The 144,179-nt window shown below is 45.8% G+C and overlaps 1 protein-coding gene across 2 annotated transcripts; it reads right to left on the minus strand.

Moving 5' to 3' along the window:
• Positions 1 to 18,272: 18,272 nt before the first annotated feature.
• On the minus strand, positions 18,273 to 81,226 carry RGS8 (regulator of G protein signaling 8). 2 transcript variants are annotated; one of them, XM_084848190.1, is made up of 6 exons: positions 81,119 to 81,226; positions 50,491 to 50,549; positions 39,884 to 39,985; positions 36,715 to 36,779; positions 19,078 to 19,244; positions 18,273 to 18,455 (listed from the first exon to the last, which is right to left on the minus strand). In XM_084848190.1, the coding sequence occupies exons 1-6, from the start codon at positions 81,224 to 81,226 to the stop codon at positions 18,273 to 18,275; spliced, it is 684 nt and encodes a 227-aa protein (XP_084704316.1). The 2 variants fall into 2 exon arrangements, with proteins under 2 accessions (XP_084704316.1, XP_084704317.1); XM_084848191.1 differs by lacking the exons at positions 50,491 to 50,549; positions 81,119 to 81,226 and adding an exon at positions 46,903 to 46,928.
• Between the last annotated feature and the right edge of the window lie 62,953 nt (positions 81,227 to 144,179).

The raw sequence follows: 144,179 nt of genomic DNA on the forward strand, positions 1-144,179 counted from the left end.
ATTAAAGTTCAAACCTCACACAGGATTGCTTGTGCTGACCCCAGGTGCTGTTTGGCACTGCTCCCATCCCCGGCTGCTCTCTGGATGGTCACTTGGAGGACCCCTGGACTCTGGGGGTTGTGGAGTTTGGCCCCGCGGTCCAGCCCTACCTGCACCACTTGTTCTGACATCATGACATGGGGTGTTTCTCCACCAGTGTTAGACCAATTATGTAGAGCCAGAGCAGGAAATACACAGCGTAATGATGTCATGGGGCAGACAGTTCTACAGGTCCCGCAGCAGGGAACATGACTTAAGGCTACTCTTTTTGAAGGCAGCTCTGCATTTTGTATAATGTATAATAGCTCTGCCGGCAGTAAGTGCTTGTCTCTCCTTATAATTTGTGAGCAGCATAATGCAGTGGTAGAACGCATGCTGTCTGTATTAGTATAAGGCCCTGGGCTCTTTCATGAGAAGAGTTAGTAGTTGCTACTGCCTGTAACCTTGGAGAGGGCCTGCCTAGCCAGGACTGACAGTCAGTGGCTAGAGGGATCATTGGGTTGATTTGGCTACAAGGCAGTTTCTTTTGCTCTGATACAGTGGAGCCAGTTTAGATGGGCACGTTTGTGCATTGGTCTGTTCTTCATGAACTATGGCTTCCTCCAGCGCTTTGTTATATAAATTAGCATGTAGCAGAATCCCATCTCCTTTCACTTACAAACATGGCAAAGATAGCGTTATAGGCTGCTTCAGTCGATGAGACCAGTGTGATTTTGCGTGGCAGAACCTACTGGGAAAGCAGAAAATGGTGCAGTGCTTCAAAGGAAACAATTTAGAAATGTACAGGGAAAGCATACAGCTTTGTCAAGTATAGCCAACGCCAACAGCAGGACAGAAATGTTTGATTAGAAATCAGAAATCTGTGTTAAGAACAGGTTAACACAACTGTTTGCTCATTCATAGGGCAGTATCCTAAGCTGCCCGTGCACCAGCAGGATCTACAACTAGTGCAACAGGAACTAGCAGTTCCTGAAACAGTTGGAAACTAATGGAAACAGGGCAGGTCAGCCGAGCTCACGCAAGGGAGCTCTGCTGACCTGTCCAGATCTAGAAATGAGTGTTCCCAGTCATTTCCAGAGTTGCTTTAGGAACCGCTAGTTCCTGTTGTGCCAGCAGTGAATCCTGCTGGCACAACCTAACTAGCAGCGGCACAGCAGCAGTGTAGGATACTGCCCACCGTGTCTGAAACCTACAATGGGGTTTGCTATCCTTATTTTTCTGTTGTGCCTTACAAGTATGGATGTTATACACATAGGGAGAGAGAGAGCTATGGTGGTGGTGAGAACAAGAGGATCAGACATGGACCAGGGAAACCCAGGCTGACATCTCTACTCAGCTATGAAGTTGACTGGGTGACCCTGGGCCAGGCACTATCTTTCAGCCTAACTTACCTTGAAGGGTTGTTGTGAGGACAACCCCGAATTCCATGGAATAGAAATGTAATAAATGAATACACACAGCTGCCTGCATGATGCCTGTGTGTGCTTTAACTGGGCTCCTGCACTATCACCCCTGAGGAAATAGCTGAAACAGATGTGGAAGGAGACTCAGTGATCACGTGAAACTGTGGTGGCTCAGCTGTGCTGTAGTAATTTCATTCCATGCCTGAGTGAGCTAATTTCCCCGCAAAGGTGGATTGCTCTCAGAACACCTCATTTGCTTCTCTGATTATTCTCTCCAGAGCAACAGCCAACCTTTTATAGCATGTGTCCCATGGTAGCACTCCAGGAAAAAGGCTCTTTTCAGCCTGCTTCAGCAGGTAGAGGCCCTGCAGCAGTTCTCCCACTAAGGTGTGGTTCTATATATAGCTAAGCAAACAGGGGACTGGCTGTTGCTATCTGTGCTTCCTAGAGGGCTTGGTTTGTGGCTGAGAATGTAGGCTTTGCATTGATGTACATGTAACCAGGGACTTACTGTGAATTTGGTCCTGCTTTTGTGAATTTGATTGTGCTTTCTTTAAAGGCAAAGTTGAGAAAAGGATCTGTCATTACCTTCTATATCCACAGTTTTCAGGATTTCTACCTTCAGGGAATAAGTTTCACACTGAGGGTGAAGGCAGATGTCATATATAAAGGACTGTCTAAGAAGGATCTCCACTTGCTGTGGGAGGCCAGCATTGCATCTGGTATAGCAGGAAATCAAATGCTGGGTGAGCCCCCAGTCTTGCCCCTCCCTCCCTGTCTGTTATTGGTCCACCTTACAAACGCACCCCTCCACAAGCATTATGTGGGACTGCCCTGGGAATTCAAGTGGGGATGGTTTGATGTCAGTGAGATCATGGAAGGTAGGCAAGAAGACACACTCTCCACAGCCAACCCTTCCCCATTCAAGCTTCACCTTGCCGAAAACCTGCAGAATTTTGAGGAGGGATTGAAGCCCACCTCAGAACAGGAAAAAGTGGTTGCCTGTTTTGGGAAATGTGGCCTCTGCCACTCTGAAAAAAATACTTGCCCTCCAAGCAACCCGTAGCACACAGCTCTCATAGAACCTTTGCACATTGCAGCTGATGCTGAGACATGTTCTAGGGTTCACACTGCAGTACATGTGGGGCACTGCCCAGGCATTTGGGGCCTCACCATCACCTGGCGCATGAACAATGTGTGTGCCTTGCACTACAAGACACACTCTGCCACTGCAAATTGTAAGGGAAAGTTAGAAAAGGTGGGGAAGTTGCCCACCTTCAACTTGTGGAGCCTCTGATAAGGTTCCAAGGAGCCTCAGAGTTACAAAGAATGCCGTTTAAAAACCACTCTTTTATATTACTGTCAATCAAACTGTGTGTGTGTGTGTGTGTGTGTGTGTGTGTGTTCTGTTTTTAAGCTGCATTGCTGGTTGGCATCTATCCTGTGCTGAAGTCATCCAAGGTGACCATTCTGTTCTGCAAGAACTGCTGCTTTGCTGTTTCTGGCTTGCTTCCCTTCCTAAAAGGAGTGATTCCTGCCTCTTGCCTTCTCTCCCACATACCTCTAGAGGGGTGTAACATACCTCAGGTAATAATCTGTTAATTTGTCCTGGGAACTTCCATCCACACTAGATAAAGAAAAGAGGTTTTCAATTTGTGTTTATTACATCTTTACGGTAAAAGTCAAATGACTACATTCCATTTTAAAGTGTAACAAGACAATGCCAGGGATGATGTCGAAGGCATTATCAGCCATACAAAAGGATACATTGCATGAGTTGCTACTGATCTTTTGAGCTTAAATGACTCACTAAACAAGCACAATGGTGGCGATTCTGGAGTGAATGTCAGGCAGAAACTGTACTCCCAACTCCCATCTTTAACTTTCATCCAGCTCCTTGTCAGTGTCACAGTGAATTGGCTGATGGTTCCTGGCCAAATTGCAATGCACTAAGCATTGGCCATGGATCCAGAAGACTTGGGTTCAGGTCTTAATTCTGCCGTGAACCAGTCACTCTCAGCCTCAATTTCCCCATCTATAAAATGGTAGCAACTATGATTTCTTAAAGTCCCCTGCAGATTGGAGGTGCTTTATAAATGAGTAGTGATTTGTAACTAATTGGGCTCCCAGGGCATGCACCTCAAAACATGGAGGTTTAAGGTATGGGCAAATGTCACTTAAGAGGAAGGTTTAACAATTGGCTTGGTAGTCATAGGTGATCACGAATTCTATGCAGGTGAGTAGGATGGCTGTTGGAGGAGGGTCCTATCGCTCTGTCCCTCCTGTAACTCCACTTGGTTTCTATGCTACCCCATGTAGGAAGAAAAGCCTCTTTTTACATGACCAGCATGGAAATGGAGAGGGCTAGCAGAGGAGGGGCAGATTGCTCCATCCCAGTTTTGCAAGGTAAAGCCTTCTTTTTATTTGTCTGCCAAAAAGCAAGAAGGCTTCGTTTCCATGCAAGCCTCAGAGGGTGGGGCATCTCCTCTTTGGTGGCCAGCATGGAAATGTGACCTATCAGCTTCATAGTAGGCTAGTAGAAATGTTTGCAGGCTAATAAATGTTTGGCTTCTTTACAAGGCTGTTGAAGAGCATGCTTTCATCTCTTGCACTGCTGGAGCACACATTTCGCCAACAGGTTCCCAAGATTTTTTACCCTGAAATATGTATTTCAGCAGTGAAATAGATCAACATCTAAGTAGTCGTGGACTACATAGAACTGAAACATTAAAATAACCACCCCCAATGCAGCAGGGTGAGCCAGCTTCCTCCACACTTTGCTATATAAAAACACAATTGCTTCCAGTGTTGATAGAGTCATCATTCCTGCGCACCCCCCATGTTTAGGCAGGCCATCTGCCTTCAATATTTAAATATACATGTATTTTTAATGCCGCATGTATTTTTAGTCATTTAATGGTAGTTTCTGGACTAACAAACTGAGGGCATCTCTATACCAGCCTAAAATCCTGCTTTTTAAATGGGGCTTTCTGTTTCCGTTTTAAATGCAGAATCACAACTCCCTTTTTCACCCGCTTCCTTTCCCCCTCCCCTTTCCCCCTCCTCCTCCCCGTATCTGAATCTTCCATGGTCTTTCATTGATCCTCCTCTTGCTGCTTTTCCTCTTTTCACAGAGGAAACTGAAGCGGAACACACGGGGGGGGGGGGTGTAATTTGACAGCTCATTATCTGCGATCTATTTAAAAATGGAACAAAGGGCATTTAGTGCAGGAGACGCCCTGGAGGGTCACTTAAAATGCAGGATTTTAGGCTGGTGTAGAGATGCCCTTGGTCACGTCCAGCTTTGAGCACTGCAACACAGTTTGCATGAAGCCGCCTTTGAAGAGTGTTCAGAAACTACTGTCAAGGTACTACTGGGTGCTTGATATTTGAAGCACACTACTCCGAATTATTCAATCTACATTGGCACCTAGTTTGTTTCTGAGCCCAATTCAAAGGGCTGGTTATCACCTTTAAAGCCCAAAGTGGTTTAGGTTCAGCATATCTGAAAGACTGCTCACTCCTACATGATTCTGCTCACCTACTGAAATTGTCAGAGGAGGCTGCTCTTTATCCCACTGTTGTCTGAGGTCTGTGGGTACACAGGACAGAGTCTTCTTGGTTGTAGTGCCAGACCCTAGTTCTATCCTGTCAGCTCTGGCAAAGATCATGTAAACTATCTTAATAGGCTTTTAGTACTGGATGATTTACTTTCTGGTTGGATTGTTTATACTGCATATGCTCACCATCTCTTAGTACTGTTCCTTTTATCTGGTTTATCACTACTTTTATTTTTTTGTGTTTTATTATTGTTGTAAGCTGCTTTGGGGCAATTTTTGGCTGGAGAGCAGCAACTAAATAAATAAATTGGCCATGAACCTCGTGTGGGATTAAAGAAATACTATAACAGGGATTATGGCCCCATCTCAGACTAGCTTGTATTGATCACCCCTTCTGTTAACTTGGCATTTGTGTAATTATGATGACATCTCTTGGTCTTATGAAGGATGCAGATGGCATGCTGGATTTTGGACCTGGGAGATCTGGGGTTGAAATCTTAGTTTAACTCTTTTTCTCCCTGCCACGGTCTTGTCAAAAACTTCCTCTCACAGCTGTTTTTTTGGAAGTTCCCATTGCCATCGGTGGAGTATTTCAGGTCCCTTGAAACACAAACAACAGCTTCAGAGAGGTAATTATTGGCAAGACCATGGCAGGAAGACACCTCTTGGCCCTCCACAGTCCTGAGTCTGCTCAGGCTTCCCTGCAACTGTGATTTACATAACAAGGTGTCATGCATGCATGTTAATGGCATTCACCCAGTGGTTTGGGCCTTAGAATGGCCCAGACATAGCAATGCAACATGATGAACTGTCATTGAAAGATACTTGGTGTTTTTCAAATACACCAAATGTACCTAGTATAGCATAGAGAGATGGGAGTATGAATAAGAAGCCCATGGTCCAAATGGCCCCTTTGCCATGAACTCCCTAGGTGGCCTTAGGCAAGCCACAATCTCTCAGGCTCAGCTCCCCACATCTGCAATATAGGGGCGGTAATACTGGCCACAATTACAAGAAAATGCAGTTGTACATTGGAAGCACTATACATTTTGAAAGCCAGGACCTCTCTGCGGTTTTTGATACCACTGGCCATGGTATCCTTCTGGACCATCTGGCTGGGTTAGGACTTCAGGCATGGTGTTACAGTGGCTGCAGTCCTTCCTGGAGGGACAGATGCAGAAGGTGATGCTGGAGGACTACTGTTCAAAGCTCTGTTGTTCTCCTGGGCCTGGCACTGACAGTGGAGGTGTGGTGGCACTGGTAGCTCGGAGTGCCTTTTATCAGCTCAAGATAATTCGCTAGCTGCAATCCTATCTAGAGAAAGCAGATCTTGCCACAGTCATACATGCCCTGGTTACATTCCGACTAAACTATTAAAATACTCTCTGCATGGGCCTGCCTTTGAAGACATTTTGGAAGTGTCGATTGTGGGGTTGCTTGTGGGAGCAATTGGATATAACACAACAAAATATAACACCTATTTTGTATCAGGTGCATTGGGTGCCAATTTGTTTCTGGGCTTAATTTGCAGTGCTAGTTGTTACCTTTAAAGCCCTAAATGGATCGGGACAAAGTTATTTGAAGGAATGTCTGCACCCATATGAGCCTGCCTGGGCCCTAAAATTGGCCTCTGAGGCTCTGCTCACAGACCTACCAAGAAATGTTAGATTAGCAGGCACAAGAGATAGGGCCTTTTTAATGATGGCCCATGCCAATGGAACTCCCGCCCTAGACAGGTACATGTGACCCTTATATTGATACCTTTCAAATGGGCTTTGTAGACTTATTTATTCCAAACTGTTTTTAATTGATATTTATGTTTTTTATTAAACTGTTGCTAGTTTTAACTGCTGATGCTAAGTTTTTAACAACTTCTATATATATTTGTATTGTTTTACTCTGCTGATTCTCGTCTGCTTCTGCAATAATATTTCTAGATGCGTTAGTGTATTTTAGACTGATTCTGTGGTTTGTAATATGTTATTATAGATTGTTTTAAAATGTTGTGACCTGCCTTGAGAGAGATAACCCTGTCTTGAGAGAGACAACACACACACATTGGCAGCATCACCATTCTTTTTTAGAAAAATATTAGTTGATTCAAAATTCCATAAATTTAAGTTAAGCAATGCTGATTCCTCACCCACCCAGTAGACTACTGACTTTTCAGAGCCTTCTACTATGTCTTGGCATTGTTTAGTGTGATCAAACAGAATAGAGGATGGGGCCCTTGTACCTTCTTCCATTGTTGTCTCAAGAGGGAAAATTTTGGTAGCTTGTAGTATCACAGACCTAGGGGAGTGAGAAGCTGCAGCTGCTGAAATTCCCTCTTCTCCATAACTGCTAAAAGTACAGAGGCCCTGTCCTCTGTCAGATCTGGCCACCTATCACTGCTCCATTACATGGAGGTTTTACATTTTGGCATGTGTGTCCCTCACCACTCCACTCTGCTTACCCTAAGGCAGGGTTATCATTTGGAAAGATAGTGGAAGAGAAGAATGTCATCTTCACATTCTCCCTTTCAGCTGCTTTTTCATGAAATCATTTTGTAAAACACAAGCCAGGTTTCCAGCTGAGTTTATTACATACAGTCTTCAGCTAATGGTGCAGATGTGTAGAAAAGCTGATGATCAGAAAAGCTGATGTCAGTACAGAGCAAAAAACAACTCAATTTTACTAGGCTAATATAGTGTCACCAAATAGAGACATACTTAACTTTTTTTTGTCCAGTGCAAAGCTGAAAAGGAAGCACAGCAGTAATGTCAACATTGCAGCTAATGACTCCCAATCTAATAGTAGAACAAGAGAAAAGAAAGCACCAGTCCCCATCTCTCCTTTGCCACATCCAGTTGGCAGACATGGCATGGTGGTGGCGGCAGCTTGGGGAGGGCCAGATTCAGCTGGAAAGTTCAGATATTCCAAGGCTGTTGTGTGACTGAGCAGTGTTTATGGCTGACATAGTTTTCCAGAATATGCTTTCATTTTGAATGTCTCATCTAGAACCCTTTAATTGTTCAAAAGCACACAGTACCAAAAGAGAGAAACTTTCTAGGAGGTGCAGAAAGACTAAGAAGTAGTGTTCTGGACTAAGTGGGATGGATTTGTGTTGACAAGAGACCTGTTTGCATGGATCGTGACAAAGCAAAAGAGATATCTTGTGTTTGGTGAGTGAAAGCTTGGGGATGCACATATGAAAAGTTAGGACTGATCTACTTCTATAGATGAATCATGTGGTTCCTGTACTCTTCAGACTACAGGTGAGAGACCACGTGACTGAATGTTCCCAAAATGACAATATTCCTTGCAGACAGAGAATCAGCATGTCAGAGAAAAGAGTTCAAGCTATCCTTCTCTACATGCAGGGAGTGTTTAAGGGATGGATTCAAACACATGATCCCTACTTGCAGTCTGAAATGGAACAGTCCTAGGAAGGCTAGACCATGTGATTTCTCTTCATCGATTTCTCTTCACTCATTGTGGAGTGATTTAGGGCTACAGAGGGGCTCCCTTTCATGTCCTGCCTTAAACTCCTTTGGGTTAAAATTAGTCCAAAGAATTGCTGCAGTAATACACGGTGCCTGTTCTGTTTCTCAGGGTTAGAGGGCGGGGGAGGGTACTTGCTTATACTGCTGCAAATTGTGTGTATTGGGGAAATATCCTAGAGCCTACTTGTGGGGATATTAAGCTAGCCTCTGAAAAGCTGTGTTCGCTCAGTCTATCGAGTAAATGGTTCTCAGATGGTCGATTTCAAAAGCTTAACCTGCTCTGCATGAGCAACCAGGCTGATTCAGTTTGTCATTTTATGTGTGAGTCTTAAAAATCAGTTTTTCCCACAAGTCCCCCTTTCTGCTATTCTGCACCTGCAAGCATAAATGCCTTGGAGGAATACGATGACTTGCAGACAAGCACATCAGTTGCAGGCTGTAGTATTCCGAGTCAGTCAGTGAGTGTGGGCCAGTTCGCACAACACAACAGCCCATTATAGGTTAATTTACCTACAACGGGCTGTGGTGTGTACCCTAAAACAGACCATGGGTTATGCGAGGGTTGTTTAACCCTCAAATAACCCCCCTGTCGGGAAATCGTCCCTGCTGCCTTCTGAAATCCTCAGGTAGCCAGAATCAACACGCAGACAATAGGGCTCTTTTCCAAGGCTTTATTTCCATTCAATCGAATGACGCTAACAGATGCTAATTGCTTGCTCCTACGAGTGAGACTTAAGAGAGCTGCCTACTCGGGGGTTCTAGCCTTAGGAATCAGTTGATCTCTGTTTGGAGGGGAAGGTGGGAAACCTCTGAACTTATGGGCTAGGAGGAGAGTCCACCCCTTTCCCATGGGGCATCGGGGTGCTTCTGTTGCTGTTGCACCAAGCGGGCTGAGCACCTCCTCTCAGCGCCCGCCATCTCCCACTTGACGCTGTGCTGGCGCCTAGCATCCAGAAACTGCTGTTGCACCTCCCTCTCTCTGCCAGGGTCACTATCATTTTCAGGAATGTGTACTGGGAGGGGCTATCCCCCTGGATGTGCCTCTGAACAGCACGTGGGTTCCTCTCCCGCAGTTTCTATCTCTTCCTCGAAATCGGAACGGCTTTGGGGCTCTCTGGGCTCCGATCCAACCCTGACACCCCCATTGCTTGGGTTCAGGCAACATGACAAGACTCATGTCCTCACTCCTCCTGGTCAGGAGTGACTTATTCATAATGGCGGTCAGCATGCACAGCAGCCCTCGCTGGTAAATTAACCAACAAGTGGTTGCGTCATGCGAACCAGGTCATTATGTTGAGTTGGGCCCATCAAAGGTAATTCACAGAAAACGTATGCAGTATGTATGTAGATGTCATTGCATGTATGAAGTCCTAAGGGGAATTGGTTTGGTTTGACGAAACTAGTGAGAATGAGGCTTTAAAAAGGTAGTACATACATTCTGGTGTACAACTGACAGGTATCCTGAAGTATATATTGAAGGTCAGCATCAGGCAAGCAAAAGCTAGCCTAAAGTAATGACTGAGAGTGAGATGTGAACAGATGAGAGGTTTGCAGTAGAGAGAATATAGCAACACAGAAGCAACTTTAGGATTTGTGGGGCCCAGTTTTTAAGCAGTATCATGAGGAAAACACTGCTGTAGTGAGCTGTCTGAGTTAAACGTAACTGTCTGTGCCTGTACTGACCAGAGTTGCCTCCATTACTATAAGGTTGCATAGAGTTATTGTTTGCTTCTTGTTGCTGTTTCCTGATAAGCTCAGGCTCTGGCAAATCAATCACCCCAGGTGTGTATTGGCTGGCTAAGACAAACAGCCTGAACTTCTCCTGATCTACTTTTCTGGACCATGCTTTGCCCTGGGGCTAGATAACAGCCAGATGTCACTATAAGAGAATACAGCTGAGGCTATTGTTAGGTTGCCTTCCATCTGTAGTTAGCAAAAGCGATGCTGTCTGATTTCCTCGCAGCACCTCTGCTATGGAGGAGACATGAAATTGGTTTTCCAGTCCCAAGAATTACTGCTTCTTGCTATGGATCTTCTGTAACCATGTAAACTATATGCCCAATGTCATCTGGGGAAAGTACTCATTTAGAAGCAATGTTCTGTGCTTTAATGTATTTGACTGCAATTATGGGTTCTTTGTGTTAAACAAAATATTGTGTTTATTATAGAAGTAAAACTGTGTGTGCATGGATCTGAAGGACTATCTGAGACTTCTCTTTCCTTACATTCCTGCAAGTGGAGTCACCAGGTAAAAGGACATCTCCATCAGGTTGCCTAGGAAGGGGCAGGTACATGAGGACCATAAAGGTGTATGCAGCGGGGATGTTATGTGCTAGGAAGATGTGCGTGCAGAACTAAGGAAGAGTTGAGAGATGTGAAAAATTAGGAATCCAATTTCTGCTGGAGGCAGAGTGGGCTCCACATTTTGTTGGCCTCTCTGGGCATGAACCAGCCAAATACCCTGCTCACTCACAATCATGACCCTGAAGCTGCACCCTCTCCATGAGAGAGATGGAGAGGGGAGATGAAGGTTCATGTTGGGTCTGTAGTTCTCCTTCATGGGGCTTTCAAACACACATGGGTGCAGTAGTTGCCTAGCCTTTATGGGTGCTGCCCATGGCTATGGTGCAAAGAGTCAGTATGAAGAATGTTGGGGTCCTTTGGCAGGACAAAGAGAATTAAGCACGATACATGCACAATGGGGAATCAGAAGAGAGCTACAGTGACAAGTGAGAGGCACTCGGGGATTGGCATGAGGTATGCTTTGATATTGCTCTATATGTTGTAAACATTTTGTTTTTCTTTTGTTAGTATGATTGTATCAAGAATCAAGCAGTCCAGTGTGACGGATATGCTGCCGTGAGTAATAGGAAGTGTAGCAGAACATTACAACACCCATTACAAATGCTGCAAACAAAATGCAACGTAACATCCCACTGGCATATTTATGTATTATTCTACATCTATCATAATATAGATAGTCCAAGACACAAAAAGTGCTCTGTATTGGAGAACACTGGATCACTTATGAAGATACATGATTCAGTCATATACACACTTGGCTGAACTGTACCCTTAATGACTGCAATACTAAGAGACAACCCCTCATAACTGCAGCCTATTTGTTGCTTTACTGTTAAGTATTTAATTTTTAAACTTATTTTAAGGGTTTTCCCCCCTTTATGGCATCAAGCACATAGCAGAGGACAGGGACAGATCCTGTATCACAAAACTGGGCTGGGGGAATCATTCTATTTCCACACTGTGTCACTTTCACATGTTCACACTTAAGTCCATTCCATCCTGTTTCCACATTAATCTGCAAATTTTAAAAAACCCATTAACATACACATGTAAATATGTGTTTTAAACATATTTGCTCTAAAAACATGCATTTCTAAACTATTTTCTCTCAAACTGTGCATTGTAAATGTATTTGGATATGTTTTTTGAACCAAGAACTGTGTCGGAACATGCAGGAAGTGTAAAAGCTGGTGGAAAACCGCATTCCAATCTGCTTATTAGATCAGATCAGTTCATATCAGGATTCACAAACACTGAATTCCTCAAGCAGCCCTAATATAAAATGACTACTGGAATGCCCATCATTATGATTATTGTGTATGTGGTGGGAGGGCTTACATATTGCAGGGACTATTCAGAAGGTTCAGTTGCATTTCATGGCATTCTGTACACACTCGCACACACAGAATGTCTCTTGGTGGAGGCCAGGTTACCCACTGTGGCAGGTGAGTAGATTTCCCACACACGTGCACTACACTGTTGTCCCTACATGAATTGCTTTATTTTCCTTCACATGGATGAATGGTAGCCATGCACATATATGAGATAAAGTAAAGGACTTCATTTAGGGATATCCTTGTGGAAGGCGATTCTTCTTCCTATGCATGCTCAGCACAGTATCTGCAGTGAGACTCAGGCTTTGTGTTCCCTCAGCTGTCTCCCAGAGTTCAGTCTGGTTTCTGAGAAGCCATCCCTACCTAGCTCCACCTCCTTATCTCATTGCCACATCCTGGGTTCTGTTTCTTGAGGTCCATTATAGGGTGCATGCAAATGCATGCACATGCAGGATTTCATGTGGCATGGCGTCTTATTTAAAGGATTCGTAACTCACCCATTTCATGTGCTGCTTTCATGTGGTGACAATGAATGGCCTTTCAATGAGATGTTGGGCCGACATGGAATCCTGAAGGGGGGAGTGCATTTTGTGTGCCCCACATTTAAACTGGCCCTCAGTCATGCTTACATGTGATACTAGAATCTGATGTGCACAAAATGTTAACTGCATAATGCAGTAAATAATATAATGGCTTTCTTTAGGCTAGCGCAGCTTTGGGAAAATATTTTCTCCCTGAATTGCCTGTAAGAGCTGAATGAAAAGAAGAATATTGATAAGATATAGACTATCAGAGGATATTGCAATAATTCATGGCCCATTTCCATTTCCTTGGATTTATTAATATGGGAAGAAAGCATCCATCTCATGCCTATTTTAGTACAGATGTGATTTTGGCATGACAGCCCACAATGGATGCCAATTTCCCCCCACTGAAACGTGACTCTAAATGGTTAGGATATTTTTGTTCCCAGGAGAGAGAGAGAGAGAGAGAGAGAGAGAGAGAGAGATTGCTTGCACAAAAGCAGACACCAAAAATAATTATAATGCTTTCAGATGAGTTATTTCCTTTCATTATGCTTTATAAATATTATTGAATCTCTTCCCTGTAATCTGAGCCATGGGACTAACTCTCTGAGATGAAAAGAGAGCACAGCATGCAGACAGAAAGCTTGTGCTAAAGTTCTACAATCTCCACATAAAATTTAACATGACTAGCATAACAGTGTGAAGGCCATACCTATCTTGAATGACTAACAGTGCAATCCTATGCACAGCTACTCAAAGGTAAGCCCTATTGAGTTTAATGAGGCTTACTTCCAGGCAAGTGTTATAAGATTGTAGCCTAAAGCAGTAGACCTGAAGAGCAATAAGGAAGAAGAGGGTGTTAGTGCCTATGGAACGGCCTTGCAAATAAGCCCATAAAAGTTACTAGTTCACAATAACTTGTCCATTTTCTTGCATATATCTAGATTAGGCATGTGTGGCATATTGACAACTTGAAATAAAATGAAGAATGAGTTCTCTTTTAATTTACCAAAACTTCCTTGCCTGATTGCTCACCAAAGGTAACTGACTAGTTGGGTGTCTATTTAAAAACTTTCCTCAGAATACGTAGTTAATCATTTGCTCAACAGTCCCCATGTGACTTGCAAGTGTCAGGCATTTAGAATCAACACATATCTGACATCCACAGAAGCCTATGTATGAAAACAGCCTGACTCTGATTCTCTGAGAGGACCCAGAAAACTATTCTTATGCCTAAGTGGCTAGGAATTCCACCTTTCCTTCCTGCACATCCCTTCTGCCTAATTCTGTCATTTTATCCAGACTACATAGTGTCTCTTGCAATTCAACCCAAACTAGCAGCAAACCTTCTAAGGCCGCAGAAGGACGTGCAATTTTCCCTGAGTGACACCACTCAGACTGCAGATGAGGGATTGCATATTTGAATGCTCCCAGACCACAAACAAAATTAAATGGAAACACTCACTGAGCATGCCAGGAAGAAGAGTTCTAGATTAGCATTTTCTTTGACACGTTTGCTTCTATGCATTCTGGGGGTTTCCTTTTTTCATGAGAGAGCATGCAACTGCCCACCTTTATGCTGATGTGGTAATAGTCCAGGAAAAGTGACATCAGATGATCCTATGTAGATCATTTGTAACAGTCTGTGTGGGTGTCAGGAGGTACTCCAGCTATCTTAGCCAAAGTTTGAAACTGGCTCTGCTTGTAAATAAGATTCGTCAGGAACTGATACATATTGGCATATCTTCTATATTGGTCTTCCCAAACCTGGTGCTCTCCAGATGTGTTGGACTGCAACTCCCAGCCAGCACATTTAATCCTTTTAGTCCACATTTTGCTTACTGCTTCTGCTTCATCTTGCTTTGTCCCCCTGCCTGCCACTTTGTCTGCCTCCGGCAGCAGATTTGGGGATGTCATTAAAGGGCAGCAAATTATCCATGTTTAGTTTTATGCCACCATAAGGAATGCCATTTGGACTCTCTGCCTCCACTGGCAACAAATGTCTTGGGCTATCACACATCTGGTTTAGTGTGTTTGTGCTAAACCAAAAACTTAGGGTGAGTCCATTTTGGAGCTTCCCATCACTAAGCCGGAGAAAGCTCAATCTATATGGGCAGTTTTGATGGGTGATTTACCTTGTACATGGAAACTATACTGCCTTGTGAGTCAGCTGTTCTCATCTTCTTGCTAATGCTAGATGTCACTTTAATGCCATGTATGTCGTACAGAGGCAGCACCAGGTGAGTCTGTACAGACCTTGAGATGCCAGGAGAGTACAGATTTTTGAATCTGGAAACTCTGTGGCAGAAAGCCAGTGTCACCTTGCCCCAACATCACATGCAGCAGAGTGTGTCACCTGTTTTCTGCTCCTCACATTTTTGGGGTGGGGACATAGCACACTATGCTATCACTGATATGTGTACGTTTTTCCTACTTGCAACCTGTTCACTCTAGAGCCCTGTTTCCTTGCTCTCTCTTTATTGTACAAGATTCCACTCCAATCCCACCAGTACAAAGTCCTGAAATATTTGTTCTCTGCAGAGCCTGGAAGCATTATGACACAGCAGATGTCTATGTGAAGTCTATTTTAAGCTGCATATCTTAGGTAATAAAATACAACATATGCATATGCATGTATAATTAGACAAGCTGCTGTATTCAGAGGAGATAGATGTATGCTGCATAATGTTTAATACTGGGGTAGACACCTGATGCCTTCCAGATGTTTTGGACTACCATAATCCCTGACTATTGGCCATGCTGACTGGGGCTAAAGGGAATTGTAGTCTAAAGTAGCTGGAGGGCACCAGGTTGCCTATCCCTGGTCTAATATCTATATCGATATATCTCTATCTCTATCTATCTATCTATCTATCTATCTATCTATCTATCTATCTATATTCAGACACTCAGACATAGTTTCAAGACTTGGATTTTCAGCTGGTAAAGACTGTTTTTTTATAAGCAAGTTCCCTTTGAGCTGGATCTATACGTTCTTACATGTTTGCAGAGCACCAACATCAGTCTGTAAATAATAAATAACAGTCAGTGATGGTGATAAATAATATAATGGTGGAATTCAGTGCCACTTTAAACCATTGGTGCATGAAAGCAGGAGAATAGTCATTTGCATTAGCATAAGGTTACCCCCTCTGGACTTGGGTAGGGCTCCTGTGACTTTAAGAGCTTCAACGTTTAAACAGAGGTGTTGCATGTTCAGCTTCTCACACTCACAACACTGTGCCAGTTTACCCTCCTTCCCCCTTCTTTGCCCACTTCATATTGCAGTTGCAAGGGAGTGGGGGAAGGATGTGCCTGGAGTAAGGAAACACTGCTGAACCCGTCTTGCTAAGCGTAATTCTGGGCTTTTTCAAGAAATGAGGGTGCTAATGAGAATGTCCTGTTAAGAGATCCTTAACCCCCCACTCACAGAACTACAGGTGTTATCTAGAGTTTACAGCTGTACTTTACATGTGCGCTCCTAGGACTGCCAAGCAGGCTTGCAGTTACCCATCTCTTTAACAGCTCTGGTGCAGCAAAAGGGGATGCAGCCGTGTTTCTCCTGTTCCACTCTCCCTCCTTGTCTCTTTCCCACTCTCCCCTTCCGTGGGGAAAATTAGAGTCTGACTTGCTCTAACAGATAGGAAGTGGGATGGGGGAGAGGCAAAGGGGACAGTGGAGTAACTTGATGGGGGAAGCTACAGCTTCTTTGCTTCTGTGGAACTCTTCCAGGAGACTGGCGTGCTCTCTGAGTTGCAACTTGGCACCTACCCTGTCCCACTCCTGCTTATGTGATACAAGAACATCTGCACTCAGGTGATGAGCCCACTCTGTGTTCTCCTGGCTAGTTAGCCATTAGTATAATATCTCCAACTCCCATTTGATAGGTAATTCCCAGAAGTATCTTTTAGCAGAACAAGTTGGTACCCTACTGAGCAAAATATATGCCACCACCTCCCATTCCTGACTCACTTTTTAGAGGTTTAGTATACCCTGGACAACTGATCCATTTCTTCAGTAACAGAACTAGCCATATTACTCAAGGGAGGGGTGAGTCTGGACAGCCACCTGTCAGGGATGCTCTGACTTGGATTCCTGCACTGAGCAGGGGGTTGGACTCGATGGTCTTGTAGGCCCCTTCCAACCCTACCATTCTATGATTCTATGAGTCCAACCCGTGCTTGGAGAGACTTTGTGTGGTTTGGCCTTTGCTTCTTTATGCTGCAATATGAACAGTGTATTCAGAATTCCTTGCCATGGCCAGCATTACTGGGAAGCAACATAAAGTAGTGGGCTCTCCCACACTGGAGGCATTCAAGATGAAATTGGACAGCCACCTGTCAGGGATGCTCTGTCTGACTTGGATTCCTGCATTGAGAAGGGGAGTTGGACCCAGTGGTCTTATAGGCCCCTTCCAACCCTACTATTCTATGATTCTAAGTCACTTCAGGCAGCAGATTCCAGAGGGAGTGCCATTTTTTCCTGCCTCCAGTTACCATTTCTACATGACATTTAAAAAAAAAAAAAAACCAGCAACACCTAATCTTCACAATAAAGAGTGTGAGTGTGTGTGTGCGCGCGCGTGCATGTGTGTAGGTGGGGTGAGAACACTTTTAAGGGTAGAGGCTGCTTCAGGATCGCATGAATCCAATTCCATGGAAAGCGGAGCTGGTTGTGTCATTCTGTTTTAACCTAGGAGCTATTCCAAGTCCCATAGGTTAAACCACAGCTTTAACTCTCTCATGTGCCTCAGCCCATCAGTGTTATCCCTACCTTACTACATCAGTACCTTGGTGACTGTTCAAGGTGCTGTGGGACCTCCTGTCAGGCTGGGTCTGGACTTGAATCCAGAGCTTTCTCATCGCTACTCAAGGCTGTAAAGTGAAGGGAAATGTGGTTGTAGATGTACTGTCCCCTCAAGGGACTGATTTGCTCCACCCCAAGACAGCCTGTTTGTTCTCTCCAGCTTGGCTATAAATGCTTCCAGGCCAGACCTGGAGCAACATCACGTTTTGGCCTTGCCTGTCTTTCTGCACCTGCCACCTGCTTGCCAGTATCCTGTACCCTCCTGCTCCTCCTCATCTTTGATTCCGGCCAATGTTGAATTACACTAATTTGGGCTGTCCTTTCGACATGCTGCCTTGAACACCTGGACAACGACCACCGAAGCTCCCGGACAACGCCAGGCCCTCCCCAGGTATTTGATCTGGAATGGTTGGCTGCCTTTATCAGAACAGATGATGACTGACAGACTAGCCTGGGGTAGTAAAATGGTAGGAAGTCTGGCTTTGTGATCGGTGACTTCAGCATAAAATGTAGGCCAGATGATATGCTTCTGAGAAGAGGATCAACTGCAAAAGTTTTTACTGCTACTTGCGTGCATGTGCTTCAGTAAAAAAACATAGGCATGCACATGCATGAACGAGGCTTCAGAGACAGCACTGGACTTGTGCTGTGAGCTGTTTCACACATGCACACAGCTCAGTGTCTCCATGTTTCTTCCCTCCCCCCTCTCATTCTACTGCCATTGTAACACCAATGAATTTAAGTTCACATATGGGAATGGATTTGGCTGGCACAGGAAGCTCATGGTGTCTACAGAGGAACCCCCCTCCTTGCTCTAGCTGAGCCTCCTCTGGGTTTGAGACAGTAGATCTGTGTAAATTTTGGACCTCAGGAACCTGGGGTAAGAGTCTTTTTCCATGAGGCTGTGAACTTTCCCCTGGGCCTGGTCAAAGCATGAAGGCGAGGGCTCTTGTATGTTCCTTCTTGTCACTTCCCGTGTTTGGAAGTCTATGTTCACCTGTGGGGGGGGAAAATGAAGGTGGTTTATAAAGGAGAAATTCTTATCCCCCCCCCCCCCCAAACACACACACAATTTTCCATAAACGCAGTATTTCTGTCACACTGTCCATTCAATACTTTGGAGTTGAAAATATGTACATTTGGCTCAATATCATGTTTGTGGCCATGCAGAATTTTAGCTGGCATTGCCAACTTGTGCTTTTTTAAAAGAAAATGTCTGCCTGAGTGTGACCAAGGATTGGGACCTGGGGTAGGGTGGGCACCACCACAAAATGGCTCCCACAGAGAATGTGGCTAGTCACATAATGGCTGTCGTGGAGGCCTCGTTGTCAAAAGTGAGCTAAAGAAGTGGTTGGGGAGACAAATAGCAAAGCTGGACACTGGGAGGGGGAAATAACAAGGCAAAGGGGTAGAGGAGAGAGAAAGAGCAAGGCTAGAGGCTACAAAGGGAGAGAAAGAAGACTGTCCTAACATTTTCCAAGGTTTTTATTCTAAAAAATAATATTGACGGAGGGGGAGAGCCTCCACACCAAAACCCAGACTTCTATAACTAAAGTGAGTGGCCTGTGCCTTTTCAGATGCGTTGGACTACACTTCCCATTTTTCCCAGCCAGCCTAACCTCTCGGGGTGCTTGCACATCGATATATTCTTCAAAAATCCTCTGAGCCTTGGAAGCCAGCTTGGCACTTGACCGTGTCTTTTTAAACTCCTCACAGGCCAGCCAGAATTCCAGGTTTTCCTCACTGAACTCTGTCTTCAGGAAGGCACGAAATGCAGCCACTCCATCTGAAAAAAGAAAGCAGTATCTTGAGGGCCACAAGTAGGTGCCATTTTCTTTGGGGCACTTCCCGTTGCTTCACTGCTAGAAACTGGGGTGGGGGGCACACCTGTCTTTGCAGTGCTTTCCCAAAATGGTGTATGTGTTTTCTCAATGCTGCATTATATACAGCATGTTTTAAATAATAATGATAATGATGATGGAAGACTTTGTTTGCTCTTCTCTGTCTCTCTCAATGACCAGGTTCACATGACCATGGTAGGGAAGATACGCCAGTGGTTTATTTCGCCCGCCATGCACGCAGGTTGCATGCTGGAAGAATTTGCCTAATTACCCTTGCCAGTGCGGGTTGCCCTGTTGCGTGAACCCGAGCATGGCTTGCTGGAGTGGGCAGCAACCCTCAAATAAGCCATGGGCTGTTGTTGAGTCGCTACCCACTCCCAACAAGCCATGGTAAGTTGGACGCCTGCAGGCGCCGCATCCAGCATGACACAACAGCCCCCGCAGCTAAATTAAGCCACAGTGGGCTGTCGTGTTATGCAAACCAACCCTCTTCCTTTGACTCAGGGCCAGTCCTATCATGAGGTCCACTGAGCCTTTTGTCTCAGATGGGATGGGGCCATGAAACGAGCATGACACCCCCACACACACACACCCCACACACACACTGCCACCTCTCGATTGCCACACTGGAATGGGTTCACCTTTCCCGCCAGCCACCACCACTCCAGCTGCCACTACTTCAGGGCCAGGCCAGGAGCTCCAGGACCAGGGCAGCACTCTGCCGCACCCCCAGAGTCCCCACCACTGGCCAGGTGCTCCATGGCAAGACTGGCTCCCTGTTGGGCCATGGAACACACCACTGGTGGATCGCTTTCTCTTTTGCTTGAAGCACAGCAGCTTCCAGTCTTCAAACCAAAGAGGAAGTGAGTGGTGGCAGCTGCCCAGACAAGCCCTTCTTTTCAGGCTGCAGATGACCACATTTTTGAAAGCTTCATTACAAACTCCTTGTAAATAGAAAACCAGCACAGGAGGCAAAGGAGTGTTCTATCTAGAGCCTTTCCCCCAGATGTGCTCATTCCAGTGAGCTTTTTATATGGAGAAAATTGCATTTCCCACCTGCAGTCTAAAGTGGCACAGTGCCCTTGACCACCTCAACATCTCAGCACAGCGTTTTGTGGGATGTGGTGAGCCAGGCAAACGTGAGGATCCCTCTGGGGTATGAGTTGGAATGTGGCAGTTAAGAGGACTGGGAAAAATCTTGTGGGAATAGTACACCATCTCTTTAAGACTTGTTCTGTATCTAGTAATGCTAACAAGGAACTGGTTTTTAGACTAGTCTGAAGACAAGGCGTGGTCAGCTCCAGAGAGGGAGAGAGCTCCACGCAGGACAGTAATGGAACTCTTTACTTGTTCATCAATAAAGTTGTTTCTAGAAAGAACCAGTAGGCTTTGCTTCTTCGTATAGAAAACAACACAAATTGGATGTTTTAAACAGTTCTCCCTTGGTCAAAATGGCCCCATTCATAATAAGCACATGACAGAGGGTCATCTCTCTCCCCCTCTAACAGTGATCTTCCCAAGACCACTGAATCAGCTTGAGCTTGAATGGGAGCTTGTGCCTGAGTGCCCTTTGTATCACATTGTCTACTCAGAACATGTTTGTAATTTCCACTTGTGTATCAGATCATTCTCATTCTTATCATTACCATTTTAACACAGGCAGAGAAGAAGAGAACGCACTTGCTGCTGGCTTTAGGTAGATAGTGAAAGTGTCCTTATCTCTCAGTGCTTAGTAACTATGATATTTTGAACAAGGTGCCAGAGTATCTTGGGTTATATACAGTATAAATAGGGAGAAAGATCAGCCTTTAAGAATGGCATGTGCTGCTTAGTAGTCTATGAAGAATGACACATTCTCCAAATACAATGCTCACTAAAGTAAATGGCTCTGATCCAATTAAAGTTAACTGTGTCTCAACCAAGTTTTCGCAGAGGTGGCACAACTGTATTTGGGTTGTACAACTGCTGACTGCAGGTAGGGTCTCACATAACTGAATGCTTCACCATACAAAAACAATCTTTCCACAAAGAAAACCAGCATGTCAGACATAAGGGTTCTAGTTCAGCCTTTCTTCCTGGCACACTAGCTTTCTACATGCAGGGAATAGTGGGGGGGGGGGCTTGTAAGAAGAGGCAGTCAGTCATCTGATTCTCCCACCTGTCATCTGAACTGATACAGTTGAGACACAGGCTTACCATCTCAGTAAAGAACTAGCCCTAGTTCCCATTGAAACCTATGGAACAAGTTATTTATGTTAACAGCAATCCCTTTGCACTCAACGCCTTTAGCAGGGAAGGGTGGTAGTTGATGAAGTACAGGCCATTCATATATTATTGGAAGAATCTTTCATGGGCCTCGTTTCGTCCATTTCCAAATCTGTCCTTATGACTGCTGTGGAGCATTTACAGCATGGCTAGAGCAAGGAAGGCTGCGGTGGGTATGGAGCAAATGGGAAATATGTTCTTGAGCCACTGCAGGTTGGAGTGTGCCAACACTTCCTCACTCCCTCACCCGGGAGCCTGTAGTTCAGTAGAGCAGAGGGTGCGTTATGCTCAGGAACTGTGAGAATTCCATGATAGTGTCAGAGTAGCATCTATACCTGTTTGTATTTTGACATAAGAGGATAACATGAGAACTTTCCCTCCCCCTGTCTCTCCGTTCCTTCCCCACCTTCTTTCCTCTCAACTCTTAGGATTTCTGATTTGTTTTGAAATTCTGTGAGTGGACTGCAATAGATGTTATAGGTTCACTTGTTTTTAATATTCTACATATGTGAGTATTGTTTAAATCCAGTAGTGAGTGCTGTGTTTTTTTTCTGACCCGTGATCAGAGTCCTCTCTCGAACATTATGTCCAGGCCCAATCCATTGCAAACCAAAATCATGCTTTGCATTTTGAGAGAGACAGGCAAGTCACTCATGAGCATTTCCAAAATACCAAACTTTGGCAACCTGGAAACTAGAAAAGTATAGGGCAGCCTTCCCCAACCTGGTGCCCTCCGGATGTGTTGGACTGCAACTCCCATCATTCCCAGCCAGCATGGCCATTGATGGGAGTTGCAGTCCAACACATCTGGAAGGCACCAGGTTGGGGAATGCTGGTGTAAGGGGACCTAACCCTGACTTCAGTAAGGAACCAGGAACCTAGCCATTGAAGACACTGCCTTGCAAGGTAAGTTCACAGGCCTTCCATTTTTCTAATCCCATGGTTTTTTACTGTCTTCCCTCTTGGAAATTTTTGTTTAATTTCACAATAATTGTGCGCAGCTTTTCATCATGCGTTTGCTGACTTTCCCCTTCTTTCTCACCCTCTGCTTTCTAACATCCTCACTGGGTTTTCCTGAAACAGAAGGTTTGCCAGAGGACGTGAGCCGCTGAGCAATGACTCTGATGAAATGAGAGTGTTTTCACATGAAGGATATGCTGAGAAAGACCTCTTTGCCCCTGAAAGCAGCCTAGAGAAGTCAAGGGGCAGGATCAGCGGCTGGAGGAAGGAGACTCTACACAGACCTCAGGCTGGTCTCCTGCTCTCTGTTTACTCAGGGGTTGTATCAAGAGAACTGGGGAAAAGGGACTGATGCTTGGGAGCTGATGATGTTTTATTAGATTCCTTCTCCGCTATGCTTCCTGCTCCTCTCTTCCCCCAACCCTCTAACTCCCAGGCTTTGCCCCGTTTAACATGCATATTTTGTATTTCCCTTCACACAAGCGGAAACAAGACACTGCAGGAAACGGCCAGCCACGGCTGCAAACAGCAGCCTCACACCACCACCACAGTCACATCTAACAATCCCGAACATGTCACCATGCTGAGTTCCCCAATTCTGCAAGCAGTAACCATTGAAATATGTGTCTGTATATGTCCACATGTGTGAGAGAGAGACTCATTTTGTGATGATGCATGGCACATCACTTGTTTTGTATTACTAGATATTATCAAGAGAGGGGGTGATGAGATACAGTATGTGGCTGCTGTTACTGGGGGTGGCTATATGACTTCTGTAGTGCTGGGCCCAAATATTTGCAATTTTGGTAAATCTGGCACGTGCGTGCGTGTGTGTGAGAGAGAGAAAATGCTCCCTCCCCGCCACCCCAGATAGGATTAATGTTCAGGTGGCAGGCCAATCTCAAAAATGTTTGTCTTATCTCGCATACAAGGTGGACAGGACAGGGTTTTTGTTTTTAACAACAAAGGAAGCTTTTACCGCCATTTCAAGCAGCAGCTTGGCTGCTCTGGCAGTGTTCCTGCGACAGAATATGAGTGCAGGAATGAAACTGTTGGTCAGGCTGTAGCATCGTTCCCAGGGGTTTTCTGGCCCAGGAATGTGGCTGGAGCAGCCAACCCTCCCCTTGAAGCACACAAAGTTTTTTGTTGTTAAAAAAGGAAAGAAAACTTGCCCACCTCCTTTTTAAGGTAAGATGAAAACTCTTGTAATTTGCCCACCTCCCTTAAAGTTGCCAAATATTGCCCCACTTCTTTCATAGGGGACAAATGGCCCCAGAAAACATGGAGGAGATATTCTCCTCAGCTTTAATCTCTTGTAACATGTACATCTGTCCTCTGTCAATCTATTTAACTTTTCTCATGCCCTTTCTTTTTTTTTCAGTTGCCTGTTCTTCCATATTTATCTCCCTCCTCATAAACTCCATCTGCCTCATCTGCATCACACAATTAGGAACACTTATCAAATACATGGGAGTGGGCAGAACCACAGGGAGCTTTTCTAGAGAGCTTCAGCTATTGGGTGGTATAGAAATGTAATAAACAAATAAATACATGAGGCTGTTAATCAGCTGTTAATCTAGTGTATCTACTTTTGGTTTCGTCGAAGAACTGAAATCTGAGCACTACACAAAGGACGTTTCCCTTCCTGCTTTTCTGCTACATAGCCTCTAGGGGGCACTCTGGTATAGCAAAATAATGCAAATACACAAGTGAAAAAAGTGGCTTCTTTCACACATTTTCCCCGCTCTAAAAAAACTCACAGAAACTGCTCTTTAAATAGAGTGGTGAAACTGAAGGGTCACGATGTCATCTAAAAAACTCATAACATCTGTGAGTAGGGAATGACAAGCACACAATAAATGCCTCATGTAAAAAAGCCCAGGGAATGGCTTTATTTATTTATTTATTTATTTATTATACTTTTAGACTGTCCAGGAATGAAGTTTTCTGAGCGGTCCACAAATACATTAAAAAACATAATATAAAATTACAATAAATTAAAAAAACACAAAGGAAAATCCGCAGCAGGGGGTAAAGACAGTGCAGCACATAACAACCAAGGGAAGACCATCAGCAAAAAATAAATCTATGCAGAGGTCCTAAAAGTACTAAAATAGTTCTTAAAATGCCTCGGAAAAGAAAAAGGTCTTCACCTGGAGCTGAAAAGATCATAATATAGGTGCCAGGCAAGCCTGTCTGGGAAGGGCATTCCACGGAGGTGTCAGCAAGTTCAGCTTCCCCTTTACGCCCCCCTTTTGATCAGACACCCCCTTCCCCTGTTTTATGTGAAAGAGGCGACACCTGAATTTTAAAAAACACAACATGGCTACTTTGGCTTTCAGTCAATCCACTTTCAAGAGCTGAGAGCTCAAAATCAGATTTGGCATGCCATCCAGCCAGTGCTTAAAAAACTGGAACAGGTATTTGACTTTCCAATGACACCAGCGTTGTTTAGATCACGTGTTTGAATCTTGGCAGCCACACAAAACTGACACAGTTCTGGCTTTCCAAGAACTATAGGCATAATGGGAATTTCCAGCATTTTTTTGCGGGAAGATGGGATGTGTTTTCAGTAATGAATGAATGGGGTGGGGGAGAGAAAGTGGAATTTCCAGAAGGTTGTAGGAGACAGACAGATAGGCAGGCAGGCAGGCAGGCACACAGACAGACACACACACACCACAGAGCAGGAAGGAAGGAGGGCAAAATCTTCCCTAAGCGAGCCCAAGCAATTGCAAGCATGTTTTTTCATGCCTGACAGTTGCAATCAGGCTGAGGATTTAAGGACAGACTGTTCTGCTAGATGTTGGACAAATGATGAGCCATGCGTCCAAGCCTGTGAGGGATGCGGTGTGAGATGCTGTTGTTTTGTGTCTCTTCTCCAGCATCCTGTCAAAAAGGATCTTCATCTGTCTGGGCAGTTCATCTCTCCTGGGCATGAAGTATGCAGGGAGAGCAAGTCCTCTCTGTCATTTCATGGTCACGTATTTCTCTCAGTCTCTCCCCCGTTTCCCCCCTCCCCCACTTCTCCCCCACTCCTCAGGCTTAGTCCTCAGAGGTATGAACACAGGGAAGATAACACAATTTACAGCAAGGGAGAGTAAATTCAGAGATATGTTCATCCTGATGACTGCAACATCAAGATGAACACCACTTTACAAGTCAGTCACTATGGACAATATAGCTTTATTATTATTTCTAGTGCAATGCTGTTAGGAGTCATGCTGTTCAGCTGTGTGCCAAGTAGAGAGAACTCTTTCTCGTTTTGGTGCACCCTAGCCATCTCTGGAATTGCCATCCTTTGATCACTCAGGTTTGACTAAGCATCCAGGTGATGTTGTCAGTTCATCGTATCCCATTGTTTTCTGTGTAGTCCTCCCATGTCCCCCCTGCCCAAGATCTAATTTGTGCCTATATTTGAGGCAAAAAAATGTTATTGCAGCACCAGCCTGTCTACTGTGGACAGCCAAAGCATTATTGAAGCTTTTAAGGGTTCCTTTGCCTTTAATTAAATATTTATTGCCTGCAAATATAATGGGGGGGGGGAGGCAGCACCTGATAATTGAATAAAAAAGGAGGGAAGGTGTGTCCCCGATAGATTTAAATGCAAGTATAACCCATTTCATTTCTTCCTCTTGAATAGAAATGGAGAATTAGTGATGAATGACCTATTCATTGACCCAGTTCGCATATAACAGCAGCAAATCGTGGGTTAATTAACCCATAATTTTCTGCACTGTGTGTTATGCACATTCCATGGCAATTTTGAATATTCAACCCCCAATCAGGCTGATTAGGGGTTACTACGTGATGTCTGAACCCAAACACTATAGGTTAATCATGGGTTAAACAACCCACAGTTAACCTACAATTAGTAGTTATGTACTGGATTTTTAGGAAATAGCTGATTTTGCTTTATTGGCCTTGCTGGAAAGACTACTGAGACAATGGTAACTTACCTCTCTTAAAACAATATAGGATGTCTTATTATGAAATGCAAATGCCAAATGTTAATGATGAATAATTAAGAATTTGAAATGTGAATAAGTAAAAAGTAATTGTATTAAAGGGGTGATAAAGGTTCACAAGCTGCTTCACAATGAATGCTGGGTAACTGGCATAAAAAATAATGATCAAGTTGATCTGGATGGTACCCAAAGAGAAAATGCTGATTTAAAGCCCTATCACTTAGGCCAAAGAATTATTTAAGTAATGAACAGGTGTAAGACCATATTATTCCAGGTCAAAAGTGTACTTAAAATTTTCACGTATCAATTAATGAGCAAAAACTATTGTGTCAGGTATACACATCAAAAAGCTTGATATACAAATGGCTAGAAAAATTTATCGATTTAGGTTTAATTGGCAATTTTTGAGTAAGGAGTTAATTTTTCAAGGGTATAATTCAAAATTGATTATATCTAGCCTGAAAGGTGTATGTGTAAGTTCTAATTTTTAAGGAATGTTTAATAACAATGAGATAATTAAGACTGTGAGCCCCAAGTTATGGAACAGTAAATAATATTAGCTATGAGGTGATTTCTACTCTACACAAAAAAATGCAGGAGTGCATTAGAATGCAGGAGCTTCTTATTAGAAGCTCACCAGGGGGGAATCTTCATGGAAACACATTGAGAATCACTTTTAGCTTTTCTCTGCTTTTTCCTGAAATCAGCTTTGGTTCGTCAGTGGCACACAAAGCTGAAAAAAGCAGACTCTACCCCTCCCAAACCAATGGCTTTCACAGGTCACACTGCACTCTAACCTGCCTTACTTTGGGGTGGGATGGGTGGAGTCAACTGCATAGGAGAGGCTTGGTCCCCACCCCCCTCTTTCCCCTACTCAGGGGCAGGAAATATATTGTAAGGGATATCAGGCATCCAGAGAAAAGATGCAAAGCCTTTTGTCTGGAAGTTTGCCAACATCCCACCAACAACTGTGCTTGCCAGCCTTTCTCCACAGAAACAAGACTCCCATATCGCTAAAGCGTTAAACCCCTAAGTGGTAAAGCAGTGAATCTTTAACATATCCCAGTGCTGGATGAGTATCTCTGTAAAGCCCCCCCCCATACATGTTTACCCGGAAGTAAGAAATAAATCCTGCTGTGAATCTTTAACATATCCCAATGCATATGAAGCCACAGTCTATCGCCTTTAGTGCTTTAACTCTTTTAATGCTTTAGTGATATGGGGATATACCATGGCTCTATAGGCACTGGGATATGTTAAAGATTCACTTCAGGGAAGCGAGATTTCTTACTTCCAAATAAACATGCACAGAAGGGCGGGGTGCAGGGTTATAGAGACTGTCATCCAGCACTGGAATATGTTAAAGATTCATTGCAGGGGAGTGAGATTTATTTCTTACTTCCAAGTAAACATGCACAGAAAGGAGGATATGCTAAAAAGTAAATGCAGGTTACCTACGGTGAATGAATGTCCCCACTACTGCAGTATTGTGAGGGGTCACTGCAGCATTCCTGGGGATTTTCTCAATGGGAAAAGCTATTTTGATTAGGGAAACAAGAGTGAATGGGCGTCCCACACCCTTGACCATGTCATTGCCAGGTCACAGAGGCACGCACCGGTTTTAATCTGGGGGGACATGGCACACCACGACAAAACTACGTGGGAGCTGTATTTTAGGAAAAAGACATAGGAAAAGGACTTTCAGAAACTGCGCCTTTTCTAGGGATGTCAGAGAATTTCGCCACGAATCTCGGGGAGGCCGAATGCCAGCGCATTCGGCCCCCCGAAATCAGTGGCGGAACGGTCTGCCACCCCCCACCACCCCCCCGGGACGGGACTTACCTTGGGCGGATCTTCCTGGCGGCGGCGGCTGCAGCAGTTCGGTGGCGGCCGGTCTTCCGACCGGCTGCCGCCGCCATTTCCAGTTAAAAAAAACAAAAAACAAAAAAACGTGATAGGCTGCGTAAAGATTTATGTAGCCTATCATGGCTAGATTTTTTAAAAACACCGTGATAGGCTACGTAAATGTTTACGTAGCCTATCATGGCTGATTTAAAAGGAAAAAAAAAACGCGTGTACGCAAATGGCGGCGCCCATGGGCAACGCCATTTGCATTCCTTATTTTGGCACATCTTAGCCTATGTAAACATTTACGTAGACTAAGATGGCGAAAATAAGGGGAACGCAAATAGCATAAGACGTGCCAAAATAAGGAACGCAAATGGCGGCACCCATGGGCGCCGCCATTTGTGTACGCGCATTTTTTTTTCTTTTACATCAGCCATGATAGGCTACGTAAACATTTACATAGCCTATCACGGCTGACTGCAGGGACGCAAACGGTGGCGGCTATGGCCGCAGCCATTTGCGTCCCTGCTAGCCAGCGGCCGGGTGTCCGGCCGCTGGCGGAGCGGGCTGGCAGCTCCGCAGAATCCCTGCGGAGTGGAGCCGGCTGGCCAGAATTTCGGGGGGGGAGGGACAGAGCGCCTCCCCCCCAGCCAGAATTTCAGGGGGAGGGATGGAGCGCCTCCCCCACCCACGAATGTCACCCTTCAAAAAGGTAAGTGACTTTCGTACATCCCTAGCCTTTTCCAGAGGGAAGTGGCAGATTTGCTATGGATTGGCGATGACATCATGCATCCCAAACGACCTCAAAGTGCTCACCCTCTGCAGTAAATCACCAGTGAAGATTGGCTCCAGGGGCCGATCTACATTGCGCCCGCCATCGCAATGAATTCGGTGTCCCATTGGGTTAAACGCTCTCGCATTAAAACGTGATTATTCACACTCACCCATTTTCCCCATTGCAGTGCTTCATCGAATGCACGAGCTCGGTTCACACTCCAACGCTGTGCTGTTTTCCTGCACGCGCTTGTCTGATCTTGGATGCTAAGCAGGGTTAGCTCTGGTCAGTAGTTGGATGGGCGACCGCCTGGGAATCAGGCTTCCTGCACTGAGCAGGGGGTTGTTCTATCCCTTCAAATGAGTTTTACCACCTCCTATTCCCCGCTCCGGATGTTGTTGTTTTTAAATTAAGGCGTTATCCTTGCAGTATCAGGGCTTCTCCATGATTTTTTTTTTCTAATTGAGGCATGATCTTCGAAGCTTCGAAGTTGTGAAGTTTCACAACTTAGAATCTTTGAAGATCATGCCTGAATTAGGAAAAAAAACATTGTGGAGAAGCCCCGATTCTGCAAGGATAACGCCTTAATTTTTTTTAAAAAAATCTGGAGCGGGGGATAAAAGGTAAAGGTGTCCCCAACCAGTCGTGTCCGACTCTAGGGTGCGGTGCTCATCCCCGTTTCTAAGCCGAAGAGCCAGCACTGTCCGAAGACACTTCCGTGGTCATGTGGCCGGCATGACTGAACACCAAGGTGCACGGAACGCTGTGACCTTTCCCGCCGAGGCGGTACCTATTTATCTACTTGCAATTTCTTGCTTTCAAACTGCTAGGTTGGCAGGAGCTGGGACTGAAGACGGGAGCTCACTCCGTCACGCAGCACTCGGGTCTCGAACTGCTGACCTGCTGACCTTCCAGTCTGCAGTTCAGCGTCTTAACCACTAAGCCACTCTCATTTGAAGGGATAGAACAACTCCCTGCTCAGTGCAGGAAGCCTGATTCCCAGGTGGTCGCCCATCCAACTACTGGCCAGGGCTGACCCTGCTTAGCTTCCGAGATCAGACAAGCACACGCACATCCAGCCCTTTGCTTGTTGCTGAGGAAATGGGGGCTGCTGAGGAAGCTATGTGATTGGTAGCCGGAAGAAGACATGGGGCCATCAAGAGCTGTGATTGGACAGGAGGGAAATACAAATACCGCCATATATGGACAGGCGGGGGAGGGGACTACGACCGGATACAGTAGTGAAGGCAGAAAATCAGAGCACATTAAGGGGAAATACTGGGATATTAGGGTATTGAAAGCGGGAGCACGGAAGTGGGAAATTCCAGTTCCAATTCGAGGGGGGTACTGCGTAGTGTCAAAGGTGGGCAGTGAAACCTCATTGGAAGGGAAAAAAGGTGTTAAGTGTAGATCCAGCCCAGGACTTTGTCTTTTTCAGCTGAATAGCCTATTCAGTATTGAATGGGGAACTTTGTACTTAGAATGACATCTCCTCTTTTTTTAAACTAATAGGACTAGGATTCTAAGAACAAGAAATGTTTAGAAAATTCTATTTCCTGTTAAGCTATTAAGATCTAAGAATGTTTATTTGTTTATTATTACATTTATATACTGCCCAACAACTGAGGCTCTCTGCAAAGCTCTGTTCACCAACAAAAATATTTCCATGTTATTTTGTGGAAGTTATATTTTGATTAAAATATATGCAAAATTATTCCTAATGAAAATGAAAGCTGGATCAAAATATTTTCCCTATACTAATTTTTATTAGTACAAAACCAAATTGAATCCACCTAAAATAATTTTTGGTGTATGCTTTGTTTGAAGTGTATTGATCAGCTATGGGACCAACTGGCAGCCAAAGTCTTCCTAAATACCGGAACTATAGTTTGAAAACACTCAGCAAAAGCAAAATCAGTAGCAGTTAGGCTATCTGTGGATTGTTTAATGCATGATTTACCTTTAGTGTCCAGGTTTGGATGTCATGTAGCAACCTCCAATTGGGGGCTGAATATTCAAAAAGGCTGCGGCCTGCGGATGTGCTCGGCATGTACCATGGCAAATCATGGGTTAATTAACCCGTGTTACATGCAAACAGCCCCATTGCCTCAATGTCCATTTGTTTTCCCATGGGGGAGAGGGCTTTAATTACTGGTTACCTTTCATTACTTTTTTCCCATTTTCCTATATAGTAGTATTTCACCATAAGAAAAAAACGAGAGGAAATCAGCAACTAACCCTCCCCACCTAGAAACAGAAACTGGCGTTGGATAAGTAGGAGACTCTTCAATTAATAGGCAATTCATTACTAATCCCCTGCCTGCACTCACCAAGAAACATTGAGACAGGCCGAACCTACGAGCGGGAAACTTTAATTATCATAGCTCAGAACCCTTCCTCAATGGGACTTACTTGCGAGTAATTATTTGAAGGACAGAGAAGGGCTGGATAACAGTGAGCTACATTAAGTGGTTGTATGGAACCTCTGTTTTATTGCACTTCCAGCTAATTCTGGAAGAGCAATGCCTCAGCAGTGCTAAAGGGTAGGAGTGTGGGAGTATGTTTTCCTTAACTGTCCCTGACAGCCCATCAAGACATCTAATGGTGAAGACAGCATTTGAAAAGTAGTCACAGCAGGTTGTTTATGCCTAGGGCGAGACCAACTTTTTAATGTATATAGCAGACATACATACAAGCAAGCAAAATGCTGGTTCAACAGTCAGTCTTTTTCCTCCCCTTTTGTTTCAGGAAGGTTGTCTATCTTTAACATTTATATGTTCATTCTTTGCCTTTTTTAAAAAAGCAAACTTAAAAAAAAAACAGTTAGAGGAGCACAGGAAGCTGCCTTATGCAGAGTCAGATCATCAGTCCATCCAGCCCAGTATTGTTTCAGGCAGGATTTCCTCCAGTTCTACCTGGAGATGCTGGAAATTGAACCCGGGACCTTCTGCAAACAAAGCAGGTGCTCTACAGCTAAGCTACAGCCCCTCCCTTGAGTGACTGCAAAACAACTCAAGAGACTGAGAGAGGGGTATTTGGTCAAATCACAGATGCTGGCCAATCATGGCTCTTCACAACCAGCTTCCTTCTCTTCCTCCCCTCCTCCCCCCCCCCGCAAACTTACAGTACCTCTTTTTCCCCAGAGATTTGCCCCAGGAATGGTGAATCTGTACTGAACATGGTGAGGACCCTTCCAAACCAGCCTCACTGTTCTAACATTGGTTACATCTGTCTTCATCCTAAGCTAGCACCATTTCCTCATCTTGTGATGGTGAATTCCATGAGCAATAATAATAATAATAATAATAATAATAATAATAGCTCTATGTGGCCCCCAGAGGTGGGGAGTATTTCACCATAATGGTTTGCAAAGAATGGTGGTGCATCACTATTTCTTTGGCTAGGGGATTGAAAGCAACAGCATCAACTGAGCATGTGAGTTCTATGTTTTTTCAAAGCCAATTAGCAAATGAATACAAGTGTTTGGTATGGAGATTTCAAACAATGCCAAGTTCACAGACACCTCCCCCTCCAGCTTGGACAAAAATAGACATGGTTTAAAGGAAGATGACATAGTGTAAAAGCCTATTTTTATCAGCAGATTTCTGTACCTGCCCTATACCCAGGGCTGGCCCAAGACATTTTGCTGGCTGAGACGGAGCAGAAAATGGAGCCCCACAACCACCCAAGTCTCCCAAAGGCAGGCAAGTTATTTTGACACATGAGGCAGAAAGTCCCACAAGCTGCTCTCCCCATCCCAGACGGTTTAAATACAGTAGCAAAGTAAATACCTAACCATTTGCCCCCATTTCTTGACACTCAAACAATGCTGCCTGAGGCCGCTACCACACTCTGCCTAATGGCAAGGCCGGCCCTGCCCATACCTCGCCTTTTGTCATTTGGGCTTTTTCTCTCCTTTTCATCTTCCCTTCTTTATCACTTGAAATAAGGCTGCATTTTAAAATACCACTTGAATCATACTAGGTCTCCTGACATTGCTCCCCAGCATGGGGCCTCCGCTTGGCTGCATTTTAAAATACTGCTTGACTCATACTAGTCTTTTCAAACATTGCTCCCTAGAATGTTGCACCAACTCAGGGAATTCTGTTGTGATAGAGTTTTTTTCATTCTGAGCTGTGGTTGCGTCAGGGTCACAGGCACCTATTGCTATGACACCACCGGTGATACACAGCTTCCGCCCTGGATTTTAATAAATATTTTAATGGATTATTTTAAATTCTTCTTTGTGATCTTTGGAGGCCAATTGCTTCCCACTGGACCAATCCCGTGTGGGAGTGTTCAGTCATATAAAGGTGGAAATCATTCATAACAAGCTGTCTTATGCAGAATCAGAGAACTGGCTCGCTAACCTAGGACTGTCTACTCTGGAAGTGTCTCTTCAAAATCTCAGGCAGTGGTCTTTCCCAGTCTGGCTACCTAAGGTCCTTTAAATCCAGTAAGGCATCCTCCTCCCTGGCAGCAATATCTCACCATTTTATTTCATTTTTGTTTCTTAAAAAAATGGTTTTGGGCTGTGTACTCCTGCACTACCATGCCCATCTCCAGGTACCAGAGAAGCTGTTGATGTTCTGAATTGGTGTTTGGAGGCAGTTATGGGCTGGATGAGGGTTAACAGACTGAGACTTAGACATAGACATAGAACCTTAATCCAGACAAGACATTGATATTTCTGGTCCAGAGACGAATGGCCTCTGGAACTGGAATTCCACCTGTTTTGGGTAGGCTAGTACTCCCTTTGAAGAATCGGGTGTGTACTTGGGCAGTGCTTCTGGACTGTGCTTTGCGCCTGGATCCTCAGATGGCAGCTGCAGCCAGGAGTGTCCTAGCGTTCCTAGCTTAGTGCTGGTGTACCAACTGTGTCCATTCCAGACCAGGTCAAACCTTCCCACGGTGATGCCTGCCTTGGTTACATCTAGACTGGATTACTGCAGGGCGTTCTAGATGGGGCTGCCTTTGAAGAGCCTTGGGAAACTGTAGTTGGTTCAGAAAGCAGCAGCAATGTGCTCAGCGATGAGACCATATTACGCTTGTCCTGCAAGGGCTGCACCGGTTACCAATTTCCTGAGACAATTCAAAATGTTGGTGATGACTTTTAGAGCCCTAAATGACTTGGCTCCAGGATGTTAGTTTTTTTTAGAAATGCCTTAGGGACTGCCTGCCTCCCCCCATACCAGCTGGCCTATGCCCCAAGATCTGACAGGCAGGCTCTTCTGTTTTCCAAGTATGGGGAGGCTCCACTGACTGCTGTTGGGGACAGGAGAAAGGGCCTTCTCTGTGACCGCACCTAAACTGTGGAACTCTTTGCTTGTTTGGCCCCCTCTCTTATGGTATTGCACTGTATGGCAAAACCCTTCTTGTTTGCAGCAAGGCCGCCCCTATGCACTGTGTGTATAGTTTGGTAAGGTGTGTCAATAGAGACACAATAGCTATGGCGAGCTAAAACATACTGCAGGTTCCGAAAGATCACAGCTACAGTTTACAAATATCTACTATCAGCAGAAATCTGGGTCTCCCCAGTGCGATATGTCAGAAGAACAGAATAATATTTTCATGACTAGTGCTGGGATAATTGATCATTCTTAAATGACAGAGAGCTCGTTGATTATACGGTGTTGGAAATTTATATAATGGAAATTGCAGATCGTGGGTTTTTCTTTCCTAACAGAAATTATATTGTGTAACGACTGAAATAAGTAGCTTTTTCTTAGTGAACAGTGGTGTGGGCGGAGATCTGAAGCCTACCTTAGAGACTTGAATGCCCCATTCCCATTCATCTTAATTGACTTGTTAGGCAGCTTTGAAAAAATCTCAAAGCTCATCATTAAGCTGGGATCTAAAGATTAGAGGGGGGGGACGCAGACCGATGGTGTGGGGGGAACACCCATCCTTACCAGATATAAGAGAAGACAAGGGACTGCTGCTGAAAAACAGCATCCCTGTCTGCATTTCTTCCCTGTAAGGTGTAGCAAAAGTTGCTACATGACATGACATAATGCTGTCATCTTCGCCACCCCTGCACACAGCGCTGTGGGGTGCAGGGAATGGGGACAGAAAAGCTCCTACTAAGGTGATAGCATGTCTTACAGTGAATGTCCCTAACATTATGGGTTAGATCCAGAATCAGTCATGCCTAGAGCAGACCCAATAAAATCAATGGAAGTTAAGGTAGAACATTTCTACACCAGCCGAAAACCCCACATTTAAAATGGGGCTTTCTGCTTTCCGGATTACAACATACTCCCTTTATATACACATCTATTCCCCCCTCCTTTCCCCCCTTATCTGAGCCTTTGATGTGTTTCATTATACAACTACTAGGTGGCGCTGCGGTCTAGCACCTCTTATTGCGAGTTTTCTTCTTTTCAAGGAGGGAATTCAAGCGGAACGCAAGCACTGTAAATTGATAGCTCATTATCTCCAATCTTTTAAAAAATGGAATAAAGGTCATTCAGTGCGGGAGATGCCCCGGAGGTTGATAACGTCATCTAAAGGACCCACAAACTTCCATGAGTAACCAACTTCAGTAGCAGGATAAAAGCTCTGTGTGAAGAAGCCCTTAGTCATGATTACCTTGTTCCATTGATTTCCATGGGTCTATTCTATATATGACTAAGTCTGGATCCAACCCTAGGAGAGGGAAGGGAGTTGTTGTTCAGTCATTAAGTCGTGGGAGAAGTAGGGCCAAACTAGATGTAGGAGGGCAGCCATGTTTGTTTACTTGCCTTGCCCTGTTCTTATATAAATTGGGAGAAATCTAACCTTTACAGCAAAACGGACGTGCTGGAGGGAAGAGCTGAACTCTCCCATACCTTGCCTCACCATCCTCCAGCAGATACTGGATATGAGCCCATCTGAGAAGAAACGTTCCTGAAGTGACAGAGCACTTCACAGATAAAGGTGGGGAATGGGGGCAGGATCAGCTCCCTTTACCAGCATGCCCCTTTCTTTTGTAAAAAAAAATTAGGGGGAAAACCTGCCCTGCTTCACTTAGTATGTCAGGGGTAGGCAACATGGGGCCTTCCAGATGTTTTGGCCTACAACCCCTGTCATCCCTCACCAGTGGCTATGCTGGCTAGGGGTGATGAGAACTGTAGGCTAAAACTTCTGGAGGGCTGCAAGTTGCCCACCCCTGTTATACGTGAACAGGGCAGACACATGAACACACAAATACAGTTGCCCTGTAACATAGTTTAGCCCACAGACATAGGGATTTCTACCACTACATTGTGTGTAATGGCTCTAAAAAGCACTATTTGAGCCACTTGTACACTATGTTTGCTATGTGAGAATATTCTCAACGGTGGACATAACACAGAAGAAAAATCAAACTTATTTTCTCATCACTATAGATTTTTCATTCGCATGACAGGCTTGACGTAACGAATCAATTTAAGTCTTGCATCTGAAAATCCCCAAAGTGCACAGTCTGAAACACCTCTTAAGAGAACTGGATTCTACTCCCCCCACCCCTTGGGGCCTCTATGAAGCAATTAACAGATAAGCCTTAGCGCTAAACCATTAGTAAATTGATAAGGGAGGGCAACTGTGACATTGCAGGAGAAATGCACTTCTACTCACATTTATGGGACAGGAGGACATCGAAAGAGTCTCCCCATCTTGTAGCTTCTTCTGTTGATAATCTTCTATAAGAAAGAAATGGACAGTCAAAGGCAATGATCGTGGGTGCAGATGAAAAAAGGGGATTGGGACTTGTATACTAAAATGCCCCAAATCTAATTGTCAACTGATATGTGATCAAAACAACTCGGACAAAATTAAAGATCAGCTAATGCTCAATTCTTCTATATTAGGGGTGGGTAGAAGGCAGTTCTGGATTTACGGGGTGATCTCTGGGTAATTTGCAGTAGAAAATCCTACAAGGATTTCTGACTCCCAACATCTGAACAACAAAAAGGCAATTTCTCTTCCCCCTCCCACTTTCTCTAAATTATATGGCTGAAGCAAAGAAAGCTGGGATGGGGTGGGGAAGGGAACAGGAGTGGATTTGTGTGTGGAAGGGCTGTGAGCTCAGTGCTGGAATTGAGAACAGACGAAAGCATGTGCTTAGAAGCATCCTCTCTCTTATCATTCTAAGGGCTCCTTCACATGGAGTTTTTATCCTGCGATTGAGATTACTCCATTATGGAAGTTTGCGGGCTCTTGACATGACACCGTGATCATTCAAGGGATCTCCTGCACCAAATGCCCTTTGTTCCATTTTTAAATAGATTGCAGATCATGAGCTATCAAATTACCCTGTTGTGTTCCACTTCAGTTTCCTCCGTGAAAAGAATTAAAGCAGCAAGAAGAGGAGCGCAATCAATGAAAGACAATGGAAGACTCCAATACAGGGGAAAGGAGGGGGGAAGGGGAGGGGGGAAAGAAAGCGCATGAAAAAGGGTGTCGGTGTGATCCAGCATTTAAAACAGAAGCAGAAAGCCCTATTTCAAATGCAGGATTTTAGGCTGGTGTAGAGATGCCCTAGGTATATGTCCACCCCGCCCCCCTACTATTTCACACCTGGTGCAGGTTGGTGGACCTTCTAGTAAACAACACACAAAGTAGCTGAAGTTTGCCCACCCTTGTTTGGTATCACTTTTTTTTTTTACAGAAGCTGGAGTCCCATTTGAAAAAAAAAGGGGGGGGGTTATTTGTCGAATACTGGAATAGACTGGAGAAAGAGAAGGAGACATGAGACAGATACCTCAGATGAATTGCCAAGAAGAAGAAATGCATCATCAAAACAAGAGGACAAAGGAGGACACAGATTTCCATGAAATGTGCATATTCTAATGTATATGGATAGGTGCAATTTATAAATAATTACTATAATTTAAATAGAAATATGGTAAATCTCACCATTGTGGGGAAGAGTAGACTATGACCAGGCGAGCTGTATGCCTGCTCAGTCTTATTGTCTAGGTGCCGATGGGCAACTTCAAGGCCTCTCTGTGCTCTCCCTTCTTAGGGTTCTTTATCTTTAAACTAGGCTTAGACTGGGCAGTCCTTCAAATAGAGGATGCCTTAAAACAGAGGACTGTCTTCTGTAAAGTAGGGCACATGGCCACCCTATATCAGACTGCAATCCAGGATTAGGAGAATCCAGGATCCAGGTGATGCCATCGTGTGCCGTTGCCCATTCTATTGCTCCAAGGTCTGCTGCACTGCCACCGCCACCGCCACCGCCCACCCCCACCCACTGGGCAACTTGTCACTGAGGGTGCAAGTAAAAGTGATGTGGGAGATCCACAGTTAGGAGCCTCTCTGGTTTTGTAGACAACTGATAGGGAGGAGGGGGCAAACCAGATCAGGACCTTAGTGCTGAGGGAGAAGGGTTACCTCTCTCCCCACAGTGTGCCAGAGTTTCTATTTGACCTGTTGGTGCTTGAACATTTCTCACCATAGGGCAAGTAGCGGCATTAGCGGGGGGCGGGGGGATCATGAAAACAGAGGCTGCCTTTACACTAAAGAAACCCCCTGCAGTCCTGTTCTGAAGCCTTTCTGCATTTATCGCAGGCTCCCAAACAGTATCCACGTGATTGCTGAGAGGGGAAGCTTTAAATTGTCAGTGTTCCATAGATCTCAATGTAACAGTGCTATCTAGTGGCTGCTTTAATCGCATTACATTCCGAGTTTTAAAAATGGTTCATTAGTTCCAGATGTATTTGAGACAGAATAACCAGGAAATACCTCTGGATGTGATCTGGAGGTTAACGACGTCATGAAAAGGACCCACAATAACAACAAGTGTTGTTAACAAGTGCTCAATAACAACAAGTGTTGTTGTTATTGAGCAATCTCAATAGCAGGATAAAAGCTCCATGTAAAGGAGCCCAGAATGAGGGGAAAGGGCTAATTCCCTCCCCAGTGTCACAGTCCTGATCAGTTCCAGGGGTGGTGGTGGCTACTTTTTGTCTTCTTTTTTAACTGTGGGAGATCCTAATGACGGGCCTCCCATGTCACATCCTGTTTGTCCCTTAGGGGAGCCCACCGAGGTGCTCCTCTGCCCTTCCAGACTGGTCCCCTGCCTGCTTCCTGCATTCTTCCCTCTCCGCCTGCCTCTTGGTCAGCCTTCCTGGCCTGTATTCATCCAGCCAGACCTTGAAACTGCAGGACCTGTTGCCCTGGTGGCTACATCCCTCTGTCATTGCCTGTCTCCTCTGCTTCAGGAGTCTGACCAGTCACTGTGGTATCTAACCCTCCCAGCATTCTGTACTGAGCACCTGGCAGTGTGGTGAGGGGAGGGTGTTTTGTGCATGCACAGTGACACAAAATAAAGCAAACTTTAGTGAGGAGAGAGATATTTGGATACATATGAGAAATCTAGACTCCAGAGAGCTGCCAGGCCCACTGCCTTCTGGGAGAGGCTTCCAGGGCTCACTTCAAATTAAGTTTGTTTGTTTGTCCCGCACTTACACCATTTGGAATTGTACGTCAGAAGAGAGAATTTTGACTTGGCATATCAATGAACCAATCATTTCATTAAAAAGTTTATAATATTCTTGCAAGCTGAGTAGGTTGAGTTTGTTCTGGTTGAAGGAGCCAATCTATAAAGACCGGGGCTTACTTTAATCCTTGGTCACCAAACCTCTAAAAATGAACTTCCTTAAGGATTCCTAACCTAACCCGCCCTCCTCCGAAGTGCCGAAACTGAAAGCGGAAGGATTTAGTCAGTCACTCACAAGGAAGGGAGAGGGGGAAACAACTCTGAAAAGGGAGGGGGCAGGTTGTCTGTCTCTACACTCACTTCAAAGCCCGGTTGGGTTTGTCCGGAAGGATAGCCGTGAAGTCGCTGCATGAGTCTGATTTGTGAGACAGGCAGCCCAGGTGTGTCCTCATCCCTCTGTTTCTGTAGTCAGTCATACAAGTAGGGGAGCAAATGGGAGAGAAGGAAAAGGGAGATCAATTAACAACATAGCATAAGAACATCTGAAGACTTTTCTGCTGGATCAGACCTGGGTCCATCTGCTCCAGCATCCTCTGTCAAACACTGGCCAGCCAGATGTCTCCAGGAAGCCCACAAGCAGGGTGGGGAAATGACTACCCTTCCCTGCTGTTTGTCCCACAGCAACTGATATTCTGTGCTGGACTGCTTCTGTACTTGGAGGCCCCAATGAACCGCTCACCTTTGGAATCCCCCACAAATTTGTCTTGCCCTCTTTTAAAAAGCATTGTCTCATTTCATGGCAACAAATTCCATACATTATGCCAGTCTTCTCCAACATGATGCCCTTCAGATGCTTTGGACTACAGCTCCCAGCATTCCCCAGCCAGTAGGGCACTGGCCCCATAAAAGCCTTGTCTGGAAGCACCCACCATCTCATCCTGGTTTTCACAAACAGCATAGCCTTCGATAGTGTGACAAAGAGCCAGCTCGTGCTAGGCTTCCCCAAAATGGTCCCCCACTGCGATGCGTTGGACTACGACTTCCATAATCTCTGACTATTGACCCTGCTGGCTGGGGCTGCTGGGAGTTGTAGTCCAAAATGTCTGGAGGGCACCAGGTTGGGGAAGGCTGCATTACACACTGAGTGAAGAAGTACTTCCTTTTGTCTGTCCTGAATCTACTGCCAACAAATTTCATTGCAGTGGCATACATGGGGTCTCCAGCAACTTCCCATCCAGGCACTAATCAGACCCAGACCTCTGACCCTGACCTGTCATTCCATTCATTTAGCATGCAATCCCATGCCTGTTTAGAGTAGACAGAAAAAAAGTCCTACAACTCCCAGCAGCTCCAGCCAGGAAGGTCAATAGTCAGATTATGGAAGCTGTAGTCCTACACACCTGGGGGGAGGGACTCCATTTTGGGGAAGGCTAAAATAATACCCTTTCTCTCATTTTTAAGCACAAAAGTTGATATTCCCCCTGCATATCCCAATTCTGTGCCAGATGTTAAATTCCACCTAGAATTCTGCAAATACAGAACTGCCAGAAGAAGACTAACAATCCTGGGCAATGAAGCTGTATGACTGCAAGGCACCTAGTTTATGGAAGGCAAGACATTTATGTAATCTTACGTCATGACTTAAAAATAAGGTTATGATGAGAATTTCAGATTGAATGCATGTCTCTCCCTAATCCTTGTGACTGCAAAGAAAAGCTTGAAAGAATTTTACAGTTCAACACAAAGCACCCCCCAAACAGAGAGCTAGTTTATATCCATGTCTATAAATTTGAACTAATTAAAACGGTGTCCACATTTCTCAACTTCCCAAAGCTCAGCTGTAAGGCAGCTTTGTTATACTTGGAAGGTCATCCTTTGGGCAGAAGAGTTGGCTGGAAAAGCCCTGTGATTAAGATCAACAATTTCTCATTTGCTCCTGGCTAATCTGTGAACAAAATCACTTTGTCTTCCTTTAAAAACAATTGCCACCCATGCTTTCAAAGCTGTCTGCACCAACCCACCGATTTAGGCAATACAAGCACCAATCCAATCACATCTCCATTATTGTATAATGGCGACTCAGAAAGAAGCTTGGACACACCTTCCCAAAGGGAAGACAAAAGAATGGTCAGAAATACATTTTGAAAGCTATGTGAGTATATTCTCCCCTTTGTAAAGAGAGAAAAGCCAGACTTATGGCACAATCCCATGCAAGTCTACTCAGAAGCCAGTCCCAGGTTGCATATATAAGGATGCATATAGAGTAGCCTTTTTCTTTAAGTGCAGGGCCTACTGAAAGTGCTATTACTGCATTTAAGCATTTATATGATCTACAATTAATGGGCCATTTCATGCAGGGGTAGGGAACCTCAGGCCCAGGGGCCAAATCCAGCCCTCCTGGGGTCCCAATCCCACCTCCAGGGTTTCCCAGTGGCCATGCCCCTTCCCTTTTCCTTTCAGCCACCAATCATTTGGTGGTTGTGCAGTTTTTTCCCCATTCTAAAAAGGCGAGTGCCTCTAAAGCCTTAAACTACAATATGCTGGCATTTTTGCATTCATTGTCATTTTGGCCCTACCCAAAATTTGCCTTCAGCCACGCCCCCACAGGAATGTGGCCCATGAGAGTTTCCCCAGAACTGAATTTGGCCCTTGGGTGGAAAGAGGTTGTCTACCCCTGATGCAGAGGCAAGCTCTGGTCTGCTACTAATGGCCAAACCGAATGTACGCATTTATTTATTTATATTTATTGATTACATTTCTATACCAAAGGTCACTGGGTGGTTTAACAAAAGTTAAAACTCCATATACAAAGTTTAAAAGCCATTTACATAAAAACATATGGACCGTATATACAACAACATATACTAAACACAACTTTGAACTAAAAACATTTTTTAAAAAATCCAACAATAAAACAGCTTAAAACAACACTGCTTAAAACAGCATACAAAAGTCAGCAGAAGGAACAAGAGTTCTGAAAAGGGAAGGCCTGCTGGAATAATAGCGTCTTTAATGCCTGCTTGAAAACCTTCAACGAGGTCAGCAGGCAGGTTTCAGCCAGCAAGTCAGTCCACAACTGAGGGGCGGCAAAGGAGAAGGTCCTCTTGCGTGTGGCTGCCAGTCTCACGTTAGGCAGCCACAGCAGAGAGCCCTCAGAGGACTTAGGTGGCGGACTGGGACACAGGGGAGGAGGTGCTCCCCAAGGTACCTAAACACATGCTTGCCTGTTTACCTATAAAGTAGGGGTGGGTGGGGTCTACTTTTTATACACAAATGAGTGTGCACAGGAGGGAAATGAACCACCCCCTCCCTTGCCTTATCCCGCCAAGGTCAGATGCTTTAAGCCTTTTCCGTCCACACAACTCCAATACCAGAGCTGAGCAGAGCTGGGAGGAAATGGCTTAAAGCAACCAAGCAAGAAAAGGCAAGGGGGGGTCCCCCTTCATTGCACACTCATTTTGATATAAAAAGTAAGCACTCCCAGCCCCACTTTATAGCCAAATGGGCAAGTGGAGGTTTAATAAACACACCTATGTCATCATTCGGTCCCAAGGGCACACTTGAAAGGGAGCTGCAGCCAATCAGGCCTCTCAGCCATGTGGACCTGTAGGATACAAGAGTTTGCAGCATTTACAGTGGGTTGTGACTCCAAGTGTTAGAGCCCAATCCATTTTCCATGTTAACAACCATGACTCAAGCAAAGACAATTGCCACCATTGCTGAAGCCACCAGGAATGTAAAAGGAGGTTGTACAGTTCTGATCCACTTGCCTTGCCAAATCCTTCTGTCTTTTGCTATCACAATAGCCATCTGCCAGACCAAACTTGGAAAGCAAGTGCAAACTTCGGGGGTGGGGGGCACGCAATTAACCATCTCCCTTCATCAACTGCAAGCGCACACTCTAGAACACACTCTACACCCCTCCTCACCTTGCAGGGCAAGGTCTCCTTTCTGGAAAGCTTATCTTCTCATTGAAAAACCCTTATAACTTTCTAAAGGTCCCCCCAAGTACAGCTTGAAAACCACTCAGATCCACTATGGTGGCTCGCAAAGTCCAAAATCTCTATGAAAGTTCAGCTCACACTCTTCACAGGACTTTAGTTCTGTTAACTTTGCTGTGAAACAGTCTGCAAGAGCTTTTCATCATCGCACAGTTAAATATAAAATGACATTTCTCGATGCCATATGGGAAGCCTTTGCCGAAAGCTTTGGCATCATCTCCGAGATAATTTCCCTGTGCCCACTTCTCCCTTCTGTTAGAATCACTCTTGGGTAGTTTATATTTATTGAATATTTTAAATGTAATTTTAGAGCAAATCTAAATGTTAGCTGAATAGGATGATCATCTCCTTGGTGCCATGGAGCCTGCCCCATAGCATTTAGATCCTACAACAACAACAACAACAACAACAAATAGAGCAACCTTTAGCATGCTGTCCAGCATTTGATGAAAGAAAACAAGTACCTGTATTTTACGAGATGTGCAGAAGCTATCCCTATTAGCTAGTGAGCCAAATGAGTGTGTAGTACAATCCGATCCCATTTCCCCATCAAAGAATTTCAAAATGGTAACTAAAAAATTTCTTGAAAACCCTGAAAACATCCTTTTAGGACTGTTAAACAATTAAAGAGTGTTTAGTTTATTAATAATCTGCCTTTTATGCAATGACATTTTAAATATGTTTGCATATTGCTAAATATCAGTAGACCAGCCCTTCTGAGATACTGAAGAAAATGCAAGTTTGAAAGATAACTTATAATCTAATAAACAAAAAACACAACTCCTTGATAGAAGTATTTTCATTTTAATCCCCTAGTCCTGTAACATACTACAACCAAAATAACTTCAAAAAATGAGCAAGTACACAATTTAAAACAACATCCATTAAAATCTGCCCTCACCGATGAAAACTGGCTCCCCAGTCAACCAAACCTTTAGTGGATTAATCTAGCAATTAAACTGATTGAAGTGTGCAGCTCTTGGGCTGGATCCAGATTTATACTGGATTACTGCGCTGGCGGAAGTGGACTTTCCTGCCCCCTCCTTCGCGTGGCAGCTCCACCAGCCCCTTGAAAATACTAGATAGAGAGTCAGGAGAACCTGCTGACTGGGGTGTGCTGTGGTGTGTGGGAGAAGAGGATCCTCAGAGGTCCTCTTCTGCCACACTTTTTGTGAGCACAGGTCCCATCCTCTTGCGAAAGGCAGATCCTGGAACCATATTTTTTGCATATAGATATTACAAGTCTGCCCTTTTCTTCCTGATATATAACATCCTAGAAAACACCACAAACATTTGCACAAGTTTTACATTCAGAAAAAAGCATCAAAACCAGGAGGTCCGGTGCCCATGGGCAGGTAAACTGAAGTACTTTTGCCAATTTACTGTGACCTGTTTGCTTGGCAAGACAACAGATACTGTATCAAGGTGCTTCCAGATGAGGCTTTTTATAGCACCACCATCTTGCCTCATTTACAGAATTTTACGCAGGGTGGTGGTCCTCCAAACCATCGTCTTCCACTCGTAACCCTCCGGTTTCTCCCACCACCTCTTCCATCTTTTTTCTTAGTGTGGAAAATCCACGAAGGAAAAAAAGACGGAATCGCTGCGCAAAGACTTTGGATTGTTAGCGTTAGGACCCCTCCATCTAGAAGCACCCTCGGTTAAATATGTATTTCTTTATTAAATTTATATCCCACGTTTTTGCTAATGAGCTCATTGTTCCCCCCTCATTTTATCCTCACAACAATCCTGTGAGGTAGGCTAGGTTCAGGGACAACGACAGGGTTTGCACGATCAGGAAAGGAAAACAAGCCTTCATAGCTTATTTTCCCACCCCGCACAAGGTGGTGGATTACAAACCACCCAGAACCCATGGCTTGTTCTACGGTTGTGGGGTGATGTGTAACGCACCTTTGCTGTGTTCCCTCACTGGGTTTGGGCAACACAACAAATTCTGCCCAGCAAGTGTAATTATGATAAGAACGCAGCGCACAACTGGCACACGTGGGGCGGAAAAATAAGCTACGATGGTTTATTTTTTTTCCCTGATCATGCAAACCCAGCCAGTGACTGTCCCAAGGTCACCCACTGATCATTGCTGAGTTGGTATTTGAACCTGGGTTTCCCCGGTCCTTGTCTGATACACTAATGGTTGCAGTCTAACTACTATGCCATTTTAGAAGAATGGTTGTCTAGTATCCTAATATAAGGGCAAAATTCCACTAAGGCTCAGTCATTGATCCAGGGACATTGGGTACAAAAAAATACCATGCTCCTGTTATGGAATATGACTGGAGACGTTGGTGCAGTTTTACTGAAAACTGAGTTGTATCCTAACTTGAAATGCTTTTGATATCGTCTACACGCGCCTCCCCAACCACCACCACCACCCCTTGCTTGCAAGGTCTGTTCTAGCAAACGCTAGATTTCTCAGGTCAGGCACATGGCATGCATCACTGCAATGCTGCTTGAACCCTGCTGGTGTCCTAGAGCAAGGGCCTGAAGGAGGGAATGACAATACACTGAAGGCAGAGAGGCTGCTGCAAAAGAGAGCAGGTGTGAGGCATCATCATGGGTGGTACACGGCTGGTAATGTCCAAGATGGGAAACAGATTCAAAATGTGAGGAGTGGAAAGGAAAAAGAACAAGGCAAGGGAAGAAGAGGAATTTTACAGTGAGATTGGACATGCTTCAGTCCAGAATCACGGGATTTGGAAATAAGACCATACCTGTACTTTCAGATGGATGACATGGTACAGGTGATGGAACGGAGGTGGCGGTCACATTTTTAACAGCTTCCTGTAGGAGGTAAACTAGCACATCAGGGAGAGAGCTTAGAACCCCTCTTCCTGATGTGCTAGTTCTCTGCTGTGTTTCCTTAGGGAACATTCAAAAACGGTATTCTCCCACCTGCAGTCTGAAGTGGTAAAGTCCGTGCTTGCCTCATTCTGCTGTAGGTGTTGAGCTGGCCTGTGTCCCACTGAAATCAAGAGGACTTTCTTCCAAGGCGTCTTAGCACCAACAGTCGGGAGGCCTCATGCAGCTATTCCATCTTTTTGTCTCAATGGATTTTCCATGGCAAGAAAAAAGGCAGCAGAAGGGGGGGGGCGACACACAAAGAAGGGATAGCAGTAGAGGGCAATATCTGGACCACCCCACCCCCCATAAAATGCTGTGAATGAGGCAGAGTGATGGCACCACAAAAGCCTCATCTGGAAGCATCCCTGAGTTGGTGCACCAGTGGGCTAGCAGCTGACAGTCTTTTCAGATAAAGAACTGGGGTATGGCTGTGCCTGCGTGCGTGAGAGAGAGAGAGAGAGAGAGAGAGAGAGACAGACAGACAGACAGACAGACATGTTATTATTTCTTAACAGTTACCTCTGTAGCATCAGTAATGTTGCCATGCAGGCATCCCAGTTTGTTAATGCCTTCACTTGACTGCCTTGTGTGGGTGGCCACCAGTGTAGTTTCCAGGAGTCAAGACTTCAGGGAAGAAAGATTATTAACAATGTTGTTTTCTGTTCCCTAAAATCAAAGAATCCTTTGCAAAAGGAGGGCAATTGTCCTCAGCCCAATGAATTCTCTTGCCTCCTGGAAGCGACAGTTGAATTTCCCCGTAGCTGTTCAGAATTCAGGATTGGTCCTAGCAGGAAATGCAATTGTTGTTATCCCTTCCCCTGGCACTGAGGCGAAGGTCCAGCTTTCAGGTTGGCAATGGAAAAGCAGCTGAAGGGTTGCAGCAGCACAATGTGGTTCAGCACAAGAGGAAGAAGTCTCAGCTCATGAATGAGCTGGTTAAGGAGGACAATCTACCCTCATGCCCCTGTCATCCCTTCATGTCAAGGCTGAGGTTCCTGGACGGGGCACCCTGGAAAAGCTGGCATTGGAACTGGTCTGTAAATGAAATAACAGGAGGGCTTCACGAGGCTGTGAATGGATGCTGCCTCTTTGACAGACGCAAATGTTCATACACACACACAGGAATCTGCCAGCAAGTTCCCACAGGGGGATTTAGGCAGAGCAAGGACCAGGACAAGGGAAAAGAGAAAGGGGCAAAACTACTGGATGTTGACCTTGGCCAGCTGGAGCCCAGTGCCAGGTTGTCCTAGGAAATTAACAGTGAACTTCATTATTGAAAGAACAGCCGGGCAGGAAAGTGATGAGAGCCCTTAAAGCACAGTGGTGAAGGACATAACTCTACGTTACCTCTGCAAACGCAGATTTCCAAACCTGCGTTTGCAGGGGTAGGGAAGAACATTTACAGGGGAGAACTGGCAGGTAAGATTGGGGTGTGTGACCTTCCCCTACCCTACTGCAGTCTCCCCTGCAACCCCCCCTCCCCTGGCTGTTTTTAGGCCATCCCCCCTCCCCCTGCTGGGATCAGAAAGGGGGCTGAACTAGAGCGGGAGGGCAGTGGATTCAGGAGGGCATTTGCAGGGAAGAATTGGCAGGTGGAGGGTGCTTAATCCTTCCCACACCTGCAAATCCTCCCCATCAAATTTCCCCTGGAAGCCATTTTCCATCCCAGCCTGGTTTACTTCAGGTCTCCAAGTGCTGCTGCTTGGTGGTGTGGGAATGAGTGGGGGTACATTTGTGGAGGATAGGAGAGGCTACATACGGTCCAGCAGCTAATTCTTCCCTAAAGACACACTCCCTGCCTTCAGCTGTCATATTACCATTACAACACACCTCCCTTGTAATGTCTTGTTCAGTCCTAAGAGAACGAGCATGGAGGTTCCCCATTCAAATCTTGCCTCACCCTTCTCCTGGTGAGTCAAGACTGACCTAGAGTGAATGGTACCACCCCTGAAGTTTATAAGAAAAGGCAAAAGTTGGAAAGAAGGATAGGAAGGGCAGGCGGGCAGCCAGCCAGCCAGATCCACAGGACAGAGCTGCTTTGCATTTATAGCTGTGTAGAAGAGGGGATTTCAACAGACCCAGCCATTTTCATCTTTGGATGTCAAGCAGCATTTGCCCAAACTCCCCTGCCTATGCAGTTTTTAAGGTGCGGAACCCTTGTCTTCCTTTGCATGTGGTCACTGTAGCGCTCAGAAAGAGAAAGATGGGCATATGTGGTTAAAATAATAAGAATTAAGAATTGGGTTCATGTTGCAGGCTGGAGTTAAAGGTGGGCCCCGAGTCCGAAAAGGTTTAAGACTATTGTATTAGTGGTCTTAGGTAAGCGTCTACTGTCCCTCAGCCCCCGTCTACGACATAGGGATAATAATGAGAGGTGATGGAAGGACCAAGGGTATGAAAAGGAAAGTCACTGGCTCAAATCTCATCACTGCCTCAAACTCACTAGGTGCTTTAGGCAACCTGCTGTTCTCTCAGCTTCCACATCTGCAATATGGATGTAATCATACTGGCCTACCTTACAGGGCTGGTGTATGGAGGATTATTGAAATAATACAAGTGAAGTTCTTTAAAGCCTTGAAATATGCTGTAACCTAAAAAAAAAAAAGCTAAGAGTTGTTATTGATGGGGAAACAGAGAGGGGAGGGGAGGGGAGGGAACAATATAGTTTAGAATGGATGCAGTTATTTTGTATATTTAACACCACACAAGGAGAATTATTTGCAAACAGTGCACTTTCCTGCTTCAACAGGGAGACAAAAGATAAAGGAGACAGAAAAGATTGGCAATGCAGTCAAAGGCAAGGAGATGGCTTTGAAGGCCTTCAGAATTCCAACAAAGGCTACCTGTGGTCAAATCCCAGCATCTGTTTAAAAATCTGATTATGTTAAAACACACACACACATACACACTCAGAGCTTCTTCTCTTCTAAGTAATGGAACAGGGATTGCATTACATGCCAGCCAGTGCATTTCTTTTAATCCCCACCCCAACTGTCTGCCTTGTGCTATATTTTAACTGAAATCAATCCCTGTAATTCCCTAAGCCCCTTTGAATTTCCTCATTATCACAGTCTCAGCCCCCTGCTCTCCCCCCACCCCCCATCCCATCCCCTCCCCAAGTGAGACTGGAGCACGAGATGCTGCTTCCCTCGATTCCACTGGCCAGAATTTTCAATAAGAAAAAACTGGGTTCTCGACTCTGCCTCATCTCCATGCAGAAGCACAGGCTCCCATGGCTAACCAAGGGTTTGACCTCTCCTCTCATGTTGTGGGTGGGGGTGGGGGACACAAAGCAGCTCTGCTCTCTGCAACCATCAACTTGCATGCCCTTCAAAGTTTTGCCCAGATGTCACTTGGCCTCAATTTGGGGACATCCAATCTTCCACTGGTCTACAGCCCATCTCTATCCTCCACTTTTCCCCTTTTCTCTGCTAAAGCACCTGCTGTAGATTAGGGCACAGGTGAACCATCTCCAGTTTATCCCCACCCTCAGGATTTTATAAGGTTTTTAGTCTATTCATTCATTTCACAGCTACCCCAGGAACAAACCAAAGCACTGGTGAATTTTCCCTTTGCTCCACCTGCCTCATCTCACCACTATTCTTAGTACAACAAAGATGGTACAAAAGGACCTTTGCAAATGGGAGATCTTTAACTTTGTCTGGGAGACGGCCAGGGTGGTCTTACCTCTCTGACACTTTCCTGTACAAAGGAATTTTCCTTTTGCCATAAACAGAATAGGTGCAAAGAGAACTCCTTCAGTGCATTCAGGTACAGATTTTGAGGACTGGGGGGAGAACGGGGGGGGGGAGTTTGCCATGTTATGTTACCCAACTTGAGCAAGATGTTATTGCACAGTCACCTAGAATATCTTTTCATATCGTTGGGTGGTGCAATTCCATGGGGAAAACAACAATGAAGGATAAAATGCCAGAACAGGAATTTGTGTGTGGGGGGGGTTTAAGGGGAGAGACAAAGACAGTAAGAATGCCCATCAAATACAAAGAGAGAGAGAGAGAATACAAGAACAGACAAATAAAGCATGGATCGTGCATCTCAGACAGACAGACAAACAGACAAACATAGAGACCAAGAAAAGATACTCACTGCCTTTGACCTGTCCTCGTGCTCTGCAGGTCTTTGCCAAGTGTGTGATCAGAGAGGCTCTATGGAGAGAATAGAGCAATCTCTTAAGCAGGGGGCAAAAGCCACATGCAGAGACACACCTCCCTGTCTCCCCCCTCCCACTATTTCCCCCCAAGCAACAGCTCAGCTGAAAGCTCTCATCCCTTCTGCATATCTCATCCAGTAAACACTAAAGCAGTCTAACTGAGCAGGCTAGCACTGCAGAGCTGGCTCACATGTTTCCATGGGTGGGATCTCTGAGAGGTGCCCACCTGATCAGAGCATTTGGAAGCATCCTCCTTCATCCTACTCCTCCTTGTTAACCTGATGGCAAATCCCCTTTGCTTCTACTAAATTAAAGTAATCCTCTGCTCAGGGTATGCAGAATGCCTGACAAAATGTTTGCAGGGAGAATTCAGATAGCCATCCACCTCCTCTGTAAACGCTCCATGTGGTTATCATCCCAGTTGTTAGAACAAAACATCAACCCGCATTGTTTTAAATAAGTCCTTGGTGGGTTTAGGACAGGATGGTAAATCCATGGAGATTTCTATGCAGGCAACTGCTGGAGCGGGGTGGGGAAGAATTACATCAGCGAGTGTAATTAAAGAGCACCAATGCCAGCAAAGTCAAATTGCATCTATTAAATGGCAAAGCAGGTTTCTTCTTGGATGGAACTGTGTGATAAATGCACAGCCAATTTCTTTTAAAAGGTAAGAGAGTCAACTAAATAGAGATGTGTGAATTCCTCCCCACATCCGTTCATCACTGTCATCTCACATTTTCTCATGCTTCCTCACACCTGACTACCATCACCAGTCCAGATCTCCTGCCAGCTCAGGTGCGCCTCCTTTCTCTTCCTTTTTTAAAATAAAAATTCTAGAGCAGGAAGGGGATTTTGAAGGCCATCAAATCCTCCCTTTTGCAATAAGAGGATTTCCATTGATTTAGCCCATTCCCAAAACATTAACAATCTCAGATATGCAGATAATACCACTTTGATGGCTGAAAGCGAGGAGGAGCTGAGGAACCTCATGATGAAGGTGAAAGAAGAAAGTGCAAAAGCTGGGTTGCAGTTAAACCTCAAAAAACCCAAGATTATGGCAACCAGCTTGATTGATAACTGGCAAATAGAGGGAGAAAACGTGGAGGCAGTGACAGACTTTGACTTTCTAGGCGCAAAGATTACTGCAGATGCTGACTGCAGCCAGGAAATCAGAAGATGTTTACTTCTTGGGAGAACAGCAATGACAAATCTTGATAAAATAGTGAAGAGCAGAGACATCACACTGACAACAAAAGTCTGCATAGTGAAAGCAACGGTATTCCCCGTAGTAACCTATGGCTGCGAGAGCTGGACCATAAGGAAGGCTGAGCGAAGGAAGATAGATAGATGCTTCTGAACTGTGGTGCTGGAGGAAAATTCTGAGAGTGCCTTGGACTGCAAGAAGATCAAACCAGTCCATCCTCCAGGAAATAAAGCCAGACTGCTCACTTGAGGGAATGATATTAAAGGCAAAACTGAAGTGCTTTGGCCACATAATGAGAAGACAGGATACCCTGGAGAAGATGCTGATGCTAGGGAAAGTGGAAGGCAAAAGGAAGAGGGGCCGACCAAGGGCAAGGTGGATGGATGATATTCTGGAGGTGACGGACTTGACCTTGGGGGAGCTGGGGGTGGCGATGGCCGACAGGAAGCTCTGGCGTGGGCTGATCCATGAAGTCACAAAGAGTCAGAAGTGACTGACTGAATAAACAACAAAAGCCTATTCCCAACAGCTGTATATCTGTGGCCATCCCATCATCTTACCTTGGTGAGATATTTATACCAAGGCCAGGAGAGGTATTTTATTGGATGATAAGTAGCTGCAATTGGGTCGAAGGATTGGCCATACTTGGAGCCAGACATACAGTGGATGTTCTCTTAGCCAGGGTCTCTTTGGTCTATTGCTAAAGCCAGAGCTGGAGCGGAGGTCATGGAGCCAGGGCAGGGAGTGTAATAAGCAGAAGGGTACTTGACTAGAGAAGCACAGAAGGCCAGGCTCCTGGTATTTACACTTCACCAACTGTCAGGATCAGTCAGACTTGAACCAAGAATCTCCTGGTCCTTGTGGTGAAACCATTCAAGATCGCAAAATGAAGGACCACAGGGTACTACTTCAGGTTCCAGAATGGCCCCACACCAAGCAGACCATTGGTTCTCCCTGACGTGGCCAAGCTATAACACTTCCTCCAGGTCAGGCCTGGGTAATAGTCCACTCCAGTCTTCAGCCACCTCATTCTCCCTGCCAGTCACAAGGAACAGCACTGCATATTGTAATTCCCTTCTGTACTGTGCCTGTGCAGTTAAAACTAGGACTTGTAGTTTTGAGAGGCAGAGAGATTTCTGCTTTCCTATGCGACATGCTCTCTCAAGAACTACCAGTCCCAGAGTTATTTGTGTATAGGCCAGAGGAAGGGGCAAAACACCATAATCAGGGATGTTGATCCCAGAAAAAGTGGGAGCCAGTGCTGCTAGTAGAATTTACAGCCCCAAAATGTATGTGAATACATTTCTACACACACACACACACACACACACACACACACACACCATACTAGCATAAAAAACTCCAAAATAGGTAGATCAATAAGAGCTAAGGGAAGGGTTTATCCTTCTGAGGCTTGGAATGGGATAGGTATGATGTCTTCACAAGTATTAGCCAATATATTTTTATTTAGTTATCACAAAAAGTGGATTCCAGGGTGGTGTACAAAGGTAAAATAAAACATTGATTCACAGGCAGGTTGGTATGGGAGGAGGTCCTCCTTAAGGCACTCCCTCAATGGGTCAGGACCCAAATAGGACTTTAAAGGTAAGCACCAGCACCTTGCACTGGGCCAGGAAGCAAATAGGCAGCCAGTGTAATTCTTTCAGAACTGGAGTAATTGGCTGCACCTAGACAAACTAGTCAGAATTCTAGTTGCCAAATTCTGCACTAATTGAAGCTTCCAGACCATCTTCATGGGCGTAATGCAGTATCTTCACGTATAACACATTACTCTGGTGGTTCCCTGAGCATGGATATCCCTATATCATGGATTTAGGGATAACCTGGCTACCCATGGATATGGGTAGCCAGGTTATCCCTATCCAGGAAAGGCTGCCGCTGGCAAACAAGCTGAAGCTGGGAAAAGGTATTCTGAGCCACTGAGGCCACCTGGGCCTCCAGTGACAATGGATCCAAGCTGTTCTTTCAGGGGGAACATAACCCCATCCAGAACTGGTTGTGCACCGACTTCTCAAACCCAGGAAGCACCTACTCACAGTCCCTCCATCTTGTTGGGATTAGACTTCAGTTTATTAGCCCTCATCCAGCCCATTACTGCTGGATACATACCGTACCTCCCCAGCTTCACCTGACTGAGATGATAAAGCCATAGCAGAATCAGCATCAGAAATGGGCTTCTCCTTGTGTCAGGTTGAAAACCTGCAGGCCTGGTTTATTAGCACTAGCCCCAGGACTGGAAAAAGGATTGTATGTTGTAAGGACAGTGAAGGTGCTATCAAAATAATCTTTGCCACCTAAAAATGGAATGTCTGCCTTCACCCCAAGTTAAATCTGCTTTTGCTTCAGCTTAAAGCAATGGCTTCTTTTGCATTCCATGGCAGCACCAGTTTTTCTTTTAAATCTGTTTTCTCCATCCTGCCTGAAATAAGAGCCTTAGTTTTGTTTTTTTCCATTTCTAATGGATGAAGGGCCTTTAAACAGTTTGTGTCATATCGTCAATCCAACAGAAAGACATCATCATAACCCTCTTTGCCTCCAGAAAAATAGATATTGTCAAGTAGCATTGTTTGTCACAGCTTTAAGCAGCTGTTTCTGCAGTAACCCCAGCAGCACTGAAAGAAAAGGATTCAATATTTCTCAGCTCAAAAATGGCTTATGGTACTCCTGGCCATACAGCTTACTCCTAAAGCTGAAAACTGAAGAAGGGTAATAGCTCTTTATATATCCTCTTTCAAAGAAGGGTAAGAAGATATGGCAAGGTCCGGTTCTGTCCTTGTGCTGAACTCTTTAGTGGTCCCGCTGGTCCCCTAATGAAAGGTTATGATCAGTTTTCTTCGATTTCTGCATGGTAGTCACCAGGCAGAAGCCTCCAGTACAGAAAAACATCAGGATAAACATATAGGGAATGTCCTTGCTCCCAGCCATCATTTCCTCAAACTTTCCTACGCCCAGATGCCTTGCCATGTTGCTGTATTAAAAGGAACTGGGGATTCCCTGACCTCAGAACTGGTCATCTTCTCCTGCACCTATCCCACTTGACTTTGGTTCTCTGTGCCAATTCCTCTTACTCCCTCCTGCAACCCCATTCCAAACTCTGGGTGCTTCCAGACAGAAGGCTCCTAGCACTAACAATCAGAAGGCATGATGAAGGTGTTCCATCTTTTTCTCCTTAACGGGTTTTATGCATTACAGAAAATGATAGAAGTGGTAAGAAAACACAGGAAGGTCATAAGTAGAAGACAATGATGTCTAGACCCCCCCTAAATCTCCATAAATGAGGTAGGTTGCTAGCCCCATAAAAGCCTCATCTGGAAGCACCCTCAGTTTCATCCTTGTTTTCACCAACAGCATAGCCTTCCAAAGTATAACAAAGAACCAGCCTGTGCTAGTCTTCCCCACAATCGCGCCCCCCAGATGTGTTGGACTACAACTCCCATCATCTCTGCCCACTCACCATGCTGGCTGGGACTGCTGGGATTTGTAGTCCAACACATCTGGAGGGCACCAGGTTGGGGAAGGCTGGTGTGTGCTAACCAAAAAAGTGCCATAGTAACTAAATTCTGCATCAAGCAAATCTAAATGCTCTGACTTATATTAATTATATACATTAAGCAGATTTGCTCATTTGGCATAATTTATGCTGCTTCTAGTACTTATGAGGAAAGACAAAGATCTGTGCAGGGCACTACAACTCTGGTCCCTGGCCACTGGAAATCTTAGGGTGAAGACAAATGTAATATGAAAAAAGACGTTATAGTGAACTCCTCAGTGGAGAGTGCAAAACCTAGCTTACTCCCAGTTTTTCAGCCAAAATGACAGATATGCATGCTTCTCCCCCATGCTGTCTGCTTTTCTAAAGAGCACATGGCTCTTATTAATTAAAAAGGGGGGACTTTTTAATTAATGCAAAGTTGATGTAGGAACTGGGGGAGGGAAGTTTCTGGGGGGCTTTACAGAGGGCCAACCAATCAGCGCCTGGCCCCCTGCTTTAAACTTTCAGATTTTTTTTTCAGAGCTCAGTGCTGGAGATGAAAAATACATTTTGGTGGAACACTTCCAAAATGGCCCCACACATCTAACAATGTTATTCAGCCATCCATTTGACTTCTGAGATTCACAAGACAGTGCCACCCACTCTGAAGCCTGTGTTTGCAGCCATAAAAACAAGGAACTTTTAAAAAATCAACAAAATACCTATCATATGCACTTAGACAGGATACACACAGATCTTTTTTCTGATCATGGTAGGAATTAAACTGAATGAGCGAGACACTTCCAACTGATTTGCCTGGTAGTATTCTCCCGCCAAAGACTTCATGAAATATTAATTTAGAGAGCAATCCTATGGCCACTAGACACTGTCTAGAGGGCCATAGAATATGCTCTTTTCTGGGAACCGACCTCGAAGCCCATGCTCCAAGGTCAGTTCTCAGAAAACTGACCTCCCCCCACAGAAGCCCCATCCTCCTCAATCGCAAGAGGAGTGCAGAGTGACTGAAAAGGGGCGGGGCTGGGGACGTTCTGGGGCGGGGAGAGCGGAGCTGTGTGTATGACACATCCTATGTGTCATACACGTAGCCTCCTCTCCCGGTTGGCCCCCTGTGGCTAGGCAGCCGAAAACAGCTGTCTTGTGGAAACTAGCAGGGCAGGAGAGGCGCGGAGGGAACGATCCCCCCCCGTGCCTCTCCTGCCTCACTTTGGATAGGCAGTCACTTCCGAGTTCGGAGGCAGCCGCCTATCTAATTAGGATTGCGCCCTTAATCATCCATATTTTCTTACAACCCTGAAAGTACATCTTCACAAACCAGCAATCCCAATCAGGGTTGCTTGAGGATGGAGGAAGCTTTAGCTTCCCCCTGCCCCAGCAATCCCAAAGTAGCCATCATTGCAGGATGGGGGGAAGCGAAGGGTCTAGCCTTCCATTCTCCCACGACCCCACTTAATTAATTAATTACATTTGTATAATGCCCAACAGAATCATAGAATCATAGAATAGTAGGGTTGGAAGGGGCCTGTAAGACCATCAAGTCCAACTCCTGAAGCCCCCCTCTCTGGGCGGTTCACAATAGTTAAAAACAGAAAATACAGAAACATGACCAAACATAATACAAAACTTTTATAAGTTTAAACCTAGAGTATAAAGCCAGAGTAAAAACCAGCAACAGTTTAAATATCTAAAAATACAATAACAGATTTAAAACAATAAAAACTAAAGTTTGTATCTTTTTGTCCCCATCCTACCCAGTCATGGTGGAAACAAAATTATAATGGTTTGAGGCAAGCAAAGAAATGGCCTAAAATGTATTTTTTCAGTGCATTGGTTGATTTCCACATCCGCTCTGAACTTTATTCCTAAAAGCCTTCTGTGTTGTGCACATTAGGTGCTTCTCTGTTGCCTGGCTAGCTATCATTGTTCCTCCCTGTGGTGTGATGGATGCTTGAGAGGAGGTGGGATGGGTGGAAAGGGCAGTAGGAATTTGGGCAGGGAAGTCCTGGTCTCCCCCACCTCCATTAATGTATTGATAAAACAGGATGAACACTGGAAAATAAAAAGGCCTTCCTCCTCTGTATAGGTAGGTTGTTTAAATAAACCCCTCAAAAGTTAAAAAGTTTGGGAATTGGCTGGAACAAGGAGGGACTAGAGAGGAAACCATAAATGGATTTTTTGTGTGGAGAGAAAAGTTTATGGGCTCAGCACTTCTACTGAAAATCCTGCCTTTGCAAGTGCTAAAGGGCAACATTCTCCTCTATGTATGGTGAGGCCTAGGGCTCTTCCCCTTTCTCCTCATTTTGGGGTTTACCTGAGGGGGAGGGTCATTCCAGGTGAACCCTGAAACAGGGAGAAGGGGGTGGCACAAAGTGATCTGCCATTTTGGGAGAGAGGGGAGGGGGCTTTCATTGCTGTGGGAAGGAAGGATGGTGGGAGAAGTGGCAAGAGCTCCACTCCTGCTGCTATGCTACTGAAGTCAGCAGAGACAACAGCTTTTAAAAGTTTAAGGGAAGAAGCCCCCTGCCTCCCGCAACACCATGGTAAGCCCCTTCCCGTGTCCCAAACCCATTTCAGGGGCTGAATCATTACCACTGAAACAGCACCAAATGGTTTCCCATAAAATTCACCACCTGCTAATGCTGGCCTCTTTTTCCCTTTCTTGACTCTTCTCTTTCCTTTGCCCACTCCCTCCCAAAATTCAGTCTGTCGCCAAGTCGTGTCACTTCTCCCTTTACAACATTACTAAAATCTGGCCTTTCCTCTCTGTCTCTATTGAGAAAACTCTTGTCCATGCCCTGGTCATATCTTGCCTTGACTATACAGCCTTCTTGTCTCTGGTCTTCTGTCGTCTCATCTTCATCCACTCACATCCATCCAGCACTCTGCTGCCAAAATGATTAACCTCTCTCATGACTATGGGTTGAGCATGGGATGTTGTTGAACCGTGGGTTGTTGTTGAACGGTGGGTTGTCATGTTGTCTGAACCCAGCCGTGCTAATAAACCGTGGTTTGTTAACCACGAACAACCCAAAGTTCACAACCCAACAACAAACTATGGGTTCACTTCATGGGTTGAGACAGCATAACAACCCACATTTCAACAACAGGCCACAGTTCAACGACAAACCACACTCAACTAGGGATGGCACGGATGCTCAACTGGGTCTAAGAGTCCGTCAGGCTCCCCCCTGCCTGTACCCCCAGACTACACCCACCGAGCGTCTAGCCTCACTTGCCCCTGCTCGCGCTCTCCCAGACATTCCTTGCACTCACTCAGACCCATCTGCAAGCACCCACCATTTTGCTGAGTTTATTTTTATAGAAAAAAGGAGGTCATTAAAATGCCCATATTTAAATATGTGCAAATTCTGGTTGGGAAAGGCTGATCTACGCAATATTGGAGGCATAAATGACCCATGTATGCCTCTAATATTGCATATATCAAGCTTTCCCAGCCTGAAATTGCACATATTTAAATATGCACATTTTTAATGACCTCCATTTTTTCCTTAAAAATAAGCTTGGCAAAATGGTGGGTGCTTGTGGGTGGGATCCAGGGTGAGTGCAGGTGGCTCGGCGAGATCATGGGGGCTTGAGTGCTGATCCATGGGGGCTCAAGCGGGGGCAGCACTTCAGTGGGCGCCCGCCGATACCAGATGGGTGGGTTTGTCCATCCTTACACTCAACCCTTGAGTGTGGTTTATCATTTTGTGTGAGTACTGGCTTTGCACCATCCCCCTAGTCCCTGTACCTTTATTGTAACAAAGCCAAAGTAAGTGTAATTGAATACTTCCTATTTTCACCTGCTTACATTTGTTTTGATTTCTTAGGTACCTGTGGATGGCACATAATGGTAGTATGTTTCTTGGGGTTGGGTAAGGGACTGGCAGTCTCCTGGCTGTGGGAAACACGGTATTCTGATCTGATTTTGCAGCTCACAGCATAAGAGTGACAGTTTGCAAAATGAAATTGAAATTTAAAAGCTGTCTTTTTATTTATTTTTATTAAAAAATACGTGTTGGCAGAGGTATACCTACCAGATGCTTATTTTAACAAATCATCATCATATAATTCACCACATTGGCTCTTACTGCTATATAATTTAGAAAATAATACTTGCACACAACGGGCAGAATCCAACGGGGCGTTTACATCCCCACTGATTTTCTTTCGCCCTGCCAATTCCTTTGTGCAAGCAGCCCCCCACCACTTGCGCAACAGTGATTTAGTGCTTCTGGGACAACCCGAAAGAAGCAGAAACACTTATTTCTGGAAGGAGGCAGATTGGTGGAGCTTGCAGAAGGGAGCTCTGCCAACCTGCCTCCTTCCAGAAACAAGCATTTCCGCTTGTTTCGGGGCTTCCCATAGGAAGCGCTAAATCTCCCTTGCATAAGAGGTGGGTCCCACTTGCGCAATGGAACTGGTGGGACCCACTGCTTGTGTAAGGGAATCAGTGGGGCAGAAAGGAATTGGTGGGGACATAAGATCCCTGTTGGATTCTGCCCACTAAAACTTTAAATGGACAGAAAAGCTAGTTGGCAAAAACTGTAAGGGGTTTCCAAGAAAATGTGCAAATACTATTGCTGAATTTTTCAAAACTATCTGTAATAAATATTGCAAACAAACAGCTGAACACAGCAAGGTGCCAAATGTCCAATCTTCATCTTGATGCCGCAAACCTCCTCCTAGCAGAGCAGGCTCCAGAACACCTTAAGCTCAGTATCATATTTAACGCCTCCTTCCATGACTTCGCTTGCCTGTCAGGTGCCCTGCTAACTCACCAGAACCTAGCAAAATACAAATACCCTATCTGGCATGAAACAAACTTAATTGGAGGTGGAGGTGGGGGTGGGAAAAAACTGCAGTGGGAGAAAGAGACACCTGCAAGGTGGTGGGGTGGGTGTTGAAACTGTCTGAAGCTGTGAGAAAGAACAGTACAAGCCAAAATAGGAAGCACAGAGGGAGGAAAAGGAGATAAATATTTGTTTCTTATATTGATGCTAGTTATATCTTTTAATTTCTCAGTCAGAGGAGGTGACCAAAGTGACCCAGGTCTACACAGGAAAAGTTGTGGGTTGGCTCTGCCTACTTGGGCCTACCCTGAAATTAACACTGGCTTACCTGTTCCTCCATTTTCCCCTTTCTTTGTTTTTTCCCTCTGTCTTTTCAGATTGTAAGCCCCTTTCACTCCTGTTATTTGTAAAGCACTATGTACACAGATGGCACTATATTAATGATAATGATAATAATAGCAACAGACTGTCATTAGTATAAGTTAACAGCACATATCCAAAATATAAAAAGCTTGGAAGAACAGAAATGTTTGAACCTTGAGTGAAAAATTGTTAGAGTCAACAGAAAAAGAATTACATTATAATGCACAATCCCGCTCTCCGTATACTGATGAATAAGAGGTACAGGGAGCCCAGAAGGAAGAAAAGGGATGGCATAAGCCAGTAGTAAGCAACTTGTGACCTTCCCATCATCCCTTACCATTGGCTATACTGGCTAGGGGTGATGGGAGTTGTAGGCCAAAACATTTGGAGGGCCACAAGTTGCCCACCCCTGACATAAGCAGAGCAGACTGAAGGGAAATCAAGGCAAAAGTGACAGGATTCTGAGGAAAGGAACAAGCTAAGAGAAGCCTTAGGGGGAGAAAGGAGTGAGAGGGGTGGGTGTAGACTTGGGCCTAATTGTCACTAAGGTGTTAATCCTGTGTCTGCGCTAATTTACTTCAGACAAAAGGTGAATGCTCACATGACAGATTTACTGTCTCAGTGAGGGCCAAACTAGACGTGACGTGTTTAAAAGATGTGTTTAAAAGCAGCCATGCTGGGGGGAGGGATTTGGATGTGGGCTATAGCACTGGGGTGTGTGTGTGTGGGGGTGCATGTGTTAATTCATTCCCTCCACACTATTACCCTGACTTAATTACTCCTGCCCCAAAGCTGCTATTAGCTACAGAGATGGAAAAGATAGGTACTTTTACTGTCTCTACCTTTTCCCCCTCCATGGCTAATAGCAGCTGCAGGGGTGGCACTTAAATTGGGAAAATGATTTAAATCCCTTCCCATCCACACCACGGCTCCCATCCAATCCCTCCCCCTGCCCCGACTGCTTTTAAATGTATAAAGGTTGATGGAAGATCTGATCAGGGATCTCCCACGCTATGTCTACTTTGGCCCTTTGAATTAGGCCCAAGAGGCCAAGGAGGTGTGGATGTGGGGGTGCTGAATTTCATGTATCGATTCAACAAGATAATCCAATCCAAATCATGACCATAGATCTGTAATAAAACAATAGCATATCTAAAGTTTTATGAGCTGATTTGTTTTAATTTTTAAAAGCTCTATTGGATCATCATGTCTATAGGTGCAAGTTGTTAATGACGAATGACTACGGACTATTTGCCCTTTTGTTTTCCCAGCCGAGGGTTGTATTAAGTCAGGAACAAAACGAGGCTCGGGTGTTGACACAAGCACTGTGGCAAATGTAATTAAATGGACAATAAGGGGAACGGCATTTCGCAAGGGCCAATATTTCAGAAAGCTTCTTTTGAGGCAGGTGAAGAGGTTTGTGGAAAATTCCTGCTCAGATAGCCGCAGCGCTTTCTGGGGGGTGTTTGGTTTGTTTTTCTAGCAGACTTTGCAAGACCAGCTTCTATTTAATAGCTTTTAATAAAACAACCATTTTGATATTAAGCTTGAACGCCATCCAAAATTTTTTAAATCTCTTTAAGAAATCATTTTAAAGTAATTTCCTCATGACCTAGTAAACAACCAAATGCGCTAATCATAAATACATGCTGCACTGACATGACCCTGTCAGTGAAATTCAAAGAGTGTATGTGGGGGGGGGGGGAATGTTTTTGCACTCAGCAATCTGAAGTCCTCTTCATTTAGCCAACCCCATTTGCTTTGACATCCTTCTCCCTACCACTCCAGCTCTGCCTCTTATCCTCTCCATTCTCCTCTTCTCCTCAGTCTGCACTCCCCTTTCTTTGCCACACTTCTACCCTAGGACACAGGCAATTATTCTGGGTGTTATTGGTATGTTGAGGTGTGGTGCTAGGCTCAGACCTCAGCACAGCTATGAGTGACGAAATGGTGGCCCCTGGATGTGTTGGGACTCCAACGCGCTGCAGCGCCTGAACCAATTATCTCAGCGCGATCAGATGGGTATTCACCATCTGCGGTCCCACCAGTGAGCTCCTGCCAAAGAAGGGAGCTGCGGAGAGATAACCTAGGAGGCCTCGTAGTGCCAATAGGTCAGAGGAGATCAGGTGATACTCCCTGACTCTCTCTAAAAGCTTCCAGGTCAGGGTTATACAGCTCTGACATGTGGCCAATATGGTTGCCTGAGCGGTGTACTTTGTCCCCACAGTTCTCAATAGAGGTGGAAGCAGTGTGTAGAAGGAGGGGTGCATTCAGAAAAAGAACTTGCTAGTAGGCCATCAGGGAAGAGAGGTGTTGGGGCCTTGTCTTGTCCTCCCTGACCTCCACCTCTGACCAGGAGGATAGTCTGCACCAACGAGCAATCGCTTGCTATAGGAAGACTATTTCACCCTGGGTCGGGGCTACAAGTGCTAAAATAGTAGCAGACTGCACACATATTCCTGCGTACAGGTGTATTTCAGGGCAAGAACACACCAGCTATTTTTAACTATTCCTTGCTGTCAGCGTTAAGTGTCTCCTGGCGAAACTTCTTGTTACTAAGCTTTGTGCTCTGAGCACTGCAGGAGAACCAATCCTTAAAACCACAAAAAGGCCCTCCTGGCTTCTATCCGTGTAGACTCAGAAGCATCTTGCTCAGTTTCCACAGGCAGCAAAACCAGAATCTTTAATCCCTGCCTCTCCCACCCAACCACAAATCCAGGTAGTAAAAGCAGTATGACTAACTGAAATGTTAAAATTGTGTGTGTTTGTGCGAGGAGTGGGGGGTGGGGGGTGCTAATGCATTTCACTTTGATAATTGCTCTTTGGGGGTTGCCCCATTCAAGGAGGGTAGCAAGGCTTCATCGGGATGTGTATTGATATGTATGTTTGGAGGGAATGGAGTGTGAACAGAGAGACTAGTGTAAAGATTAAGACTGATGTTGAGCTGTTGAGCACAATATTGGCCTCTCCCTGCAGCTTTCAGCTTCATTGTTATTGCTGCTGCTGTCAATGCATCACTGTCTGAAATGCAAGTTCCTTGGGAGAAAAAGAGAGCTTGTTGTGAAACACCTGAAAGGTCTTGAATTGGAGGTTGTGTATCAAAGTATCTTAAACCCACAACCTACTGGAAGTCTACAAGCCAAAGCCCTTATCATATTGATAGCACCAAATGGGATTTTTAGATACTGTAATTGGTAGGACTGCCTGAAAGAAAAAGCAAGAGGCAAGACCATTCCTCCCCACACCAGACTATCATCATCACCACCACCACCACTAATATTTTAAATATTTATATCCTGCTTCCCATTTTAAACAGTCCCAAAGCAGTGTACAACAAATTATAAAACAATACATATTATAAAAACACAACAACGTTTAGACAAATTAATGCCTGGGGAAAACCAGGGAAACGAAGTTTTTAATAATCATCAGAAGCACATGATCGTCAGTGCCTGACACATTGCAGAGGGGAGATCATTCCGGAGGGAGGGTGCCAGCACAGCGAAGGCCTGTTGCCTTGTCACTGCCAGATGGGACTCTGCAGGATGTGGCAAACAGAGCCAGTGAGAGGCAGTGTGGTGTAGTGGCTAGACAGTGTTGGACTGGGAGTCGGAAGATCCGGGTTCTAGTCCCCACTTGGCCATGGAAGTTCACTGGGTGACTTTGGGCCAGGCACAGACTCTCAGCCCAATCTACCTCACAGGGTTGTTGTTGTTGTGAGGATAAAATAGAGAGGAGGAGGATTAGGTACACCACCTTGAGTTCCTTAAGAAGGAAAAAAGGTGAGATATAAATGTAATAAACAAACAAACAAACAAACAAGGCCTCCCCTGAAGATTGTAGTAGTCTAACTGGTCTATATAGCGGGAGACGATCCACCAGGTAACTTGGTCCTAACTTGTGCAATAATACTTTGAACCTGGCATGGTAGCAAACTAGCAGCCAATACAGTGAGTTCAGCACAGGAATTATGTGTGCATGGCAGGGCACTGCACTCAGCAGCTTTGTGGCAGCATTCTGCACTAGCTGCATCTTCTGAACCAGCCACAAGGACAGTCCCACATAGAGAGCATTACAGTAATCTAGTCTCAAGGTTACTAATGCATGGATCACAGTGGTTAAGCGATCCCTGTCCAGGAACAGGCGCAGTTGACGTACCAGCTAAATCTGGTAAAAGGCGCTCCATGTAACCGAAGTCACTTGGGCCTCCAATGTCAATGATGAATCTAGGAGCTCTCCTCAACTGTGTATACCCATTCTTTCAGGAGGAGTGCAGTCTCATCCAGAACAGGTAAACTACCTAATTCCTGGATCCAGGAACCACTTTCCCACAGTGCCACCATCTTATCACTATTCAGCTTCAGCTTATTGGCCCTCATCTAGTTCACCACTACATCTAAGCAGCAGTCCAGATCATGCACGGCCCATCCTGATTTAGAAGTAACGGAGAAGTAGAACTGAGTGTCATTGGTGTATTGGTAACACCTCACCCCAAAACTGCTAATGACTGCACTCGACAGCTTCATATATATGTTAAATAGCATTGGAGACAAAATGGTACCATGTGGTACCCCACAACATAATTGCCAGTGGGCTGAGGTGCATCCACCCAGTGCTACTCTCTGGACCCTACCCTGCAGATGGATGCAGAACCACTGTAAAACAGTGTCTCCAATTCCCAATCAACAGAGCTGGTCCAGGAGGATACCATCGTGTCAAAAGCAGCTTAGAGATCAAGCAAGAATACAGGGTCACACTCCCTCTGTCCCTTTCCATCAGGGTGACCATGGCCAATTCCGACCCATATCTAGGCCAGAATCCAGACTATAATGGGTCTAGGACTCTAGGTAATCAGTATCCTCCAAGAACATCTGCAGCTGTTTTACCACCACCCTCTCAAGCTCCTTCCCCAAAAAGGGGGTATTAGTGACTGGCAATAGTTGTTAGAAATCTCTGGATCCAATGAAGGCTTTTGCAGGAGTGGTCACAGCACTGTCTCTTTAAGGGCAGCAGGCATCACTCCCTCATGCAATGATGCATTTACCATTCCCTGGACCCATTCGGTCAACCCTCCTCGGCTAGTGCGAATCAACCATGATGGACAAGAGTCGAGAGGGCATGTGGTCAGTCAAACTGATGCAAGCATCATGTCCACTTCATGAGGCTGCAGCAGCTGGAACTGATCCCAGAAAACTGGTCAAGACAGTGCACTGGACACCTCACCAGGACCTGTTATAATAGCAGCATTAAGATTGTTACAAAACAGGTGATTTTATCCTTGGAAAGTCTTGTAAAATTGTTACAGTAGGCCTCTAAGGGTTCCAGCATACCATACACAGCAGTAGTTGTGAATAACCCCCAAACCACCTGGAATAACTCTGTTAAGCAACTACTCAAGGAAGCCATGGAGGCAGTAAAGTAAACCCTCTTTCCTGCCCTCAGCATCACAATGTAGGCACAATTATGCATTCTTACTTGTGTTCAATTGGCTTCACAGCTAGTCTTAAGCCACTTGCATTTTAGCCATCGTTCGGCCTGTTTAATTGCTCAGGGCTCTCCCAAAAACCAGGGGGTCACCTAAGTGCCACAGTGTTGGAGAGGGCACTCAGGAGTAATTGTATTGATGGCCTGACGCAACTCGTCATTCTATAGCGAGACAAGGGCCTCAACAGGTTCACCACCTCTAGTTACTAGAAAATCCCCCAGAGCATTCAGGAATCCACCACATTCTATAAATCTCTCAGAGCAGACCATTTTAGAGGGTTGCCCACCCCTGCAGGGAGAGATGAATGCTGTAAGACTAAATTTCACCAGGAACCTGTCTTCACGGGTGATTTGCTATGGACTGGGACCGTTTAGAGTTCTTTTGTGGCAGATGACATCGTGGCCAGTCTGCAGCCACTCTGGAGTTTACCTGTGGGGAAGCCACAACTTTGCAGAATACTTTTACTCCATTGTTTTTCTTTAATTCAGCTCTCCTGCGGTTCAGCTGCTGTGTGCCCATCCCTCCGCTTTAAATTCAGTATGATTGGGGGGATCCTATGGATGTGCCTTTCACCTGGCTGTTCCCTGAGTAACCTAGGTAACTAGAGTAACTAGCCTGCCTTTCCAACACATCAAACCCCTAGAGCACTCTTTTGAGCATTCAGAATTGCCCTGCACTTCCTTTTTGCCAGTGGGAGTAATTAGCCTCCATGATTATGCACTTCTCTGATGTTTGCATGGAAGTGGTCTGACCATGACAATGGTTCATCGCAACCCCTCCTATATCCAACCACCCCTCCCACCCTCTGGGACAAAGACCAGGGGCCTGTTTCTACCAGCAATTTACTCCAAGCCGGCTGTGTGTTGAGGTCCTTAGGGATGGATGACGTCATGCCCATCCAGCAGCCACCCCAGAGCTTATCAGGGAAAAAGCAGATTTCCTGAGACTGCTTGAAGTCCGATTTTTTTCCTTAAGTCGGGTTCTCCCTGGTATAGTGGTTGTATGCTCCAACCCCTGCATTTAGCTCGGGTATGCTAGCCCTGCCCAGGGGTGTGCCTTTCACTGTGACCCCAGTCAAGGAGTGTTCCCTGTCTCCTGCCCCTGTGTTTCCCACCACAAGCATATGTGTGTCTACTCAGAAGTAACACCCGTTATGCTCAATGAGGCTTGTCTGCCAAATGTACACATAGGAAGTAAGTACTTCCCCCCTCCTTTGTTACAGCGATCAAACACAGCAAGGCATTAGGAAGCTTGAGGATTCTTTTGAAGCTTGTATGCCAAATTCATTATAGAGATCCTGCAGGTTAAAATGGGGGCTGGTTTCCATCTTTGTGTTCTCCCCCCCACCCCACGCCTCTCTTTCCCAGCACAGCATATGCTACTCAGCACAGCATATTCTACTCAGAAGTAACTCCTATTGTGCTCAATGAGGCTTGCTCCTGAAATACAGGTGCATCTGGAGCTTCAGGAGAAAGAAGGAAGGGGGGAAGCCTCTCTTATTTATTTATTTATTTATTTAGATTTATTAGCCACCCATCTGGCCAGCTACATGGCCACTCTAGGCGGCGTACAATACTAATAACATGAAATACAACGAATGTACATAATCAACTGAACAAAACAACATAACAAAACAACACTGCACTAAAAAAACCCTAACCCACCCCAAATGCCTGCCTAAACCAGGTTTTTAAAGCCTGGCAGAAACTCATCAAACAGGGCGCATGGCAGAGGTCACTCAGGAGGGAATTTCACAGAGTGGGGGCCACCACAGAAAAGGCCCTCTCCCTAGTCCTCACCAGCCTAGCTTTCCGGGCTGATGGGACAGACAGAAGGCCTGCTGAGGCCAATCTCGTTGAGTAGTGTCCCTGGTGTTGTTGGAGGCGCTCCTTAAGATAGACTGGGCTGGAACCATATAGGGTTTTAACGATCAATGCCAACACCTTGAATTGGGCCCGGAAAACAACTGGTAACCAGTGCAGCTCCTTCAGCACTGGAGTGCTGTGGTCTCACTGACAGCTGCCTTTAATCAGGTGGGCCACTGCATTCTGCATCAGCTGCAACTTCTGAACTGTCTTCAAGGGTAACCTCACATAGAACGCATTACTGTAATCTATGCGAGAGGAAATCAGGGCATGAACTACTGATGGGAGCAGATGGTCGGGAAGGTGAGGGTGCAGACGCCATATCAGATGGAGTTGGTACAGCGCTGCCCAGCTCACGGCTGACACCTGAGATTCCATGGACAGCTGTGAGTATAAAATGACCCCCAGACTACAGACCTGATCCTTTATGGGTAGCCGCACCAGATTAAACACCAGGTCAGTATCCCTCAACCTCCCTTGTCTCCCACAAAAAGTACTCTGGTTTTGTTGGGGTGCAGTTTCAACTTAGTCCTTTCCATCCAGCCACTCACTGACTCCAGACATTTGGACAGGGTTTCTACAGCCAACCTTGGCAAGGATTTTAATGAGAGGTAGAGTTGCGTGTCATCCACATATTGGTGACACTGCATCCCAAACCTCCTGATGATTGCCCCCAGTGGCTTCACATAGACGTTAAATAACATCGGGGAGAGAATAGAACCCTGTGGCACTCTGCAAGTGAGCAGTCAAGGGTCTGAAGTCTCCTCCCCCAGAGCTACCCTCTGGTACCTGCCAGAGAGGAAGGAACAGAACCACCATAATAGAGTGTTCCCTGTGCCCAACCCCTCTAGGTGGTCCAGGAGGATACCATGGTCGACAGTAACAAAAGCTGCTGAAAGATCGAGGAGAACAAGGAAGGAGCATTTGCCCCTATCCAGAGCCCTTCCCATATCATCCACCAAGGTTTGTTGTTGTTGTTCAGTCGTTAAGTCGTGTCCGACTCTTCGTGACCCCATGGACCATAGCACTCCAGGCCTTCCTGTCCTCCGCTCTCTCCCGGAGTGTGCTCAAGTTCATATTCATTGCATCGGTGATGCTATCTAGCCATCTCATCCTCTGCCGTCCCATTCACCTTTTGCCTTCAATCTTTCCCAGCATCAGGGTCTTTTCCAGGGAGTTTTCTCTTCGCATTAGGTGGCCAAAATATTTGAGCTTCAGCTTCAGTATCTGTCCTTCCAATGAGCACTCAGGGTTGATTTCCTTTAGGATGGACTGATTTGACCTCCTTGCAGTCCAGGGGACTCGTAAGAGTCTTCTCCAGCACCACAGTTCGAAAGCATCAATTCTCCTGCGCTCAGCCTTCCTTATAGTCCAGCTCTCACAGCCATACATTACTACTGGGAAAACCATAGCTTTGATTATATGGACCTTTGTCGGCAAGGTGATGTCTCTGCTTCTTACTATGCTGTCTAGGTGTGCCATAGCTTTCCTCCCAAGGAGCAAGCGTCTTTTAATTTCATGGCAACAGTCACCGTCTGCGATGATCTTGGAGCCCAAGAAAATGAAATCTGTCACTGCTTCCATTTCTTCCCCTTCTCTATGCCAGGAAGTGATGGGGCCAGATGCCATGATCTTAGTTTTTTTAATGTTGAGTTTCAAGCCAGCTTTTGCACTCTCCACTTTCACCCTCAACAAGAGACTCTTTAGATCCTCTTTGCTTTCTGCCATTAGGGTGGTATCATCTGCGTATCTGAGGTTGTTGATAATTCTCCCGGCAATCTTAATTCCGACCTGTGATTCATCCAACCCAGCGTTTCTCATGATGTACTCTGCATATAAGTTAAATAAGCAGGGAGACCATATACAGCCTTGTCGTACTCCTTTCCCACTTTTGAACCAATCGGTTGTTCCATGTCCGGTTCTTACTGTTGCTTCTTGACCCTTGTACTGGTTTCTCAGGAGACAGGTAAGGTTGTCAGGTACTCCCCCATCTCTTTAAGAATTTGCCACAGTTTGTTGTGATCCACACAATCAAAGGCTTTAGCGTAGTCAATGAAGCAGAAATAGACGTTTTTCTGGAATTCTCTTGCTTTCTCCATGATCCAGCGAATGTTGGCGATTTGATCTCTAGTTCCTCTGCCTCTTTGAAACCCAGCTTGTACTTCCAGTAGTTCTCGGTTCACATACTGCTGAAGCCTAGCTTGTAGGATTTTGAGCATAACCTTGCTGGCATGTGAAATGAGCGCAATTGTACGGTAGTTTGAACACTCTTTGGCATTGCCCTTCTTTGGAATTGGAATGTAAACTGACCTTTTCCAGTCTCATGGCCATTGGTGAGTGGTCCAAATTTGTTGGCATATTGAGCGCAGCACTTTAACAGCATCATCTTTTAGGATTTTAAATAGCTCAGCTGGAATACTGTCATCTCCGCTAGCTTTGTTGTTACTAACGCTTCGTAAGGCCCACTTGACTTCACTCTCTAGGATGTAGGGATGTATGAAACTCCGTCCCTCCCCCCAGAATCCTGGCCAGCCGGCTCCGCTACACAGGGATTCCACGGAGCCGCCGGCCAGCTCCGCCAGCAGCCAGACTTCCAGCCGCTGGCTAGCAGGGACACAAATGGCAGCGGCCGTAGCCACCGCCGTTTGCGTCCCTGTAGTCAGCCATGATAGGCTACGTAAAAACGTACGTAGCCTATCATTTCTGGCTTAAAAAAACCACAAAAACGCACATACGCAAATGGCGGCGGCTATGGCCGCCGCCATTTGTGTTCCTTATTTATGGCCGTCTTAGTCTACGTAAATATTTACGTAGACTAAGACGGCGAAAATAAGGGGGAACGCAAATAGCGTCCACTACGGTATTTGCGTTCCCCTTATTTTCGCCATCTTAGTCTACGTAAATATTTACGTAGACTAAGATGGCCAAAAATAAGGAATGCAAATGGTGGCGGCCGTAGCCGCCGCCATTTGCGTACTTTTTTTTTTTAAGCCAGACGTGATAGGTTACGTAAGTCTTTACGTAGCCTATCACGTCTTGTAAAAAAAAAAAAACTCGACAAGACTGCAAATGGTGGCAGTGGCAGCCGGTCAGAAGACCAGCCGCCGCAGCTAGGGGGATGGCAGAGAATTCCGCGATGGATCTCGGTGAGGCCGAATGCCGGTGCATTCTGCCCCCCGAAATCTGTGGCGGAATGGCCTACCACCCCCCCATCCCCCCGCGGATCCCCCTGGACGAGACTTACAGGGGGTGGATCTTCCGGGCGGTGGCGGCTGGTCTTCTGACCAGCTGCCGCCACCGCCATTTGCAGACTTGTGGTTTTTGTTTCTTTTTTCAAGACATGATAGGCTACGTAAAGATTTACGTAGCCTATCATGGCTGGGTTAAAAAAACAAACAAACCGCATACGCAAATGGCAGCGGCTACGGCCGCCACCATTTGCGTTCCTTATTTTTGGTGTCTTGGTCTACGTAAATATTTACGTAGACTAAGATGGCGAAAATAAGGGGAATGCAAATAGCGTAGCGGACGCTATTTGCGTCCCTTTTTGATTCGCCGTTTTAGCCTACGTAAATATTTACGTAGACTAAGACGGCCAAAAATAAGGAATGCAAATGGCGGTGGCCATAGCCGCCGCCATTTGCGTACACGTTTTTTTTTTTTTACCCAGAGCCCTCCGTGGCCGGAAATCCGGCTGTGGACGGCTCTGGCCTGGGCCTGGCCGGCTGCTCCGCGGAGCCGCCGAGGAGCGCAGTCGGCCATTGAGGATTCTGGGGGGGAGGAACGGAGCGCCTCCCCCTCCGTTGAAGATTCCGGGGGGAGGGACTGAACGCCTCCCCCCCACCATAAACATAATCCATGGAAAGGTAAGTACATTTCGTACATCCCTAGCCGCAGCCGCCGCCGTAGCCGCCGCCACCCGGAAGATCCGCCCCAGGTAAGTCTTGTCCCGGGGGGGATCTGTGGGGGGGTGGGGGGTGGCAGGCCGTTCCGCCACAGATTTCGGGGGGCCGAATGCACTGGCATTCGGCCTCACCGAGATCCGTGGTGGAATTCTCTGCCATCCCTACTAGGATGTCCAGCTCAAGTTCAGTGGCCACACTATCATGGCTATCAGGGACATTAAGATCTTTCCTGTATAGTTCTTCTGTGTATTCTTTCCACCTCTTCTTAATCTCATCTGCTTCTGTTAGGTCCCTGCCTTCTTCATCATGCCCGTTGTTGCACAAAACGTTCCCTTGAGATCTCCGATTTTCTTGAAAAAATCTCTAGTCTTTCCCATGCTATTGTTTCCCTCGATTTCTTTGCATTGTTCATTTAAGAAGGCCTTCTTGTCTCTCCTTGCTATCCTCTGGAAATCTGCATTCAGTTGGATATATCTTCCCCTTTCTCCCTTGCTTTTCGCTTCCCTTCTTTCCTCAGCTACTTGTAAAGCCTCATCAGACAGCCACTTTGCTTTCTTGCATTTCTTTTTCTTTGGGATGGATTTAGTTGCTGCCTCCTGAACAATGTTATGGACCTCCGTCCATAGTTCCACAGGCACTCTGTCTATCAGGTCTAATCCCTTAAATCTATTCCTCACCTCCACTGTATATTCATAAGGGATATGATTTAGGTCATACCTGAACGGTTTAGTGGTTTTCCCGACGTTCTTCAATTTAAGCCGAAATTTTGCAAGAAGCAGCTCATGATCTGAGCCACAGTCAGCTCCAGGTCTTGTTTTTACTGGCTGTATAGAGCTTCTCCATCTTTGGCTGCAAAGGACATAATTAATCTGATTTCGATATTGACCATCTGGTGATGTCCATATGTAGAGTCGCCTCTTGTGCTGTTGGAAAAGAGTGTTTGCTATGATCAGCGTGTTCTCTTGGGAAAACTCTATTAGCCTTTGTCCTGCTTCATTTTGTACACCAAGGCCATGCTTGCCTGTTATCCCGGTGATTTCTTGACTTCCTACTTTAGCATTCTAATCGCCTAGGATGAAAAGGACATCTTTTTTTGGTGTTAGTTCTTGAGGGTGTTGTAGGTCTTCATAGAACCGATCAACCTCAGCTTCTCCAGCCTCAGTGGTTGGGGCATAGACTTGAATTACTGTGATGTTGAATGGTTTGCCTTGGATTCATACTGAGATCATTCTATCGTTTTTGAGATTGTACCCCAGTACTGCTTTTCCCACCATTTTATTGACTATGAGTGCTACTCCATTTCTTCTAAGGGATTCTTGCCCACTGTAGTAGATCTAATGGTCACCTGAATTAAATTCGCCCATGCTTGTCCATTTTGGTTCGCTGATTCCCAAGAGGTTGATGTTCAATCTTACCGTCTCATGTTTGACCACCTCCAGCTTACCTTGATTCACTGATCTGACATTCCAGGTTCCTAAACAATATTGTTCTTTACAGCATCGGATTTTCTTTTCACCACCAGACACATCCACAGCTGAGTGTCCTTTCAGCTTTGGCCAAGCCGCTTCACTCTTTCTGGCGCTACTTGGAAATTCCCTCTGCTCTTCCCCAGTAGTATATTGGACACCTTCCGACCTGAGGGGCTCATCTTCCGGCGTCATCTCTTTTAGCCTTGTGATACGTTCCATGGGGTTTTCTTGGCAAGAATACTGGAGTGGGTTGCCATTTCCTTCTCCAGTGGATCACATTTTGTCAGAACTCTCTGCCATGACCTGTCTGTCTTGGGTGGCCCTGCATGGCATAGCTTATGGCTTCACTGAGTTACACCAGCCCCTTCGCCACAACAAGGCAGTGATCCATGAAGGGGCCACCAAGGCTACCAAGGCCATTTCTGTCCCATGTCCAGGCCTGAAGCCCGATTGAAATGGATCCAGATAATCAGCTTCTTCCAAGTGTGCCTTTAACTGCAAAGCCACCACCCACTCAATCACCTTACCTCAAACCAGCAGATTCGAGACCGGGCGAAAGTTGTTCAAGTCTTGGGGATCCAAGGAGGGCTTCTTTAACAGTGATCTTATCACCACCTCCTTGCGGACTGATGTCATCACTCCCTCCTCGAGGGAGGCATTGACCACCGCCTTGATCCCCTCCCAAAGTCTCTCCCTGCAGCTCATAATGAGCCAAGATGGGCAAGGATCGAGTAAGCATGTGGTCGGCCTTAAAGACGAAAGCACCTTGTCCACTTCCTCAGAAGGAAGAAGCTAGAACTGATCCCACACAACCGGTCTGCCACTGGCCACCTCTCATTCACTAACTGTATCCACAGCGCATGGAATAGCACTCCTAATCGGGCCAATTTTATCTGGAAAGTGCTTTGGATACTCATCACAGGAGGCCTTAGAATGCTCCATTGGTTCTGGAACAACTGGACCGACCAGGTTCCAGACCACTTGGAACAGCCTCCTGGGACAGCACTTTGCAGATACAATAGAGGCAGCTTAAAAATTCTTTTTTTGCTCCTGTTGTCGCCACGTGGTAGGCTGAAGCTACAGCTCTAACCTGTGTCCAATCGTCTTCGGAGCAAGATTTCCGCCACCAGTGCTCTAGCCGTCTCACCTCCCATTTCAGAGCTCGCAACCATGGGGTGAACCATGGTGCAGTTTGAGCTCTGTTCAGGGGGAGAGGCTATTTCGGAGCCACCCAGTCTAATGCCCCAGTGATTGCAGCCATCCACCAGGGCCTCAACCAAGCGGCCGTTTGCGTGCTCCAAAGAATCCCCAAGCACAGTCAGGAATCCATCTGGATTCATAAGACACCTGGGACCGGCATTGTAATGGGTCCTCCACCCATGCGGAGGAGTTGTGGAACCAAGAAGTCCAACCCCACCAGGGAGTAATCTGACCATGACAATGGGGTGGTGGATATATCCCCAATTTCCAGATCACTCCCCACCTCTGTGGAAGCAAACACATGGTCTAACGCATGATTGGCTATATGGGTTGGCCCAGTTGGAATAGGGTGCAGCTCCCAGGAAGTCATGGTCTCCATGAAATCCCCAGGCGCCCCCACGAGGATGGCCTCCGAATGTATATTGACGTCCCCCAACACCAACAAGTTAGGAGACTGCACACGCACATCAGAGACCACCTCAAGCACCTCAGCCAGTGAGTCTGTCATGAAGTGGGGTGGACAGTACACAAGCAGAATACTCAGACTGCCCTTTAGGCCCAACCTCTAGTACATGCAATCAGCAACCCTGCTCTCCCGGAGAGGGAGTCTGGTGAGGATGAAGGACTCCTGGTAGATAACAGCCACTCCCCCTCCCTGACCCCCAGGCCTTGGCTGCTGCACATATGAAAATCCAGCTGGGCAAATGACCGCAAGAGTGGGAGCAGTGGCCTCATCTAGCCAGGTCTCCGTAATACATGCCAGGTCCACACCCTCATCCAGGATCATGTCATGGATGAGAGATATTTTATGGGGAACAGACCTGGCATTACACAGCAGCAGACGAAGGCCAGAGGATGGAGTCACATATCCCCCAGCCATCCTTTGGCTCTGGACAGGCCTGGAACAGGGGACAGATATTACGTCTCTCTCCCCTGTTCCCCTTACCCAGCATGGCCTGCCCCTAGCGCTCCGCCAGCATCTGCCACCCAGCCTCAGTATGGTCTGGTCCCCAGAACTCCCCCCGCTGCCTCTGCCAGGTGGACACATGCCTCTCTCACTTCTGCCTATCAGGTGGGCACCCCACCCCTAAAATCACAAAGACAACCCCAAAGCCCACCACTCATCAACAATTTCTAAAAACTACAACCCAGGCTCTCTGCTCCCTTATGGCTCGCCTGAGTGGTTCACCCAAGTTATAAGCCTTTCAGGGTTGACCGAAAGCTGTCTTTTTTTTCTAGCAGGGACAGGTGGAACGAGCTCCATGCAGCTCCTCCCTCTCTGGCTGATGTATAGGAACAGGTTGGTCTCACCCTTGTAATAATGTTCTTCCTGGGAGGCAGGAGCAGCAGCCGCCCAGTGGCCCTTGGTTCTCTGGCCGATGGAGGAGGCCATTATTGGTTGAGCAGCCCCTGCCAGTCAGATGACGTTCACTCCAACCCTCAACCCCACCAGGAAGTATGTTCTGTGAAGTGATTTTTAGTGCTGCAGAGAATCTGCTCACAGAGCCCTGCTTGCAGCAAAACTGATTCCTTTAAAAAAAATTCCAGTACTCCTCCATTATCTTCTCCTTCCGTTGTCACGGAAACATGGCCCAGCAGTGTTCCTTCAGTGAATAAACAGCTCTGGCACTGGACCAGCCCCCAATCGTGAGGCTCAACCCTGACCTACCAAATACTGCTGGGTTCTTCCACCTGGCTGATTTCATTAATACTCTATCTCAGCAGTCCCCAACGTTTTTGGGACAAGGGACCAGTCTGTGGAAGACAATTTTTCCATGGACTGGGGGGGGGATAGGACCGGGCTGCAGTAGGGGTGTGGGAACCCCCCTTACCTTGGGTCCACAGGGGAGGCGATCTGTCCCTCCCCCCCCCGAATCCTCGTTGGCCCTGGACTCGCCACGGAGCTGCTGGCCAGCTCTGGCCGAGGGAAGACTTCTGACTGCTGGGACACAAATGGCGTCCGCATAGCAGATGCCATTTATGTCCCCGTTCTTTGCAGTAATAGGCTATTACTGCAAATAACAGGGCCGGAGCCGGCCAGGGCCAGCAAGGATTCCGGGGTGGGGGAGAGGGACGGATCGCCTCCCCCCCCCCATGGACCCAAGGTAAGGGGGGGTTCCCACACCCCTACTGCGGCCCGGTCCCTAACAGGCCACGGACCGGTTCCGGTCCGTGGCCCGGGGGTTGGGGACCCCTGCTCTATCTGACAAAGTCTAGCAAATTGCATTCATTTTTACACCTTCATTTCAGGTGATGCACAATGCCTATTTGCACCTCTTCCAGGCTTGAGAGTAGCTATTTGATAGTAAGAAGGCATAGAATGTATATGGTGTTTTTCAGTTGTTAGAAAGCTGCACATACATTATCACAGTGATCTTTGCAACAATCCTGTAAGTTAGGCCAATATTGCTATTGCAGATGGGGTGGAGACTGAGGCTATAGTTGCTTGCCTCAGGCCATCTGATTTCATGGCTGGGGGAAGATTTAAATCAAGGGTTTCTCAGATCATAACTTGTATCCTTCCCCCTACCCCCAGTACCTTTTCTTTTCCATTTCAACAAAAACGTTCACCGGAATGTCAATTGTTGCCGACTTGCCCTCTTTCCTAGAACCCCTTTTCCTCCAAGAGCTGAAGTTCCCATTAAGGCCCACACAGACACCTTCAGCATGTATGGCAACTGTGGGAAATGTGCTTTAAAATCCTATGTACACTGTCTCCAAGCCTATGGTAAGCCAGCTGTGTGTATCCATCCCCATGTAGAAGATTAAAGCTCACATCAGAGTAAGCCCAACTGAATTCAGTAGGACTTAACCTCTGAGTAGGAATGTTTGCATTGTAAGCCTTCAACATGCATTGGAAAATGCTTGAAAAGTGACATGCCAAAGATAAATTTGGCAAATGGATGGAAATGCACACCAGTGGCTTACTGTGGCCCTGGAAGATTTTTCCAATGACTATTATGTACCTGGATAGAGGAGAGGAGAGGAGAGGAGAGGGCCAGGTGATGTTAGCAGCAGAGTCATCATTGTTACTTGAACAGAGGATTCTACTGGGTGCCCTCCTGGTTTTCTATCGTGAATTTGCAAACCTTTTCAGGCAGAATTGTATGTTACAGGAAGATGGGGTTTATCCCATTATGCTGTGTGTGTTTCCCCAGCCCCTACTCCACATCACTGGTTGGTGGGGGCAGAGAAACACACAGTGCAATGTTGTCAGAACATAGGATAAGTTATTCTACACATTCCAGACAGTGATGCTGCCAAATTTTGAAAAAGGGAGGCTCATAATGGCAAACTTACCACCACCATCCAAACCTTTTACTACCTGTTGGGCACAACAACAAATGAAGTAAAAAGCTCACCTGCACCATCAGTCCTGGCTGCCTCCCCTCTGCCCTCTTCTTTTCCTATTTACTTGGAGGCTGCAGCTACACAGAGATCTTGTTGGAGGTCTGTGCAATTATTCCCTCCCTAGAGAGCCTAGGAAAATGTAGTTCTCCAGAGCACCTAAGTCCATATTATGGATTCCAGAACCCCTGGAAACTATATGTCCCAGAGTCCTGGGACATGTTTCCAGGGCACTTGACACCCATAGCATGCCATGTGGTTAATGTAGCTCTTTAAGGCATCTATGCTACGGATGAATAGACCCAAATGCCCCAGAGTGCTTCATTTTACAGGCTCCCTGGTGCCTGGAACACTGCCATAGCAGCATTCTAGGCACTAATAGAGGAGGAAGGGAGGTTTTGTACAGAAGCTTCCAGTGTGACCCCCCCCCCCATAATCTCCACTGCTATACCAGCACTGCCAGGTAAGTTTAAGGGAAAAGAACATGGTCGTGGGGAAGGAGGGGGACCCCATTGCAAGAGGTGTTTGGTGCAAACAAGGTCCCAATTTGGAATTGGGTTTGAGAAAATCAAGGTATTTTCCAACACTGTTTTGGGGAGATAGCTGTTTACCGAGCCCAGTTCCAGTTTGAACCAAGGCAAGTTTGCACGTCACAAATTATGGGTAAAAACAGGGAGAACTCATGCCACAGCTTGGGACCTAGATATTTTATCACAGCCCTCTGCACCTACTTGTATCTGCCCAAGTTCTGAGATCATCTGAGGCCCTTCTCATAGCACCCCCACCTATAGGCAAAGGGTGACTTGGGAAAGAGCCTTTCCAATGGTGGTGCTTCATTTACGGAACTCTCACCCCCAAAATGGCATCCCTGGTGGCATGTCTTTTATCTGTTCAGGGCCAAGCAAAGACATTTTTTAATTTACCCAGATTTTGAACTTTTTCATCTGCTTTTATGGATTAATGGTCGCTATTTTCTCCTTTTAGGGCTTCTTCACATAGAGCTTTTATCCTGCGATTGAGATTGGTTTGTGGGTCCTTTAGATGACGTTGTCAACCTCCAGGGCATCTCCCACACTAAATGACCTTTATTCTGTTTTTTTGAAAGATCAGAGATAATGAGCTATCAAATTACAGTGCTTGAGTTCCGCCTCAGTTCCCTCCATGAAAAGAGGAAAACCCACATAAGAGGAGCTAGACCACAGCGTCATCTAGTGGCTGTATAATGAAACACATGGGAGACTCAGATACGGGGGAAAAGGAGGGGGGAAGGAAACATGTGTAAAGGGAGTCTATTGTGATCCTACATTTAAAATGGAAGCAGAAAGCCCCGCTTTAAATGCGGGATTTTAGGCCAGTGTAGAGATGCTCTTCATCTGTAGTTTAAGTGTGTTACTATAGTTTGATTTCTTTTATTATTGTTCTGTACTATGAACTGCCCTGAAAAAACTTAAGTTGTACGGAAGGGTGGGATATTAAAATTTGTAAAATAAATAAATAAATAAATGTGAAGAAACAAATTATAACAGCATTCCCCACAATACACAGTCTGCGTAAGTAATGCCTTCCAGTTTGTCAGTCATGGGGTGGCTTCAGCTGTTCACCCAAAGCAGCATCAGTAGAAGCATCTGTAGCCCATTAACTTTGTTTTACAGCATGTAGTAGGAGAACTGAGAACCGGGCCACTCAATATCTGCATAGCCCCGCCCCTTCATCTGTATAACACAGCACTGGATTTCATTTTTTGGTCACACTACTGTGTATGTGTAACCTGTCCTTGTTGGTTTTGATTTAAGAGCAGAAGTCGCAAAAGAGTAGGAGCCTCAAATATGGGAGTGAGTAGAATTGGTAACGGTTTCTTCTGGTAAGACTTTTGTGCCTTTAAGACCTGTGTATCAAGCAGAAATTCACCAAGTGAAGCTTTTCCCAGCATGCAGATGAAAATGATGGACATACTCCCTGTGCAGAAATTCTGCTTGTCAACCAAAGGTTCAGGAGCCCTGCAAGAAAACTCAGCAGCCCTAGGTTAGGGATGACAGAGAAATACGCAATGGAACCAAATGAGTTTGGATTTTCATTAATCCGACCCTCAGCAGACCAGCTTTTCCCCTGTCAGGCAGATTCTGCTAACTTATGGATTGATTTTCTAACTTTCCTGAATTTTGCACAAATTTTGTCGTAGAAAAATACGCAAAATAAAAACAACTGCCAAAAATGTGCATTTTCCCCATAGGCTAAAGTGTGAAAATGTGCATTTTGGGGAATTTGTGCATTTTTGCATGCACAAAATTGCACAATAGCAGATTTACGCAGATGCGAATTTGCACAAATTCGGAAACACCCCTCCCCAATTTTGCCAATGGGCGGACAAGGGAACGAAAGGCACCTGACAATCTGCAAAAGACAGATGGGATGGATTTCACACAATCTCTACATCCCTACCCTAGGTGCAAGGCAGCCATACGATCAGATATAGTCTCTCCTGTACCACTGATTTTGGAAAGAGATGAGTGCCTTTCTTGTTTCTTTTGCCCCTGGATGTACATGCCACACCTGTCAGTCACCTGACCATCAAGACACCTGAACAAGAAGCAGTCTACTGGGTGCTTTAGCCAACACTCTCCAGTTGGCCTTTACTTTCTCGGTTCTGTTTGCAAGCTTTCTCACCGTCCCTCGGTGAACTTGCATTAATGCTGCAACCCACTCACCTTCCATTCCAATTTTTTTTTAAAAGAAAAAGAAGCAGAAGCCGCAGCCAAGTCTATGAAGGTGCTAATCACTGCTGTTTATCAGAGCAGCATGAATAGCCAGAATGCCAAACAGCAAAAAGCAAATGGCAAGCAATCTTCTTTCAAAAGAAATATGAATGAAACAATTAAATGCAAGGAAGGACACCTTGTGTTTGTGAACAGAGGAGCTCATTGTCACCACTGTTCTATTCTTAATTATTATTTTTTTGTAAAGCTTTCAGTTAATCGCACTGCAACAAATACCTCCCCAAGACGCAGTATAATTTGGAATTGATTTGCTATCTACTCTGAAGAAGGGGGTGTGAGGATTTGTGTGAGAACAGAATGGAGTACAGCACCATCTCATTTCTTTCAGTCATTCTGGAGAGGCTACAGACCAATTATTTATTTTATTTATTTATTACAATTAACATATTGAGAGGATATTGAGAGGATATACAATTAACATATTGAGAGGATACCAGAGTGATAAGAATGGGGGGTGACAGAGGAAGAAGGACTCTGCACCCTCCTTACCTCTTCACTCCAACTGCCCTACAGAAAATGGCAATAGGCTAAATCCCCCAAATGCTGAGGAGAGTAAGTCTGATCAGAGAATCGAGAGGCCTGTGGTCCCATCACACAGGTCACACTAGGCATCTTTCCTGTCACAATCGCAAGCACCCATTTCTTACCTGTCTCTTAGCGGTCCGTACAGCAGAGGCTGCTTGGGTTGGGCTGCTACTGGATGGGCATGGTTTGCTGAGGCCCTGAACGACTGAGTCTGCAGCCTTCTGGTACATCGGAGAGCTCGAAGGGTAGCCAGCCTGACCACAGTGATCTGTCTAGAACAGCCTTAGTAACATGCTGCTGAGCCGGGCTTGTTCGCTCTGCGGCTCATGAAAGAAGAGCTGGTGGGAAGGCAGGGAGGGGGGAAAAAACGGAGAGAGACCGGGGAGAAATGACAGGGTGAGGATGCTCCCTCAGATGTGTGCATAGAGAAATGCACAAAGGACAGGGCAGGGTGCACAGGCTCACAGCCTGACTTATTCTCGTTATTCCACCACACTGACTCCTGCCCGAGGCCCCCTCCCTCAAATTCAGCCATTCCAAGTGTAAAAGGGGAGGCTGATTCCGCTGGGATTGCTGGATTATGAGAACTGCAGCAGGGGAGGGCTGCGTTGGAATTCACCTTTCTGTTTACTGGGGTTTAATTTTAGCTTCACTAGAAAAGCAAAGGGTATATGAGCCAACAGCTCGTTTGATTCATATTTCTAGACTGATACATGTATTACGGAGACCTGGCTGGCCGAGGCTGCTGCTCCAACCCTTGCAGCCATGTGTCCAGCTGGATTTTTGTATGTGCAGCAGCCGAGGGCTGGGGATCGGGGAGGGGGAGTGGCTGTTATCTACCGAGAGTCCTTGGTCTTCACCAGACCCCCTCTCCGGGAGACCAAGGTTGCTGAGTGCATGTACTGGAGGTTGGGCCCGAAGGACAGTCTGGGGATTCTGCTCGTGTACCGTCCACCCCGCTGCACGACTGACTCCCTGGCCGAGGTGCTTGAGGTGGTCTCTGATGTGTGTGTACAGTCCCCTAACTTACTGGTGTTGGGGGACTTCAACGTACATTCGGAGGCCATCCTCACAGGAGCACCTCGGGACTTCATGGAGACCATGGCCTCCTGGGAGCTGCACCATATTCTAACTGGGCCCACCCATGTAGCCGGTCATGCACTAGACCTTGTGTTTGTTTCTGGAGAAGTGGGGAGTGATCTGGAAGTCAGGGGTATATCCACCACCCCCTTGTCATGGTCAGATCACTATCTGGTGACGTTGGACTTCTTGGTTCCACAACCCCTCTGCAGGGGTGGAGGACCCATTAAAATGGTCCGCCCCAGGCGTCTTATGGATCCAAATGGATTCCTGAACGCGCTTGGGGATTCTCTGGGGCATGCCAACGGCCACTCGGTCGAGACCCTGGTGGGTGGCTGGAATGCCGCAATCACTGGGGCATTAGATCAGGTGGCTCCGAAACACCCTCTCCCCCTGAACAGGGCTCAGACTGCACCATGGTTCAATCCGCGGTTACGAGCTCTGAAACAGGAGGTGAGACGGCTAGAGCGCCGGTGGCGGAAGTCTCGCTCCAAAGACGATCAGACACGGGCTAGAGCTGTATCTTCAGCCTATCACGTGGCGGTGAAGGCAGCAAAAAAGGAATATTATGCTGCCTCCATCGCGTCTGCAGAGTGCTGTCCCAGGAGGCTGTTCCAAGTGGTCCGGAGCCTGGTCGGTCCTGTGGCTCCGGAACCACTGGAGCATTCTAAGGCCTCCTGTGAGGCCTTGGCAAGGCACTTTGCAGATAAAATTGATCAGATTAGGTGTGTTACTCTGCACGCTGTGGATACAGTTAGTGAGCAAGAGGCGGCCTGTGGCAAACCGGTTTTGTGGGATCGGTTCCAGCTTCTTCCTCCTGATGAAGTGGACAAGGTGCTTTCATCGGTACGGCCGACCACCTGCTTACTTGATCCTTGCCCATCTTGGCTCATTATGAGCTGCAGAGAGAGACTGGGTGAGGGGATCAAGGCGGTGGTGAACGCCTCCCTTGAGGAGGGAGTGATGCCATCAGCCCTCAAGGAGGCAGTGATAAGACCGCTCTTAAAGAAGCCCTCCTTGGAGCCTCAAGTTTTGAACAACTTTCTCCCAGTCTCAAATCTGCCATTTTTGGGCAAGGTGATTGAGCGGGTGGTGGCGGTGCAGTTGAAGGCACACTTGGAAGAAACTGATTATCTAGACCCATTTCAGTCGGGCTTCAGGCCTGGGCATGGGACAGAAATGGCCTTGGTCGCCTTGGTAGATGATATGAGGAGGGCTCTGGATAGGGGTGAATGTTCCTTCCTTGTTCTCCTCGACCTCTCAGCGGCTTTCGATACCGTTGACCACGGTATCCTCCTGGACCGCCTGGAGGGGTTGGGCATTGGAGCCACCGTATTGCGGTGGTTCCGGTCCTTCCTCTCCAGCAGGTACCAGAGGGTAGCACTGGGACAGGAGGTTTTGGACCCGTGGCCACTTACTTGTGGGGTGCCACAGGGTTCTATCCTCTCCCCAATGCTATTTAACATCTATGTGAAGCTGCTGGGGGCTATCATCAGGAGGTTTGGGGTGCAGTGTCATCAATATGCGGATGACACACAGCTCTACCTCTCGTTTAAATCTTCACCAAGGTTGGCCGTAGAATCCCTGTCCAAATGTCTGGAGACGGTGAGTGGCTGGATGGGGAGGAATAGACTGAAGCTGAACCCTGACAAGACCAAGGTACTTTTGGTGGGAGACAAGAGGAGGCTGGGGGATGTTGACCTGGTGTTGAATGGGGTACGGCTACCCTTGAAAGACCAGGTCCGCAGCCTGGGGGTCATTTTGGACTCCCAGCTGTCCATGGAGGCTCAGGTGTCAGCTGTGAGCCGGACAGCGCTGTATCAACAGCATCTGATACGGCGGCTGCGCCCTTTCCTTCCCGACCATCTGCTCCCATCGGTAGTACATGCCCTGGTCTCCTCTCGTTTAGACTACTGTAATGCGCTCTATGTGGGGTTACCCTTGAAGACAGTTCGGAAACTGCAGCTGGTACAGAACGCGGCGGCTCGCCTGATTAAAGGCTGCCACCAGCGAAATCACATCACTCCAGTGCTGAAGGAGTTGCACTGGTTACCAGTTGTTTTCCGGGCCAAATTCAAGGTGTTGGTTTTGACCTTTAAAACCCTATATGGTTCCGGCCCAGCCTATCTTAAGGAGCGCCTCCAGCAGCACCAGACAGGCGGCTTAACAAGATCAGCCTCGGATGGCCTTCTCTCTGTCCCATCAGCCAGGACAGCTAGACTGGTGGGGACGAGGGAGAGGGCCTTTTCTGTGGTGGCCCCCACTCTGTGGAACTCCCTCCCTAGGGAACTCCGTCATGCCCCCTCTTTAATGAGCTTCTGTTGTGCATTAAAAACGTTGTTGTTCAGGCAGGCATTTGGGGTGGGTTAGGGTATTTTAGAACATGTTTTTATTGTAGAATTTTATTGTTTTAAACTGTTTTTATTGTATGTTGAGAGAGCTTTGGCTATTGGGCGGTATAGAAATGAAATGAATGAATGAATGAATAAATAAATAAATAAATATGTTGTACATCGCCCAGAGTGGCTGGGTGACCAGCCAGATGGGCGATTAATAAATTTAATAATAAATAAATAAATAAAGTACTTCCAGGGCTGCTGGATTATCTTTTTTTGTGGGCGGAAGGAGGAAGTGACACCATAGCTCCTTCTCAGAACTGTAGGGGGATTAATCTGGGCTGCACGGGCTCCAGCACCAGCCTCAAGTAGGAATGTCAGAGGAATCCATCCTGGGGGTAGAGTCTGCCAAGCTTTCAACAGCTCAGCCCCCTAGCCCTGGACTGTGGCTTGCTTCCCCATGACCTGGCCCAACTTGATCACATCAAGTCAGGCCAGCTCACAATTTTTCCATAAATCACAATTTGTGCAAACTGCAGATTACGGCCAAAATGTGTGCAAATTACACAAATTGTCAAAATTTGAGCAAATTGCAGCTGAAATTTGCACAGATTGAAATTTCGGGGGGGGGGAGGATAAGAAAAGTTTAGTCTCACCTTTAAGACCAGGACACACAAGGTAATTTGAGCACCCCTGCATTTGTTCTAATTTCTTTTTCTAAGCAACTTTGAAATGTACAGGAATACAGCCCTCTTTTGCCTCTGGTCTCCCATTGCCCTGCTGCAAGTTAAACATGCTGATTCAAACATGTATTTGTAACTTCATTGCTCTGAACTTCACAATGGCTTTGAATTGCTCCTATAAAAACTAGCTAGTATGGCCTCAGTGTATGAACAGTTGACTTTCTTCCCTTTCTGCCTCGTCTTATTTTGTTGCAAATTAAAATAAAGGTTCAAATGAGCCATTAATGCAAAATCAGTAAGACTGCTGTGCAGTATGTTCAAGTATGGACAAGCTTTGTGTATGGTGTTTCCACATAGCCGAAGGAGCTGGTTCAGTGTAATGGCTAAGGGAGCAATCCCAGGGCCACCAAGACAGTGTCTGCTATAGGATAATGGGGATTCCCCCCTCCGAGGTCAGAGACAGCACTCCGACCTCAGAAAGGTGAGTTGGAGATCCAACCCCCGCCTCCCCTGACCCCTCACAGCCGGCATGAAAAGCACTGTGCCGGCTGGCCTCTAAGGTCAGAAAATCAACCGCGGGGGGGGGGGGAAGGAGGCATTCCAGTGGGAGGGGAGGAGACCTGAGTGGCCAGGATATGAGCTGTCCTGAGCCTCTTCCAGCCTCCTTCCCTTTCCCCTGAAGCGCTGCCGCTAGACAGGCAAAAAAGCCTATCTAGTAAAAAACGCAATGATTCAAGGAGAGAAAGGCAAAGATCCGCTGCTCAGCCTGGCAGGGCGTTAGATACACGGAAGCCTCCAAGTTCAGGGGCTTCCGTCTCACGAGGTTACAACCCATAGAATTGCACCCTAAGGCTGCAATCTTATATATACTTACCTGGTAGCAAGTCCCATTGAATTCATTGGAGCTTACTTCTTAGTAGACATGCATAGGATTGCACTGTAAGAGACTGAGCAACGAATTGGAAAGTCTGTGGTTCAAATCTTGCCTCTGCCATGAACTCAGTAGATAACTTTAAGCAAACATCTCTCTTTCAGTCTCAGACCCCTTCTATAATATCAGGATAGAAATACTGACCTCCCTTATGTAGTTGTTCTCAAGATTACGACAAGATAATGTATGTGAAACATTTTGAGTATCTGAACATGCTTCTTCGTCTTAATTAGTATTAGTAATGTGGCCACTAAACAAAACAATGTTTTTTCCCCCAAAACATGCCGGCATTATTTTAAATAATATTTTAAAATACATTATCTAACAAATAGCTACTGCATTTGTTCTCCATCTACTTTGAACAGAGATCAAATGGAGCACGCATCCATTTGAAGGGGATGAGTTGATGGATGGGTGTTAATGTTTTGCCCTTGGAATTTTACCTCGCAAGAGAAATTACTGGTTTTATTGAACAGTATCTGATAGCAGACAAGGGAAGAATTCAGGAGAGTCAAACCTCTGTGTTCTATGAACTATTTTATTGGTAGGTGAAATCTATAAACTGTGGGTCTCTTCCAGTCATTTTGAGCCCTTGTTCCAAATTAGGCAAACACTATGGAAGTTATAGCCTTTAGCGAAAAGGCTTCTTCACATGGAACTTTTATTCTGCGATTGAGATTGGTTACTCACGGAAGTTTGCAGGTCTTTTAGATGACGTTGTCAACCTCCAGGGTGTCTCCCACACTAAATGACCTTTATTCCATTTTTTGAACGATCAGAGATAATGAGCTATCAAATTACAGCATTTGAGTTCTGCCTCAGTTCCTTCCATGAAAAGAGGAAAAGCCGCAACAATAAGAGGAGCTAGACCACAGTGCCATCTAGCAGCTGTATAAGGAAACATATGGAAGACTCAGATGAGGGGGGAAAGGAAGCATGTGTAAAGGGAGTCAGTCGTGATCCTGCATTTAAAATGGAAGCAGAAAGCCCCATTTTAAATGTGGGATTTTAAGCTGGTGTAGAGATGCTCAAGGTCTTTGAGGTTATTTGCTAGAAAATTCCACCCAGACAGAGTAGTGGCCAGAGCAATGAAAACCACTTTTTTTCTTGCTAACCTGATAGCCCTGTGGTCCCATTCTTCTTGCCCTATCTGTCTATCACAACTCAAGTTTTTCAAAGACACTTCCTCTGATAAGAGTGAGAATTCCAGTTTGTCAGTCTATTTTACGCGTGAACGCATAAAATGAGAGCAAGATGTTAATTCAGGAAGATTAAAAAAGGATTTTAAAAAGTAAGAGATTCATGGTGCTTATGTAACTGTGAAAAGTCACAGCAAAAGCTACCACACCATGAAGAGAGATATGTGTTGCTCACTGTTAAAGGGGAAAAATACTTTAATTCACTTCGGGATTTTATTCTGCAATTTTATGGAAGTACATAAAACATAGAATTTGACACCAGGGGCAAAGTACAGCACCCTGAGATCCTCTGCTTTCATTTTGTTTTAAAAGCAGGTTTCTAACTCTGATGAAATCTCAGAAGTCAGACATATGGCTGAGAAAGAACTTCAGTGGCCTGAGTTAATGTTTCAGTGCCCTAAATTATGACACAGTGACCTCCATAAAGCCTTGCCTACATTAGAGTCAAACTACAGGTAAATTTAAGCAAGCTTTTTTAAAAAAGTGTGCTTAATACAGCCACTTTTAATTTCAAGAAAGAGCAGCAGCTCAGCAGCTGTTGCTGGTGAGGAGAGGTGAACAAACACTAAGTAACAACCTCTCCTCCTTTCCCTTGCACTATAGCAGAGGCTGGAAGCAGGGGGAGAGACTCACCCCACCCCCAGTGAGTAACCCAGCTCTACCACTTCTGGTAGTGATGGAGGAGGAAGTGTCCAAGCACAAGAAGGCAGCAGCTGTTTCTGTCTCCTCTCTTTAGCTCACCATCTCTAAGCACAACACAGGATGTATTCAGGCGTAGGACTCCTAGTGCTAACAGTCAAAGGGCATTGTGTAGCTACTCCATCTTTTCTTCCTTAACAGTTTTTTTCTGGCAAGGAAAAAGATGAAAGGAGTGGTGGGGAAACATGGGCCAGATCTACATGGCAACAGAATGTGAAGAGCGTTCATGTTTAACGTAGATTTTCATGAAAATGGCTTTGGTCTGTCAGGAACACAGATAGCCAAAAAAGCAGAGCATACAGCACCTTTAAACACCCTTTCATAGGTCACACTGCACATCAATCCTCCTTACTTTGGGGTTGTGTGTGTGTGTGTGGGTGTCCCACCACTTGCACTGAATGTCATCAAATATGTAGGTGCTGCTCAGCAAATGAGAGAGGCTTGTTCCCTGCCCCTGTCCACACTCCCCTCCCTGCTCAAGGAAGTTAGGAAGCACTGAATTAAGCCCCTGTAGTTTAACCCCACGCCTCTCCCCTCTCATCCACCACTGGGATATAGTGAAAGGTTAAAGATTAAAACTGCACTTTTATGAATGGAGAACACAAGCTGCATTCTATGAATGAGTCAAGCCACTATCTTGGCACATCGGAATTACGAGACTGCGCCTTTAAGAAGGGAGAAAACAGGCTGAATTCTTTGAATGAGTCAAGCTGCTATCCTGACACATCAGAATTGCGAGACTGTGCCTTTAAGAAGGGAGAAAAAAACAAGCAGAATTCTTTGAATGAATGCATAGAATGCATGCTCTAAAGGCAGCTCCTTACCCCTTCGCCATCTCTTTGGCTCGCTTTCTCGCCTCTGCTGCATACATCTGAGTAGACCTAGGGGGCTATTCTCCCCATCATTCTCTCCCGACCAGGCACGGCCAGGCACAGACTCACTCCTAGGCACACCCAGCTTGCAGGATTTAATTTAGGTGAATGGGGCACACTGTAGCTGAAGTGCGTAGAAGCTGCATGTAAGGTAAAATAGGTGCGAAAATAACTTTCAGAAGATGCGCATATTAGAGGGGGAAGTGGCCAGGTGGCTGCAGGGTGGCCACAAAGTCATGTGTCTCAAACAACCCTGAAGTGCTTTCCCTCCCCAGTAAATCACATGTGTAGATTGGCTCATGGAAGGGCTACAAATTGAAGACGGCAATGTTTGGACCCCTGCCCCAAATCCCAAATGAGGAACTGTGATTGCGCAATAATAGCCTCATCTGGAAGCACTGGATGCACTCATCTGGATCATAAACAATAAATCATTATAATAATATACCATACCAATAAGCAATGAACAATATAACATTTTCTTTACTTGCTAGCTGGATTACTTTTTCTTATCTGGACTTTGCTGAGTTCCATACCTTGGATCCTGGGAGAGATCTCCTCCAGTCTTCACTAGGGATGGCGGAGAATTTCTCCCCGAAACTTCGGGGGGCCGAGCACCAACATGTTCGGCCCCCCGAACAAGTTTCGGGGAGAAATCCTCCAAACCCCCCCCGCCCCCCGCCCCCCCTCCGGGACAGGACTTACCTTCACCGAATGTCCCTCCCAGTGGCTGGTCCGGCCGGCGGTTCGGTGGGTGTTCGAGCGGGGCGGGAGCGGCAGCCGGTCTTTTGACTGGCTGCCGCCGCCGCCATTGCAATGAAAGAAAAAAAAAAAACGCCCCCTGATAGGCTACGTGACGATTCATGTAGCCTATCACGGCTAGATTTGCAAAGTCAGCCGTGATAGGCTACGTCAATCGTCACGTAGCCTATCACGGCTGACTTAAAAAAAAAAAAGCGCATACGGATAATGGCGGCCCCCATAGGGAGCCGCCATTCCCATTCCTTATTTGGCCGCTGTAGTCTACGTAAATGTTTACGTAGACTACGGCGAAAATAAGGGCAATGCTATTTGCGTTGCCCTTATTTTCGCCGTAGTCTACGTAAACATTTACGTAGACTACGGCGACTAAATAAGGAACGCGAATGGCGGCTCCCTATGGGGGCCGCCATTAGCGTACACGCTTTTTTTTTTTTTTAAAGTCACCCGTGATAGGCTACATGACGATTGACGTAGCCTATCACAGCTGACTTTGCAGATCTAGCCATGATAGGCTACGTGAATCGTCACGTAGCCTATCAGGGGGCGTTTTTTTTTGTTTTTTTTTTAACTTTCGCGTTCGCGGCTGGGCGAGGCGGGAAGCCTCCTCCCCGGCCTGAATTTCGGCCGGGGCGAGGCGGGAAGCCTCCCCCCCAGCCTGAATTTCGGCCGGGACGAGGCGGGAAGCCTCCCCCCCCGGCCTGAACTTCGCGGGGGGAGCAGCGAAGCGCCTCCCCCCCACCGCAAACGGCCTTCGACGACAGGTAAGGGACTTTCGTCCACCCCTAGTCTTCACCTGGGTCTGCAGAAGTCTGTGCCTCAGATCTCTGCTTGGGATAGGGAGCTATAGTTTTCCTTTCCCTTAATCTTTAGGGTTACACTGTTACATACAGTGCCCTGCATAAGTATTCACACACACACCCCTTTGACTTTTCCACATTTTCTTGTATTACAACCTGGAATTAAAATGGATTTAATTGGCATTTTGACCATTTGATTTACACAACATACTTAAAACATTGAAGGTGCAAAATGGGTGAAGGGTTTTTTTTCCAGCAATGTCTTTCTTCTTGCCACTCTTCCATAAAGCCCAGCTTTATCCAGGCGATAGTTGTCCCATGGACAGTTTCTCCCCTCTCAGCTGTGGATCTCTCCAGCTCCTTCAAAATTACCATTGGCCTCTTGGTTGCTTCTCTGACTAATGCTCTCCTTACCTGGTCACTGAGTTTTGGCGGATGGCCTTCTCTAAGCAGAGTTGCAGTTGTGCCATATTTTTTCCATTTTGTAATAATGGATTTAACGGTGCTTTGGGGGATGTTCATAGCTTGGGATTTTTTTTTTTATAACCCAACCCTGCTTCGTGCTTCTCCAGAACTTTATCCCAGACCTTTTTTGATAGCTCCTTGTCAGGGGTCCCTCTGAGCATAGGCAGTGGCAGAGTAGCTCAGATTCTGAAGAGGAACCGCAAAACGTTGGGGAGGAACGTTCCCAGACTCCTCCAGACAGGGAGAGACAAACTCCTCAGGTTTCAATAGTCCAGCTGGACAGAGAGAACCTCTCTTCACCCCCCCCCCCCCGTGAGAGACAGTGAACAGGGAGAGGTGGGGCTTGGACAGCCTGAATACTTAAGACACCAGGCGCAGACACAGGGCCAAGAGAGAGATGGCAGGGGCGGAGCTTAGGCGATCTGCCCGTTTGCCCTGGCAGGAACAGCTACGTATAGATACCTCACAAGACAGAGGGCGATCCCCCACCCCACCCCTTAAGTTGGGAAAGCGTGCCCCCTTGTTCTCAAACGGTAGGCAACTTTCAATCCTCCTGGTTTCCCTTTGAATTCCCTGAAGGCATTTCCTTTGTAGACTGTGAGTTACTGACAATTAGCATCTGTATGACCCATTGAAGTAAAAGGATTAAAGAGTCGTGGATAGAAGCCCCTTGTCTGTATTTTGATTTGGCTATTGAACAAAATAGCAGGGGCAAAAGGGATACCTGACACTCCATGGTCTTCATGATGCTGTTTGTTTAGATATGCTCTCCAACAAACTCTAGAGCCTTCCAGAAACAAGTGTATTTAAGCTGAGATCATGTGACACTTGAAATGAGCACAGGTGGACTCCATTCAACTAATTATGTGACTTCTGAAGGCAGTTGGCTGCACCAGAGCTTGCTTAGGGATGTCACAGCAAAGGGGGTGAATAGTGCTGCAATCCAGACTTTTCAATTTTTTATTTGTAGATCATTTTGTAAAATATGTAGATTTTTTCCTCACTTTGACATTATGGACTATTTTGTGTAGATCAGTGATAAATCCTAATTAAATCCATTTTAATTCCAGGTTGTAACACAACAAAATGTGGAAAAGTCAAAGGGGGGTGAATACTTATGCAAGTCATTGTAGCTGGAAGCTTTAAGAATTGCATTGAACTGGTCTGGATTGGTGGGAGTTTAGGTGGAACGGTGTAACAATTAAAACTGCTGCAAATTTTCCCTGCCATAGCATTTGAATGCCATACCTATTTCACTTGATGCTCTAATATAGTTTTCCAATATTGTTTTTCTAGTAGGCCTCAGCAAGAGTTGAACTGTAGTTTACTTTGTATTGTGTATTCTTTGCATTTAATAGTCACATGCTTTGTAGTTCATTATTACAAGTATATTTTCTGTGAAATCCTTATGTGTTTCATATTTTACTTGTGCATGTGATATTCTTTTACATTTGCTCTTCTCTATAAATTGTTTATCTCTTGAGATCTCCTGTGTGGCATGCTTTAATTTTTCATAAGTTAAAGGGCATTCAATGTTTTCCTGCTTGAATTTTAAAATGTATCTTCAAATATCCTCAGGTCAGCTCTGGTTACACTCTCTCACCCACTGGGGCAAAATAGAAACCACATTTTCAGGCTGTAGATCAGGGGTGCAGAAAGGGCAGTAGGGGCAGCATCCAAGCCTCAGACTATTTTGCATTTGATGTGGGGTGGGGGGTGGCTGGTAACACTCCAAAAAACTATGTGGGCAATGGCATGACCCAAGAAAAAAGAGAACAGGGCTCCTGTATCTTTGAGAGGAAATCATACTAAAAACATGTTTGTGGGGGCTTAAATGTTGGTAATTCATTAGGATTATATTAAATATGTATTTAGGCAAATTCTGCAAAACATGGCCCCTCCAAGAAATTCCTGACTTGTGTGGCAGATAACTTTCTCCTACAGAAAGTAGAGGAAGGAACTAGAGGACTGGCTATCCTTGACTTATCCTAACCAACAGAGATGACTTAGTGGATCAAGTAGCAGTTACAAGAACTCTGCGGGAAAGAGACCATGTTATACTTGAGTTCTTGGTTCTAAAGGAAGCAAAAGCCGAGTGTAGCCAAATGCGTACCCTGAATTTTAGAAAAGCCAATTTTAATAAACTCGGAACAATGATAAGTAAGGTCCCATGGCAGGTGACTCTAATGAGAAAAGGAGTCCAAGATGGGTGGGAGTTTTTAAAAAAGGAAATTCTCAAGGCACAATTACAAACAATTCAAACAAGAAGAAAAGGTGGAAGACAACAGAAGAAGCCAATGTGGCTTCAAAAAAAGCTTAGAGATGCCCTGAAAACAAAAAAGGACACATATAGGAAGTGGAAAGAAGGCCAAGTAACAAAGGAAGAGTACAGGCAGGTAGCACAGAATTGCAGGGATGGTGTCAGGAAGGCTTAAAGGTGAGAAAGAGCAGAGGTTAGTTAGGAATGCTAAAAGCATCAAAAAGGCTTTCTTCAGATATATTCATAATAAAAGACAGAGGAAAGAAATGGTGGTTCATCTACTAAATAAGGATGGCAAAATGATAACAGATGACAAAGAAAAGGCAGAAGTGCTCAGTTTGTACTTTGGCTCAGTCTTATCCCAAAAGAGGGTTTATGACCCCCCTGGCAAAGGCGAAGTAAAGGCTGAAGGGGCAGGACTGCAGCTTGAGATCAGTAGGCATATGGTCAAGGAACACCTAATTACTTTGAATGAGTTCAAATCTCCAGGGCCAGATGAACTGCATCCTACAGTAATGAAGGAACTGGCAGAAGAACTCTCAGAACCATTGTCTATTATCTTTGAGAAATCATGGAGGATGGGTGAAGTGCCAGATGTCTGGAGGAGGGCTAATGTTGTCCCTATCTTCAAAAAGGGGGGGGAAGGAGGAAACTGGGAACTACAGACCGGTCAGTCTGACATCAATCCCTGGGAAAATTCTGGAGCAGATTATAAAGCGATCAGTCTGTAAGCACCTTGAAAAGAATGCAGTGATTACTCAAAACCAACATGAATTTGTCAAGAACAAATCCTGCCAGATGAATCTGATCTCATTTTTTTTAATCAGATAACCTCCATTGTGGACTGTGGGAATGCTGTGGACATAATATACCTAGACTTCAGCAAAGCTTTCGACAATGTGCCCCATGATATCCTGATGAGCAAACTAGTTCAAAGTGGGCTAGATTAAACAACTATCCGGTGCAGAGGTTACGAGCAGGGTACCGCAGGGCTCAGTCCTGGGCCCAGTACTCTTTAACATTTTTATTAATGACTTGAATGAGGAGGTGCAGGGAATGCTGATCAAATTTGCAGATGACACAAAATTGGGCGGGATAGCTAATACCCTGGAAGACAGAAACAAAATTCAAAGTGATCTTGATAGGCTGGAGCGCTGGACAGAAAACAACAGAATGAAATTTAATAGGGATAAATGCCAAGTTCTGCACCTAGGAAAAAGAAACCAAATGCACAGTTACAAGATGGAGGATACGTGGCTCAACAACACTACAAGCGAGAAGGATCTTGGAATTGTTGTCGTTCACAAGCTGAATATGAGCCAACAATGTGATGTGGCTGCAAAAAGGGGAAATGCTATTTTGGGCTGCATTCATAGAAGTATACCTTCCAAATCACGTGAAGAACTAGTTCCCTTCTACTCAGCACTGGTTAGGCCTCATCTGGAGTACTGTGTCCAGTTCTGGGCACCACACTTTAAGAAGGATGCAGACAAACTGGAGAGGGTTCAGAGGACAGCAATGAAGATGATCAGGGGACTGGAAACAAAGCCCTATGAGGAGAGACTGAAAGAACTGGGCATGTTTAACCTTGAGAAGAGAAGACTGAGGGGATATATGGTAGCACTGTTCAAGTACTTGAAAGTTGTCACAGAAAGGAAGGCCGGGATCTCTACTTGATCATCCCAGGGTGCAGGACACGGAAAAATGGGCTCAAGTTACAGGAAGCCAGATTCCGGCTGAACATCAGAAAAACTTCCTGACTGTTAGAGCAATACGACAATGGAACCAATTACCTAGGGAGGTGGTGGGATCTCCCACACTGGAGGCATTCAAGATGAGGCTGGACCGCCATCTGTCGGGGATGCTCTGACTTGGATTCCTGTATTGAGCAGGGGGTTGGACTCCATGGACTTTTAGGCCCCTTCCAACCCTACTATTCTATGATTCTATGATTCTAATATTTGTTGTTCTTAGAACTGACAGCTTAACTGTAGTGGATCCTACCAGTGAAGCATGGCAGACCTAGTATATTCTATTTGCTTTGTCACACCTGTTATGCCTTTGCCAGTGGCTACTGTGCCTACTTGTAGTAGGTCCAGCAAAATGGGCCAGCAAGGCCAGCATCAAGGGTAAGCATGGTCTGGCACCTGCCAAGGTCCCACACCCCAGCAGGAGCCCACTGACAAGAACCTCCTGGACTTGCTCCTCTTCACTGTTGCAACCTGCTTGTTCACCTGCCTCTCGCTCTGGCCCAGACGATAGTGATGGTGAGAAGGAGGAGCAGGAGATGTCTGTGCCTAATTGTTCACTGGCTCTCTGCTTATCAAGGAAGCAAGTGGTAGCAACAATTAGAAAAAGGATGAAGACCAAGAACAGCTAGTTTCAATGGTGGTGAAAAAGTAGATTCAGTGAGCAAGGGGGCCCACTGGGGGTGTCTTGCCAAAGGGACCTCTAAAACCTGGATTCAGCACTGTGAACTAGCATCTTCACACCCCAAAAAATGTATGCATGAGCAATATCATTTTTTTTTTTTTTGGTAAAGACGCCTTCCTTTCCTCCCTCTCCCCACTTTCCTCTTTCCTATGATAAGCTCATTTGAGGATAACAGTGTGTGCCCAGCCATACATAAGGTAGGAGAATTACATACAAGATACAGATTTAGTACCCACCTACGTAGTGTTGCTTAAGGGTCAGCTGGAGTAGTAGTTTTGGGATGCAATCCTATGCATACTTACTTTGTGAGTAAACCCTACTGAATGCAATGGGACTTACTTTTGAGGAAATATGCATAGGATTGTGCTGTTGGTGAATAAGGTTTGAGAATACTAAACAGATGGGAAGGAATTCCACAGAAAGCAATGGAAGAGTTAAGAATTAATTATGAACATAAGAAAAGCCGGGCTGGATCATACAAGGGTCCATCTAGTTTAGCATTCTGCTCACACAGTGGACAATCAGCTGTTGACCAGGAACCCACAAGCAGGACATGAGTGCAACAGCACCCTCCTGCCCATGTTCCCCAGCAATGGGTGCACATAGGCATACTGCCTTTGATAGTGGAGGTGGCACATAGCCATCAGGGCTAGTAGCCATTGATAGCCTTGTCCTCCAGGGATTTGTCTAAACCCCTTTTAAACTGGTGGCCGTCACTACATCTTGTGGTAGTGAATTCCATAGTTTAACTATGTGATGTGTGAAGAAGCCCTGAATCTCCCAACAATTAATTGCCAACTGGGGAAAAAATGAAATCCGAAATAGTTTACATTTTTGAAGTTAAGTGGGCATTGAATAGGCAAATTACTAACAAGCCAACCTTAAAATACATTTTCAGTTTTTAAATGGTTTCGTATAGTAAATGATGATGCTTATGATAAGATTTCCCTAATAAAGTAATCTTCTGACGCAGGAGTTTTTCTTGGAAAAGCTTCCTGGGCAAAATGCCATCTCATTATAGAGCCTTTGGCAGAGCCTTTGGCAGTGTTTCGGGGCCTTTCCTTCCTGACAAAGACTTCTGGTAAGTTTGCCTCTTCTCCATGATTTTTTTTTATGTTGTAGTTTTAATTCAGTAAGCCAACTCAAAAAAGTATGCACATGTTTGAGATCTCCAAATCTCTTCATCAGGGAAGATGTTAGAAAAAGCTGATGATGGAAGGGAATAAGGTTGTGGTGGTGGTGGGTCTAACTTGATGTTGCAGACCTCCACCTCCCACATTTCATCCTAAGTCTCAGACCATGCAGAGTCAGAGTCTTAAGATGAAATGGGGAGGAGGGGGTCTGCAGCATCAAGTCAGACTTTTTCTCTCTCTCTTACCTCTCCCTGACTTGGGGCACAATCCTATGGCCACTAGTCAGCCGAAATCTAACCATGAATGCAGGGCAGCTGAAGCACGGAGGGGACGATCCAATGCCATGCATTGGATAGGCAGTCACCTCTGAGTTCGGAGGCGGCCGGCTATCCCAATAGGATGGTGCCCTTGATGTACTTGTTGTTCTTTAGAGCCAATGCTGGCTGCCCTTCAGAGCTTACAAATCTGAGAAGGGCTGTGGCTGGAAACTCCTTTTTGATATGGCCCTCTTTGTAGGGGGTTTCTTCATAATACGTATGCAGCTGTTACTCATGTGCCGTGTACCGTCCAGACAGCAGCCATCAACTAAGGTGACTGCTTATGCATTGCCAAAAAACAAAAGCAAAAACAAAAAAAGGACAAAAGAGAGCATGTTGTTGTTGTTGTTCAGTCGTGTCCGACTCTTCGTGACCCCATGGACCAGAGCACGCCAGGCCCTCCTGTCCTGCGCTCTCTCCCGGAGTGTGCTCAAGTCCATATTCATTGCAATGGTGATGCTATCTAGCCATCTCATTCTCTGCCGTCCCCTTCTCCTTTTGCCTTCAGTCTTTCCCAGCATCATGGTCTTTTCAAGAGAGTTTTCTCTTCGCATTAGGTGGCCAAAATATTGGAGCTTCAACTTCAGTATCTGTCCTTCCAATGAGCACTCAGGGTTGATTTCCTTTAGGATGGACTGATTTGACCTCCTTGCAGTCCAGGGGATGCGTAAGAGTCTTCTCCAGCACCACAGTTCGAAAGCATCAATTCTTTGGCACTCAGCCTTCCTTATAGTCCAGCTCTCACAGCCATACATTACTACTGGGAAAACCATAGCTTTGATTAGACGGACCTTTGTCGGCAAGGTGATGTCTCTGCTTCTTATCATGCTGTCTAGGTTTGCCATAGCTTTCCTCCCAAGGAGCAAGCGACTTTTAATTTCATGGCTACAGTCACCATCTGTGGTGATCTTGGAGCCCAAGAAAGTAAAATCTGTCACTGCTTCCATTTCTTCCCCTTAGGGTTGGCGGAGAATTTCTCCCCGAAACTTCAGAGGGCCGAGCGCCAACGTGTTCGGCCCCCCGAACAAGTTTCAGGGAGAAATTCTCCGCCCCCCGCCCCCCGCCCCCCCCCCAGGACGGGACTTACCTTTGCCGAATGTCCCTCCCAGCGGCGGGTCCTGGCGGCGGTTCGTCGGGTCTTTGTCAGGGGCGGGGGCGGCAGCCGATCTTTCGACCGGCTGCCGCCGCCGCCATTCCAATAAAACTAAAAAAAAAACAACACCCCCGTGATAGGCTACGTGACGATTAACGTAGCCTATCACGGCTAGATTTGCAAAGTCAGCCGTGATAGGCTACGTAAATCGTCACGTAGCCTATCACGGGTGACTTTAAAAAAAAAAAAGCGCCTACGGATAATGGCGGCCCCTATAGGGAGCCGCCATTCCCGTTCCTTATTTGGTCGCTGTAGTCTACGTAAAGATTACGTAGACTATGGCGAAAATAAGGGCAACGCTATTTGCGTTGCCCTTATTTTCACCGTAGTCTATGTAAAGATTTACGTAGACTACAGCGACCAAATAAGGAACGCGAATGGCGGCTCCCTATGGGGGCCACCATTTGCGTACGCGCTTTCTTTTTTTTTTTTAAAGTCACCCGTGATAGGCTACGTGACGATTTACGTAGCCTATCATGGCTGACTTTGCAGATCTAGCCGTGATAGGCTACATTAATCATCATGTAGCCTATCACGGGGGCATTTTTTTTTTTTAACTTTTAATTTCGCGGCCAGGTGAGAGGCAAGGCGCCTCCTCCCCGGCCTGAATTTCGGCCGGGCGAGGTGGGAAGCCTCCCCCCCCAGCCTGAACTTCGGGGGGAGAGCAGCGAAGCGCCTCCCCCCCACCGCAAAAAGCTGCGAGACCAGGTAAGTGGGTTTCGTGCACCCCTACCTTCTATATGCCAGGAAGTGATCAGGCCAGATGCCATGATCTTAGTTTTTTTAATGTTGAGTTTCAAACCAGCTTTTGCACTCTCCTCTTTCACCCTCAACAAGAGGCTCTTGAGATCCTCTTCACTTTCTGCCATTAGGGTGGTATCGTCTGCATATCGGAGGTTGTTGATAATTCTCCCAGCAATCTTAATTCCGAGCTGTGATTCATCCAACCTGGCGTTTCTCATGATGTACTCTGCATATAAGTTAAATAAGCAGGGTGACAATATGCAGCCTTGTCGTACTCCTTTCCCAGTTTTGAACCAATCGGTTGTTCCATGTCTGGTTCTTACTCTTGCTTCTCGACCCTCATACAGGTTTCTCAGGAGACAGGTAAGGTGGTCTGGTACTCCCATCACTTTAAGAATTTGCCACAGTTTGTTGTGATCCACACAATCAAAGGCTTTAGCGTAGTCAATGAAGCAGAAATAGACGTTTTTCTGGAATTCTCTTGCTTTCTCCATGATCCAGCGAACGTTGGCGATTTGATCTCTAGTTCCTCTGCCTCTTCGAAATCCCGCTTGTACTTCCGGTAGTTCTTGGTTCACATACTGCTGAAGCTTAGCTTGTAGGATTTTGGGCATCACCTTGCTGGCATGTGAGATGAGCGCAATTGTGCGGTAGTTTGAACACTCTTTGGCATTGCCCTTCTTTGGAATTGGAATGTAAACTGACCTTTTCCAGTCTTGCGGCCATTGTTGAGTGTTCCTAATTTGTTGGCATATTGAATGCAGCACTTTAACAGCATCATCTTTTAGGATTTTAAATAGCTCGGCTGGAATACTGTCATCTCCGCTAGCTTTGTTGTTACTAATGCTTCCTAAGGCCCACTTGACTTTACTCTCGAGGATGTCTGGCTCAAGTTCAGTGACCGCACTATCATGGCTATCAGGGACATTCAGATCTTTCCTGTATAGTTCTTCTGTGTATTCTTGCCACCTCTTCTTAATCTCATCTGCTTCTGTTAGGTCCCTGCCTCCTTTGTCCTTTATCATGCCCATCTTTGCACAAAACGTTCCTTTGATATCTCCGATTTTCTTAAAGAGATCTCTAGTCTTTCCCATTCTATTGTTTTCCTTGATTTCTTTGTATTGTTCATTTAAGAAGGCCTTCTTGTCTCTCCTTGCTATTCTCTGGAACTCTGCATTCAGTTGGATATATCTTCCCCTTTCTCCCTTGCTTTTTGCTTCCCTTCTTTCCTCAGCTACTTGTAAAGCCTCATCAGACAGCCACTTTGCTTTCTTGCATTTCTTTTTCTTTGGGATGGATTGAGTTGCTGCCTCCTGAACAATGTTACGGACCTCCGTCCAGAGTCCCTTAGGCACTCTGTTTATCAGGTCTAATCCCTGAAATCTATTCCTCACCTCCACTGTATATTCATAAGGGATATGATTTAGGTCATACTTGAATGGTTTAGTGGTTTTCCCTATGTTCTTCAATTTAAGCTGAAATTTTGCAATAAGAAGCTCATGATCTGAGCCACAGTCAGCTCCAGGTCTTGTTTTTACTGACTGTATAGAACTTCCCCATCTTTGGCTGCAAAGGACATAATCAATCTGATTTCGATATTGACCATCTGGTGATGTCCATGTGTATAGTCGCCTCTTGTGTTGTTGGAAAAGAGTGTTTGCTATGATCAGCGTGTTCTCTTGGCAAAACTCTATTAGCTTTTGACCTGCTTCATTTTGTACACCAAGGCCATGCCTGCCTGTTATCCCGGTGATTTCCTGACTTCCTACTTTAGCATTCCAATCCCCTATGATGAAGAGGACATCTTTTTTTGGTGATAGTTCTAGAAGGTGTTGTAGGTCTTCATAGAACCCATCAACCTCAGCTTCTTCGGCATCAGTGGTTGGGGCATAGACTTGAATTACTATGATGTTGAATGGTTTGCCTTGGATTCGTACTGAGATCATTCTATCGTTTTTAAGATTGTACCCCAGTACTGCTTTTCCCACCCTTTTGTTGACTGTGAGTGCTTCTCCATTTCTTCTAAGGGATTCTTGCCCACAGTAGTAGATATGATGGTCACCTGAATTAAATTCGCCCATGCCTGTCCATTTTAGGTCGCTGATTCCCAAGATGTTGATGTTCAATCTTGCCATCTCATGTTTGACCACCTCCAGCTTACCTTGATTCATTGATCTTACATTTCAGGTTCCTAAACAATATTGTTCTTTACAGCATCGGATTTTCTTTTCACCACCAGACACATCCACAGCTGAGTGTCCTTTCGGCTTTGGCCCAGCCGCTTCACTCTTTCTGGCACTACTTGAAAATTCCCTCTTCTCTTCCCCAGTAGTATATTGGACACCTTCCGACCTGAGGGGCTCATCTTCCGGCGTCATCTCTTTTAGCCTTGTGATACGTTCCATGGGGTTTTCTTGGCAAGAATACTGGAGTGGGTTACCATTTCCTTCTCCAGTGGGCCACATTTTGTCAGAACTCTCTGCCATGACCTGTCCGTCTTGGGTGGCCCTGCATGGCATAGCTTATGGCTTCACTGAGTTACGCAAGCCCCTTCGCCACAACAAGGCAGTGATCCATGAAGGGGAAAAGAGCGCATAGATAGCATAAAATGTACATATAGTAATAATTACGCTAATTTAAACAGCAGTACAGTACATCGCACCATAGTTGGGAAGACTGTGACCTGTGTTCTTGCTTTATCTGCTTTCCAGGCTTATGGGCAACTTCAAAGTCCTTCTGATGGTTCTTTATCTTTAAACTGGCCTTGGGCTAGACAGACCTTCAAACAGAGGACTGTCCTCTGAGACCCCGTCAAATAGAGGACCGTCCTCAGTATTTATTTATGTATTTTATCATATGACACATTCACATCACGTTACAATAAAAACACAGAGCATAATAAATAGAAAATAGAAAATATAGACAGGAAGATCACAAACGTATGTCTAGGTTACAGATACAGTTTTTTGCTTCAGTTGTCACAGCCAGGAAATCAGCAAAGTCTCCATTGTAGGCTTGGTTTTGACACTCTTGTCACTATGTGTTGGGTAGTTTGTTTTTCAGCCCCACAATCACAACTTGATGATGTTGTTTTGCCCCATTTATAAAGGGCATCTGCACATCTACCATGATCTGTGTGAATTCGGTTCAAGGTTGTCCATATCGCATGGGGCTGGTCAAATCCAGGTGGTTTTTCCAAGATGCAGGGCAAGCTTCGGCACTATGGAGGACAGTTTCCTAGCCAATGTTTTTTCCACTTGTTGTGGATATTAAAATTATCTTCTAGAAGAGCTTTAGTGGTAGAAATGGCTGGATGTCTCGATCTTAGCCTGTTTCGCTCCAAGTAGGTTACATCATTTAATATTGGTAGCTAGAGATTGTCAATAATCTTCCGATATTCTTGAAGAAGGGTACTCTTTCATCTTGCATCCAGAGGTGGTATGTGGCTCAAAACAGGCAGCCAATATGTGGGAGTAGGTCATATCATCCCACTAACAATGCGCATTGACTCATGCAGTTGAGTATCGATCTTTCTTGTGTACGGACTATTAAGCCACACTGGGGCACAGTACTCTGCTGTTGAGTAAACCAGACTGAGTGTGGTTGTTCTCAGCATATTCACTGTCGAGCCCCAGCTAGTGCCGCATAATTTGTGTAGAATGTTATTTCTACTTCTCAGTTTGGCAGCAGTCTTCATCAGGTGTTCTTTATAAGAAGGGTCTTATCCAGTGTGACCCCAAGATATTTGGGATGCATGTTATGATTGAGCTGGTTTCCCTTAAATTGAACATTGAGCTCTCTGTCTGCTGATCTATTACATAGGTGGAAGCATGTTACTTCCGTCTTTGTTGGATTGGGCTGTAACCTCCACTTACGAAAGTATTTATCCAGTATGTCTAGATTGGAAGTGAGGACATCTTCAGTTGTCTCAAGGGATTTATGTTGTGTGGCTATAGCCCAATCATCCGCATAGCCAAACTTCCTAGACTTTGTGTGTGGTATGTCAGCTATGTATAGATTGAAAAGGAGAGGTGCAAGAACCAAGCCTTGTGGTAGTCCGTTGTTTAAAATTTTAGGGACGCTGGTATCCTCTCCTATAGTCACAGAGAAAGTTCTTCCAGCAAGTATATTATCAATAAGTCGGGTAGTTTTTCGGCATGAGGTTACTTGTATTAATTTATAAAGTAGTCCATGTCTCCACACTGTATCATATGCTGCACTTAAATCTATGAAGACAACTAACATTTTTTGCTTTGATTGGTATCCTGCTTCTATATAGGTTGTTAGTGAAAGCACTTGATCAGCACAACTTTGTGTGGGGCGAAATCTAGCTTGTTCCACTGGAATTATCTGGAGTATCTTTAGGCTGATTCTATTATACAGAAGCCTTTCAAGAAGCTTATAGACAGTGCTTAGTAGTGTGATTGGTTGGTAGTTCTTTGGTTGGTCATTTATTTTTCCTGGTTTGAGTATTGCAATGATTTTTGCTTGCTTCATCTTGTGTGGTATTATACCTGTTTCCATAATATCCTAAAAGAATTTTGCCAACCATCTTTTTGCATATTTTCCACAGGTCAGGAGGAATTAAGGATGTATACCATCATGTCCAGGTGCCTTGCCAGCTTTTATGTCCTTGAGTGCGTTTGTAATTTCAAAGGGGGGGAAAGGGCATGAATATTCAGATTGTTCAGGACAAGCAGTTTTGAGAGCACTTAAGTTTTTGTCTAATTTGTCTTGTCCTCAGTAAAGTAGGGCACATGGCCACCCTACCCACAAGGAGTGAGGGCAGAGGTCACATTTAGTGCAGACACCGACTGACTGGACACTGCGGCTCTATAAATAAACTCTGGCTCTCTCCACACTTCCCACACCATTCATACTTGGATAAATCATCATGTTTCCTCCCCCTTTAGTTGATCTCAAAAACCTTAATTAAAGAACAACAACCCTCTTGTCTTAGGGCCAAAAGTTTCTGTAGTCACTAACTCAGCCAGGCCCAACAAAAAAATCATTTTGTGCAATTTGGAGTCAACATTCCAAGCATGGCTGTTTTATTAACACACACACAAGCAAACACACAAACACGCAGCACCACCATCATCACCTGACTTGTGTGGCGGATAACTTCCTCCTGCAGAAAGTAGAGGAAGGAACTAGAGGATCGGCTATCCTGGACTTGATCCTAACCAACATACATGACTTAGTGGATAAAGTAGCAGTTACAGGAGCTCTGGGGGAAAGCCACCAAGTTGTACTTGAGTTCTTGGTTCTAAGGGAAGCAAAAACTGAGCGTAGTCAAACGCATACCCTGGATTTTAGGAAAGCTGATTTTAATAAACTCAGAACAATGATCAGTAAGGTCCCATGGCAAGCGACGCTAACGAGAAAAGGAGTCCAAAATGGGTGGGAGCTTTTAAAAAAGGAAATTCTCAAGGCACAATTAAAAACAATTCAAACAAGAAGAAAAGGTGGAAGACAACAGAAGAAGCCAATATGGCTTCACAAAAAGCTTAGAGATTACCTGAAAACAAAAAAGGACACATATAGGAAGTGGAAAGAAGGCCAAGTAACAAAGGAAGAGTACAGGCAGGTAGCACAGAATTGCAGGGATGGCGTCAGGAAGGCTAAAGCTGAGAACGAGCTGAGGTTAGCGAGGGATGCTAAAAACAACAAAAAGGCTTTCTTCAGCTACGTGCATAGTAAAAGGCAGAGGAAAGAAATGGTTGCTCAGCTATTAAATAAGGATGACAAAATGATAACAGATGACAAAGAAAAGGCAGAGGTGCTCAATTCGTACTTTGGCTCAGTCTTCTCCCAAAAGAGGGTTTATGACCCCCCAGCAAAGGCGAAGTACAGGCTGAAGGGGCAGGATTGCAGCTTGAGATCGATAGGCATATGGTCAAGGAATACCTAATTACTTTGAATGAGTTCAAATCTCCAGGGCCAGATGAACTGCATCCTAGAGTAATAAAGGAACTGGTAGAAGAACTCTCAGAATCGCTGTCTATGCTCTTTGAGAAATCATAGAAGACAGGGGAAGTGCCAGATGACTGGAGGAGGGCTAATGTTGTCCCTATCTTCAAAAAGGGTAAAAAGGAGGAACCTGGGAACTACAGACCAGTCAGTCTGACATCAATCCCTGGGAAAATTCTGGAGCAGATGATAAAGCAATCCATCTGTAAGCACCTTGAAAACAATGCAGTGATTACTGGAAGCCAACATGGATTTGTCAAGAACAAATCCTGCCAGACGAATCTGATCTCATTTTTTTATCAAGCAACCTCCGTTGTGGACTGTGGGAATGCTGTAGACATAATATACCTCGACTTCAGCAAAGGGCTCCTTGGAGGTCTCTCTCTGTCTAAACCAGTAGCCAAGTCCAGACACAGACAAAGGAATTCCTTTCAAAGCTTTATTCTTCTTTTACAACTTAATAACTATACCGATTGCAACTAGATCTGAGCAGCACAGTACCTATGCCCTAAGTTGGAACAGTTGGTCCCCATTTGAAAGGGAATTACTGGCAGACCCCTGAACTTAAGGACTAGGGAGAGTCCCTCCCCTTTTTCCTTGGAGCCTCTGGGCGCAGCCGTTGTTTGCGCGCCAACCTGGCACTTCGCCTCCTTTCCGCGCCCTCCATCTGGCGCCGCTCTCTGCGTTGGCATCGCATGTCCACCAAGTCTGCTATCCACGCTCTGTCACTCCCTGGACTGCTAACTAAACTAGGAATGCGGGTGGGAGGAATCTCCGTCAGCTGTTGGTCCTGGGAAAGAGGAGCGACTGCTCTTCCTCAGAATCAGAACTACTCTGGGATTCTATGGGCTCAGTGTCCACCCTGACACCCAGTGGCCAGATGTCCAGCTGTGGGCGGCCCCAGCTGGCAGCTCTGCAGAATCTCCGTGGAGCGGAGCCAGCCGGAGAGAATTTTGGGGGGAAGGACGGAGCGCCTCCCCCCCCACCGCGAATGTCACCCTTTGAAAAGGTAAGTGACTTTCATACATCCCTAATGATTCTATGATCTCCTTGTGCCGCAGTTAGCCTTGGGAAAAGCCTTCCATTAAATCCAATAGAAGGCATTTTCGAAGTGTAATTGTAGCACAGGGGGTGAGGGGGGATTGCAGCTGGGGAGGAAAGGGTCAACTCTCTCTTCATTGCACGCTGCAAGGCCCACTCCCCACCCCCTGGAAATTGCACGAACCAATCATATTGCAGATAATGGAAGGGGTTTTTGAAGCCTAGTTGCAGCACGGGGGGCAATTTGGGGGATGCTCAGGGCTCCTTCACACGGAGCTTTTATCCTGTGATTGAAATTGCTCTTTCATGGAAGTTTGTGGACTCTTTACATGACACTGTGACCCTGCCATGACTCTTCTGCACTAAACGCCCTTTGTTCCGTTTTTAAATAGATCGCAGATAATGAGCTATCAAATCACCCCGTTGTGTTCTGCTTGAGTTCCCTCCGTGAAACGAGGAAAAGTGGCAAGAAGAGGAGCGAAATCAATGAAAGATAACGGAAGACCCAGATATGGGGAAAAGGAGGGGGGAAGGGGAAGGGGAAAAGAAAGCGGGTGAAAAAGGGAGTCGTGATCCTGCATTTAAAACGGAAGCAGAAAGCCCGTTTTAAATGCAGGATTTTAGGCTGGTGTAGAGATGCCCTATGTCAGGGGAAGGGTTAACCCCCCCCTACCCCTATGACGTGAGCCTGCTCCATGCTGCAGTTAGCCTTGAAAAAAGGCTTACATTTTTTTCAAGCCTAACTGCAGCACTGCGGGGGGTGAGATCTCTGTGTGTGTCTGTGTGTGCACGCGCTATGTGTGAGAATGTGTACCTGTGAATGCGTGTTATGTGTGAGCCAATGAGTGTGTGCGAATGGGTGGGTGTGCTGTGGGAACAAACGGGTGTGTTATGTGTGAGAATGGGTATTTATTTATGTATTTATTTGTTACATTTTTTCCTGCCCAATGGCCAAAGCTCTCTGGGTGGTTCACATATGTGTGTATGTTATATGTAGATGCATATGAATATGTGTGTGTGTGGATCTGTTCTGTGTGGGGTGGCCCCACCCACTTTTTGTGTGGGGGGGGTGCCACTGGCGTGTAGCCCCTAGAAGGTTCCTTGGGACAGAATGTGGCACTCTGTCCAAAACATTCCCCTAGCCCTTTTGTAGGCCTTACTGAAAAGGGTGTGCATGAAGCTCTTTGAAATGTCTAAAAGTCCAGTGTAAGTACCAAATGGTGGGTAGACCGCCTTTCAGCAAAAATAATAAGAACTTATTATTTCTTAATAAGTGAAATGAATAATAAAATAATAAGAACCATCCTGGATCAGACCAAGGGTCCATCTAGCGCAGCATTCCGTTCACACAGTGGCCAACCAGCTGTCAATGGGAAACCCATTAGCAGAATATGAGTGCAACAGCACCCTCCCATCCATGTTCCCCAGCAATTGGTGTATACAGGCTCACTGCCTCTGGTTCTGGAGGTAGCATAGAGCCATCAGGACTAGTAGCCATTGATAGACTTCTCCTCCAGGAATTTGTCTAACCCCCTTTTAAAGCCGTCCAAACTGGTGGCCATCACTACATCCTGTGGTAGCAAATTCCATAGTATGACTATGCGCTGTGTGAAGGAGTCCCTCCTTTTATCTGCCCTGAATCTCCCACCAATCAGCTCCACGAGATGACCCTGGATTCTAGTATTAAAAGAGAGGGAGAAAAATGTCTCCCTATCCACATTCTCCACACCGTGCATAATTTTGTACACCTCTATTGTGTCTCCCCTTACTCTCCTTTTTTCCAAGCTAAACAATCCCAGCTGTTGTAACCTTCCCTCATAGGGGAGTTGCTCCAGGCCCTTGATCATTTTAGTTGCCATTTTCTACACTTTTTCCAGTACTGCAATTTTTTTTTTTTTAGGTGTGGTGACCAGAGCTGTATATAGTATTCTAAGCGTGGTTGCACGATAGATTTATATAAGGGCAGTATGATATTGGCAGTTTTATTCTCAATTCCTTTCCTAATTATGCCTAACATGGAGTTTGCCTCTTTTATAGCAGCTGCACACTAGGTTGACATTTTCCTCGAACTGTCCAGCGCAACCCCTAGATCTCTTTCTTGATCGGTCACTGCTAGCACAGATCCCATCAGGAGCTTCTGTACATCAGCCTAAAATCCTGCATTTAAATGAGGCTTTCTGCTTTCATTTTAAATTAGGGATGGACGAAAGTCACTTACCTGTCCTCGAAGCTTTTCGCGGTGGGGGGGAGGCGCTTCGCTGCTCCCCCCACGAAGTTCAGGCCAGGGGGGGGAAGCTTCCCGCCTCGCCCAGCCGAAATTCAGGCCAGGGGGGAGGCTTCCCGCCTCGCCCGGCCGAAATTCAGGCCGGGGAGGAAGCGCCTCGCCTCGCCCGGCCGCGAACTAAAAAGTTTTTTTTGTTTTTTTTAAACGCCCCCGTGATAGGCTACATGACGATTAACGTAGCCTATCACGGGTAGATCTGCAAAGTCAGCCGTGATAGGCTACGTGACGATTAACGTAGCCTATCACGGGTGACTTTAAAAAAAAAAAAAGCGCGTATGCAAATGGCGGCCCCCATAGGGAGCCGCCATTCGCGTTCCTTATTTGGTCGCTGTAGTCTACGTAAATCTTTATGTAGACTACAGCGACCAAATAAGGAACGGGAATGGCGGCTCCCTATGGGGGCCGCCATTATCCGTACGCGCTTTTTTTTTTTTTAAGTCACCCGTGATAGGCTACGTGATGATTTACGTAGCCTATCATGGCTGACTTTGCAAATCTAGCCGTGATAGGCTACGTTAATCATCACGTAGCCTATCACGGGGGCGTGTTTTTTTTTTTTTGTCTTTTATTGGAATGGCAGCGGCGGCAGCTAGTCAAAAGACCGGCTGCTGCTCCCGCCCCGGACGAAGACCCGACGAACCGCCGGCCGGACCCGCCGCCGGGAGGGACATTCGCCAAAGGTAAGTCCCGTCCTGGGGGTGTGTGCGGGGTGCGGGGGGTGCGGAGAATTTCTCCCCGAAACTTGTTCGGGGGGCCGAACACGTTGGCGCTCGGCCCCCCGAAGTTTCGGGGAGAAATTCTCCGCCAACCCTATTTTAAATGCAGAATCATGACGGACTCCCTTGTGCTTCCTTCTCCCCCTTTTCCCCCTTCCATATGTTCCATTATGCAGCCGCTAGATGGCACTGTTGTCTAGCTCGTCTTATTGTAGGGTTTCCTCTTTTCACAGAGGGAACTCAAGTGGAACTCAAGTGTGGACTCATTATCTCTGATCTTTTAAAAAATAGTATAAAAGTCATTTAGTGTGGGAGATGCCCTGGAGGTTAACAGCATCATCTAAAGGACCCGCAAACTTCCGTGAGTAACCAATCTCAATAGCAGGATAAAAGCTCCATGTGAAGAAGCCCCAGTTTATACTTGGTTGGGATTTTTTGCCCCAACATGTATCACTTTACACTTGCTTACATTGAACTGCATTTGCCATTTAGAGGCCCATTCTCCCAGTTTGGAGAGACCCTTTTGGAGCTCCTCACAATCCCTTTTTGTTTTAACCACCCTAAATAATTTGGTGTCATCAGCAAAGCTGGCCACTTCACTGCTCCCTCCTAATTCCAGATCATTTATGAAGAAGTCAAAAAGCATTGGTCCCAATACAGATCCCGCTGGGAGCCCACAATAGTATTGTGACAGAACTGTATAGATTGAGCTTCCCTCAAAATAAGGTTTTCACCCCAAACACATGGGGTTTCAACATTTCTTCATAATAAATTGTTTCTTAGCATCTCTTGAGATTCTCTCCTCTTCTACTCCCATTACTTATTGGCACTGCCCTCCATTTTTCTTCTTCGTCGTCTTTATTGTTACACAAAGACCAGGTCATTCTTCATTTGTTTTGTCATAACAAAAGCCACAGGCAGAAGCACAAGATGCAGAACACTGAAATCAGCTCTGTATGACTCCAACTTCTTATTTGATGTACAAATGAACAATAAGTTGTCTTACCTATAAAAAGAAATGGTTTTCTGTGTGGTGCTTTTCCATTTGATTATATTTATTATTGCATAGCCAAGACGAGCACAATGCAAACCATGTCACAAGAACACTCAGCATCACTCAAGAGAAGAAGAAAAGAATCCCTGCTGAGAAAGATGTGGTGGTATTTAGGAGAGCAGTGTGGGTGTCACAATATGTAGAATTTTTAATATTGATGCCACCAAGAAGTCGAACCATGCCCTCTGCAAAAGATTTCACATATATCTCCTTTCACAGTGAACAAGTTTGTCAACTACTTAGCATTCACACATCCTTCTCTGCTGATGGAGCAATCACCAGATTAGTCTAGGCAGTCTTGAATGTTTATAAACCAAAGACTGGATGGACAGGCTAACACCACAATCCTCAGAAACAGTAACTTTGTTTTCCAGGTACTTGTAATCTCCAGATCCTTCACCTTTTTATTGTTTTGTCCATAGATGTGTACCAGAGGTGGTACACCCCGTAATTTTATACCTGAGCCCCCTACCTATGCTTCAGACCCATGCTTCTATCACAAACCAGGGTCTGGAATCCCGGGTGGGATGGGGAACAGCTGGAGGAGAAATCTTAAGGGGAAAGCACCCCCTCCTAAGGTGATGAGGGGATGACGCTTTACTGTTCTCTCCCCTTCTGGATGCTCCCCCTCCAACCTCAATAACCTTGGAGGCTTAACTGCAGTCCCCTTGGGTGTGCGAATACTGCTAATAAATGGCAGGACAATCGATGGAAAGGCATAATCTCTGAGCTAATTTGGGAAGAACATGCTGACAGTTTGTATTATTGAAGCCTGGTTGGACAAAGGGGAAGTGTTCAGGTGCAGCATGGCTTGAGGGGCAGAGAGTTGGGCAGGGGGTAGCCTTGATCCATACGAGTTCTGTCTCCCTGATCATCTATCCTGTCTAACAGTCCATCAGTTTGAGTGCCTGGATTTGGTTTTGAGAACCAGAAGCAGGATATGGATTCTGATGGTGTATTGCCTGCCCCGCTGCTGCCCAATAGTCCTAGTTCCCAAGGATGGAGTCTTGGAAGTGGTGTTGAAGACCCCAAAGCTAATGGTCTTGGAGAACTTTAACATTCACACCAAGGCCACTTCTGGGGTGGCTCAGGATTTCATGGCTTCCATGACTGCAGAATACATCCAGTCTAGACAAATCTAGACACATCCAGAATACATCCATTCTAGATAAACTATATTAAATCAGATCTATTGCATAAGCATAAGATAACATTCAAATGTATTCTAGTCTCTTGAATTTCCCTTTTCAGTCAATTGTCCACCTCTATCAGAAATTAGAAGCTCACTCAAATCCCTCAGCCTTTTGAATGGTTGGTACAATGCTAAGTGAACATAACTATTGATTTCAAGAATGGATGACTGAAAGACTGTTTTATTTTTTATCTCCATGGCCAGCCAAGTACCTGTCCATCTTGTTGCTAATGTGGTTTGTGGCAGACACTGAACACCCCAAAGACATTTGAAGCCAGGAGGATATTGGCAAATTTCCTGGAATTTGAGCAATTTTTAATAGATGTGGGAACATCCAGAAAAACAACTTCCCCAGACTTTCCCACAATGAGGTGACTGGACTTTGTACCCTAAGGTCATGTAATACATAACCCTCATTGGGCATGAGGCTATAACTAGGGATGCCAGTCTGAGGGTTTGATCTGAAGGTTCAGGGTTTTTCTTTTCTCAGGATCTCTGAGGCAGGGGTGTCCTCCAGATGTTTTGGACTACAGTTCCCATCAGCCCCAGTCAACATGGACAATGATGGGGATATGGAAGTTGTCATCCAAAACATCTGGGGGGCTTGCCTAACCCTGCTGTAAGGGAAAGATAAACTCTCAGAGTGCAGGCCAGATTCAAGGGAAGGCAGGCTATTTTCTGCTTGGTTTGAAAGTTGTTGCTTTTACCTTAATTACGGGAGCCCTGTGTCGTCCATGGGGCACTAGGTACAGCCAGACTCTCCCCCGACCCCTCTTCCTCTTTCCTCAGCATGTGACACTTGGCTCTACTCCTGTCGCCACCATGCTCCACTCTCTGCACTGCTAGGCACCACCCTGTGGCTCCTAGGCTCCACTTCCTAGGGTGCCTCCGGATGGAGGGCTCCTAGCACTGCGCTCCCAGTCAAAAGGCATTGTGCAGCGCTTCATCTTTCCCTCCTTAATGGATGGAAGAAGTAGTGAGGAAACACAGGAACTTACAAGTTGAAGACAGCAACATCTGGAGGTGCTTCTAAATTAGGCTTTTATCATGCCATCACCCAGCCTCGTTCACAGAATTTTACGGGGCATCCTCCAGAGGTGGTCGAATTCCACTTGTAGCCTTTCTATGTTTCCCCACTGCTTCTTCAGTCTTGTTTCTTACTGCAGAAAATCTGTTAAGGGGAAAAAAAAAAAAAGAGAGACAGAATTGCTGCACAGTGCCTTCTAACTGTAGTGCTAGGAGACCTCTGTCTGGAAGCATCTTGGATCCCCCTGTAAAATTCCATACTCGGTTATACAATAGAAGCCTCATCTTGAAGCACCCCCTGAGTAAATGGAATCACCCCAGAAAGCATCTCCATGTAGACAAGGCAAAGGTCTGAGCCTCAGAAGGTTTGGCAGTCCTCACCATAATACAGAAAAGATTGTTGGTCCTCCTTCTATCCAAAGCCATCCCAGTGTCACCGGTATATACCTTTGCTCCCCCAGCCCAAATGTTGGAGCCACTGTACAACCATCTCCCAGTCCAGTGTAAGCATCCATTGTCCTTGAGGAAGAGGGAATGATGATTACATCGCTTGGCCTTTACACTCAACATCCATGGGTTGATTAGAATGTCAGCATAGGAGCCTATGGGCATAGACCTGTTGTACACAGACATGAATTGCATGATCTGCACACTGCAATTTTTGCAGAGTATTTTTTATTTATTATTATTTCATTTATATCCCACCTTCCTTCCATTGTGGAACTCAAGGTGGCTACATGTGGTTCCCAGGTGGTCTCCCCTCCAAGCACTGACCAGTCCCAGACGCTCTTAGCTTCAGCAAGGTGGCTGCCTCATGTGCCTTCAGACTATGCTCAGGGACCATACAGAGTATAGAGCGAGAGATTGAATTGTACACATATTGGGGATCTATGTGCATAGGCCACAATGCTATAACAAACATGTGGATGTTGGCTGTGCAAGGAGGGTGAGGAGAGGAGATATAATCACACCCCCTCCCCCCATTATATACAGTGAATGTCTGGTATTCAGACATGCCAGTCAAGCAATGTTGAAGGTGGGTATATAAGAAACCAAGGGGCATGATCCGAAGAGTTTAAGGCAGGGGCTACTTTTCTTTAAAATAGCCCCTTTTTGCCGCTGCCATGCCACACAGCAAACCGCAGCTTCTCATTTTTAAAAACAGGCTTTCTTTCCTACTGCAGCGTCACTGAATTTCGGCAGCGGTGGAACACTGGTTTAGGGAGTGGTTTGTCTTCTCCTTCCCTCAGTTTGAATTGTTTATACCAGAGGAAATAATATAAATAATATATTGTTTTATATAGAGGAAATGCATGGCCTCCTCCCACGTTTCACATTTACGGATGTGTTTTCTCCCATTTGGGCTTTGCCTTTTGTCATATGCTTCTTCGTTCCTTCTCTGTGAATCACTGATCAAAGCTCCATAGTGAGCCATTTCCTCAAGGCAGCTCTCGGCTCCTCCCAGTGCTATGGTACCACTGGAAGTGCGGTTACCTGGCAACAGCAGTGCTTATTTTTACTACAAATATCACCCCACACCCCACCCCGCCTCCGAGCCCCAAAGGCCTATTAATAGCCGCTCCAGAAGAGACTTATCTGAAGGAAAACAGATTTTCAGATTCTTGTGCCATTTGCTGGACCCTTCTAGAAGTAACCCCCCCACCACCTTATGTCCACCTACCCAGGGGAGAACAGAACATTACTGGTTACAAGTACGACTGTTAGCTTTGTAGCACCCTTAGAAGAAAGATGAGAAACGACTCGCTCAGCATAACAACAAAGGAATGCACACAGTTAATTTTTAATGGCCTACTATTGATTGTTTATCGTTCCTACCGCACTTTTAGCATGGCAAGCCTTTGCAAGCCCCTTGCACCCTCAGAACAATTCCCAAGTCAGGACATTGCTCTGCAGGGACTGGGAGAAGGGAGGAACAACTCTGCCAATTCCAGTTTCTCTCAGTTTCTCATTTTTTTCAATCTTTAGTTCAGTTTGTCCCTCTTCTTCATTTTATATATATATATATATATATATATATATATATATATATCCCCTTCATGGATCACTGCCTTGTTGTGGCGAAGGGGCTTGCGTAACTCAGTGAAGCCATAAGCTATGCCGTGCAGGGCCACCCAAGACGGACAGGTCATGGCGGAGAGTTCTGACAAAATGTGGTCCACTGGAGAAGGAAATGGCAACCCACTCCAGTATCCTTGCCAAGAAAACCCCATGGAACGTATCACAAGGCTAAAAGAGATGACGCTGGAAGATGAGCCCCTCAGGTCGGAAGGTGTCCAATATGCTACTGGGGAAGAGCAGAGGGAATTTCCAAGTAGCGCCAGAAAGAGTGAAGCGGCTGGGCCAAAGCCGAAAGGACACTCAGCTGTGGATGTGTCTGGTGGTGAAAAGAAAATCCGATGCTGTAAAGAACAATATTGTTTAGGAACCTGGAATGTCAGATCAATGAATCAAGGTAAGCTGGAGGTGGTCAAACATGAGATGGCAAGATTGAACATCGACATCTTGGGAATCAGCGAACTAAAATGGACAGGCATGGGCGAATTTAATTCAGGTGACCATCATATCTACTACTGTGGGCAAGAATCCCTTAGAAGAAATGGAGTAGCACTCATAGTCAACAAAAGGGTGGGAAAAGCAGTACTGGGGTACAATCTCAAAAATGATAGAATGATCTCAGTACGAATCCAAGGCAAACCATTCAACATCACAGTAATTCAAGTCTATGCCCCAACCACTGAGGCCGAAGAAGCTGAGGTTGATCGGTTCTATGAAGACCTACAACACCTTCTAGAACTAACACCCCAAAAAGATGTCCTCTTCATCATAGGGGATTGGAATGCTAAAGTAGGAAGTCAAGAAATCACCGGGATAACAGGCAGGCATGGCCTTGGTGTACAAAATGAAGCAGGACAAAAGCTAATAGAGTTTTGCCAAGAGAACATGCTGATCATAGCAAACACTCTTTTCCAACAGCACAAGAGGCGACTATACACATGGACGTCACCAGATGGTCAATATCGAAATCAGACTGATTATGTCCTTTGCAGCCAAAGATGGAGAAGCTCTATACAGTCAGTAAAAACAAGACCTGGAGCTGACTGTGGCTCAGATCATGAGCTGCTTCTTGCAAAATTTCGGCTTAAATTGAAGAACGTCGGGAAAACCACTAAACCGTTCAGGTATGACCTAAATCATATCCCTGATTAATATACAGTGGAGGTGAGGAATAGATTTCAGGGATTAGACCTGATAGACAGAGTGCCTGAGGAACTATGGACGGAGGTCCGTAACATTGTTCAGGAGGCAGCAACTCAATCCATCCCAAAGAAAAAGAAATGCAAGAAAGCAAAGTGGCTGTCTGATGAGGCTTTACAAGTAGCTGAGGAAAGAAGGGAAGCGAAAAGCAAGGGTGAAAGGGGAAGATATACCCAACTGAATGCAGAGTTCCAGAGAATAGCAAGGAGAGACAAGAAGGCCTTCTTAAATGAACCATGCAAAGAAATCGAGGAAAACAACAGAATGGGAAAGACTAGAGATCTCTTCAAGAAAATTGGAGATCTCAAGGGAACGTTTTGTGCAAAGACGGGCATGATAAAGTACAAAGAAGGCAGGGACCTAACAGAAGCAGATGAGATTAAGAAGAGGTGGCAAGAATACACAGAAGAACTATACAGGAAAGATCTGAATGTCCCTGATAGCCATGATAGTGCGGTCACTGAACTTGAGCCGGACATCCTCGAGAGTGAAGTCAAGTGGGCCTTAGGAAGCATTAGTAACAACAAAGCTAGCGGAGATGACAGTATTCCAGCCGAGCTATTTAAAATCCTAAAAGATGATGCTGTTAAAGTGCTGCATTCAATATGCCAACAAATCTGGAACACTCAACAGTGGCCACAAGACTGGAAAAGGTCAGTTTACATTCCAATTCCAAAGAAGGGCAACACCAAAGAGTGTTCAAACTACCGCACAATTGCGCTCATTTCACATGCCAGCAAGGTGATGCTCAAAATCCTACAAGCTAGGCTTCAGCAGTATGCGAACCGAGAACTACCGGAAGTACAAGCTGGGTTTAGAAGAGGCAGAGGAACTAGAGATCAAATCGCCAACATTTGCTGCATCATGGAGAAAGCAAGAGAATTCCAGAAAAACGTCTATTTCTGCTTCATTGACTACGCTAAAGCCTTTGATTGTGTGGATCACAACAAACTGTGGCAAATTCTTAAAGTGATGGGAGTACCAGACCACCTTACCTGTCTCCTGAGAAACCTGTACGAGGGTCAAGAAGCAACAGTAAGAACCAGACATGGAACAACCGATTGGTTCATAATTGGGAAAGGAGTACGACAAGGCTGCATATTGTCACCCTGCTTATTTAATTTATATGCAGAGTACATCATGAGAAATGCCGGGTTGGATGAATCAGAGGTCGGAATTAAGATTGCTGGGAGAATTATCAACAACCTCCGATATGCAGACGATACCACCCTAATGGCAGAAAGCGAAGAGGATCTAAAGAGCCTCTTGTTGAGGGTGAAAGAGGAGAGTGCAAAAGCTGGTTTGAAACTCAACATTAAAAAAACGAAGATCATGGCATCTGGCCCCATCACTTCCTGGCATATAGAAGGGGAAGAAATGGAAGCAGTGACAGATTTTACTTTCTTGGGCTCCAAGATCACCGCAGACGGTGACTGTAGCCATGAAATTAAAAGACGCTTGCTCCTTGGGAGGAAAGCTATGGCCAACCTAGACAGCATAGTAAGAAGCAGAGACATCACCTTGCCGACAAAGGTCCGTCTAATCAAAGCTATGGTTTTCCCACTAGTAATGTATGGCTGTGAGAGCTGGACTATAAGGAAGGCTGAGCGCCGAAGAATTGATGCTTTCGAACTGTGGTGCTGGAGAAGACTCTTACGAGTCCCCTGGACTGCAAGGAGGTCAAATCAGTCCATCCTAAAGGAAATCAACCCTGAGTGCTCATTGGAAGGACAGATAATGAAGATGAAGCTCCAATATTTTGGCCACCTAATGCGAAGAGAAAACTCCCTGGAAAAGACCCTGATGCTGGGAAAGACTGAAGGCCAAAGGAGAAGGGTACGGCAGAGGATGAGATGGCTAGATAGCATCACGGATGCAATGAATATGAACTTGAGCACGCTCCGGGAGAGAGCGCAGGACAGGAAGGCCTGGCGTGCTCTGGTCCATGGGGTCACGAAGAGTCGGACACGACTGAACGACTGAACAACAATATATATATATAGTTTGCACAAAAATTATATTCATTTGTATGTGCATTTCTACTAATACAGACATTTTTGCCTAATATATGCATTTTGCGAGCAATGTTCCCTAATATAATGCATTTTTGAACATTATATTAATATGGGCATTTATTGTGCACCTTTCTCTAATATACTCATTGTATACATTTTGGATTGGAGAAGTCCATTCCAAAATTCCGAGAAGTGCATATTTTGAACGGTAACTGGTTCAAAATTAGGTAAGTTCTCATTAAAATGTGAACTGCATTAATTTCTCCCCCAATTCCTAATTAACAGTCTGTGTAGTGCAGCATGGCTAAGGATATATGTAAGCTGTGAAGCAGGATGCCCCCGTTTCAAATTCCACTTCAGTTACAAACTCACCATGTGGCCTCACGCAAGTCACAGATCTTTCTGCCTCAGCCTCACCCTCCAACACCCACTTGCAATACAGGAATAATATTCCAGCCTACCTTGCAGGGTGGCTGTTACATGAAGCACTTAGAACACTTGAAGTGCACTGTATAAATGTTAAGTGTTATTTACACACCAGGAACAAAAGCTGAAAGAGAGCACCATGCCCAAATCACTCCAAGTTAAAACCAAGCTTTGAACCAGGTCCAAGTTCAACACAATATTCACTGGACCACTCTGGTCCTGCTCCAGTCATCCTATCAGTAATTTTCTTAGGCTTCAATCCTATACTCACCTGCCTGCTTGAACTCAATGGGTCTTAGTTCTGAGTAGACACTTAGCATCACACTGATATGAAGAAATCTCATCACTGAGCTAGCTAGCTAGCCAAACACCCTTATTTTAAGGGCTGCTTTTACTTTAAAGTATTTTCTTGTGTTCCAGAATATGTTAGCAACCTCAGACCCTGTCATGCAACGCAGCCACCACCACCTGGCCCATTTTTGCCATTGGAGCTGTACATACGCACTATTGTTGCTACAGCCCCAGTTGCACACTGCTGGGTGGACTTGCTGCAGGTGGGAGAACTGGGGGAGATGTGTTGTCCAGCTGTGAAGAAGGAGAGGGTGCATGCAGACACATGAAGTTTAATCAGTGAGCCTGCTGTGGCATTTGTGACGTGTATACATTCTTCTTGTCCAAATTGATCTCAGGGCAAGCCTGTTTTTTATTCTGGTTTGAGAACAAATTGGATCTGTATAATTCTGATGCTCCAGCTTTCTCTGTCTGTCTGTCTTTCTTTCCACTTTACCACCACCCTTCAGCCAAAAAAGGCGCCCAGAGTGGTGCAGAGCACAATCCTGTGTTTAGACAGAAAAAAAGTCCTACAACTCCCAGCATGCCCCAGCCAGCATGCCTGGCAGGGGCATGCTGGGAGCTGTAGGACTTTTTGCTGTCTAAACATGCATAGGATTTCACCCTTAGACAGATTAATACAACAGTCCCTGCCCTCAGGCTTAGAATCTGAAAGACAGGACACCAAAGGAAAAGGGATTGGGGCGGGGGGGAGCAAAACTCAGGCACTGCTTCTTCGTTTCAAAGTTCTTATAGGTGTCCTTTCTGCTGGGAAGGGCAAAACAATCTCCCCGCAGCTGTTCCCTCCCTGGCCCATCTGTGGGGCCAGGCTGGTCTCCCCCTTGCCATGACATTCTTTCTGAGAGGCAGGGGTGCAGTCTCCCACCCCTGCCTCTGGCCAGTGGCCCCTTGTCCTCTGGCCAGTGGATGAGGCCAGAGTTTGCAGGCCCAGCGAATGTTCTTTTAGCAGGAAAAGTTGGTAGAGACCTCAGACAGGGGCTCTACTTTGCAGCACCCATAGTTTGAACCAAAAAAACCCCCTAGAATTATACAAAGCAATAGAAAATATTGTTTAGGAAATGCTACTTTGTGATGTCAAGTGAAGAGATAATTATCCCTAGGATTTTATGTATCTTAATAGCTAAATGGACACACTAATAGCTTGCACAGGGTTGGCTAAGTGGTAGCCCACCGGGACCAGGTGCAACCTCCGAAAAAGCTTTATCTGGCTCTTGGTGGCAACACTGAAATGTAATCGAAGTGCGGTAAAACATTCACTTCCAGTTTCATCCAAATGGAAAATAAAAATGTTTTCAAGAGAGAGCCCTTCCTTTACTGTCACATCCCTTTGGATTTTGTTGTAATGCTCCTGCTATGCTTGAGTGCATCTGAAGCTCTTATGGCTGATTGTCACCAAGTTTATTATAAAGCCAGTTTGGTGATTCTGACCCCCAGACCAGTACTTGGAGAACAAAGTGTCCTGAGAATATACAGCTCATCCCTGGATCAGAAGATGCTTGCTCGATGGCTTTCGATAGCTGGTGGCAGTCAGCACTTCTGAGGTGGTATCTGAGAACAGTGTTGTGCCTTTGTGTATGTGTAGTGTAATGTAGTCAGTCAAAGAGACAGAAGTCTGAATTTCACAGCTGGCTCAGCAATCCTAAGTATATGCTTTGCTTTAAGGAAAACTGCTGCTGTTTTAAAAGACTGTCAGTCTGGCTGTGTGGATGCCCTACTTCCCCATGCTCAACTTGTATATGGCTTTCTTCACACAAAGCTGTTATCCTGCAATTGAGATTGCTCCTTCACGGAAGCTTGCGGGTTCTTTACATGACGCTGTGAACCTCCAGGGCGTCTCCTGCACTAAATGGCCTTTGTTCCATTTTTAAATAGATCGCCGATAATGAGCTATCAAATTACCCTGTTGTGTTCCGCTTGAGTTCCTTCGGTGAAAAGAGGAAAAGCGGCAAGAAGAGGAGCGAGATCAATGAAAGATATGGAAGACTCAGATAAAGGGAGAAGGAGGGGGAAAGGGAGCACGTGAAAAAGGGAGTTGTTGTGAATCTCCATTTAAAATGGAAGCAGAAAGCCCCGTTTTAAATGCAGGATTTTAGGCTGGTGTGGAGACGTCCTATGTGTAAGTAAACTGATATCACAATCATGCCGTAATCATTTAGTATATGTTCTCACAAGCAAACTCACCCTGTAAAAGGGTCGTACTGTTTGGGGGAAGTAAACCATGAACCACTGTATTGTGCAAGCTCAGTACCATGTTTAAGGGGGCCCTGGGTAAGGTGCCATCTGCCCCCCCAGCACATCTTGGGTGATCCAGCCCCCCAGGACTTCCCAAGCGATCCAGCCCTGCCCTTACTAGGTAATCTTGGCCAATCCGCACCCCCCTCCCCCGGCCAGCCCCTCCCAGGAATCCAGCCCCTCTCCCAATAATCTTACTGGGTAGTGGGGCAAGCAGTCAGGCAGGAACAAACTGCAGCCTGTACAGAGGCTGCTGCAGAGTTGCCCAGCACAGCATATCTCATTTCAGTGCTGAGTTCTTCGAAGGGGGGAGAGTTGTACTGGCCTGCGCAGGGCTTATTTTTTTCCCTTGGAAGGACTTAAGTGGAAAGGAGACGCAGTGGGCAGCTTGGTGTTCTCTCCCCAATATACTGCTGGGCCCTGCCCCCGATGCAATGTGTCACTACTTTGGGGGAGGGGCCCAGAAGCATAGGGGGGAGAACAGATGGTGGCTGCTTCAGAGCTGCCTGACAGCAGAATTTCTTTCCTTTTTAAAAAATCTTGGCATCGTCCCTGGTGGGCTCTCCAGAGGCCGTGGGGCCCAGGCATTTGCCCCACCATGCTGGATGCTGGCACTGAGTGTAATATTGTGTAAAACAATACAGTACGAACAAAAGTGAGAGTGGAGATATATGACTAATGGATCTTTCCCTTCAATAAATTCCTGACCTGTGAATCAATCAGCCAGACACATAGGAATGTATCTTTTTAGCTAGAAACTGCCATTCCATGACTAGATTTAGAACTACCACTGCATGGCAGGGCGACGGAGGAGGTAGTCATATGCCCTTTGTTGTCTTGTGCTAAACTAAAGCTAAGAGACAGAGAGATGTTTATTGGGGCCACTGTTTCATACTGCATCAGTTGTACAGGCAGACGCATAGGGCAGCAGAAGCCAAGGTGTGCGTGCTGTGCAGGAAGCTATAATGCTGCTTCTGCAAAGGCCAGTTCCCCATACAATTTGAGAGTGCGTCCCAGAACCCTCAACAGAGTTGTAAGGGGGCTGTAGGACACATTCCCTGCATTGCAAGGGAGCGTCCAGAGGCTCCCCACCCTACTCCGCTCTTAAAACACTTGAACTTTAAAACTGGTTAAAAACTTGCTTAGCACTAGTTCCATCTTTTTAAAGAGGTGTTCTTTTGATGTGTGTAGTGACATATCAGGCAGGCGAACCTACCACCATACATTTACCTTCGCTATTGCCTTTCCTATCTGTGGAATTTCATCAGCATGTTTATCTTTTAAATCAGTCCTTTAATTTGTCTTGAAAAATAATGAAATATTTGTGAAATATCACATAAATAAAAAAGTCTTTTAGGGCAAACTTTACAATTGATTTGAAAAATCATCAACACTGCCTTTCTGGTTTGGTGCCTTTTTAGCCCCGTGTTAATAATTTCTTTTGTGACAATTTTTTAATTAACACTAAAACATTGTTTACTCTAATGCTGAAAAAATATTAAAGTAGTTGCACAATAGCATCTTAATAAAAAGTGCTTCAGCATATCTTAAATCAGTGATTGGAAAAAAAACACATAAAATTAATTTTTAAATAGCATGATCAGAATTGTCCCTTCCCCATCTACATGGCTATGTTATACTCACTAGTGCACTAGTGTGGATGGAACATAGTGCAATGTAGACACACATAAAATGCTATTCCTCCCGACATGTGAAAAGTCAGTTGGAATTACATATCTATCTTATGAACAGCAATGATTGGGTAGTGTTAGGACAGGGGTAGCCCACATGGAGCTCACGGGCACCAGTGCACCCTCTGACAGCGTTCTTGGTGTCTGTCAAGGTGCCCTACCCCTACAATCAAATCACCGAGCACATCTCCCTCCATGAACTGAACCATACAAATTATGGATTTGCCACTTGTGGGTGCCTCCATAGCATAAACACATGGATCCGAGGTACGGATCCTCATGGATCCTCATGATTTTTACAAGAAAAAACACCCCAAACCACCATCACATCACAGAGTATATCTGCCTCCATGGACTGAACCATAAAAATCACAGATTTGGTACTCATGGGCACCACCACAGCACAAAAACATGGATCTGAGGCATGCTTTTTTCAGGGAAATCCCCCTGTAAAATAGATCAGTCTTATATTATTGCTCTTTAGAAGACAGGCACAGGAAGTTTTCACAGCTATTAGATTAAACGGGAGGACAATGATTCAGTTCCCCTCAGTTTTGGTTGTGACACTCTGATCTTGTGACCATTGATCTCAACACTGGGGTCCCCTTGTAGAGTTGCTCCCATGAAGCACAAACTCCACCCACTGGCTCTTTCTATTAGCACCCAATTCTTGCCTCGTTGATGAAGGCAAACCATCTCCCTCCCAGTACCTAAATCCCTAACTTCTCTTCCGTTGGTATTGGGCTGGCGGCTGTATCATTACACAGAGTGGTCTTCCCCAACCTGGTGCCCTCCAGGTGTTTGGGGCTACAACTCCAGCATTCCTGACCATTGGCCATGCTGGATGAGGCTGTTGGGAGTTGCAGTCTAAAACATCTGGAGGGCACCAAGCTGGGAAGGCTGAGACAGAGTGAGGTGGCCACCTCAGGCAGCTGAGGTGTTTTGTGTGTTTCAGGACCTATTGTTGTATTTTTACTCCCAGGGAGGGGAAGTGTAATATATATTTCTATAGGGGTGTGTGTGTGTGTGTGTGTATGTGTGTGTGTGTATGTATGTATATATATACACACACACACACACACACACACATATATATTTAATGGGTAAAGTTAAACGTCTAAGGCCCAACACACTACTTGGGAGTAAGTTCCACTGAATTTAAGGAGACTTCCTTCTGAGCAGACATGTATAGGATTGCACTGTTATAGTTTAGCTACAAATTATATCTGCAGATATGACTTGCTTTATATTTCATTTATATATTCATATATATCTGCATTTATATCTATGTATCCCAGGGCATAGTCTGAAGGCACATGAGGCCACTTTGCTGAAGCTAAGCAGGTCTGGGTCTGGTCAGTGTTTGGAGGGGAGCCCACCTGGGAACCACATGTAGCCACCTTGAGTTCCACGATGGAAGAAAGGTGGGATATAAATGTAATAAATAAAATATCTATGTATCTATATATTGATATGTCTGTCTGTCTGTCTGTCTGTCCGTCCGTCCGTCCGTCCATCCATCCATCCATCCATCCACCCACCCATCCATCTATTTCTATAGATATATATGAATACTTAACGTGAGTGGTCAGGCTAGCTAGCTGGGTAGGTGAATATGTTACGTTTGACCATGTTCCTACATGCAGGCAAAGCCATCAACCAGGTAAGAGACCAAAATTAATCCTTTTTTATTGTATGTCAATGCATGCTGTATGGGCAGATTCACAAAGTTTTAAAGAGCCCCCCTCCCCAATTAATATCCCCCCCCCCCCAGCCATCAGAGAAGGAAACTGGAGAAAGCAAATTCCTTTAAGCTCTGTCATGTCCAAGCAGTTATTTTTCCATTGTTAACATTTGATTGACTTCCTTCATGAATGCCAAGCCACTTACCAGATAAGAGATCAAAAACAATCACATTTTTATTGCAGGTTTTCTGCATGAAAAGTAAATGCGTTTTGGGCAAACAGGTTTTGGGCATACTTTTAAAGAGCCAACCTCCTGTTCAGCTTTGGAAAATTAGTGTTGTATCAGGTAAGACCCCTTCATGGATCACTGCCTTGTTGTGGCGAAGGGGCTTGCATAACTCAGTGAAGCCATAAGCTATGCCGTGCAGGGCCACCCAAGACTGACAGGTCATGGCGGAGAGTTCTGACAAAATGTGGTCCACTGGAGAAGGAAATGGCAACCCACTCCAGTATTCTTGCTAAGAAAACCCCATGGAACGTATCACAAGGCTAAAAGATATGATGCCGGAAGATGAGCCCCTCAGGTCGGAAGGTGTCCAATATACTACTGGGGAAGAGCAGAGGGAATTTTCAAGTAGGAGTGAAGCGGCTGGGCCAAAGCCGAAAGGACACTCAGCTGTGGATGTGTCTGGTGGTGAAAAGAAAATCCGATGCTGTAAAGAACAATATTGTTTAGGAACCTGAAATGTAAGATCAATGAATCATGGTAAGCTGGAGGTGGTCAAACATGAGATGGCAAGATTGAACATCAACATCTTGGGAATCAGCGAACTAAAATGGACAAGCACGAGTGAATTTAATTCAGGTGACCATTATATCTACTACTGTGGGCAAGAATCCCTTAGAAAAAATGGAGTAGCACTCATAGTCAACAAAAGGGTGGGAAAAGCAGTACTGGGGTACAATCTCAAAAACGATAGAATGATCTCAGTACAAATCCAAGGCAAACCATTCAACATCACAGTAATTCAAGTCTATGCCCCAACCACTGAGGCCGAAGAAGCTGAGGTTGATGGGTTCTATGAAGACCTACAACACCTTCTAGAACTAACACCAAAAAAAGATGTCCTTTTCATCATATGGGATTGGAATGCTAAAGTAGGAAGTCAAGAAATCACCGGGATAACAGGCAAGCATGGCCTTGGTGTACAAAATGAAGCAGGACAAAGGCTAATAGAGTAGCACAAGAGGCGACTCTACACATGGACATCACCAGATAGTCAATATCGAAATCAGATTGATTATGTACTTTGCAGCCAAAGATGGAAAAGCTCTATACAGTCAGTAAAAACAAGACCTGGAGCTGACTGTGGCTCAGATCATGAGCTTCTTGTTGCAAAATTTCGGCTTAAATTGAAGAACATAGGGAAAACCACTAAACCGTTCAGGTATGACCTAAATCATATCCCTGATGAATATACAGTGGAGGTGAGGAATAGATTTAAGGGATTAGACCTGATAGACAGAGTGCCTGAGGAACTCTGGACGGAGGTCCGTAACATTGTTCAGGAGGCAGCAACTAAATCCATCCCAAAGAAAAAGAAATGCAAGAAAGCAAAGTGGCTGTCTGATGAGGCTTTACAAGTAGCTGAGGAAAGAAGGGAAGCGAAAAGCAAGGGAGAAAGGGGAAGATATACCCAACTGAATGCAGAGTTCCAGAGAATAGCAAGGAGAGACAAGAAGGCCTTCTTAAATGAACCATGCAAAGAAATCGAGGAAAACAACAGAATGGGAAAGACTAGAGATCTCTTCAAGAAAATCAGAGATATCAACGGAACGTTTTGTGCAAAGATGGGCATGATAAAGGACAAAAAAGGCAGGGACCTAACAGATGCAGATGAGATTAAGAAGAAGTGGAAAGAATACACAGAAGAACTATACAGGAAAGATCTGAATGTCCCTGATAGCCATGATAGTGCGGTCACTGAACTTGAGCCAGACATCCTCGAGAGTGAAGTCAAGTGGGCCTTAGGAAGCATTACTAACAACAAAGCTAGTGGAGATGACAGTATTCCAGCTGAGCTATTTAAAATCCTAAAAGATGATGCTGTTAAAGTGCTGCACTCAATATGCCAACAAATCTGGAACACTCAACAGTGGCCCCAAGACTGGAAAAGGTCAGTTTACATTCCAATTCCAAAGAAGGGCAATGCCAAAGAGTGTTCAAACTACCGTACAATTGCGCTCATTTCACATGCCAGCAAGGTTATGCTCAAAATCCTACAAGCTAGGCTTCAGCAGTATGTGAACCGAGAACTACCAGACGTACAAGCTGGGACTTGAAGAGGCAGAGGAACTAGAGATCAAATCTCCAACATTCACTGGATCATGGAGAAAGCAAGAGAATTCCAGAAAAACGTCTATTTGTGCATCATTGACTACGCTAAAGCCTTTGATTGTGTGGATCACAACAAACTCTGGCAAATTCTTAAAGAGATGGGAGTACCTTTCCTGTCTCCTGAGAAACCTGTACGAGGGTCAAGAAGCAACAGTAAGAACCAGACATGGAACAACCGATTGGTTCAAAATTGGGAAAGGAGTATGACAAGGCTGTATATTGTTGCCCTGCTTATTGAATTTATATGCAGAGTACATAATGAGAAACGTCGAGTTGGATGAATCACAGCTTGGAATTAAGATTGCTGGGAGAATTATCAACAACCTCAGATACGCAGACGATACCACCCTAATGGCAGAAAGCAAAGAGGATCTAAAGAGCCTCTTGCTGAGGGTGAAAGTGGAGAGTGCAAAAGCTGGCTTGAAACTCAACATTACAAAAACGAAGATCATGGCATCTGGCCCCATCACTTCCTGGCATATAGAAGAGGAAGAAATGGAAGCAGTGACAGATTTTATTTTCTTGGGCTCCAAGATCACCGCAGACGGTGACTGTTGCCATGAAATTAAAAGACGCTTGCTCCTTGGGAGGAAAGCTATGGCAAACCTGGACAGCATAGTAAGAAGCAGAGACATCACCTTGCTGACAAAGGTCCGTATAATCAAAGCTATGGTTTTCCCAGTAGTAATGCATGGCTGTGAGAGCTGGACTATAAGGAAGGCTGAGCGCCGAAGAATGGATGCTTTCGAACTGTGGTGCTGGAGAAGACTCTTACGAGTCCCCTGGACTGCAAGGAGGTCAAATCAGTCCATCCTAAAGGAAATCAACCCTGAGTGCTCATTGGAAGGACAGATACTGAAGCTGAAGTTCAAATATATTGGCCACTTAATGCAAAGAGAAAACTCCCTGGAAAAGCCCCTGATGCTGGGAAAGATTGAAGGCAAAAGGAGAAGGGGACGGCAGAGGATGAGATGGCTAGATAGCATCACCGATGCAATGAATATGAACCTGAGCACACTCCGGGAGAGTGCGCAGGACAGGAAGGCCTGGCGTGCTATGGTCCATGGGGTCACGAAGAGTCGGACACGACTTAATGACTGAACAACAACAACAGTCAGGTAAGAACAACTGGAATACAAACACAACCAAGGTCCCTCTCTCATTTTCTACCCTTCTTTTCTCTCTCAGCCTATCCTAACTCCTCTTCCCTGACTCTCCTGACTCCCAAGGGCCTTGGATTGTTCCTGTCCATCACGTGCAGCTCCTGGCCCACGTTCTAGAAGAGCTGGACTTTACACCTCTCCCCAGCCCCATATTGATGCATTGCCCCAAACATGTAACATTCACAATACATTCAGGGCATCCTGGTGCTTCCTTTTCTCAACGCCTGGGTGCAGTTTCAGAGCCTCCATTCTTTGGCATCTCTGCTCTTTCCACAGTGGCCCCCTTTCCACTACCACTGTTGTTATCTGAACTGGCAACTGGTGGTTCTAGCTCCTTGCTGCCTTCTCCCTCTGAGACAAATGCTACTTGGTGCTGATGTGCTTTTGGTTTCAGTAAGAAGTCTGTCTGCCTCCCTGAGTTCTGCTTGCCACTTTGGAAGTCTTTTTTGCTATGCGTTCAATTTAATTTGCAGGGCCTTTGTGACATTGCGGAGGTTTCTCCAACTCTTACTCTGTCGTGAGTTCATGCACCCATTTCCTGTGCTTTGGGGCTATCCTTGGCAGCTCTGCTATCGTGCTCTAGACCTTCCCTTTGAGCTCTTGGAAGAATTGGGATGGAACATTCATCTTGGAGAGGGCCCTGGACATTCGCCTTCCTGTCTCGAAGGCATTGTACATCAGTTCAGGCCTTGAGGCCTTGAGGTTTCTTGCTGTAGCGGATGAGCCCTGGATCCGCTCTGTTTCTTCTCAGGTTTCGTTTTGCCAGTGGCAGCTTTGTTGCAGACCACACTTGTTGCACCATGCCTCGCACAACACCTGGCTGGCTGAGACGCTGCCTCCTTCAGCTGCTCTCTATTTTTGGCCTGTCTGCTGCCGCCCCCTTTTCTTGCTGCGAGTGAGCACGGACCCCAACAAACTCCTTTTGCAGATCTGCAAAGCTCTTCCCTAGAATACCCTTAGGGCTACGGTTCCTGATTTCCTCCCAGGTCCAGATATCTCAATAACCCTGCCCGCTGCCCATGAGATGCCCGAGAGCTCTGCCCTGAGCCAGAAGCTCTCCCGCACCCTGCCACCACACGGCACTCACTCTGTCTCTCTCTGTCTCCTTTTCTTCCTTCCCGTCTTTATTTGACTCCATCTCTAACTCCCTCCCTCCACCTGCAGCCATGGCGGTAGCAGTTGCTTGGCACCAGGCTGGAGCCGGGGCATTCCTGGAGGTTCCAGCCCATGGGATGTCAAAAGAGGCGGGCTTGGCCAGCGAGGGCGTGGCATTAGCGATACTTGGATGTTGCGCGTACCTGTTTCTCCTGCCAGTGGAGGGGGGATCCCACGCGGATCTTTCTAGTGTCGCGGCATCATGTCTGGGGCGTCATGGAGGCCCGCGGCTCCAGTGGCGAAATGCAGCTTGCCATTGCTGGGTTGCCAGAGGCGGCGTGGAGCTAGCTGCTGCCAGTCCTGTTGTGTAGGCTGCACGTCAGCTCGCTTCCGCCAGTTACCCTGATTCCCCTGGGACAAAGTGAGCTCGCATGAAGGAACAGGAAGGCCCACAGGCCCCGGAGGAGCTTGCACGCAGAGGCCCTGGGTCCCTGCAGGTGGAGGCCTGAGGCAGATGGATGAGTCCAGGTGAGAGGTGGACAGGTCCTTGAGGTCCTTGGTAGCTGGGGCCAGGTTTCTCGTCCTGCCCTTGGATATCAAGCCCTCCTTGCCACGCCTGAATCAGGACGATGGAGCACCTCTCTTGGGTGAGGGGTACAACTCTCCGGAAGGATTTGCAAGAAGGCCTATGGGAGTGTATTCCTAGGTGGGAGGGGAGGGAAATGAAGCAGAGGCTGGTCCCCTCCCTCTCTGGCAGGTGTAACGCTGGCAAAAGGAGGGAAGAAGAGAGACGTTTGGTGAGGATCCTGAGGTGTCACTAGAAGCTTCCTCAGACCTGCCCCTCAAGGCCACGAGGCTTGAGGGAACAGGGCCAGGAGCCCCTCTCGAGGCCTGCACCGTTCGCCCACCCAAAGCTATGCGGCCGGGGCGGTGGTGACATGGGCAGGCCTCCCTCTGCTCCTCACCGGCTGTGTGGACCTGTGTGGTTGAGCGCAAGGAGAAGGACTCCGCTACTCCTACGAAAGGGTCCCTGTTCTAGAGAGATGGGAGGTAGATAAATAGAAGGAAACTGTCCCGTTGAAGATCCTGTAAAACAGCCTTCCCCAACCTGGTGCCCTCCAGATGTGTTGGCCTATAACTCCCATAACCCCCCAGCTCACCCTGGGGATTATAGGAGTTGTTGTCCAACACATGTGGAGGGCAGAGGTTGGGGAAGACTGATCTAAAATTTATGATAAAACGGGTGTTGTCTCTATGAAACGTTAGCATTGTGGTCTCATCTCTTCATGATGGGGTCTGGGTGCAATTACACCTCTCCCTCTGCTGCTCCCCCATACGTGTGGGCAGGGGAGCAGCAGACAGCCGTGTGAGCCTGACTGGTCGCCAATTGTTTGGGGCCAAGTAGGAATTTTTTCCCCTTTGTGGACCCAGATCGGCTGTGGGTCCTTCCCCTGGCCCCATCCCTGTTCCCCCAACCACCAGCCATTTGGTGGTTTCCTGGGAAAACACCTCCCCCATGTCTGGTGGTTCTCCTTCAGAATCTGAACTGCTGTCCCACTCCCTGTGCTCAGAAACACCCCTGACAATGCCCTGGATACCTTTGCAGACTGAACTTCCTGAACTGTGGAATCTAAGGGCAGAATCCAATGCAGCCCATCCATGGCAAAATGTAGAGAATCCATTAGGACCTGGGCCTCAGATCCATGTTTTTGTGCCACAGTGGTGCCAACGAGTGCTGGATCCATGATTTTCATTATTCATTCTGTGGAGGCAGATATGCTGTGTGATGTGATGGTGGATTGGAGGATTTCCCCTATAAAAAACATGAGGATCTGTGAAGATCTGTGCCTCGGATCCATGTTTTTACATGAGTGGCAGATCCATGATTTTCAAGGTTCAGTCAGTCCATGGAGTAAGATGTTCTCTGTGGTGTGATTGTGGTTTGGAGGGTGTTTCCTTTAAAAATCATATGAAATCATCAGGATCAATTTTTTTAATTTACTGGATCCAGCTTTTACTTTCTTCCCTTTTCTTCTCCCCTTCAAAATTCCCTTGGAGTTTACACCTTCATGATGAGTTTTAACAAGGCTGCTGGCATGAAGTTCCCTGCTAGTAACAGCTCATGTCCCTGAACAGTCAGAGTTTCCACTTCCTTTGAAAAATATGTCCGCCATGGTCCCAGTGGAACGACCCAGGCACACAAACATCCCTATTTACCCTAAATACCTCTAGGCCAAAAGATTCAGCTAATGCTTCAATGGCTGCCAAAAAAGAAATTCTGAACATAAAATGACAATAGCAGAGACAGGCAGCATATTATTTTTGCTTTGAACATTGTCACCTTTCTTCCAGCCATATTCGGGCTGAAGGGAAATTCACTTCAACTGCCCGGAATATTGTGCTCACAGTGAAAGGCTATGCAATTCATTATTGTGTATCAGATCTGAGTGCTTTTTCTTGCCATTTTGCCATTGATGCTTCTTATTCATCACAGAACTATAAATTACACAGTACAACCCAGACTGCATTTCCAAACCTAGCAAGCTGCTTTTCCTTTGCAAAGCAATGTCAGAAGGGAGCAATTTGCAGGAGAGAAACAGTGGGCAATGAGAGGAGTGCCTAATCCTTCCCCTGCTATTCCTTCCATGCCATTTTCTCTCCAGCAAGGGTTCCAGACCTTTGTCTGTGACAGAAATGCATATCTGGAACCCCAGCCAAGGGTAACGTGACATAAGAGAGGAAGGAGCTGGGAGGAGGGATGTAGTGGGTAGGGGAAGGATTAAGCACTGGCCTTTCTAGCCACCACTTCTCTGCAAATTGCCCCCTCCCAAAGTCTTATTGCTGGATGGGTGGGATTGGGCTGTGTGTAATGGAGGGTTAGCCCTTCAGTCTCCAGCTGCAAACCTTCCTGAAAATACACGCACACCTAGCAATTACACTTTTTAAAAAGTCTAATGGGACTATTTTCAGGGTGGTCACAGTGCATGGGGAAGGGAAAATTAACCCCCAAATCACCCCTCCAGTGGAGAATTAGGCTTTTAGAAAGCTTCCATCGGCATCAACAGAAGCTTTTTAAAAAGCCTAACTGCTTTAAAGGGGCGGTGACAAGGCCATTCAGGGGAGGCCATAGGCCAGATGGGGAGGACCTATGGGCCACATCTTGTCTGCAGGCTGCCAGTTCCCCACCCATGCTTTAAGGCTACAGAGATAGGTTTGAGCCTCTGTAGTGGTTAAAAGCCTAGGAGCCTGGGTAGTTACAATTTCTATGTGGGATTTCCAGTGGTTGCGAATGGAGCGTCTTTCCCCCTCCCCGTGTCTAGCAGAACTAGGCTGACCATACGTACTGTTTTAAACAGGACAGTACCGTTTTTTCATATTTCCCGACCGTCCTGTCGTTTTAATATAAATGTCAATTTTGTCCCGTTTTTAATTTTTTGTAAAAAACTGAACGCGTTCATCATAAGGCTCTATGCTAATCAATGCGTGCAGTAAAACTACTATTGTGACGGAAGAGGAAGTTCTGTTTCCTTTATCCAGCCAGGGCCAGGCTTCTTGAGCTAGCGACGATCAGTCACCGCCCCTTGCTTGTCCGCAGTGGCGGGGAATTCAAGAGGTGGTCACTAAGCCCCATCCAGCGTGTGGCAGCCAGGAGGGTGAGTCTTTCTGTTATTTCTACCATCATTCCATCGATAAGTGTTGAGACAATGAGGGCTATGTTAGTTGCAAAACAAAATTGTGTCATGGAGTGTGAGAAGTTTTATGATAAGGTGTTGAAAGACCGAAATTTGCTGCGTAAGATTACTTCATCGGAGAAATATTCATGGTACAATCGTGGTGAAATACAGTCCCCCTGTATGTCTACCTAAATTTTTGTATGAGTTCTGTCACTGAAGAATAATTATTAGCTCAATATGTTCATGTAATAAAACTTTTGTTATCGTCTTACTTTTTCATGAATACGGATTATTACATAACCTCGTCCCGTGTTTGTCATCCCAATATCCCGTTTTTGTCTCAAGGAAATATGGTCAGCCTAAGCAGAACAAGTATGCAAATCTCTCTGAATCTGCATGATTTAGACAGATTGCAGAATCTAGCTATTCTTGGTGCAGTATTTTGCCTCAGAATGTTCATGTTTGAGTATACATTACACAAAGCAATTTTGCATAGGAATGGGTCAGTTTCACTTTATCTTGCATATTTGTTTATCTCAAATTCTTTCTCTCCCGAATATGAAGAACTTTGCAATGTAAGTAAATTCTTATCAAAACCAAACTGAAACAAAATCCTCACCCGTCTGCACCAGGCAAATTCAATAGGCACAGCTATTCCCAGCATGATGATGTACCTGCCTGCCATACAGTTGTTAAAGATGAGGAGTCTGTCAAAAAAAAGTGATGACAACCTTAATTCAGCATTAACATGGCCAAATCCACAGTATTCAGACTTGTAAGAATAAAGCACTCAAAGCCCTGGCCTGCCTGTTTCAGTTTCTTGCACACTTAATTACTTTAAATCTTGATTTATTTTTGTCCCGCATATGGAGAACTTTGCAAATTTTGGTAAATTCTGAACAGAAATGAAATTTTCACCCATCGGTAATCTCGCAATGAAGACTGAGATTAAGTGTAAGAGGAAGCCCAAACATCAGGAACTTTTGAGACATCAGAGCAGAATGTCTGTCTCATAGTTTGTGCAGCTTTCTGCTGCTGAAGCAACAGAGGTTTTTGCCAGCCTTTTAGGTTTCCACACAATGCTTAACTCCATTAGCGGCACTGACATCCCATAATTACTAGCAATTTGGGAGAGGTCTGCCTTGTTCTCAGTGTTATTTGTTAAAAAATATAACTGCCAGTTACTTTGCAATGTGTTGTAAACAAGAAGCCAAACCGTACTTCAGTTGAAAACAGTAGCATTTCAAAGTGACAGCCACAGACTGACAGGAACATGGTGTTTAGTAAAGGAAGAGCTGAAACATTTTCCAAATGAACATCTTTATAGACAGGCTTAATTATCTCTGTGCATTTGTTATTTTGGAAACTAGGGCAGCGGTTACCGGGGTGTGGGGGGAATCAACATTATCAGTGGAGAAATAAAGCACAAGATGTTCCAAGGAAACGGGGAAACAACAAGCGGCAAACAGGATACATTCAAAGAGCGCCATCCACCAGGATGCTCTCCCATGCAATCGCCATTGATTCATTTCAGTGGGTCTTGGACAGCGTCTTTCTCCAGGCAGGCTTTAAGCCCTGTGGGGAGGGGTGTTCTGCAGGAGCTGAGACAGGGAAGGGAAATGTTGCTTTGCGAATGGCTAATAAAAGTGCTGGTTCCCAACTGTAACGGAGAGCTGGCAGGCATGTAAAGGGGCGCGATCATGAATTGGGACTGTGCACTCTGGTGTAGCTGGGTGTCCTTCAGGTGTACACTCAGTCTTCTCACTGTGTTCTTACAAGGGCCTACACTGGTAAAGAGGTTTTTAGGGTGGGGGAGCTGAAGATTCCAGCATACGCTAGAGGACTCTGAGTCCCCAGCCTGTGAGACAGAATCACGCAATATGGCCTCATAGGGTGACCTTCGGGGTGCTTTTGCTTGGCCTGGGGCTTGGTGGTGCAAGATCCCCTGAGGCTGACCCCTGCTGACCCTCATCTATATAGGCTCCCTTTGCTCGAGAGTCACTACCCAAAGTGTCTGAGAATTAGGGCCCAACACACAGGAGCACTTCCATCCTGTTTGTACCAGTGAGAACAGTGCTCTTGCTTCATGCAGAACAGATTAAAGCTGGAGGACCCAATCCAGTGCGCAGTTCTCCTGCGTGATGGGAGCTATCGGAGATGAGTAGGAGCTATGCATGAGGACACTGTACCTTTAGAAAGCGTCCTGTTCTGACAGTTACGGATGCCATCAGCATAAATGCCACTCTTTTCTCACTTTTATGATGGCAATATAATTAATAGGGCTGCAGAGTTAATTGGTGTAATTGGTAGTTTAAACAGACAGATGCAGCTTTAAGAGATGAATCAGTGAGTGGCAATTTTAATTGGTTGGTTGGGGCCAGTGGTAGGCAACCTGGTGCCCTCCATATGTTTTGGACTACAACTCCCAAAATTCCGTACCATTGGCCATGCTGGCTGGGTCTGATGGGAGTTGTAGTCCAAAACATCTGGAGGGCACCAAGTTGCCTACCCTTGGGGTAGTGAGTTAATGGCATACTTGCTTTGAGGCCATTTGAGTTCTGTTGTATTATTATATTAGGAAATGAAAATGAAAATATTAAAGATAGACCTTCCTTCTAATTGTGAGGGGTATGTTCTGTTTATTACATTGCAAGCCATCTCAAGTTTTGCTTCAGTATCTCAAAAGGGCAGCCATATTAATGCCTTGATGATATGCACAATTGTTTAAATTTGATCAGTCATTTTAGGGCGCAATCCTATCCAGATAGGCGGCTGCCTCTGAACTCGGAGGTGACCACCTATCCAAAGCAGGGCAGGAGAAGCACAGAGGGGATTGTTCCCTCCGTGCTTCTCCTGTCCTGCATTTTCGGCTAGACAGCCAATTGCGGCTGTCTAGCTGTGGGAGGATGGAGCGGGGAAGGAGGCTGCTGTACGACACATTGGATGTGTCGTACAGGCATTTCTGCCCTCACAAAGCAGTTGTGTACAGCAATTAATAGTTTCTTTTTCATTTCCTAATACAACACAACACAACCCAAAGGGCTTCAAAGCAAGTATGCCATTAACTCTCTACCTCAGGGGTAGGCAACCTGGTGCCCTCCAGATGTTTTGCACTGCTCTGTTTGGATATTAGTTGTGTATAGTTAGGTTTTACTGAATGTAGAATATTTTACTGTTTTTTAATTTGTTCTTTTTACAGAGTACCCTTGGGAAAGGGTGTTTACAACCCAAAATGTGTTGGGCTTATATTAAACGTTTCCTCAACCACCCAACTTGCAGTGCTCTTGTGTTTTGGCACCTGTGGGGTCCCCTCCTTCAGTCTGTTCATTGTTTCAGACGCATCAGCTTGTAGAGCTATGCACAAATGGTCTCTTGAAATTGTCCATCCTGTCTGTAGGCAGATAAATTGGAGAGAGAATTTCGCTGAATCTCTCTAGGGGGAAGAGGAATTCTCCAACATTTTTTCAGTGGTAGGGCTTACCATTAGCAGTAGCAGTAGCACAGCTTCTTTTAAGTGTGCGTGCGCACGCGCGTGTGTGCGCGCGCGGGGGTGGAAGTGACACCAGCAGCAAGTGTGTTGGCAGCCGCTTGGCCACCTTTTTGCATCCTCCACCAAGTCCCAGACCTGGTGTTCTGGGGCATTGTGGGTGGAAACGGTGGCTGCCACAAAAAAAATGGTGGAGATTATGTGCAAAATGTGTGAAGTGGCCTTTTCCTGGGGGGTGGGGTGAGAAAAAGAATATCTCAGAAATGTCTGCAGAAAAAATGTTTTCTGAGAAATTTTGGCTTGGCTGTAGCGGTTGTGTTCCAGATCTCAACCCTGTGTCTCCTTACGAGTGAGCCAGCACGCTGACCATGCCAGATTTAAACCACTGCCCTTCAGCGAGTGGTTTACAACATGACCCCAAGTGGCTAGCATCAATGATGGCACCACCATTTTATTTCTTGTTCTTTTCCACACTCCCATCCACAGCATGTGGTAGTAATGGAAGCATGTCTCACTACCAAATTGTCTCCATGGGTGGCTTGTGTAGTGGGTTATACCAGAAGATGGCGAAGAGTATAGGGAGTTTCTACACAGTTTGTTAAATGCATAGAGGCCTGTGTTAACATAGTATAGAAGGTGGCTTCTAGGTAATTAAGTAGGCTGTCTTACATGGGAGTGCTGGTGCCAGACAAGGCCCGTTCTATATGTCAACAAACGTGAAGCTGTTTGATTCTTGCCAGGTCCCTCTGGTCCCTCAGATAAGAGCGTAGTGTTATGTCTCCATGAATTGCTGGGAAACATCCGAGCCCAGATTAGAATGTTGGGGCCTATTGCCTTGACTGTGAAGCTTTATGCATCCATTAGGGCATGGAAGAAAAGGTATATAAGCATTGTTTAAAGCATACCAAGTTGGTCCCGCTCCAAGGCACTGTCAGCTTGGAGAACTTGTATGGTTGTGGAACGATTTCCCATCTGTCTTTTGAGGGGCCCAGACAGACAATTAAGCTGTGCATGGCCTGAGGGGATATGTAGAGCATCTCTACATCACCCTAAAGTCCCACATTTAAAATGTAGCTTTCTGCTTCCGTTTTTAATGCAGTATCACAACCGACTCCCTTTACACGTGCTTCCTCCCCCCTCTTCCCCCCTCCTTTCCCCCCTTATCTGAGTCTTCCATTATCTTTCACTGCTCTCGCTCCTCTTATCGTGGCTTTTCTTCTTTTCATGAGGGAACTCAAGCGGAACACAAGCAGTGTAATTTGATAACTCATTATGTCCGATCTTTTTACAAAAGGAATAAGGATCATTTAGTGCAGGAGATGCTCTGGAGACTGACGACGTCATCTAAAGACACGCAAATGTCCATGAGTAACTATCTCAATGGCAGGATAAAAGCTCTGTGTGAAAAAGCCCATAAGCTTTCTTTGCATATTTATTCTGCATCCATTTTCTATCAGTAAACTGTCATCTGTTTGCACAAGTGGCTTAATTTCATCTTAATATCAAAAGAATCTAACTTTGGCTGGGACCTGATGGAATCAGACCTCCAGACAGTACAGCTTGCAAGTGAGCAAGGGAATCCATGCATACCTGATGTCAGGGTGGAAACTGAGCCCAGAGAGCCCCAGAGCAGTCCTGATTCTGAGGAGGAACAGCCATCCGTGGGAGTGGAGCCAGCTCATCCCTCACAGGCTCAACACCTGGCAGAGATTCCTCCTCCTGGCATTCCAGAGATACTTAGTGACCCGGGTAGTGAGAGAGTGAGTGAGGGGGGCTTCTTAGATGCTTGACATAGACGCAAAGAGCGACGAGCGATGGAGGGTGCGGAAAGGAGGTGTAGCGCCCGTTTGGTGCGCAAGCAATGGCCGCATCCCATGGACCCAAGGGAAAGAGGGAGGATCTCTCCCTAGCCCATAAGTTCTTCAAGTGACTCTCTTTCAAACGGGGATCAACTGCCTGCCTGAAGCGTAGTCCATGCTGCTGTTTCTTTGCTTTAGCCGCTGGTGATTAGCATCTGAAAGAGTCATTAAGCTGTAATAGGATTAAAGCTTTGAAAAGAATTCCCTTTCATCTGTGTCTTGAGTTGGCTATTGGAATCTACTGAGAGAGGCCGCCAAGGCGTTCCTGACACCTGAAGGATCCCCTATTCCCACATGTTCTTTCCTGTGCCCTGAGATCATCATCTGAGGCCCTGGTCTGAGTTTCACAACATACTAAGATTCGGCGAGTGGGTGCTTGTGAACAGGTCTTTTCTGTGCTGGCCCCCAAATAGTAGAATGCCCTCCATAGAGCAATCCACCTGGTGCCTACTTTGTTGACATTTCAGCGCTAGGTGACCTTTTTATTCTTTAAGGTTTTTAAATTTTAGCTCCTGCTTGTTTTACTTTTAATGATATTTAAAGTTGTGCTTTAAATTGCACTTCTCCGTGTTTTAGCTGCTTTAATAGTTAACTCTTAAAATTATTGTTGCTGCTTTTAAATGCTTTCTGTTTCAAGTGATGTTGATTAAGTTATTAGTTTTATTGTGTGTTTTTATTGTGAATGTCACCCTGAGAGCTTAAACTATAAGGCAGTTTAAGATGATGACGACGATGATGCTTTCATGCATGTTGCTCACTGGGTCAAGGTAAAATGTTAAGGATTTTAATAGAGGCAAGTCAGGGTCAGGGAGGACCAGGCCGCTTCTGTCATCTGTGCTGATGATCCTACCAGTTTACTGCAATACTAGACAACCCTGGGCCACGAAAATACTTAAACCATGAGACTATTTTTTCTATGACAAAATGACTTCTGTTGAAGTACTTAGAGGCTTTTCTTCTTAAAGCTGAATTGCTTTGATTTTCAGGGAGTCCCTAAGGAGAAGTCCAAGAAACAGACATGACACTTCTCTGCAAATATAGAAACCTTAATGACTCTTCTAAATAATGAACTGAGGGAACGTTACTGGTGTTACCGCACTGCAAAGGGAGGAAATACTGATGTCATTTATTTCTGTAAGTGACAACTCAGAGTTGCTGCAGAGTGCAGCTTTTACAATGAGGTGTCAGCTTGAGTCTTTTCTCAATTGACAGCAGTTTTAATAGCCTCTTGGGCTTCAGCCCAGAAGCATCTGGCCACTTCGCAAGTAAGAAGGGACTGGAAGGGGCGGGGGTGTTCTTTGCTTTAAAACACATGGTTCCTTAAAGGTACATGTCGTTTTAGTGAGTATGAAGTATGTTTTAAGAAATGCCATTATAAAGTACATCAATGGTACCTTAGCTCAAAGAGATTGGTAGAATATGGTACGATCATCGGCACAGAACCATTTTTGTCACTTGAGGTGGCCTCACTGGCATGGAGTGCCTTCTCCCAACTTTGGTTGGTGGCCCAGATACACCCCTATCTGGACAGGGATAACCTGGCTTCAGTTGTCTATGCTCTGGTAACCTCCAAGTTAGATTACTGCAATGTGCTCTACATGGGGCTGCCTTTGAAGACCTTTCAGAAGCTGCAGCTTGTGCAAAATGCAGCAGCCAGATTGATAACTGGGATTAGAAGATCCAGACATATAAGACCAACTCTGACTTGCTTGGACTAGCTGCCTATAAGGTTCTGAGCTCAATTCAAGGTGCTGATTTTAACCTATAAAGCCCTACACTGCTTGGGACCACAATACCTGATGGTACGTCTCTCCCAAAATGAACCTACCCGTAGGGATGTATGAAAGTCCCTTACCTGAACCCGAAGCTTGATTCGCGGTGGGGGGGAGGCGCTCCGTCCCTCCCCCTGAAATTCTGGCCGGGGGGGAGGCGCCCCGTCCCTCCCCCCTGAAATTCTGGCCTGGGGGGAGGCGCCCTGTCCCTCCCCCCCGAAATTCTGGCCGGGGGGGAGGTGCCCCGTCCCTCCGGCTGCGAATCCTCCTGTCCTGCCGGGATGCAAATGGTGGCGGCCATAGCCGCCGCCGTTTGCGTCCCTGCAGTCAGCCGTGATAGGCTACGTAAATGTTTACATAGCCTATCATGGCTGAGTGAAAAAAAAAACAACCCGCGCGTACGCAAATGGCGGCACCCATGGGCGCCGCCATTTGTGTTCCTTATTTTGGCACGTGTAGTCTACGTAAACATTTACGTAGACTACGGCGAAAATAAGGGGAACGCTATTTGCGTTCCCCTTATTTTCGCCATAGTCTACATAAATGTTTACGTAGACTACATGTGCCAAAATAAGGAACGCAAATGGCGGCGCCCATAGGCGCCGCCATTTGCGTACGCACGTTGTTGTTTTTTTCCCCACTCAGCCGTGATAGGCTATGTAAACATTTACGTAGCCTATCATGGTGTTTTTTAAAAATCTAGCCATGATAGGCTACGTAAATCTTTACGTAGCCTATCACTTTTTTTTTTTTTAACTTGGAAATGGTGGTGGCGGCAGCTGGTCGGAAGACCGGCTGCCGCCACCGGAGCTGGAGCCACTGCCGCCGCCGCTGCCGCCACCGCCGGCAGGGACATTCGCACAAGGTAAGTCCCGTCCCGGGGGGGGGGCAGACCGTTTCTCCACCAATTTCGGGGGGCCGAATGCGCTGGCATTCGGCCTCCCCGAGATTCTTGGAGAAATTCTCTGACATCCCTACCTACCCGTACTCTACATTCAGCATCTAAGGTTCTCCTCCAGGTACCTCCTCTGAGGGAAGCTCGGAAGGCAGCAACGAGGGAGAGGGCCTTCTCATTGGTGACCCCCATCTGTGGAATGAGCTCCCCAATGAGGTCTGCCTGGTGCCAACATTGTTATCTTTTTGGCGCCAGGTTAAGACCTATCTCTTTTCCCATACATTTGGCAGCACATAATGAGTTTTAATCGGTCCTGGATGTGCCTTTAGTTATGACTGACTGTTCAAAGTTGTTTTTAGTTTCTGTGTGTATTGTCTGTGTGCTTTTATGTAAATGGATTTTAAACTTTGTATATTGCACTTTAATGTCTTAACTTCTGTAAACTGCCCAGAGAGCTTCAGCTATGGGGTGGTATAGAAATGTAATTAATAATAATAATAATAATAATAATAATAATAATAATATAGAACTTGGACAACACAAAATGCTGGAGATGTGAATATGACAGACCAAACTTCTTTCACATTAGGTGTACTAGCTAATAATCAAAGAGATCTGGTCAAATGTTATTCAAGCTATTAAGAACTTTGCTGGCTGTGTATATTATTCTCAGTTCCATCAAAAATCACATTAAAAAGCCTTGTTATCAACTTGTTGAATGTATGTATGTTGTTTACCATATATATTAGTGGCTTCAAAATGGAAATCCTCACAAATTCCATCCTTCCATTAAAGTAGGGGTCCCCAACTTTTTTGGGCTGGTAGGCATATTTGAAATTTTGAGACAGTGTGATGGGAGCTCTCACAAAATACCCGTCGGGGGTGTGTGTGTTGCCCATTAACAAACTGGCTGCCATGGTGGGCATGGCCTGTCACAAAACACCCATTTCTCAGAAGGCAAACTAGTGAGGCTAAAAGAAAAGTAAAGGAGCAATCCTATGGCGTCTAGACAGCGGCTAGACGGCCATAAGCTATGTTGTTTTCTGGGAACTGACCTCAGAGCCCACGCTCTGTGGTCGGTTCCCAGAGAACCGACCACCCCCCAATTCTATGCTGCCTCAGAGGCAGGGTGGAACAGCCCCATCCTCCAGGCTCGCAAAAGGAGCATGGAGCAGCCAAAAAGAGGCGTGGCTGGGGGCGTTCTGGGGCAGGAAGGGCGGAAATGCCTGTACAGCACATCCAATGTGTTGTACAGCAGCCTCCTCCCCTGCTCCGTCCTCCCGTGGCTAGACAGCTGCAGTCAGCTGTCCAGCCGAAAATGCAGGGCAGGAGGAGCGTGGAGGGAACAATCCCCTCCATGCTTCCCCTGCCCTGCTTTGGATAGGTGGTCGCCTCCGAGGTCAGAGGCGGCCGCCTATCTGGATAGGATTGCGCCCTACGTTGCCCAAGAACCTAGGTACAAAGCACGAATAGAATCTGAGCTCCAAAATACAACCCTGCTTTTGAACCCACAGTTTTTTGCTCCAACACCCATTTCACAGAAGGCAACCTGGTGAGGCTCAGAGACAAATAATGTGATGAAGAAACTCAGTACAAGGCAGAGGTGGGGTCTGCAGCCTAAATTTGCCTCCACAAAGCACAATCCACAGAAGGCAAACTGGTGATGCTCAGAGAAACACACAAATACCCCCTCCCTGCCTCCACACAGGCAAAACAAAAAACCAGGCAGAACACACACACACACACACACACACACACCAGGCGATATACACACACAGACAGCATAGGCAAAATACTCCCCTTATTCCCCATTATGCCATCTAATCTCTCAGCTCCCTGCTTCCCCCAGTTTATCTTTTTTGTCTGGATAGCTTCAAAATAAAGTGCTGGGTTGCAGCCACTCACCATTTTTATTGTCTAAGAATGCCTCTTGGGCCCACATAGTGTTTACAGCTGCCCAGTTTTAAATATATATATATATATATATATATATTTATTTATTAGAATCCAGGAGGGGCAGGGAGCCTGGTGGGTGCCAAAGGAAGTGACCGCAGACACATTGGGAGCTCACAGCAACATGAAGGGGACCCCAGCATTAAAGAATGATTTAATACACTCTGATGTACTGCATAATTGGTTATATTAATGCAGCTTTTTCATATCAGACAAAATCCCATCAAAAAACATTTTTTAAAGTTGTGTCATTTATTTATTAGATACTGGGTTAGTTATAATAAATTGAGGGCACGATCCTATGGCCACTAGTCAGCGGCTAGACGACCATAGGATAGGTTGGTTCCCTGAGAACCGACCTCCATCTTCTCCTGCGCTGTCTCGTAGGCAGTGCAGATGGGCTCTGCACTCGTAAGACAAGTGAGGAGCAGCGAAAATTGGGTGTTCCTGGGGGCAGGCTGGGGGGAGAGGGTGGACATGCCATTCCAACGCTTCCTATGCATCGTCCGGTGTCCCCCCACCCAGTCCGACTTCCTGCGGCTAGACAGCTGAAATCGGCTGTCTACCCCGAATGTAGGGTGGCTAAAGCACAGAGGGGAAGATACCCTTCGCGCTGCTCCTGCCTTGCATTGGATAGGCGGTCACCTCAGAGTTCAGAGGCAGATGCCTATCCCGATAGGATTTCGCCCTCTGAGGCTTTGATGAGCTATACTAGCTCTGAATTGTGCATAGATGTGTAGATATTTGTATCTGGCTATTAACAGATGTTATCTCCCCCATCCCTCTTTCTTCCTTTAAAAGAAATATATATTCCGCACAACAAAAACTCAATAATCCACCATCATTCATGGCCCTCTCCCATGAATCCCTATACAATCCTGTCTTTCTCATCTTAGATGAACTGGAAGGTGCTTTTGAGCAAGAGAAAAGCTGGCAATGCTCTCAGTCACTCACATAATACTGATGCCATAAAATCTATAGATGAATGCAGAGGCCCAGAGAACAAAATAAACACGCACCGTTCCTTGGAGAAATGCTGGCTCCTGAAGGGGTAATACGATTAACTTTAATGTAGCATAATTACACAGAAGCAAGTCGCTAGACTGACGTATAACTGGCCCCATTTTCTGATAAATCCTCAGAGACAAAATTAAAGGAAGGGTTCACAAGGCGGCCGTCTCCCTCTGCAAGGGTGGGGGTGGGGGTTACTTTGGATCTACAAGGAACTCAGGAAAGGTGCCTAATATGCATTTATCTCCCAAGGCAGGAGAGCAAGAGCATTTGTCATAAATGTGTCTGGGGATAGTACTGTTCCAATAGGCGTATGCCCCATGGTACCGTCTGGTAGAGCATCTGAAAAAGCTGTTGGTCCTAAAAGGCTTGGCTAATTCCTCCTTCGCTCACTGCAGCACAATGTCGGCTGGGTGAGGAATAATTACAGCCCTCACAAGCGACTTCTCTTCTCTGACATACAGGAAAAGATGGAGGTTAAGGACCAGAGATCAGGCAGTATGAAAGGTGTGTGTGTGTGTGTGTGGGGGGGGGGAGACTGAACCCTGCAAGGAACTGAACCCTGCAATGAGGAGATGATATCAGTCAATCCAAAGCAGCAAAAACCTAAATGCAAATAGTGATGAGTTCAAAGTTAGTTTTAAAAGTGTAATGATATTAACAACAAAAATATAAGTGCCAAGTGCTTGTCAGTCATCCTGGTATCACTGTATCATTGACCAGAACGTTGGATGCAGGAGCAAATTTACTTCCTACTGAGCAATTGAGTAGAATTCTGTCTTCACCAGAGGGGGAAAAAACCATGTGGACCCTTGGAAGGGCCTTTGAAGTTTCAGCCCTGAGGACATCTTCATGCACTTCTATATACCACCTCTCCAAAGAGAATAGCGGTGCAAATGTACCAGAAATCCTTCCTGAAATAAGAGACACTCCACAGTCCCATGTTTATAAGTAGCGTTCCAAATGAGTCATCATTTAGTCCTGAGAAGTCCTTGGAACTAAATCTTGTCTATCAATTCAGAACCAGAATTTCAAGCAGAAAATAAAAGT

This window comes from Heloderma suspectum, chromosome 4 (assembly GCF_057233095.1).
Source record: "Heloderma suspectum isolate Gila_16-S chromosome 4, 16-S_ref, whole genome shotgun sequence".
NCBI classification, from domain to species: Eukaryota; Metazoa; Chordata; class Lepidosauria; order Squamata; family Helodermatidae; genus Heloderma; species Heloderma suspectum.

Coding starts and splice junctions, on each gene's coding strand:
- RGS8 (XM_084848190.1), bottom strand. CDS start 81,226: ATGTACCAGAAGGCTGCAGACTCAGTCGTTCAGGGCCTCAGCAAACCA. Junction 36,780..39,883: donor AAACCCAACCGGGCTTTGAA/GTGAGTGTAGAG, acceptor TCTTTCTTATAG/AAGATTATCAACAGAAGAAG. Junction 19,245..36,714: donor TGTCCTCCTGTCCCATAAAT/GTGAGTAGAAGT, acceptor TTCTTTTTTCAG/ATGGAGTGGCTGCATTTCGT.